The 113,536-nt window shown below is 43.4% G+C and overlaps 1 protein-coding gene and 1 pseudogene across 2 annotated transcripts; both read left to right on the top strand.

Annotated features, from left to right (window-relative positions):
• Positions 1 to 9,288: 9,288 nt before the first annotated feature.
• Kif14 (kinesin family member 14) lies at positions 9,289 to 78,745 on the top strand. 2 transcript variants are annotated; one of them, XM_087906467.1, is made up of 30 exons: positions 9,289 to 9,340; positions 10,811 to 11,997; positions 13,830 to 14,084; positions 15,907 to 15,994; positions 20,862 to 20,960; positions 24,199 to 24,251; positions 24,921 to 24,951; positions 25,395 to 25,502; positions 28,772 to 28,888; positions 29,334 to 29,449; positions 34,233 to 34,405; positions 35,042 to 35,189; positions 35,592 to 35,655; positions 37,994 to 38,178; positions 42,954 to 43,056; positions 45,025 to 45,185; positions 45,818 to 45,965; positions 46,653 to 46,805; positions 49,426 to 49,552; positions 51,240 to 51,333; positions 51,880 to 52,009; positions 58,591 to 58,691; positions 62,989 to 63,083; positions 65,337 to 65,561; positions 65,753 to 65,937; positions 70,246 to 70,401; positions 72,496 to 72,615; positions 75,359 to 75,433; positions 76,225 to 76,357; positions 76,701 to 78,745. In XM_087906467.1, exons 2-30 carry the CDS (start codon positions 10,919 to 10,921, stop codon positions 77,042 to 77,044), a joined length of 4,866 nt encoding a protein of 1,621 aa, XP_087762593.1. In that variant the 5' UTR covers positions 9,289 to 9,340; positions 10,811 to 10,918; the 3' UTR covers positions 77,045 to 78,745. The 2 variants fall into 2 exon arrangements, with proteins under 2 accessions (XP_087762593.1, XP_087762594.1); XM_087906468.1 differs by lacking the exon at positions 9,289 to 9,340 and adding an exon at positions 9,486 to 9,566.
• Positions 35,813 to 36,194, top strand: LOC148122133 (ATP synthase F(0) complex subunit C1, mitochondrial pseudogene; annotated as a pseudogene).
• Positions 78,746 to 113,536: the final 34,791 nt, after the last annotated feature.

Genomic DNA, 113,536 nt, shown 5'->3' with positions numbered 1-113,536 from the left:
AGAAGGAAGAAATACATTTGATCATGCACTGAGATGTTAGTTCTGATCTATTGGGTTAAATTATGTTTTAGGGTGGATCTCTCTCTCTCTCTCTCTCTCTCTCTCTCTCTCTCTCTTTCTTAATATAGATGCTATGAGCTTGTACTTTATGTTTTCATGGACAGCCTGGTCAAAGAATGGAATCGATTTCCAGGGAAATAGCATGCTCTCCTCTCATGAAAGCAATGGGAGAACACCACCTGATATGCTGTGCGCTTGCCTCATTTTCATTTCTCGAGAATGTGACCCAAACTCCTCAGGCCAGCCGTTTCTCAGAGTGGCAGCTTGAGCTCAGTGACTGCTTGTGCCACTTAATTAAAACTCCCAAGAAACACAGCTGGGAGGACTGGAAGGCCCAGTGAACAGACTGACTCCTTGTCTGTAATATGTGAATTGAGAGAAAGCACACAGTTCATCTAAACCTACACCACGGCTTCTGATGGCCCTGTGCACGGCCAGGACAGAAGTGACATCCCGTATTCATCTTTGTGCACTGGAGGAAACTGAGGGAACGGGAGCGCAGGGAGAAAGAACACTGAGCCCTTTTGTTGCGCCTCAGACTGTTCCACGGGGACTTCTTGTCTGGGCGAGTCAGAGAACTGACTATGATCTGGATTTAAAAAAAACAAAAACAAAAAAAAAAAACCTTCTGTAAATGGGTAAAGGCTTCACAAAACGGGAAGATTGAAGAAGTCCCCGGTTTTCCCCTCTGCAAAAGCTGACATGATGCCCAATTCTTGCAATGCAGGTGGCTTCTTCCTTGGCAGCTGTCCTTTTATAACTACTAGTAGGAGGAGAAATTATCAGACAGAGCCCCTTTCACGCTATTTCTTAAATGAGAAAGTAGACATATGAACATACAATTCAAACTGTGATTTTAACCACAATACAATGTGCGCCACTGCAAGCCCTTTCAGACATTCTAGACAAGGAGTGAATCTTACAAAGAAAGGAAATCGCTGACAGACTAGTCAAGGGACAGCGGAATGGTTTACACACATTTCGTGCCCTTATTGGAATCCTCTGAGGCTTCCTCTTACACCTGTTGTCCAGGAAAGCGACTGAGGCGTTTCCTTTGCCACCTGGAGCGAGAGATGGCTCTTCTAACCGGAGGAGTTAGCGATATCATCTTCAGTAGGACGTCAGACAGGGTCCTGGGCGTGTTTGGAAAGCACAGCAGGAAGAAGGTGCTAGAAGATCATAGCTGGTCCTCAGATACATTTGCAGCTCAGACGAGGTGCACTGACTGGGATCCAGGTGCAAGGGGAGAACTTGGTCCCACACAGTTGTTCTTTGAGCTCCACACATTGATGGAGGCATGTTCCCCACCGCCATGCACACATAACATGTGCACACACATGCGCAAAGAACACACATTTTCCAAGACCCAATTGTTCTTCCTACAGGAACTCATGAAAGACTTGGCGTTTCCTTTATGTAAAAAAGATGTTGCCTACTAAGCTTTGGGGCTGACCATGCTTTTTAAATCTTACTAATTAGCCAGGTGATGGTGGACCACGTCTTTAATCCCAGCACTCCAACTTCAAAGCTGTCTTCCTCTCTGGTCCCTGAGTCCTCCAGTTCATTTGAGGGGAACAATGTCATGGAGTCCTGGGTGGAGGTATGGGGGCCAGGACCTGGGCAACGAACTTCAGAAAGTACAGAGGAAATCACTCTGTGTGTGTGTGTGTGTGTGTGTGTGTGTGTGTGTGTGTGAGAGAGAGAGAGAGAGAGAGAGATATATCATGGATCAAAGAGCAAAAGAGCGTTCTGTAATGTTTCCTGATCCCTGGGGTCTTTTATTTATGTATTAAAAAAGGGTTACTGCTTGACACAGTTGATCCTTTTAAAGTGACAGGCAGTCCTGCTAAACGACTTAGATTGCTTCATTAAGAGCTCACAAAGATCTCATTAAAGTGGGAGTGGTAGTGCACGCTTGTTTTTCCTGAGACAGGAGAATTGCCACAAGTTCTGACCAGCTTGGCTACAGGGTGAGACCCAGTCTCAGAAAATAAAAACAAAACAAAGCCTTTATTCAGCAGACCAGATCAAAAAGGACAAGCATGTAACAGAAAACAATTTGAAGCTGCTACACCATTAGAAAATACTAAATCTGACAGTTTTGAACACATCTTCTTCACCTGTGTAGATTCAACTCTTTTAGTCACATGAACCTGAGATCCAGAAAGTCTATGGAAACATCCGTTCCAGGAAGGATGAGGAGCACAGACAGTGACCCTGGCGTCCTTATTAATATGCATAAGGTACAAGGTGAGCTATTTGTGTGGAAACCCAGCCTCTTGCATCTGTAGAATAATTATTTATAGTCTCAAAAGGCTATTAATGAAGGTGAATTAATCTAGGCTTGTGTACGGCTTCAGTCAGTCTCTATGTGGTTTCTTTCAGTTTGGCGCCATCTAGTGAAGTTTTTAAAAATTACTTCCTTTTATTTGGTGGGTGGGTGGGTTACTGTGCAAATCATTTGTTTTGTACACTTGCTGAGCCAGGGTAGACCTCAACCAGGCTAGCCTTGAGCTTTACAGCAACTTCCCGCATCTCTTTCTGGAGTTCTGGGATTACAAGAGCGCTCAACCATGCCTGTCTTTGGATAGGTTTTGCTCAGGTTAAGAGTTCATCTGTTGTCAGCCCAGTTCATGTAGCAGATTTTCTAAAGCCTGTTTGAGAAATTGCCTGAATGGCAGTCTTGACAGGGAGGGCAGAAGTAGGGCGAGCATATCTTCTTCCTTTCAGCTACTTGGGCACTGAGAAGCACACGCAGATGATGCACTCGGAACGATGGGCCACTTCCAAATGGCTGAAAACAAAGTACAAGCTGAGCAGTGAGGGCGGATGCAGGGGAGTGATGGACGGGGAATCATGGGCCTGTCGAGTTATATTAATTTTGTAAGTAGTGGAATTTGTATTAGTTTGTTTGGGAAGCATACATATACGTGTGTTCATGCAAAGAAAACTTGCATAGAAGTTTTTTAAAATCAGACGCTTGCTTTATGTTTTTCAAAGGTCCGGGAAGATGTTGTTCAGGATTTGAACAATTTCCTATTGTGAAAGGTCTAAGCTCCTCCACTACCCTTTCATCCCTAGGGTGTGGCCCTTCTCCAGCTATTCTATCCCCAAATCCAAATGGACAGCTACACAGTTTCTACTTAATTCTTCTAGAAAATAAAGGAACCAACTTCAAAGCTGTCTTCCTCTCTAGTCCCCGAGTCCTCCCGTTCAGTTGAGGAGAGCGACACCATGAACCCTGGGTAGAGGCATAGGGGCCGGACCCCATGAGTATGCTTCAGAAACTCTGAACAGAGGAAAGCACTGAATGTCACAGGGGTCAAGTCACCGAGGGCAGCTTTGACAGAGCTGACAGTCCAGCTGCTGGAGATGCTGGAGATGCTGGAGAAGGCGCACCTTCAGTTGAGAAGACAGGATCAGACCGGAGTAGACTGGGCAGAAGTTAGCTGGCTCTGAACTGATGGAACATGAACAGAGAAGGCTTTCCAGAAACTTGTAGAGAGCAGTGTCCTGTGCTTGCTCCTAGCACGTCCTTTAACTGAATACATGCCTCAAGGTCAGCACCCAGAAAGACAATTGTGGATAGCACCTTGGTGTTCCTGCACAGTGTCCCAGATTTGTACCCGTTTACACCTCAGTTCTTCTCCGTTACCTCTGTGCTTTTGTTTACTGGGGTCCTAGCTGCCTGGGGCCCGGTGTCCTCTGCTTGCCTCTTCGGTCTTAACAACAAGCTTCATTTCTCAGTGTTCTCTCTCATCTGGATTGAACCCCTTTCATTTGCCTAGTTTAAGAGTCCTGGCCAAGCCTCCCCCACAAGTATTCGAAGTACCCCCAAAACCTCTAGATATGGGTACCCCTCCCAAAGAAAAGCCTGGTCTTTAGGTGATGAAATAAGACACAGCTTACAGTAAGATGGAAAGCATCTTACGTTCTTCAGAGGAAAAAGATATCAGAGATGGAGGAAAGGTGGGGACACTGGTGTGGGAGGTCCATGGGGAGGTGGAGAAGACAAGGTGTAGGTGCAGGATGGGCCGAAGTAGCAGGGTACCTGTTTCTCTGTGGGGGGAGCTAGATAAGGACTTAAATGAAGGCTGCTTTGCCTCTGGGAGAGGAAGCTAAGGAAAACATATTAGAGCTATCTTGGTTCCTGAACATGTATGTGAGTGGTTGATTTAGTGGTCGTTGATAGGGTTCTTAAGCTTCATGCAGTGTGCTAAAGCTTACATACATTATTCACCTTCATATATAGTCTAGTTTAATTCTCATAAATATCTGAGAATTAATTGTATACAGCAAAAATGTAACTAACTATGTCTATATTTGTGAAACCATCGTATTTTTAAAAAATACTTCATGCATGTCTTGTAACTTGATTTTTTTCTAGCAATCATTGATTTTTCACTGATGTATTTATTATCTACTAATTTGAGGTCTAATGATGCATGTCTAGAATCTTAGAACTCAAGAGGTTGAGACAGAAGAAGCATAAGTTCCAAGGAATATCATAAATATATCAATTGAAACATATAATATTTGAGGTAGATATGTGCATATATAAAGACTATAAACATAAAAATAATTTGCTTTATATATGCCACTACTGTCTGAAGGTGCCTGCTGCCTGCTGTTTGCACACCAGCCCACTTAGATGTCAGACATTGACTGCTGACAGCAACTCTTGAGCCGTGTGCAGACTAGGTACCAGAAATAACAGAAACTCCTGTGGTGAGTGCTGATGAGAAAGAACTAGATTATAAATGTTCCATTTTCACAGGATCATCCCAGGCTTTGTGTGCAAGGGTGGTGGCTCTGTGGGCCACAGAAGCACTGGCAGCAAATCCTGGGGCACACAGGTCCTTGCATCTTTGTCCAGCACAAATGCTGAACTGAACAGTCAGCTCCCAGCTTTCAGATGGCAAGCAGGCTTGTGGAAGGAGGGAAGAAGAAGACGGCATGAACATGTGGCCATGCGGCAATTTAGGCCCAGGAGGAAGACCCCTCTGGCAATGGTGGCTCTAATATATCTACTTTGTGTCTTCCTTGGCTGCCAGACCATTCGTCGTAGAAGTACCCCATGGAGCACCCTTACCACCCGCTCGCTGTACCCTAACCTTTGTGCTCTTCCCGTGGCCCTTTGAGTTCCCTGTTTTCCTTATTCCCTGTCCCCGCTCCCAGACTTCTGAATTAAGTCTGTGCTTATGAAATAAACACTAAATAGCAACAGAAGCAGCAGCAGCTGACACCCCTGCCACTCCCAAGGGTAAGAGAAGTAAACCGATGACAGGGGGCCACCGCTCTTCTGTCTCTGTCTCCCAAAGCAGCTATTATTGAATGAGTCAAACTTGAAAATATAGTACTGTGTATGTTGGAGGGGGCTTCTTGTTCGCTCTGGCTGCCCAGAACCAAAATAATCACACAGAAACTGTATTAATCAAAACACTGCTTGGCCCATTAGCTCTAACTTCTTTTTTTTAAATATTTATTTATTTATTATGTATACAATATTCTGTCTGTGTGTATGCCTGAAGGCCAGAAGAGGGCACCAGACCTCATTACAGATGGTTGTGAGCCACCATGTGATTGCTGGGAATTGAACTCAGGACCTTTGGAAGAGCAGACAATGCTCTTAACCGCTGAGCCATCTCTCCAGCCCTATCTCTAACTTCTTATTGGCTAAATCTTACATCGTAATTTAACCCATTTCTAGTAATCTGTGCATCACCATGAGGCCGTGGCCTATCAGCAAAGTTTCAGCATGTCTGTCTCTGGTGGTGGCTCCATGGCTTCTCTCTGACTCCACCTCCTTTCTCCCAGCATTCAGTTTAGTCTTCCCTGCCTACCTAAATTCTGTGCTATCAACAGGCCCAAAGCAGCTTCTTTATTAATCAATGGTATTCACAGCATACAGAGGGGAATCCCACATCAGTGTAAGCAGTTGCTCTGCTGGTAACAACAAAGTCCTCCTAACCTGCCAGAGGATCTCAAACGTTGGAAAAGGTGCCATACCCCTGAGTCAAGAGGGAGGCCAACCACTGCTCCAGGAATTGAGCCTTGAAATGAGTTGGGAAGTTTCTGGTTTACCCTGCGTATCTTGTACCTGCCAACTCTTCTTCAGTGAGATTTCTTTTTTTTTTTTTTTGTCCCTCTTCAAAGAAAAGTGCTTCTTAACAATTTAATTACATATGAGCAAAATGGATGAGGAACACCCAGCCCCAACAGCATTTTCTTGTTCTCTTTTAACAGACCACAATGAGTCCATTATATATAAAAGCACTTACATTTTCTCATTGTTTATTTCTAGGGCTTAAAATCACAATCCTCATCTTTTATAAAATATGTCATTATTCCTAGAAAGCTCCAAAATGCACGCTGACCTTGAATATGGCTGTTCAGCCCTGTCGAGAGTTACATTAAGGCGGTACAATTCTCGAGCTAACATTTGGGGACGTTAATCCTACACCGGGCTCTATGCTAAGCACACATTAACTAACTTAATTCTCATTCCGCCTCTTCAGGATGGGCAGCTCTCTCATCTGCAGCTTCCAGATGTAGAGCCAGAGTCACCCAGAGGCCGAGTGACTTCCCCTGCCAGTCTGCTTTGGACAGGTTTGCACGGGAAAGTGCTGGCTTGGTGAAGTGATCACAATATCCGAATCGAGAGGTGACTCCAGCTGACCCTGGATTCTGTGGACCATCATCCTGAGGGATGAGATCGTGAATGTTGAACAGAAAGAGAGAACAATGAACCTGTGACTGTGTTCTGTGACGTCTTAGGGACGTTTCCTGGACCACAAGACTCCTCTTCATTTCATGCTTGCAGTCTGGTGGAGCACACACATTATGGCTTGTGCTAATTATTGCCTGCCCCTATTTAACTGTTAAACACTGTGTCACTTTGTAAGATTTTTTTCTTTTATGAGACAATGTCTTATTATAGCTCAAATTGTCCCCGAAATTCACTATGTAGCCCACGCAAGCCTCAAAATTGCGGCAGTTCTGCCTCTGTCTTCTAAGTTCTGAGCCACCATACCCAACTCAGTTACTATTGAGCTTAAATGGACACAATAACTATAATTCAATTTATTATTTTTCAAGTGTTTAAAGTGTTCTACTATGACTGGGCATTTAGACTTTCTCAAGTTTGGATCTAATAGAAGTAGCAAATATTCATGTGACCTTTTCGTCACAATAAATTTCTTGTATACCATTACTAGGTTTGGATGTATCTGTGGTGTGTTTATAGGTTTAGAAGGATTTGTTTGTAGGGCCTGGGTCTGCTCTTGCTCCTTGGGTGCATCTTGTGGACAGTTTCTGGTCAGCCAGCTAAAACATTCTGTTTGTTCCTGGGCTCCCTCTGCCCCGCCTGGTGATTAACTGTAGGGCATTGTTTACTCCATCTTTGGTGTGGTAATTTCCCATCTGCCTGGGCAGAAATCCTTGTGCAGCAGCAAGGTATATAAGGATTTCCCCAAAATTGAATAAATCGACTGATCTCCTTTCGAATGCCCCAGGTCTCTTGTGTGTTTTTTCAGTCTCCAGGCCCTTGTCTGACTCGCATACAGTACAGTGACCCACAAACTGTACCGAGGGGGTAACACAGAATCGGGTGTTACATTTGTTATTTGACAAAGATTTTCTGAGCACTTATTACCTATCAGGCCCCAGAGAAACACTGAATAGACATGACCTCTGACCTCAAGAAACATGCCAATGTATATGACCAGAAATTTAGACTATGAATTTTTGTACAAAATTACCAGCTCTAAAATTTAAGAATTCTTTTTATACATGCCTATTTTTTAATGTCTGGAGTGCTTGCATTTTGTTTTATATAAATTATTTCTGTATGTATATTAATTTTTTTGTATGAAGCATCTTTACCCAGGCTATAGTCTATTATAAAGTTATTATCACCATAAGTTGAAAGATATTTTTATTTATCTGTCATATTTCCCTAGTTATTTTTCACTTACTTTTCTGTTTTGAGTTATAGTTGATTTTTAAATTCTGTGTATTGAGTTTATTAGTCTTTCCCCTTGTTGCATTCTCTTGCTTCTAACTAAATAAACATTTTCTCAATAGAACTGATAAACACTGTATTTTGTTTGGCGAGTTTCCCTGTAAGTAGAGTTTAAGATTTTTTAGGAATTTAAGAATGAGAGCTGGAGTGGACTTGGTGAGTAAGAGCACTTGTTCCTTGTTCTTCTAGAGGACTTGGGTTCAATTCCCAGCACCCAAGTACCACTCACAACTGTCCATGACTCCAGTTCCAGGGGATCCAAAGCTCTGGTTTCTGTGGACACCAGGAACACACATGGCGCACAGACATACATACAGGCAGAACACCCATAAACTTAAAATAGAAATTGTCAAGGAACAAGTAAAAAATATTAGAAAAAATGATTACTTTATCATGCAATTTTTTATATAGTTGAAGCTACGTCTGGTTTCCTTTTCTGTCTTATTGAATACATTTCCATTATCTCCATACTGTTATTTTGGAGAACATATTGGGCTAGAATCATTCTGTTAAGATCGCTATTTTAGGGATCACCTTTTTTCAGACTTAAAAATGTTATTGTAAACCGGGCGGTGGGGTGCATGCCTTTAATCCCAGCACCTGGGAGGCAGATGAGCGAATCTCTGTGAGTTTGAGGCCAGCCTACAGAGCGAGTTCCAGGACAGGCTCCAAAGCTACAGAGAAACCCTGTCTCGAAAAACAAAACAAAACAAAACAAAAACAAACAATAAAAGTTATTGTAACCTTTACTGCAACAGTTTTGGACTTTCAGCCACGCCACGAGCTAGTGGTCAGATCATTCACAAGTTTATAAACACCAAACCTCATTTCCTTATCTACAGACTGGGAGAATGTTAATACTTCATAAGATTTTCAGGAAATATTTTAAACTCATCTAAGACACTGAGTCCATGTCATCATTCAACGACTTGCGTATGAAATACAAGAATTATTATTATAATTAACGAGGTCATTATAATGGTCATTCACAATAAGTTTTCTAGGTAAGACCACGGTTTCTTCTTTAAACCCTTCAGGTCCCAGCTCCAAACTCTAAGCTCCATGGTCGGGTTGAGCCCGGGGGAGGTGCGGGTCGTCGCCTAGGAGACGAGGGCGGGACCTATCTCCCGGTAGAAGCTGCGCTTCCGGGGGTGGGGAGGAACGTAGGCGCGGCCCTTGACGCTCGTCCAGCAGCCAATCAGGAGGCGAGGCGCGCATTCAAATCGCTGTGGCCGCGGGAGTCTGCTTCAGGAATTTGTGAGTGCTGAGGGTCTGGGGAGGGAAGGGAGGCTCCGAGCTGAGAGCCCTGCGGTTGCTCGCCCAGCGGGACAGTGGGCTCAGAGCGCTGCGGCTGCTCGCTCAGCGGGGGGTGCGCGGTGGGGGAGGCTCGGTCCCCGGCGAGGGGCGCGGGGCGCTCCGCTGTACATCCGGAAGCTGAGGGCAGCGCCGCGGAACGTGCAGCGGCGGACTCGGTGGTGTCCAGGTACACTGTCACAGCCTGGTGTGACTGCCACAGTCGTGTCTGTGTCTGTGGTCGTGTCTGACTTTTCTTATCTTCCTTTCAGTCCTCTTCGAAATCTGATGGCGAAACCCCGCAAACAGAAACCATGTTGATTTGTGCAAAGTTTGCAAATGGCTTTTAGCTGGAATGGGATTTCTAAGACCCAGGGATCTATTGTCCTTAATTTCCCCTCATAATGGGCGGGTTCTGTATTTTCCGTCGAAAGTTTAGCAGTAGATTCCTTTTTTGTTGCTAACGATGTCTCTTCTGTCAAACCTTACAAGACGTTTTAAAACGAGCTTCTGGTAATTTGTTCCTTGGTTTGCAAAAATGTCTGAAATAGCTTGAATCGGTGTCATTTTATAAGGTAGACTCGGGAATTCAGTTTTAAAGACTTTGTTTACATCCATTTAAAGAAGCATGTTGAAGAGCCAGCTAGCAGCCTGGCAGTGTGCTTGCCCACTGTTCTGTTTTCAATAGTGCCTAATAGATATCATTGGCCTGCCTTTACCTATATCGATGCACTTATCTGTCTAGTTTGATGCATAGTGAATAAAAAACGACAGTCCATGTGTCTAATCTGAGGGGGAGTGGCACCAATGACAGGGTCATTCACATGGTGGGCATGTAAATGATGCCGTGGGCATTTACATGGTCAAGCTGGCCTCGCTGAGGCTGGAACTACAGGCCCAGGCCATCACACCTGGCTGCACATGCCTTTATAGTCTATAATGCTGTGGTACTTCTTTGAGAAGCCTGCCCCGTGACGTCATGTTTTTCTCCTTTGTTGGCATTCCTGTATTTAACATACATGAACAAGTATTCAGAATCCTCCTTTGCTGCAGCTAAGATTTGATGCTGTGATTCCAAGCTGGGGACTCTTCCATACACATTGGGTGTTTCTTAAACCTCTTGACTCTTTTGCCTTGAGATAAGTCACCTGTGAGCACCGACTAGCTGATGGGAATAAGGCGGGAAGATCTTATCTTTGAAGTTTGCAGCATCTGTGGGTGCCTGGCAGAGAATGGAACCGTCAGTAAATATTTGTTCAGTCGTGAGTGAAAGTCTTTTGAGGGCAGAGATAGTCTGACGCTGTGTGGAGGGGAAACGGGAGGTAGAGGCTGTGATTTAGTCCAGTGCTTCCTCTGAGAATTCACTTCTATAGTGGGAGAACCTCTGTATTTGTAAAGTTTGTAGTAACTGTTTTTCCCTTTTCTTTTTGGTAGCTGATCAGATATTTTTGGAAACTGAAAACTACAAAATGCCCAGCGATCAAACAAGCGTCTAAGGAGCTTAGACACATCACATCCTTTTTAGAATACCTTGCTGCCAAGATGTCAGTACACACTTGGAGTAATAGACACAACAGCGGTAGCCTGGAAGGCTATCAGAAGACCTCATCGCCAATTGGCCTCCCCCATAGCAGCCGACTGAAAGTGCACTTGAAGTCAAACATGTCAGAGTGTGAAAATCGTGACCCATTATTGAGTGCTGGAAGCAAACCCAGAGACATAAATAGAACTTACGTTATCTCTGCCTGTAAAAAAGAAAGTGAGCTGCCCGTTACCCCTGACTCCAGTAGACTGACCCTTCAGAGAAGGACTACTTGGAACAAAGAATCTTCTTTACTTGGTAGTGAGTTGGGAGACACTACTAGAAAAACAGCGGATACAAGTCTTAGGCTACAGCGTCGTCATGCGAACACAGGTTTTGTGGGGAAGATGGAAACGACCTACGCGGTGGGAGGTGACACGGAAAACAGCCGCGCGTCACAGGCCACTAGGACAAAAGCAGAGCTTGTAAGTAACAACACACGTGCCTTGTCGTCTGCAGTTTCCGGGGAAGGCTCACATGACACTGGAGTGGTGGTCGCTGAAAAACGCACGGACGCATTTCCTGCCCTCAGTTCTGTAAATGAAAAGGGGACAGTCAAGAACTCAAACAGCAGAGCGCCCGGGGGTTCCCAGTGTCAGGCTGGTGTCGTGAGATCAGGCCACCTAGCAGGGAAACCGGTGGCGGTGGCGAGCAAGCTGGATGTCCAAGTGTCGGGAGCAGGAGACTCACACGATGGAAATACTGCGAAGGACATTGCAAAAAATGTCAATAAATTTGGAAGCTTAGAAGCAAGGACCCCAGGGAAGTGCTTTCCAGAACCCAGACTGGCACCAAGGCGTGACCTGCCTCCACCGAAAAGCCCAGCTGTGACCTGCCTGAAAAACAGGATGGCAAGCCCTCAGGTTAAACCCAGGCCCAAAAGTTCTCTTCTGGCAAATAAAAGGGAACGATCCCAAGAAAGCACACTCCCTCCAGAAGAAAAATCCACAGTTCAGAATACCTTTGCAGAAGCAGACTCCTTCAGAGTAGAAAACAGCCAAGTGACAGTGGCGGTGCGGGTGAGGCCTTTCAGCAAACGGTATGTTCTATGTCCTTACGTAGGACCTAAGTCCTACGCCGTGACGCGTCCTTAATTCCGCTCTGCTGTAGAAAGGCAGGGTAGTAGTCATGTGTCTTTAAAGTTGTTGGCATTTTCCAGAGGTGCTGGGAGTTGAACTCGAGGCCTCGTGTACACTAGGTGGGTGCTCCACCACTGAGCCACATCTCTAGCCCACCAATGTTTAGGCTTAATTGTCGTATATTGATTATTTTTATGATACAAAAATTAAAATCTATTTTGTATCCGTGCTCCTAGATGTATTGCTTTCAGAAACGGAGCCGGGCATAATTGTGTACACCTTTAATCCCAGCATTTGGAAGGTGGAGGCAGGTGGATCGTGGAATTCAAAGTCTGCCTGGTTTACAGGACAAGTTTCAGGCTAGCCAAGGCTACAGAGAGAGGCCTGGTCCTAAGGGGTTGTTGCTGAGTGAGTCATTGAATTCTTTAATGCAGTCTCCTTTCAAATTCATGATTTGTGGTGCTTGGCAATGTCTACCTTTCCTTTAAAAGGAGCCATGCCAGCTCATAGCTTCCCCAGAGAGAACTTCCCCAAATTGTCCAGAATGGTGATTGTAAGCAGCAGCAGCAGCTGCATTTGGTACATAGCACTGAAAAAATGCAGAGGCTTGTCACACTTGATTCTAACGGCATGGAGTATTTCCCTGAAGGTGATTGTGGTTGGAATAGTCCCAGATTAATGATACGATTTTAAAAAAGTCAGCTATGTTTGGGGCCATGCCTTTAATCCCAGCACTCACAGATGGAGCCCTAAATTCAAGGCCTTTTAAATATCCAAAGGGAAGCCAGTAAACTTGTCCCAAGATCAGTTGTTAGTGTGACGTGTATCTAAGAGACCGAGGAGGGGAAAGGCGATGCTGTTTGAGTGAAGGAACTCAGAGTTGGAACTGGAAGACTCAGTAGGTAAAGGGAAGGCCATAAGCTCTGCAAAGGACTGTTTAGCAAAAATGGGGTGGCGATAAGGGGAAGGGGTTGCTGGTGAGTTGATCTGAGAAAGTCAAGAAGCTAATGAAAGCTTCAGAGCCCTGAAAGGGAGCTGGGGGACCACCCTCACGAGGGATGACTACAACTAGAAGAACCTGGGAGTAATGGACCAAGTGCCTGGCTCCAGGCTCGGCAGAGAAGCTCTGAGAGCTGGGGGTGGGAGGGAGTGGCTCTCTTCGGATTGATGAGACAGATGGTTTAGAGGATAAAAGAGATGTTAAAGCAGATTCTTGGGGAAAGGAGTGGGAAGGGGGGAAGAGGCTGACATTTGGACCAGTGATGGTGTTTTTCTACTGAGTGAGTGGAGATTTTGTAAGTCTGGAATAGAAGGAGGGTGAATGAGGGAATCTCACATAAGGAAGGACCATTGTATGGTAACAGTGACAGCCAGAAGACTCTTCATATTTAAATTTGTGTTACTCCAGGTTCATTGAAATTGTATTCAGATTTTATGCCAGCTCTATATAGTTTTTTCCTCCCATCTTTTTTTGTAATATAAAAAGACATTTCTTGATTTGAATTGAAACATATACATAGGATAGGAACTTTTTATAATTTTTCCATAGGAAACTTTAAAAATTTGTTTGCTGACCAAGGAATTTGAAATTCCGTTTCCCCTCGAGTAGCTGCACTCAAGAGACAGCATACATTTTGGGAACCCACTAACCTTGACTTCCTGGTGTTCTAGCTGAAGAATAGTCTCGCCCTGAAGGGTGGTGACTTCAGCTTCGAGGGGCCCTGCTTGTGTTCTGTGGAGACGGTATTCATAGTAACGACAGGCACTTCGCTCTGTGTGCTTCTTTTCAAAGAGAGAAGATGGAGAAAGCATCTCAGGTTGTCTTCAGGAATGGGGAAGAAATAACCGTGGAGCATCCTGATATGAAACAAATTTATAGTTTTGTCTACGATGTTTCATTTTGGTCTTTTGATGAGGCTCACCCTGGCTATGCTAGCCAGACGACTGTGTACGAGACGCTGGCAGCGCCCCTCCTCCAGAGAGCTTTCGAAGGCTATAACACCTGTCTCTTTGCTTATGGCCAGACTGGCTCTGGGAAGTCCTATACGTAAGTGGTATCGATCATGCAACTATTGAAAAAGGCTTACATTTTCTTTTGCTAGAAGCATCCTGGTTGTAGAAGGAACACAGTTTTTTAAATTAAATTTTTAAAAATGTATAGTATGTATGCATATAACATTTGTGCATGGGCGCATGTGCCGTGGCGTATTTGTGGAGGTCAGAGACCAGCTTTGTGAGGTTGGTTCTTCTGCCTTTATATAGGTTCTGGGAATTGACCTCAGGTCACTGGGCTTGCCTGCCAAGTGCCTTTTTGCCTGTTGAGCCATCTTGCCTGCCGAAGGTTATAGTTTTGACGTTGTACAGATTTGGGCTCAAGTCTCGTCCATTATTGTAGACTAGATGGATACTCAGACGCCTGACTCCCTAGGCTTTACTTTACACGGGAGGTAATTTACCTGGTAAATATAATTGTCTCTGTTTTGCTATAACTTAGATGATTTTTTTTTTAGTTTTCTTTTTTATGTCTATGGGTGTTTTGCCTGCATTCATGTCTGTATACCACATGCATACCAGGTACCTGAGGAGGCAAGAAGAGGGTGTCAGATTACCTGGAACTGAAGTTATTAATGGCTGTGAGCCACCATGTTGGTTCTGGGAATTGAACTCAGGACCTTTGGAAGAACAACTAGTGCTCTTAACTGCTGAGCCATCTCTCCAGCCCTAACTTACATTTCTTTTATAAACTGAAATTCAAAGAGGATTGTGTGTGTGTATGTGTGTGTACTAAGGCATCTTAGTCTCTCATGTTTGGCAGATCAAAAACTTCAATCTACCTTGTATTAACCTGTATGAGCAACTGTGAAGTTCCTAGTTAAAAACCTGACTAGAAATTTTGGCCATACCAAGGACCTGGTTTTATTAAGGTATTTTAATATAGACTTTAAGCAGGAGAGTTAGAAGACAGACGCTCAGAAGGAAGGACAAGACACGCAAGAGCACAGGTGTGGACATAAGACATAATGCAGTAGGGTAACCATGGTAATTGGAGTTGCTGACAATAAATTGTATATCTCAAAAAATGTTCAGAAATTTTGGTTAGTTTCAGTATAATAAAATGATAAATACTAAAGTTTTATGCCTTACCAATTACTCTGCTCTGCCCATTCTACATTTTATTTAGGTATTTAAATATACCACTGTATCCCATAAATGTGTACAATTACTCTGTCAACTCAAAATCTTAAAACAGTATTAAAAGTAGAGCATCCTGTGAATGGTAGCTATGACAATATTTCCTGTCCTGAAGGGAACAGTCAGAATTTTAATTGACATCAATGACAGTCTTTGCTTGTACTGTCTTGCAGTAACCCTTTCCATTCCCGACATTCCCATTTTAAAGGCTGAATTGATGTTTAATGGGGTTGTGTATCTTATGTGAGGTCGTGGGGCTAACCCAGCAGTATATAAACTGGGTCTGCTGGCTCACACCTGTAATCTGAGAATGTGGGAGGTGGAGGCGGGAGAGTCAGAAGTTCAAGACCTGCCTGGGACTGTAGCTTAGGTAGAGCCTTTGCCTAGAATACGTGAGAATCTAGGTTCAATTCCCGCCCTACCCCCACTCCTCCCAACAAAAGAAATTCAAGGCTACGTAGTGATTTTGAGGCCAGGTGGGATACATGAGACCCTGACTTGAAGAGACGTAAGATTTAGATGGGGCTGATTTGGCTCCAGAGCCTGGATTATTAGGTGTTAGCGATGGAATTGTGTGTTCTCTGTTCCCTTTCCAGACCATTTCTCCTAAAAGAATTTTTTAGGATTTCCAAAACTAATCAGCATCGCTTCCTTCTTTGTTCATAATGTATTTCTAGGATGATGGGACTTAATGAAGAACCAGGAATAATTCCAAGATTTTGTGAAGATCTTTTTGCCCAAGTAGCCAAAAAACAAACCTCGGAGGTATGCACAAATTCAAATCACAATCGTAACCATTGAGACCCTTTACACGGTCTAAAAGATGATGTTCTTGGCTCCAGATTACCCTTGTTTGGTGTAGTATGGAGACGGAGGGGAAAAGAGGTCCCAAACGCAGAAAAAGTTCTTCCTGGTGGGCAGTGGTAGAGGATTAATCTCTGGTCTCTCTTTTCTCCGCCCTTTGCTGTTGTACTTTGTCTTGTAGCTCATGCTGCCTTTGAATTCTCAGTTCTTCTGCCCTCACCTCCTGAGTGCTGGGACTCCCGGTGTGCATACTATGCCCGTTCCTTTCCTTGCTTCTCTCCTTTAATTCTGTGTAGCGGCTTACAGGGTGGCAGTTCCTTGCCCATGTATGTATCTCTGTAGTCCGGTAGGTGCACAGACTTAGCTGAACACAGTAGGCAACACTTGGACAACTTGAAACAAAGGGTAGTGAAGCCAGCTAGGAACCAGACTCAGCCTTAAAAGCCAGGCCTTGCTAGCCACACTACAACTAAATAGTCCACTGGCTTCTTGTTTCACTTACTCATTTTGCCTTCAGGAAGTATGTGCCGAGCACCTGCCATTGCTTGCTAATCTAGTGGACTAGCTTTTTGTCAAAGTCAGTTGATCATGAGACTTATCAGGGATCTGATGGGAGCAGGCATATGTGTCTTATAAATCTCTCCTAGAGACTCCATATCAGTTGCTCTGGAGTGCGTCCTGAGAATTTCCAGTTTTTATACTTGCATAAGGGAAACTATTATACTAGATTTGGGAACATAGGGTCTCTCTAGTCAGGAGAAACAGAAAAAAATGGACCAGTGAACAGCCAAGTGTAATCAATTACATGCTAAATTTATAAAAGCAAACACTGTGTTGTTACATTGTATTAGTCCTTTTTCTGTTATATTATAACACAATAGCAAAGGTAAATTTGTAAAAATAAAGTTTCTCACAGTGCTGGAATCTGGAGGCCCAACATCAAGACACTGTCATGTGTGAACTTTCTTCCATCATAATATGACAGAGGGTGTGTAGGCTTGGGTCTTAAAGCCACCAATCCCATCATAGAGTCTTACCCTGAGGACCGTACCCGTCCCTAATTGCCTCCAAGTAGCGTGCACATGAGAATTTGGGTTATTTGGTTGTCCCACAAAGTATGAACTTTTGGGGGATACATTCAAAGCACAGCAAACAGGAACGTGAGTGAACTGGAGACAGGTTTTCTTAGCAGGAGGAGCAACTGTACTTGCTTTTGAAGGACATATACTGGCTATTGGCTTGGGAAAGAAAAGCAGGAAAAGCATTCCAAGCAGAGGAAGGGCAGGCACAGAGATAAGAATGAGGAGAAAATAGGGAGCCTTTGAGAACTTGTAAATTGATTCCTCCGGCTTGAGTGGGATTGGAGGGTGGAGAGCGGCATACATAGACTTCATAAGCTCGTGCGCCTATAGACTGTGCTCCATATGTTCCCTGAGCTTCGGAAGGGATGGTGATGTACCCGTCCCGCTCTGTTCGGGGCCAAGAACTCCACCGTCTCTTGTTCTCAGTGTTTTGCTTAGTTATGAATTTCTGTATTAATTGTTGTCCACTGCAATAAGGAGCTTCTTTGGTGAAGTCTGGGCACAGCACTAATCCGTGGGTATAAACATGAGAATTTAGAAGGTAGTTTGTCGTGACTAGGCAGCAGCAGTAGAAGGTTCACCCCTAGTACCCCATGACCTTCCCAGGCATAGGCCCTTGACTAAGTCTATAGACCCTGGCATGAGTTCTTTGCTGGGGAGCAAACATCAAATCCAACCATAAAGCCGTTGATTACCCCCATACTCGTCTTGCCACTGTTGTACCAGAGGGTGCAGCTTGTCTGGGAGGTCATCACTTAGCTTGCCAGATTCGCGCCGAGAAAGACTTGAGTTTTCTTCATTAGCGGTCTGCATAACACCGTCTGGCACTGCGGATACTAGCCAATGAAGGAGTTTCCCACTCAGTCCTACCTTGGTTTCTCCATGTAGCCAACTGTGTGGGATCCTCAGCAGTAAGGGTTTGCTGTCTAGTTCTGGTGGGAAGCTAAGAGCAATGGCAAGAGCCTGTACGCTTTGGGGGCCTTTTCCAATAGCTTGTAGGGAGGCATCTCATACCTGGCCTCAAGACTTTTGTTTAATAGCCCTTGGCTTCTGGGAGGAACATTATTCATCCATGGAATACACTCCCATTCACTTTTTTTAATTATAATTTTAATAAGCTCATAAAACAGTGAATTTCCATATGGCCTTTTCATATCGCCTTAGTTTAGTTGGCCCTCCCTCTCCTCCTTTTTCCTCTCCTCTCATGCTTAGACCTGATCATGTTCATAACTGTTTCCTCTACCCCCATTTCTCATGTCCAGTGTCCTACTGTCCTCCCCTCATTCATTATAATATTTCCTGCAAATTTCGTATTTTATGTTTATAGCTGAATTAAATTCCATTGTGTTTATTTACCACATTTTCATTATCCATTCATGTATGGATGCGTCTAGCCTGATTCTATTTCCTTGTCTTGTAAGCAGAACCACAGGGAACATGGGTGCAGCTGTCTGTAGAGTGCAGTCTTCTGGACATATGCCCAGGCGTGTACAGCTGGGTCTTGTGGCAGTTTCATGCTTAGCTTCTATTTTTGAGACAGGTTCTCAGTATACAGCCTTTTGCTATCCTGGAACTTTTTCTGTAGATCTGGCTGCCTCAAAGTCATTGAGATCCACTTGCTTCTGCCTCCTGAGTGTTGTACCGCCACACCCAGCTGTCCTGGAACTCACTAGACCAGGCTGACCTTGAATTAAGAGATCTGCTTGCCTAAGGCAAGTGCTACCACCATCCACTGGGCTATGTTTTAGCTTTCTAAGAAACCTCCACACTGGTTTCCATAGTGGTGCTAATCCCTTGCCAACAGCAATGGGTCCTGTTTCTCCACATCCTTACCATCATTTACTATTTGTTTTTTGAATAGCAGCCATTCTAACTGGAGTAAGATGGAGTCTCAGGTTAGTGTTTTTCATTTCCTTGATGTCTAATGGTGTTGAGCACTTAAGAGAAAGAACATTTGTATTCTTTCTCTTGAGAGTGTCTATTCAGCTCCATAACTTTTTTTTTAAAAATCAGATTGTTTACTTTCTTGTCTTAGTTTTTTAAATTCCATATATATTTTATATATATGTATATTATACATGCATTCTCTGTCAGATTTTCTCCCATTACTTTGACTGTTAATTTTCTTTTTTTTTTTTAAATTATATATACAGTATTCTGTCTGTATGCTTGCAGGCCAGAAGAGGGGACCAGATCTCATTACAGATGGCTGTGAGCCACCATGTGGTTGCTGGGAATTGAACTCAGGACCTCTGGAAGAGCAGTCAGTGCTCTTAATCTCTGAGCCATCTCTCCAGCCTGACTGTTAATTTTCTATTGGAGAGTATCTTGATTTCTCTGCAGTGGGACCTTTCTGGGGAAGGCCTTGTACTTCATTTCTTACCATCCTTAGCAACAAGCTAACACTGTTCACATGGTAGGTGGGTACTTAGATGCTTATAGGCTTAAATTAAACTTTATCTCAACATTAACTAGAAGAAATGCAAAACCTTGTTTTAGGGAGATAAAATTCACAATATATTTTTAACCATTTTTGTGTACAGTTTAGTGGTGCACTTTTTTAAAAAAATAATATTCATTTATTTATTTATTGTGGGAGCAGAATGTGTCACAATTTGCTTGTGGAGATCAGAAGACAGCTTGTAGGGAGTCTGTTATCTCTTCTATTGTATGGGCCCCAAAGATCAAACTCAGATCATCAGGGTAGGCAGCAAATATCCTTTTCCAATGCTCTACCTCACAGGTCCCCATGGACCTGTTAAATTCTTAACGTAGTCTCTATGCAGTTCCAAAAGCTTCCCATTGCTCTCAAAGAAGACTTTGAACATATTAAATTGTCATGTCCATTTATTACTTTCATACTCTGGCAGTTACTAATCTGCTTATGTCTCTCTGAATTTGCCTGCTTTGAAAATTTCATATAAATGTAATGGAATACTGTATAACCTGTCTGGTTTCTTTCACTTAGCATTATTTGTTGGAGATAATCCGTGTTAGAGCAAATATCAATCAGTACTTCACTCTTTTGACAGCTGAATAATATTACAAAAGACTGTTTATATCTGTTGTGTTGCTATAAACACTGGTATACAAATTTTTGTTTGAATCCTCTGTATTCTTTTGGATGTGTAAGAGCAGAAATGTGAGCAGTGAGCTAAGTTTGTGCCTAACCTTTGAGGAACTTTTTATCCACGGTGGGTTTATCATTTTATATTTCCACCAGCAATGGAAGAGGATCCAGTCTCTTTACATCCTCATCAATACTTGTCTTTCATATATTTATGTGTATGAGTGTTTGCCTGCATTTGCTGCTATCCTTAGAGGCCAGAGAGGGCATTGGGTCCACCACAGCTAGAGTTATGGGTGGCTGTAAGATGTCGTGTTGGCACTGGGAACTGAGCAAGAGCAGCCGATGCTCTTCACACTGAGCCATTACTCCAGCCCCGTTTATTACTGCTGTTGTTTATGGCCACCCTTGTGGGTATGCAGTACTTTCCCACTGTGGTTTTTATTGGCGTTTCCTGCTGACAGTGATGTTAATCCTCTCTTCCTGTGCTCGTTTGCTGTTTGTGTGTGGTTTTTAGAACAATGTTTGTTCAAGTTCTTTGCCTGATTTTTAATTATATCTTTTATGTTGGTGATAAAAGTCCTTAATGTATCCCAGATCTGTATCCACATTAGGTGTATATTTACAAAAATGCAAGGGATTGTAGAGTAAATTGGATGCTTTGTTTCTTTCTGTCTAGGTCAGCTACCATCTTGAAATGAGCTTCTTTGAAGTTTATAATGAGAAGATTCATGACCTTCTGGTTTGTAAAGGTGAAAATGGGCAGAGAAAACAACCAGTAAGAACTAAATCACTTTTACTGCACTTGTTTACTTACTTATGGGGGAGAGTGGCTCCTGTGTCTGCCACTGTGTGATGAGGAAGTCTGGACAGCTTGCTGGACTCCATTCTCTCCTTCTGCCATGTGGGTTCCAGCGGCTGAACTCAGGTCCTGGGCTTGGTGGTGAGTGCCCTTACCACTGAGCCATCTCTCAAATGATTTTTTAAATGTGTGTGTGTGTGTGTGTGTGTGTGTGTGTGTGTGGTGTGGGTGTGTGGAGATAAGAGGACAGTCTTACGGAGTCCATTTCTCCTTCCACTGTGGATTCTGGGGATCAGACTCTTTGTCAGGCTTGGGGACAATCACTTTACCTGATGATCCATCTCACCTGACCTAACTAACTTATCATTTATTTTTATTTCCATCTGTATAACTGCATATTTTTGTGGGTTCTCTGGAGAATATGGCTTTGATTTTTTTACAAAAATGCTTTCATGTGATAAATGCTTGAGCTCTCCAGTTTAACTACACTGGTATCCAGCAGTATCTGAACATTAGGACAAATGGGAATTTAATTAGTTGAAACTTAACATTTTTAAATTTTAATCAAGTAGCCAGGCAGAGTGGAGCAAGCATGATAGATCTCTGAGATCAAGGTTAGCCTGGTCTACAGAGTGGGTTCCAGGATTGCCAGGGCTATGCTCTAAACCATAACACCCTGTCTCAAAAAAACAAGTAAATAAATCATAATGAAATATTATCTAAAGGTTAAAAATAAAATATCTATCCCAGGATTTATTAAGACTGTGTGAGTCAAATATGAAATGTCTAATAGTTTGTAAGCCAAAAGAATGTAAAAGTTTTAAAAATTGAATTCTAGAACAACTGTTCTCAACATGTGGGTCACAACCCCTTTGTGGGTCAAATAACCCTTTTATAGGGGTCACATATCAGATATCATGCATATCAGATATGATTTATAACAGTAAAATCACAGTTATGAAGTAGCAATGAAAATCATTTTATGAGTGGTTATCACCACGACATGATGGATTATTTGCATTTTGAAAATGCTTGTGTGTGTACGTGTGTGTGTGTATATATGTATGTTTGTCTGTGTGCACGTGCATGTGTGTCTGTCTGCATGTGGAGGCCAGAGAAAGCCTCAAATATTACCCTCAGAATATTGTCTACCTTCTTTGAGACAGGCTGTTCATTGGTCTAGAGCTTACCAGTTAGGCCAGATTGACTGCTTAGTGAGCCTCCTGCCTTCACTTCCCCAGTGCTGGGTTTATAAGCGTGTGTGCTATTGTGACAGACATTTTCTTTTTCTTTTTTTTTTAATTGATTTTTATTGAGCTCTACATTTTTCTCTGCTCCCCTCCCTGCCTCTCCCTTTCCCTTCAACCCTCTCCCAAGGTCCCCATGCTCCCAATTTACTCGAAGATCTGTGACAGACATTTTCATCTGGGTCACCAAGACTGAATCCCATCTTTTCCATTGTGAGGCAAACACTTTATTGAGTTAGTGCCCTAGCCTCTATTTATTTGATTTTTGTTGTTTTGTTTTGTTTTTTAAGACAGGGTTTCTCTATGTAGCTTTGGCGACTTTCTTAGAACTCGCTCTGTAGACCAGGTTGGCCTCCAACTCACAGAGATCCTCCTGCCTCGGCTGTGGGGACTCTATTCCTCCTACCTAACATTTCTAATCCACACTCCCCCTACCCTGAAACATACGAATCTGTCGTGGCTGGACCATGATAGATGTTACCCCAATGTGTGACTTACAACAGATGTCACCCTAACATGTGGCTTACTATAGATGGCTGCCCACAAAATGTTAGGTAGGAGGAACAGAGATATGAAAGAAACACAGAGACATGATACCTGGAGGACAACTCAGTGAATACTGAATCCACCCCCGTTTATTTTCCATATGCTTATATACCCCAATACAAATAGCGGGGAAGAAGATAAAAGACTTCTTTTGAAAAAATGACACAGTGGACGTTCAGAACAGTTACTTGCTTTAATACTTGAGACATCAAGCCTCATTTCCTGAGTTAAGCATTCTGATGTTTTGGGCAGGATAAGCAGCAAATACACCCAAGACCAAGTATCTTATAGGCAGCCACTCCCTATGTCAAACCTCCTATTTTAAAATGAAGGAGCAGGAATAGGCTTGAATTCTCTGACCTTTGGTCAGGGCAGAGTGGGTCCACCTGTGTGGGCCATCTAATGTCCAAAACACCAAGTAACCACACCCTAGGTCAGGATTTCTTGTTTGTGGCCACACCTGTTGTCAACAACTTTGAAAGAGAGCTCAAACTCTCTGATCTTTAGTCAAGGTGGAACAGGATTCATATCTGTGGGTCCCCACCCTCTGCCTCCTGAGTGCTGGGACTAAAGGTGTGTGCCACCACCTCCTGGCTTATTTGATGTTTTGTAGATCATCTGTGAAACAGATTTCAGCTAAAAAAACAAAACAAAACTGTAGTTAGAATTGGAGTTTTAGTTTTATGAAGGCCCTCTCAACACAAGAAATGAAAATCAAAACTCACTTTCTTTGCCCAATGTTATGATGTTTACCATTGATAACACTGAGAAACTTAAAATGGCGTTTTCTTCAATGATTTCTATGCATTTTTAAATTTCTGAATAAAATTTAAAATATAAGTGAATTTTTTAATATCTGAAGTTTACAATGAATTTGTTTTAGAGGAACTTAAAAGCATATAATAGCTACTGCAGAATTTAACTTATGGATAAAAAGTAAGACATGAATAGGCTGTATATTATGCGACTTATAAATATTTCTGGTGATGATGTTTCTTAGTGTCTTACAGATTTTGTCAGAACCTTTGTATTTCTTTCTGAATAGAGTAAAGATCTCTGTCTCAAAATGAATATTAAATAAAAGATTCAGCAAAAAATAGTTTCCATGAATTTGAAAAAAAGGAGTGTAAATAGAAGGGTTTGGAGGGAAGAAAGGAACAGGGAAATGGTTTAACTATTATCTTAAATAATAAAAGAAATATTTTTAAAAGAGGAAAACATAAATCTCAAAAATAGTTGATATCTTTCCACTGGAACAAATAGTAACTTCGTAGGTTAAAAATAACAACACAACAGTAGTTAATATTTGTTAATTTTTCAAAAATGTAGATTCAAATTAAAGAGTAAATAAAAAAGATTCAGAATTGTATTTCCTACTAAATATTTGTTCCATTCTTAAAATGTAATGTTTCTTTCTCCAGCTGAGAGTGAGAGAGCACCCTGTTTCTGGACCATACGTTGAAGCTCTATCAATGTAAGTGTCTGCTCGGGCAGTGCGAGGGGGAGGGGAAGCGGATGGCTGGAGAGAGCCTGCTTGCCCATGGACCTTACCACACTGCGGTTGCCATCCCAGCTTTGAAACCTGCTGTTCCTCGTACCTTCAGTATCTTTCAAAATATCTGTAGGTGTCTGATACCAGGTATTGCTATAGTCTGAGTATTAAACGTAGATTCCCTTCTTGTTTTCATCTTTCCCCCATCAGCTTAGGATCTTTGTATTTACTCTGTATTCCAATTAAGGTGAGTGAAGAGTTTTATACCTGCCAATAGTAATTCTCTCTCAGCTTGCTAGTTCTTTTTGTTAAGGAAAAGAAAAGTGGTTCAATATGCATTTGGCTCTGTTGAGTACCTGGATTGTGTTGGATGTGTGGACCCACATCCATACATGTGTATTGTCCATATGCAGTGGAATATTATAATGTTAAGATACCAACGTGCTTTACTGGGGAAAAATCATAATTCCTGGTAAAATTTAAGGCATTATCATATCTGTCTTTTAAGAAATGATTTAGAGAAAAATTAGTATAGTAACATTCGTGAATTAGTTCATTATGATTGTTAAAGAGTCATTAATCAAAGATTGTTAATTTATCAGAACAAGAGTAAAATCAGTAAAATTGTTTTTGTCTTTTCTTAAAAAATAGGAATGTTGTCAGTTCTTACTCTGATATTCAGGTAAGATTGATTATATTTTATCTTATTTTAACTAGATAGAGCACGGTGATAGACATTGATGAGACAGTTTCTCCTAAATTGTTGTCATGAGTGAGAGGAAAATCTTGTGAACGGAATCTGCTTGTTAAGCTTTAACCAAACAGTTGATTTTCTCAGCTAAAATACTGAACCTCAGTGTCACTTTAGAAGACGAGAAAAGCCTCCTAAGGGTGTTATTCCCGGAGCAGATTTCTGGGAGAGAAACAAGCAGAACAAGGAAAAGGGAGGCAATGACCTTGCAAATTGTTAAAAGATAAACAGTAATTTCTTTTTATAAATTAATTAAACATTTCCGGAAGTTACAAATGTACATAAGAATCAATTGTACTTTCTTTTTTTTTTGTTACTTAATTTTTTTCGAATAAATCATGGTAGTCTCACCTGGCCTGCATCTCTCTCCTCAGAGTTGGCTGGAGCTGGGGAACAAGCAGAGAGCGACGGCGGCCACCGGCATGAATGACAAAAGCTCCCGGTCCCACTCAGTTTTCACCCTGGTGATGACCCAGACCAAGGTACTTTTATTGTAATCTAATTCATTTCTCATTAAAATATAATTGCATTGTTTACCCCTTCCCTTTCCTTCCTCCAGTCTCTGCCATGTTATCCCCACCTTACTTTCTCAAATTCATGACCTCTTTTTCTTTGTTATTACATGCCTACACACAAACACACACACACACACACTCAATTTGTCTGTAAGCATATGATTTCAGAACTGACCAACTGGTACTGGATAACCTCCTATGGGCCTTATCCCTGAAGAAGACTAATTCTTCTCTTCCCGGCATTCCTTTGTTGCCTAGAGTTCTTTGTCTAAGGGCAGAGTCTCATGAGGTTTCTCCTTTCCACCTTAGTGTGTCTCTTGGTATTGTTCCTGTTCAGGTCTTATTTAAGCAACTATATTATTGGGTGAAGAGTTCCTGTCATTTTTAGGAGAAAAGGGTCTCCTTGTTCTCTGACTTACAGTCTTCCTGTCCCCTTTTCCACAATGTCCCCTCAGCCTTAAGTGCAGGAGTGATGTACACGTACCCAGTGGGGCTGAACACCCTGTGACCTGTTGTTCTCTGCATTTTGACCAGTTGTAGTTTTCTGTAAGGGTCTCTCACAAAGAGAAGCTTCTCTGATGAAAAGTGAGAGCTACCCTTACCTGTGCATCTCAGGATAAGTGTTTAGAATGTCCTTAGGAACTATTATCTTAGTGAAGTGGCCGTAGTAGAGTCTCCTCTAAGATCCATGACCTCATTGTCCCTGGGTCACTGGCTGGCTTTCTAGGCATGATTTCCCCCGTTAAGTGGGCCTTCTTAGACAGCTCTGGCTACCACCAAAATATGAGTGCCACTATCGATTGCACCTTTAGGGATATCTTGCATGCTGTTTGTGGTCATGGTTCATAGGCGTCATAGCTGGGTAGGACTCTGTTGCTTCCCTCCCGTGGCAGCTTACTCGACATCTTTCAAGACTGAGAGTCCTCGGGAGGAGGCTTTCCACACAACGTATTTTGCTGCAGGTGACGATTTTCATAGATGAGATAGTGACTGCATTTGTTCTGTGATTTTCTTATTTACTTCTGTAAGTCTAAAAATAGAAGTATAGTATAAATGTAAAGAGATTCTAGGGAATTTCACAATAACTTTGCATGGCTTGTTATATATAACAATATAGTATTTACTGTTTTTAATCAAAAGCACATTATTAATAATTTATGATTATCAGTAATCTATTTCAATAACAGATGACTAACAATTTATGATATCATTGATAAAAATTTAGCAATGTATGACAATATATAGTAATTTTAGAACACTTGGGAAAACATTAGAATATAAAAGATGATTTTAAGGCTAGGGAGGAAGTCAGTGTGTAAAGGGCTTGAGATACAAGCATGTTAAAACGTTGGGCACAATAGCACAGACTTACAGTCCCAGCCCTGGAGAGGCACAGACAGACAGACCCGTAGCTCGTTGCCCAGACAGCCTGGACTGTGTGGTAGACTTCAGGGCAAGGAGGGATATATAGTTCTAAAGAGAAAACCTGAGGTTAATCTCCAGCTTCATGTGCATGTGTGCATACATTCATGAACATTCACATACACATACACACACAAACACAGAAAAAGAATAATAAAAATAACCCATAGATTCTACTCCTCGAGTCTCTGTAAGCATTTTGCTGTATGATCTTTCAGTTAGCTATAATCACAATCAAATTTCACAAAACTTTTTAACACTCACATGCCATAGAAATTCTTTGTAGAGATAATTTTTAAAGTTTTACAATGTTCCACTAGCTATTATAATTGTTTGATTTTTCTCTGTCGTTAGACATTTATATTGATTTAAATGTTTTGCTATTCTGTTGAGATGAGCAACAAATGAAATAAGCAAGATTTTTCTTTTTTTTTTTTTTAACCTCCAAGGCAGGGTCTCTCTGTGTAGCCCTGTCTGTCTTGGAACTTGCTCTGTAGACCAGGCTGGCCTCAAACTCACAGAGCTACACCTGCCTCCCAAGTGCTAGGATTAAAGGTGTGTGCCACCACCACCTGGCTAAGCAACATTTTTCTATTCCTAGTGCAAAGTTTTTATGGCCCAACAAACTTCTTCGCCAACACAATAATCCAAATCAGACCAAATCAAACCAAATTAGAAAAAAACCTAGGCTTAATGGATGCCAGCGCTCCCAGGTGGTCTTCCAGTTGGAGATGGGAAAGGAGAAAGAATCAGAAAGACCATGTGCTTGTTCTCTGAGGGGCAGTTTAAATAGCCTGTGGGAGTGGTCTCAAGACTCTCTGGGGAGGGGTCACCACCATTTGGTGGGCTTTCTGGGAGGTGGAGTCTGAACTGAGGCAATTGTAGCTACTACGTGTACTACGGTCCTGTAGTGCCTGTGTACTATGGTACTACACTTGTAGCTCATTGCCTGCAGACTGGATACTGAAACACACACACAAACAGAGACACAGGTCATCCTTGAAACAAGAATGCCTACTTTATTATGTTACAGGGCAGCTTATATAGTGCCTTCCCTGACCAAAGGCCATGTTCTAGCTCTCGGCACCCTTCAGCTGCAAGCCACCAGAAACCACGCCCCTGCCATCAGGAACTCCTGAGGGTCTCGTGCTCAGAGCAGCTGCAAGCACAGGAAAACAAGCTGTTTGCTCCGGCAGGCAGGGGGCCACAGGAGATTCAGGGTCTGGAGGTCCACAGTCCCCAACAGCAACTCCCAGGGGAAGGGGTCTGAGATGGAAAGTTTCCACCCAAACATTCCAGAATGGATTCCATGGGCTACAGTAAAGCCTGAACCCAAACACCTAGTTGTTTGCTTAAGGTAGTTAAGTAGTTCAGACTTTTGCTCTCTTCAAAGTAAGTTCTTTTACGTATTTGTTGCAATCTAAGCTCTACTCAACATTTTCTTTTTAGTAGACTTCATGGCTATACATGCATTATTACATAGTAAGAGATGGGTTTGGTTTTTGTTTTTTAATTTATTTATATTTTATGTCTGTGTGCTCTGCTTGCATACCCACATGCTAGAAGAGGACATCAGATCCTGTTATACATGGTTGTGAGCCACCATGTGCTTACTAGGAAATGAACTTCTGGATCTGCTGAATCTCTGGAAGAGCAGCCAGTGCTCTTAGCTGCTGAGCCATCTCTCCAGCCCAAAGATGGTTTTAGAAATAAATAATTTGTAACTTGAGTAACTTTGCCCTTTAAAGACTTAATGTTGATGGCAAGCCATTAAAAAAAAAATCTTGCTTTATTTTCCTTTGATGATATTGTAGACAGAATTCGTGGAAGGGGAAGAGCATGACCACAGAATCACAAGCCGCATAAACCTCATAGATTTGGCTGGCAGCGAGCGCTGCTCTGCTGCCCACACGAGTGGGGAGCGACTGAAGGTAAGAAGGGTGCTGGTCACTCATTCTCCCCGCCTCTCGTTGTAAGGTGGGGTCTGTGTTGCTAGGCTGACCATCAACTCCTTTGCACAGTGACCCTCCTACCTCAGGCTCCATTGTAGCTGGGACCACAGGTGGCCCTAGCTTTTCCCTTAGTCTTACCATGATGGTGAAACTTATTTTGAGGGCATTATTTTTAGGAGAGTATAACTTGAATATACTTAACAACAAAAAGCAAAGTATCTTTATCTTTATTTTTTAGATTGCTGTGGGTCGCATCCTTCATTGTGATTACTTTTCAAAGAAAATTAATAATTTGGGTCATAAAAATGTTGATTGTTTATGGAAGAAAGTATTTACTCAGTAATTGTATGAGAGTGAGGTATTTTATGGTATAGATCTGTTGCTGAAATGTTAAGAAAAATAACTGTTTTTAACCTTACTACAGGAAGGTGTAAGCATTAACAAGTCCTTGCTGACTCTGGGGAAGGTCATATCTGCGCTCTCCGAGCAAGCAAATGGAAAAAGGGTTTTTATTCCATATCGTGAATCCGTTCTTACGTGGCAAGTATCTTTCAAAACATAAGTAATGGGGTTTATTTTATTTTGGTGTATGTCTGTGATGTATGCATGTTTGCACACTTACATGGCAGGAGTGCTTACCTGTGTGTGTGCATGTGGAGGCCATAGGTCGAATTCAGTCTTCCTCTGTCCTCTCTCTGCCTGATTCTTTAGACAAGATCTCTCACTGAATCTGGAACTCAGTGTTCTGGTTTGAATGGCTGGCTCATCTCTGGGGTCTGCTGCTTCTCCAGGACCGGGAGTATGGATGTGTGTCTTAGTCGCTGTTCTACTGCTGTGACAAAGAACCATGGCCAAGGCAGCTCATAAAAACGCATCTAATTGCAGACCTGCCTGTAGTTTCAGAGAGTGAGTCCATGTCCATGTGGAGGAGAAAGGCAGCAGAGGCAGAATCAGAGCTGGAGCAGTAGCTGAGAGCTTGCTTCTGCTTCATAACCATGAGGCGGAAGGGGTGGGATAAGGCCGGAGAGGAGACAGGAGAGAGATAGAGAGAGAGAGAGAGAGAGAGAGAGAGAGAGAGAGAGAGAGAGAGAGAGCGCCACCAAAGTGTGCCCAACCTTTTTTTTTTTTCTATTTTGAGATAGGGTTTGTCTGTGTAGACTGGCCTCTGCCTTCCTAGTGCTGGGATTAAAGACGTGTGCTACCACCTCCCTTCCATGCCCAGCTTCTCTGTGGGGTCTGGGGATCTAAGCTCAGGTCCTCATGCTTGCACAGCAAGCACTTTACCCACTGACCCATCTCCTCAGCTCCTGAAAAGTAGATAATCGTGTAAGATATAGTGGGCTGGGATGGTAGAGTGCTTGCTGGTGTGTAACATGAGGGGGCCTGCTTGTTGGGGTTTATGTCCTGCCCAGCACCCCCAGCTGTTTAGCCCCAAAGAAAATAACACAGAGGACTCCGTAAGTTATAATGCTGATTGGCCCATTAGGTCATGCTTCTTACTGGCTAACTCTCACATCTTGATTAACCCATTTTTCTGATCTATTTTAGCCATATGGCTCAGTACCTTTTTCAGTAGGGCAGCTCACATCCTGCTGCTTCGGTGGTCTGGGCAGGAGTGGGAGGAATCAGCTTCCTCCTTCCCAGAATTCTCCTGCTCTCCTTGCATCATTTCCACTTCCTGTCTGGTTTTCCCGCCTACACCTCCTGCCTGGCCAATCAGCATTTATTTAAAACATGATTGACAGAATACAGACAATTCTCTCGCACCACTGGTGTGCACAAAGTCTTACAGTAATGTTGCAGGAGGTTGCTTCTTTATTTCCTGACTGCCCAGCACTAAGACTTGAAATAACCACATAGAAACTGTATTTATTAAATCACTGCTTGGCCCATTAGCTCTAGCTTCTTATTGGCTAACTCTTAAGTCTTAATTGAACCCATTTCTAGTAATCTGTGTATCGCCACGTGGCTGTGGCTTACCAGGTAAAGTTCTGGTGTCTATCTCTGGTAGGGCCACATGGCTTCTCAGTGACTCCTCCTTCTTTCTCCCAGCATTCAGTTTAGTTTTCCCCACCTACCTCTCTCTATTCTGCTCTGCACTGGCCCAAGACAGTTTCTGTATTAACCAATGGTAGTCACAGCATACAGAGGGAAATCCATGTCACAGGAAGTCTTAGGTACGGACCCCAGCAATGCCAAACACACACACACGGTAGAAATGTTCAACTTCTAATAAACATTAGTATAGATAAAATAGCCTGCAGCTTATAATGATTTTTCTTGAAAATTTTCTACTTTATGATGGTGTGAAAAATGATAAATATCCAGGAGAAATGACTTCTTGTTTTGGGGGGATTCTTTTTTTTAAAATCTGATTTTGTATGTGTGCATGTTGCAGTATGGATGTGGAAACCTTACATAAAAGCTTACTTACTCAGGATGATTCCTCTAGCTCCACCCATTTACTTGTATATTTCATAATTTCATTTTTCTTACTAGCTGACTAATATTCCATTGTGTAAATGTATCACATTTTCATTGTCCGTGCTTCTAGGCTGTTTCCAATTTCTGACTATTAAGAACAAGGCAGCAGTGAGCATGGGTGAGCAAGCACCTATGGTAGGTTAGGGCATCCTTTGGGTGTATGTCTGAGTGGTATAGTGGGGTCTTGAGGTAGATCTATTCCAGCTTCCTGAGGAACCATCAGGTGTGGAAACTCCTTCAGCCAATAGCCTTTAAGATACCAGCCCACTTGGGCATGGTCTCCTGTACTATAAATACAGCAATAAAATTTGTACAAGGCGCATGTGTGCTCCCCGCTCTCCCTACCTCCTCCTCTGCTGCTGGATTCAGTTCCTGTTCCCCTGTGAGTCTACCCCTAAGTAAAGAACCCTTTGTTATACTCAGTTCTGAGCTAGTGTGGGACTACTTTATAGTTTCCATCTTTACCACCATGGTAATTCTCATAGAGACTGTACAAGTTTGCACTCCCACCTTTCCTTGCACCCTTGACAGTATGTGCTTTCATTTGTTTTGTGGTCCTGGCCATTCCGACTGAAGTGATACAAAATCTCAAAGTCGTTTTCATTTGCGTTCATTTCCCTGATGTCTAAGGATGTTGAAGTCTTTAACATCCTTTAAGGATTTAAGGATTTAAGTCTTTCTCAGCCATGTGTGCGTCATCTTGTAAGAACTCTGCTTAGTTCTGTACCCCATTTTTAAGTTGGGTTATTTGTTTTCTCAATGTTCACTATTTTGAGTTCTTTACATATTTTGGATATTAGCCCTCTGTCGGGTATAGTCTGCCACTTTGTCTGAATGAGTGTCCTTTGCAGTACAGAAGCTTCTCACCTTTGTGAGATCCCATTTATGTGTTGTTGTTCTTAGTGCCTGTGCTAATGGTGTCCTGTTCAAAAAGGCCTTTCCTAGGCCCGTGAGTGCTAATGGTATCCTGCTCAGAAGGTTCTTTCCTAGGCCCGTGAGTTCTAATGGTGTCCTGCTCAGAAGGTTCTTTCCTAGGCCCGTGAGTTCTAATGGTGTCCTGCTCAGAAGGTCCTTTCCTGGGCCCGTGAGTTCTAATGGTGTCCTGTTCTGAAGGTCCTTTCCTGGGCATGTGAGTTCGAGCCTATTTCCCACTTCATCTTCTGTCACAATAAGGGTGTCTGGTTTTGTATTGAGGTTCTTGGACCATCTGGACTTGAGTTTTGTGCAGGGTGATAGGTGTGTATCTATTTGCATTCTCCTGCACACAGATATCCATTTGACCAGCAACATTTGTTGAAGGTGCTGTCCTTTCTCCAGTGTGAATATTTGTATTCTTTGTCAAAAATCAGGTGTATAGAATTATGTCTGGATCTTCAGTTCTATTCTGTTGATCAATGTGTTTTTATGCTAATACCATGTTGTTTTTATAACTATAGCTTGTAATACAACTTGAAATCTGGGATGATGATACTTCCATAAATTCTTGTATTATTCAGGATTGTTTTAGTTATTCTGTTTTTTTTAATTTGTTCTTGTGTTTTTTGTTGTTGTTTTGGGGTTAGATTTGTGTGTGTGTGTGTGTGTATGTGTGTTTCCAAATGAAGTAAAGTATTGTTTTCTTAATTTCTGTTAAGAAGTGTGTTGAAACTTTGATGGGAGTTGCATTGAATCTATAGGTTGTTCTTGGTAGGATGACCATTTTCACAATATTAATCCTACCAATCCATGCACATTAGAGATCTTTCCATCTTCCTCAGTCTTCTTCAGTTTATTTCTTTAATGTCTTAAAGTTTTTATTATACAAGTCTTTCACTTGCTTTATTAAATACATGATATTTTCAGTTTGCTAATAGATGTTTTGGTATGTAATCCTAACTCAGGTGGAGAGCATTGGTGTTCAACTGGGCAAGAGCCACATCTACAGCAGCAGTAGTATATCTTTATAATTGGTGTATTGTTGCTGTTCTATGTTTATTTAGGTTTTCTTCTCATTAGACAGGTTCTCTCTTTGTTCTAGAACATACTATGTAGCCCAGGATGGCCTTGAATCCATGGCAGTCCTTCTGCATCAGCCTTCCAAGCACCTCACACCATGCCCAGCTTTTCACTGTTAAATTATAATGTTATTTCTGTCTTGAAACTCAAAAGGGAGAACAGGGTTTTTGTTTTTTTTTTAATGACTTGAGAAGCTAGGAATAGTGAAATTTATTCTGTGATAATAAAGATATATTTGAGTCTTATAGTCCCTTTTACACACAGTACAGTACAGGATGTTTATTTGTTAATTCATCATTTTCAGCATGTATTGGGAGCTAACTCCTGCAGGTTATGATGGCACTGGGAATGCAAAGATGATGAAGACACACAGTCTCCTTGCTGCAGAAACCACAGTCTAAAGGGGAAACATCTTACTAAATAATGTTGGGTCACGTAAAGCCTGTAAACAATTTACTGCTTTATAAAGAAGTGTAGAAGAAATAAGAGAAGCCAGAAGCATGGGTCAGGCGTGGTAGTGGTCCATCCCTTTAGTCCCAGAGCCTGGTGGGCCGAGGCTGGCAGATCTCTGGCAGATTTCTGTCCACATAACAAGTTTCAGCCTAGCCAAGGCTGCATAGTGAGATCCTGTCTCAAAAAAAAAAATTAAGAAAGAAATGAGAAAAAATGTAAGAGAAAACAGTGTATTTATGAGATGTAAGTGGCTTTAATGATGTGTGAGTGGAGAGTCAGTACTGTGTTGCCTGCTCTTAGTCATTGGTTTGGGTTTTCTTTCTAGACAGTTACTGCTCTAGGTGGTTATAGAAGAAAAGTCCAATTGTGCTGTTTTTCCTTCTCCTTAAAGGCTCTTAAAAGAAAGCCTGGGTGGGAATTCCAAAACAGCAATGATTGCTACCATCAGTCCTGCTGCCAGCAACATCGAAGAAACACTAAGCACACTTAGATACGCCACCCAAGCCCGCCTGATAGTCAATATCGCCAAAGTCAACGAAGATATGAATGCAAAGTTAATTAGAGGTGAGTATTAACTGAAATATTATTCACAATTTGCGCAGACATGTTTGTGCACACTGTATATGCGTCTGTGTGTGGATGCACATGTGTTTACATGCTGCGTTATGGGAACCCCTGGCTAATGTGGGGAGTTTCCCTAGATTGCTCAACATATTTTTTATTGAGTAGTGTTTCCCAGTTGACCCCAAGCTCCCCAGTTTGTCTAAGCTAACTAGCAGCTTGCTTTGGGGAGTCCCCTGTCTCTGCCTTGCAAGTAGAGTGGAATTGCAGACATCCACCCAGCATGTACATGGGTGCTATCCCCATTCTCAGGAATGCACAAGAAGCATTTTACCAAGTGAGCATCTCTGCAGTCCTGTTTTCTCAATTACAAAAGATATCATTCTGCAATTTAGATTTATTAAATTTCCAATTCCAATCTTAATATATATGGTTTTTAAGAAAACTATTTTTTCCACACCTATTTGCTAATACATCCCAGTTGTAAACCCGACAGTGAGGGAGGAAGGTGGCATACAGTGAGAAAGAGAGGAGGCTGAGAGGGAAGTCAGAACAAAGGCTGAGGAAGAGGGGACAGCAAGCGGAAGCAGCCTTTTCCAGAGTTGAACGTTCTTCATGTGTCTCTTTATGGTTCTTCAGAACTGAAAGCAGAAATTGAGAAGTTAAAAGCGGCTCAGAGAAACAACCGGAATATTGACCCTGAACGGTATAGACTCTGTCGACAAGAGATAACATCCTTGCGGATGAAGCTGCATCAGCAGGAGAGAGACATGGCAGAGCTGCAAAGGTGAGTGTCCCGGAACCGGAACCATGGAATGTGTTCTTGCAGACTAGACTGGGAGAGACGCCAGAGAGCACTGGATCTCCCTCACCTCCTTTAGAAGAGAACAGCTTGTTTGCAGTGGTCCTTTTTTGTTTGTTTGTTTGTTTTCCTTTTCTGTTTTTTGAGACAGGGTTTCCTCTGTGTAGCCCTAACTGTCCTGTAACTCACTATGTAGACCAGGCTGGCCTCGAACTCAGAGATCTGCCAGCTTCTGCCTCCCAACTGCTGGGAGTAAGGGCGTGCACCACCACTGCCTGGCCAGTTGTCCTTTTGAAATGCTAGTATGCAAGCTTCGCAGATGTTCTTTTGATTTTGGTTTTACATAAATGAATGTTTTAACTTTAATATTTTCTTTTTTTTTGAAAGAGTATGGAAAGAAAAGTTTGAACAAGCTGAGAAAAGAAAACTTCAAGAGACAAAGGAGTTACAGGTATTTCAATTTCCTGAACTAATTTGAAGTAGAAAAAGAACACCTGTAAATTTCATTTTTTATCTTTATCGTGTAAACAACTGTACAGAGAAATACATAAAGATAGTTAACATAAAGAATTGTTGGAGACCAAGGGCTAAAGCTGGGAGGTTTAAAAATGCCAACCACAAAGGCTCTGGTGCTTTCTCCAGTTGTGATCCATACCTGTTCCAGGAATCAGGCCTGTGTCTGCCCCACCTAAGCAGCCTTCCCGCACAGGCTCTATCTGGGTGGCCAGACCAGTGCTATCTCCTGGGACACTGGCACGGCAGCCAAGTTCACAGGTGCTGGGGCTGCCACAGTTGGTGTGGCTGGTGTGTCAGGAGCCAGTCTGCCAGGTAGCAGCTCTTCTCCTACTCCGTTCTGGGATGTGCCCTGTCTGAGGCACAGGGCTCTGCTCTTTGATGGTTGCCTGCCTTATCCTCTCCACCATGGAAGCTCTAAGGGATCACCAGCTGTCCCTGTGGCTGCCAGAGCTGTGTGCTGACCTCTACCACTAAAACAAAAGAATCAGGATGGGGGGGCATTTAGATCTAGGTTGTGATTGTGTGGAACCTCCAAGTGCAGGGACTGTAATCATGTGCCACTACACCCAAATGAACTTTTCCTTCTCTCGTGGGTTTTTCTAGTAACAACATGAAAGGTGGATTGGAAGCAGGAAGGGCCAGTGTTTGGAAGGACAGGCATGAGGTGCTGCTGGTGTGGTTAAGGCAAGAGATAGGGAGAGCTTGGAGCGAGGGCAGTGGTGATAGTGGAGGTAGTGGTAGGTGTTCAGGAGACATAGTGTGGGGAAAAGAATTATTGCCTTTATTTTCATTTCTTAAGTATATGTATATATATTTTAAATAGGTGCTATAGACAGACAGACAGATAGACAGACAGATAGATAGATAATTATAGAGCGTGCATGCCATAGCAATCAATCATTTGGAGGTCAGAGGACAATTGCATGGAGTTGATTCTCTCCTTCCAACCTGGCTTGGGTTCTGGAGAGTCCGAGCTGGGGTCAGGTTTGTGCAGCAGCACCTTTACGGAGCCGTGTCACCAGGCCTGGGATAACTCATTTCAGATGCTGGGATAATAGAAGTGGAGTCAAGAGCATTCCCACATTTTGGGAATGTAGGTATTGTAGGCCACTGAAGTGTGGGGTGGGGGGAGCAGAAGACAGTTGATTGGACAATAACTAAAAGAAGAATAGAGCCGCACATAGGACTCTGAAAATGAGAATTGTCTGGGGTCAGTGAGAGAATTTGTCTAAAGAAAAATAAGGTGGAGAGTGAGGGAGGAAGACACCCAATGTTGATTCCTACCTACACACCCCTACACACACACACACACACACACACACACACACACACACACACACACGTTACACACTCAGAGAGAGGAGGAAAAGTTCTTTGGGAATGGTCAGGACATCCTAACAGAAGAGATAGGATTTTCCAGGTGTGGTGGTCCATGCCTCTAATTCCAACATTTTGAGACTGGGCAGGAGGATCCTGAGTTTGAAACCAGCTTGGAGTACATAGTTACAGGTCAGCCTGAATTACACAAGAAAAAAAACCAAAACAACAAAAGCGGGGAGATTTGAGATTGGGTAAGATTTTGTCAGGTGAGACCAAAGTGTTGTGGGAGGGAAAGCATATGAGAGGAGAAGAGGCCAAGGGGTTTGGACGGCGTCAGGAGGAAATAAGTAAAGGAGAGACACTGGTTTACTGCAGTCTTGATTTCCAGGCTAAGCAATTTTAGTCTTTACTCTTTAGGAAGTGAAAAGATCTTGGAAGTATTTGACAGGGAGTTGAGGAATTTCCTGGTGTAGGATGGAATATGGAACAAGGGAAATAGCCAACAGGGCATCCAGAGGCTGCTGCAGGGATTCTGGTATGAGTCGATTTAAGGTGGAGCTGATGAAATTGAGCAGAACTGGTCCCCTCTAAGGCGGCTTAGAATCAAGCTGGTAGTGATGGGTTGGTGTGACTGTGAAGAAAGAGCTGCAGAATTTAGGAGTGTGAGGGTGACAGGCATAGAGAAACCACAGAGGAGGGCTTCCAACAATGAGCAGTATGTGCGTGCACACACTCGTATACACACTTGTGTACGAGTATGTGTATGTGTATGCTCGGGATTAAAAGCAGGGCACTTCACATGCATGTACTCTACCATTGGACTCCAATCTCAGTGAACCTGTTATGCGCTAAAACTCTAACAAAGGTGACTCTAATATGTAACATAGACCCTTCTTTCACGAGAGTTTAATAATTTCATGCCATAGTTAAGATTTTCTCTTCACTTCTACCAGAAAGCAGGAGTTACGTTTCAAATGGACAACCATCTGCCAAACCTTGTTAATCTCAATGAAGACCCACAGTTGTCAGAGATGCTACTCTACATGGTAAAAGAAGGAATCACTACGGTTGGGAAGTATAAGCCAGACTCAAGCCACGACATCCAGTTATCTGGAGTGCTGATTGCGGATGACCACTGGTATGTCAGTCTCCTGCAAGCCACTGCCCGTTCATTGTCAATGGGGTCTTGTTAACGGGACATTGTCTGTATAAGGCATTCATTCCTACTGATTCTTCTCAATACTTTTCCAACCTCCGCTCTCCATCCCCCTTTGGTTTTTTTGAGACAGACTTTCTCTGTGTAGCCTGGCTGTCATGGAACTTACTCTATAGACCAGGCTGGCCTTAAACTCAGAGATTCCCTTGCATCTGCCTTCTGAGTGCTGGGATTAGACACATGCACCACCATGCCTCTCAACCTCTCTTTTAAGAGAGGAAAGACTTAGTGAATGTGTTTAACGACAACATATGAGTTTCTTTCACTGTAAGGTTCAGCGTAATGCACTGTGGTGCATTGATCTGGTACTTGATTTGCTGATTAAAGGGTACTTTCTGTTCTTAGAATTAGAATGGGATATATGAAGTAAACTATCTGTCTTATATGGGAGATTTTTTGGTTGGATTGATAAATTAAAATTTTTTGTTTTATGTGAGTTTATTTTCTATATATATGGGATAATTGTGTTTGTGAACATTTTTGACTTTATGTTGTATTTTTAAGTTTTATCCATTTCAAGATTCTTATTTTCACTGGTGTGAAGTATTCCATTATCTGAATTTATCTTGGATCATTGCAGTTTATTTTGTTGACAGACATTTGAGCTTTTACCTTTTTGTTCTCACAGTATTCCTTAAGTATTACAAGTCAAATGGGTGGGTCCTTTTGCGCTGCTGGAAGAGACATCATAGGCAAGGAGAAGCTTTTCTAGTGCAGGCCTTGGCGGCAGTGAGCGCAGCAGCAGGCCGTGGGGTGGTGGTGGGGTGACAGCAGGCTGCACCCGTAGTCTCAGGGCTCCCATTTAGGATTCAGATGGTGGGACCCTGACCTCCACGAGTGTTACAGGTCTTGTGTAGTCCTAGCCCTTGGCCGCAGCTGTCATTGCTGCTTCTGGGCAGGCCTAGGTACTGGGATTCCCTAGCCCTTGTCTGTGGCCACTGTTAATGACTCCCACGCCTGGGGTGTCTGAACCTCCTGATTCTCTTCCAGCGACCAGGGTCTGCAGCATCTCTGGATCTTTACAGCCTGGTTTCCTTCTCCAGCCTTAGAACTTTGTCCTCTATCCCTATCCCTCCTTTTTAGACAGTTGTGGGCGGGTGTTTGCACCAAGCATGATAGACCTTCACGTGAGTGTTTGTGTCTGCACCAATCACAGAGATGCTTCTGTAGCACCACTCAGCTCTGTAGGTCAGCAGGAGAAGGGCTCCGTACCGGGCTTAGACGGAAATGATTGCTAAAGTTCACCAAGGCTTTCCATAACAAAAGTCTTATACAACTTGTTGGACCCAGCTCTGGCTAAGGCTGCAGCTTCGAGAGTATCTTAGTCACAGTTCTGTTGTTGTGATGAAACACCTTGACCAAGGCAGCTTATAAAAGGAAGCACTTGAGGTCTTGACTACAGTTACAGAGCATGGGGGGGCGGGGGGGCATGATGGCAGGCATAGCTATAAGGTTACTTCCTGATTCACAGGCAGCAAGCTAAGAGACGGAGCCAGACTGAGCCTTGTGTGGTCTTTCAGAACCTCAAAGCCCACTCCCAGTGACACACCTCCCCCTAATTCTTCCTAAACAGTCCACCAACAGGGAACCAAACATTCAAATACATGAGTCTGTAAGGCATCGTTCTCATTCAGACACCACAAGGAGCGACAGCAGTCAGCTGTAATCATCAGGTAGTTTTATCAGTGTCTGTGGCGTGTCCACAATGACTGGTGCTAACATAGGATGCGGTCTGGCTGGTTTAGACTGACGGTCCTTTTGCTTAAGGCAGCCAGGGTGACAAAGGGGATTTCAGTAGCTGCTAATTAATCATACTGCCCTGTCCCCTAGCATCTTTGCTTATTACAGGAGGATGAACATCAGGAATGCTAGGATAAGGAGTTAAAGAACTCATCTTTAACACCAGTAGTGATTCTATCTGTGCTTTTACATGCTTAACACTGTCCTAGGCCCCCCAGGGAATGGGCCTTGCCCTTGGTGTTTCCCAGGTGTGCTTGTATGTGTCTCCTGACTCAATGGTAGTTTGTCCAGAGCAGGTCCCTGGATGGTAAAGGGTCCGCAGGGAAACTGGTAGGAGCTAGGGAGTTCTGAGCTCTAAGAACTTATGTGCTATTTAAATAGGATGACGTTTTCATTATGCTATGGTAAATATTTTAAAATTTAGAAAGCATGTATAGAGATATTAGGCTCTGGGAAATGTGCGTGTTCAGTCCTACCAAGTGCTTTCAGATTGTTTTTCCAAAATGATTATCCATTTTTACCACCATTGCTCCTGAAAATATCTGTTCCTCCACATCGTCAGCACTTAGTGCTGTCAGATTTTTAGTCTGTAAATTTAGTGAACATGAAGTCTCACTGATTCATTCTGCATGTTTCTGGTTAATGGTGTTGTGCCCCTTTTACTTGCCTGTCTATGTGTGCCTTCTCTCAGTTTTTCTTAATGATTTTCAGGCATTCTTTACATAGTCTGGGTTCTAGTATTTTGTAGTTTTATGTATCACAAGCATCTTGTTTTCCCTAGTTTATGAGTCATCTTTATTGTTATGTTATATTGATTAAAGTTCTTTGTTTTGGTGCCTGGCATTAATTTTTCACTTTATATAATTGTCAATTTCATATTTTGTTTTAAAAAGAATGATTCATCTAGACCCAATGACACAAACCACCTGTACTTTCTTTGAAGACTGAGGCAGGAGAATTACAAATTCAAGGCCAGTCTGGGGCCTTCGTGAGACCCTGTCTCAAAAGAAAAAGTGAAAAAGAGGAAGAGCTGAGGGTATAACTCGGTGGTAGAATTCTTGCATAAGATCCTGGGTTCTATCCCAAGTAACACACACACATATACACACAGTGACATCATACAGATGTTTACCTTTCTTTTCCTCTAGACTTTTGAAGTTTTGTGTGAGCTAGAGATCAAAATTAGTTTCCATATGAGTAATCATAGGGAATCCAGTTCTTCTGAACCTTATACTAGGTATTTTATTGTTTCTCTTGTGACTAGTTATAAAAACATGGAAATCTGTTCTAACACTGTATGTCTCTGATTACTCGAGTTTCATAATGAGTCCTTTATTTTGGTAGGGCACGTAAGTTTTCAGGCTCTTTTGCTATACTGGTAATTATTTTATACAACAAGTAAGTACAGCATCATCTCATCAGCTGCAAAGATACAGAACTGAGCCAAAGAATAAAGAGCCCAGTGGGGCCCAGTGGGGCCTAGGAAGTCTGTTGCTCACCTTGAGCTCTCTCCTGCTCATTTAGTAGACTAGTCAGCGTGTGTCTCACTCACTAGACCATGATGCTCAGGAGAAGAACTACGTTCACATCTGTCTTCACCGCTGGCACGTATCTGTCTCATGGGGTCAGTGAGTGAAGACTTCGGTGTTCATTCAGTCTCGCATCAAGGACCAGATGAGCGCTGCGTGCTTGGTGGGAGGAATTCACTCCAGACCTCAGGGGAAAGCTTCCTAGAGGACTGGCCTGCAGGATGAGGTGTGTGGGGTGGTGCTGATGAGGAAGAGGAGGCCCCGCCCTGACGAAGGACTCAGGGAAAGGAAGATGCCAGTCTGGTTGTCTACAGAAACAGGTTCATGTGGAGGACAGTGGCCTGTCAAGGAGACTGGTGGTCGAAACTGGGCTATCCGGGACTCTGACTGCTGTCTGCGGGCCTCTGCTGGCAGAGTAGAAGGAAGTAAGAGAGGGAAGAAGACTGCTTAAAATTGGCTGGTTTAAATAGTACCTGACGGGAAAGGCACACCCCCAGCAGTGAGCTGTTTTGCTCAGATGTGTTTTTTTGGGAATGTTTTAATTCAACATTATTCCCTACTTTCAAGTGTTGGAGCTTAATCAATGCTAAAGGTCTTGAGAGAGGACTTGGCTTTTGCTGTAGTTTTTCTTAAATAATGTATTGATTTTTATTTTATGTGCATTGCTATTTGACCTACATGTATGTCTGTGTGAGAGTGTCAGATCTTAGAGTTTCAGACAGGTGTGAGCTGCCATGTGGGTGCTAGGAACTGAACCCTTGTCCTCTGGTAGAACAGTCAGTTCTCTTAACCACTGAGCCATCCCCTTGCTGTGGTTTTCTGTTTCTGTCTAGACAGCCTGTGAAATTTCTTATTTTCTGACTAAGAATGTCTCCCCAGTGTGTGTGACATCTCCCCGTCAAGGTCTGTTTAGTTAGATGGCTAAGGATGTGCTTTTGTCTCCCTGCCTTCCTCCTGTGCAATACATCACTCCTCCATTAGGAACGCCCATTATAGCACAAGTGATCCACTCAGCTGCAAAACCAGAAGCTTAGAAAAATAAGAACACATAAAAATACTCTCTCGGAGTAACTCGTTATCAATATTTGGTTGATTTTTTTCCCTTTGAACTTTTTCCTGTGTATGTTTTTCATTTTCAGGGAAGGTTTGTTTTAGTGCTTTTTCCCACCAGAAATTAATCAAAATACAATATAGTGAAACTTCCTCCTACACTGGCAAATACAATTGCTAAGGGTGCTGGTGTTTTGTTTTGTTTTTTCACCAACTTCATAGTATATCTGGAGGAAAAAAAACATAATTGAAAATTACTATTGCTATAAATTGGTATGAACTTATTACCAAAGAAATAATCTAAGCATATTTATTCTCTCTTATCTTTTCTTTTTAGCATATTCTGTAATTATGATGATGCACTTTTTATTTTAACAGTACCATCAGAAATTTCGGAGGAACAGTGAGTATTGTCCCAGCTGGAGAAGCAAAGACATATGTAAATGGGATGCACATTTTGGAGCCCACAGTATTACATCATGTAAGTTGACAGGGGCTACAGTTGGTGTTCATGTTTTCTCCCTACGCCATGGCTCTCATCATGTCCATGTTCTCCCCTAAGTCATGACACTACTCATCTACACCCATGTTCTCTCCCTAAGTCATGGCTCTCATCATGTCCATGTTCTCCCCTGAGTCATGGCTCTCATCATGTCCATGTTCTCCCCCTGAGTCATGGCTCTCATCATGTCCATGTTCTCCCCCTGAGTCATGGCTCTCATCATGTCCATGTTCTCCCCCTGAGTCATGGCTCTCATCATGTCCATGTTCTCTCCCTGAGTCATGGCTCTCATCATGTCCATGTTCTCCCCCTGAGTCATGGCTCTCATCATGTCCATGTTCTCCCCCTAAGTCATGGCTCTCATCATGTCCATGTTCTCTCCCTAAGTCATGACACTACTCATCTACACCCATGTTCTCTCCCTAAGTCATGGCTCTCATCATGTCCATGTTCTCCCCTGAGTCATGGCTCTCATCATGTCCATGTTCTCCCCCTGAGTCATGGCTCTCATCATGTCCATGTTCTCCCCCTGAGTCATGGCTCTCATCATGTCCATGTTCTCCCCCTGAGTCATGGCTCTCATCATGTCCATGTTCTCCCCCTGAGTCATGGCTCTCATCATGTCCATGTTCTCCCCCTAAGTCATGGCTCTCATCATGTCCATGTTCTCCCCCTGAGTCATGGCTCTCATCATGTCCATGTTCTCTCCCTGAGTCATGGCTCTCATCATGTCCATGTTCTCCCCCTGAGTCATGGCTCTCATCATGTCCATGTTCTCTCCCTAAGTCATGACACTACTCATCTACACCCATGTTCTCTCCCTAAGTCATGGCTCTCATCATGTCCATGTTCTCCCCTGAGTCATGGCTCTCATCATGTCCATGTTCTCCCCCTGAGTCATGGCTCTCATCATGTCCATGTTCTCCCCCTGAGTCATGGCTCTCATCATGTCCATGTTCTCCCCCTGAGTCATGGCTCTCATCATGTCCATGTTCTCCCCCTGAGTCATGGCTCTCATCATGTCCATGTTCTCCCCCTAAGTCATGGCTCTCATCATGTCCATGTTCTCTCCCTAAGTCATGACACTACTCATCTACACCCATGTTCTCTCCGAGTCACTAATCTGAATTGAGAACTTTTCCATTTCAAGAGTTCTGTTGATTGATTCATTAGCAGCCTCCTTTGTACAAAGAGAAGTTGCAGTGGTGTGAGCCAGGACTCACCACTGACACCATCGTCATGTGTCCTGTGAAGACCTGGGCTTAGAATCAAGTCTCGGGGACTGAAATCCTCACTCTGTCTGTCCCTGGCTGTGACCTTTGTCAGGTTATCAAACTAGATGATTGAATAATACTGCCTAGTTAGGGTACTTTTGAAGTGCTATTAACAGCTCTCTCAGGAGACCTGGCTTAAACTGCTGCCGGCAAACCCACAAATATGGTCATTTTCTATGAATTCTACTTTTCAGGGATAGTGGAGAATTAAATTAAAAATAATTTATGTATAGTTTTACACCATTGCTTTCAAAGAGTAGGTATGCAGTGAACGTCAGCGGTTATTAAAAAAGTCTGGGTGTTTAGTTCCCTCTTTCCAACACTGGAATGGTATGTGGCTCAGGAGTTGTTGTGGGGTATGAATGAGATGTTTATTATATATACACACCATACTTGCAATTGTAAATTACTTAACAATATTTGGCACATGAAAAATATTTAACAAATGTGATGGTTGCTATGATTTTAATGTCTATCATCAATAATACTGTGTCATCTTGAATTGTGCAGTTAAATGAATAAAGGAAAAAAATAAAACACTAAAACTATATCTCACATAAAAAACCATTGCCAATATTTTATTGTTTTCTCAAATTTTTTTTATTTTTAGGAAAAGTTTGTAATATTTTCATTTAGACTCACTTTAAATCATACATTTTTTCCTGTGTTTCAGGGTGATCGGGTGATTCTTGGTGGAGATCACTATTTTAGATTTAATCACCCAGTGGAAGTCCAGAAAGGGCTAAGACCGTCAAGTAGACAAACTCTCACAAGCGAAGGACCAAAAGATTTTGAGTTTGCCAAAAATGAGTTACTTATGGCACAGAGATCACAGTAAGTGTCATCGCTGATGTGAAGTGTGTGTGTGTGTGTGTGTGTGTGTGTGTGTGTGTGTGTGTGCACGCGAGGAAAGTGTGCGTCAGAGTTAAATGCTCACAGGACACAGCCTAGTTCAGAGACCCTGACATACTGTACAGACTAAAGTGGAAAAACAGACATGTCCTAAGTCAGTGGACTGTCAGGTACAGAGCATGCGGAAGGCCAGCCTGGGATTTGTCTCGGAAAGAGTCTATCATGAGTTAAAATGTAATCAGGGCACTGTTAACTTAACCTAAAATTCCTTAGTTTGGTTCACTGTGTTAAACTACAATATTTACTAAGATGTTTGCTATAATATTTTATATGATATATTTTCTTTACTCACTGGAAAATGTATTAATTTAAATATTAGGCATCTGCAATAATAACTAAACTGGGAATAATGATATTTTCATCTTGTTCTATTTTTTGTATGGACACAATTCAAAACCAATGGAAAAAAAATCTGAAAACACTGTAGAGAGAATACCAAAAATTAAGTATTCAGATTTAGATGTTATGTTAATATGAAACATTTTAATATAACTGAAGACTGCTTAGGTATATAAAATATTCGCTGTTCTAAAGAATATCTTCCTACTTTATAGGCTTGAAGCAGAAATAAAAGATGCCCAGCTGAAGGCAAAGGAAGAAATGATGCAAGGAATTCAAATTGCCAAAGACATGGCTCAGCAAGAGCTTTCTTCCCAAAAAGCTGCTTATGAAAGCAAAATCCGAGCCCTGGAAGCAGAACTGGTAACAAACAGCGTTTGCCTCTTCTCTGATACTTTTCTAGAGCGCTGTGGGGCTAAAATCGATTGCCTCCTGGATGGCGCTTAACGGATTAATGCATTCAGCCCTATGTTGGTGGGCAGGGGCCTGTTTTCCTCTCCCAGCAGCCAAGTTCACCCACACAGCCTTGTGTGTGGTGCACATCCCAGCGCTGGAGTGGTGGAGGCAGGAGGATCGGGAGTTCAAGGACATCTTCAGTTACACAGCAAGTTCAAGACTAGTCTGTGATAGCCTTGGGTGAAGTGAGATACTCTCAAAAGAAGAAAAAATCCTAGTATCAGAGGAGTGTCTGACACTAGGGCTAGAGCTACACGTTTCCAAGGAACAAATTAATGGTAGACCACAGCTGCTGGGGAAGGAAATAGACCCCTGTGCACCAACACAGGAGGTGTGGCTCCTCGAACTGATTTAGTAGCAACCTTTCTGCCCCAGTAACCCATTTTAGAGGACGCGCCCCCAAAGGTTGGACTGGTGACGTTTGTGTTTGGTTAGAGTACTTGACCTGAGTGAATAGAAGGCTCCAGGACAGCTTTGCTGTGCTTGAATCCTTGCTCAGTCATTACAAGGGGGCCTTTTACACCCTAGGACCACTGCTTTTTTAAAATTGCTTTGCATTTTGCTTGAGCTAATTCTCGTTAATGTTGTTTAAAGAGGGAAGAGTCTCAAAGGAAGAAAATGGAGGAAATAAATAACCAAAAGGCTAATGACAAAATTGAGGAGTTGGAAAAGGCAAAGCAGCATCTTGAACAGGAAGTGTATGTGAACAAAAGGCGGCTGGAGATGGAGACTTTGGCTACAAAGCAGGTGACTTCATGTCTGAGCCGACACTGCTGTTCTAGGTGGGGGGGGCTACCTTTGATGAAAGAGCCACAGGATCTCTGGATGGGAATGGTTTCCACTGACTGCAGGCCTCTGCCCTGGTTCTGCTCATAAACCGTCCCCAAACACTTTGGAAGGCATACAACCCTTTTTTTCTTTTTAAGTTCAATTCTTGTTTTTTTCTTGTGTCTACAACTGCCTGTCATCAGTATGCTAAATAATGTACATAAGGAATTGGTAGAAGGGCCTAAAATGTAATAGGAAGAAAAGGAAAGCCTTTATGTTGGATCACATCCTGATAGAGCTTTGGATCCTAGGAGAACTCAGGGGTGGAGCATTTGATACACACTTCTATCTCAAAGAGGACAAAGGCAGTCTCCTGGGGCCCTTGTGAGACAGCCAAGTCCACAAAACAAAGATAAAACCAAAGCACTCCTGTGTTAATGTCTTTAGCCACTTTGCTAACATTTTTGGCATTTCCTTCTCTCTAGATTGGTGGCTTTTTAAAGATTTATTTATTTTATGTATATGAGTTTTTGTCTGCATGCATGTGTGTATGTCTGTGCGTGTGTGTATCACAAGTATGCTTGGTACCCAAAGAGGATATAAGAGGGTGTCAGATCCCCTAGAGCTGGAGTTACAGATGGTTGTCAGCCACCATGTGGGTGCTGGGAACCAAGCCCAAGTTCTCTGAAAGAGCAGCCAGTGCTCTTAACTGCGGAGATATCTCTCCAGCTCCACACTGGTGGTTCTTGGAGTGTGTTCCCTAGGTGAGAAGCATTGGTTTCTTCTAGGAACCTCTTAGAAATGCAAACTGTGGTCTGGTGAGATAGCCTGGAATTCACATGCAGACCAGGCTGGTCTCAGACTCATGGAGATTTGTCTGCCTCTGCCTCCCAAGTGCTAAGTTTAGAGGTGTGCACCAAAATGCCCATCAGTTCCTCGTTTCTTGATTTTAAGGTTTGTCTCAAGTAGTAGCCTCATTTTCTCTTTTTTCCAAGTTTGTGGGATGAGGAAGAGCAGAGCTGTTTGAGGTGGAAGAAAACACTTCTAGTCACTCAAGCACTAACAGTATAATGTGCTGGGCGCACACAGCCTGTTAACTTGGGTGGAGACATCAGAAGAGAAACAGCCATTTGCATCCTGGGAAATACTATTTAGTTCATGCCTTTTAACTTTAGCCAACAAATGCTCTCAGTTATGGTCCTTTTTGAGCAGTTACCCCCACCCCACCCCTTTTTACTCCTGAAGATTCTTTACTTATTAGCAATAGGAAGAAAAAAATATTAATATATGCCATCAAAAATCCCTTATAATGGGCCAGCGAAATGGCTCAGCAGGTGAAGAGCTTGCCACACAAGGCTGGTGACCCAAGTTTGATCCCTGGAACCCACATAAGGAAGAAAGAGAGAACTGACCTTATACAATTGTCCTCCACCCTCCACCTTTACACTTGGCATATGTACCCCCCCAATCATATAGACTTGATAATGATAAATAAATTCTTAGAATCCAAGGGATTTTATGAGGAAACTCATTAAGAAAGTTTATTAATCGATTTAATTTTTTTTTTAATTTTTTGAATTAAATATGTTAACCATGTATTCCGAATGAAATGAGTACAGTAGGATGACATTTCATCATAGTGTTACAATGAACAACACAGGGTATGCTTGTGTGTGTGCTCCTGTGCACTCATGGGTGCCTGTGTATGTGCTCCTGTGCACTCATGGTGTGCATGTGTATGTGCTCACGTGCACTCGTGGTGTGCATCTGTATGTGTTCATGTGCACTCGTGGTATGCATAAGTATGTGCTCACGTGCACTCATGGTATGCATGTGTGCGTGCTCCTGTGCACTCATGGTGTGCATGTGTATGTGCTCCTGTGAACTCATGGTGTGAATGTGCATGTGCTCCTGTGCACTCATGGTGTGCATGTGTATGTGCTCCTGTGCACTCATGGTGTGCATGTCTATGTCCTGTGCACTCATGCCTACCCATACGGGCATATGTAGAGACCAGAGATTGACATCAGACGTCTCGGTCTCTTCTCTACCTTATTTATGGAGACAGGGTTGTTCACTGAACCTGGAACATGCTGATTTTGGCAGGACTGGCTAGCCACTGAGCTCCAGATATCAACTGTCTGCTTCACACGGTGCCAGGGTTACATCTGCTATGACCCCGAATCCCAAATTTTATGTGACTGCTTCATACTGTGCCATAAGTACTTTGCCTGCTGAGATACTTCCCCAGCCTCATTAAGTCTCTTTTTAAAACACTTTATTTCTGTGTATATGCCATGGTGTTTATGTGGGGACCAGAGGACAGCTTTTGGGATTGATTCTCTCTTTCCACCATGGCATCCCAAGGAAAGAACTCATCAAATGTTGGTGGCAAATGCCATTTTGCTGGCTCGATTAATTTGCATTTTCAAAATGTTTTCTTGTATATTTGAAGATAAATAACATGATGTTATAAGGTGTATATAAACACAAAATGGCTAGTATGGTGAAGCAAATGAGCAGATCCAATGTCTCTGATTTTTATAAATTCTCTCTTTGCATACCCTCACCTGTGCTTCTGTATGGATGCACCAATTAGGCTTTAGAAGACCACAGCATCCGCCATGCAAGAATCCTAGAAGCTTTAGAGATTGAAAAGCAGAAAATCGCTAAAGAAGTACAAATTCTTCAGGAGAATCGGGGAAATAGGGATAAAACTTTTATAAGTGAGTATATACTGGTGTTAACATATGCTTTTTAAAAGTTCTTTATCTTCTTATAATATAATTACTAAAATGTTAGCTGCCTTTACATATTTAAAGCGCTTGACTGCGGAGGTAATTTAGTGATTCAGTATTTGTCCAGCATGTGGGAAGCCCCGGGTTTAATCCATAGTACCAAATAGACAGACAGACAGACAGGCAGGCAGACAGACAGATAAGGCTTTGTTCTAGGTGCTAGTTTTTTTTATGTAAATATATTTGTATTAGTTTTTTATGTAAATATATTTGTATGAATGGATTTTAAATGCTGTTTTTAGAATAGTTGTATCAGTCTATAGACTAAATATTTGTGCCCCCAATGCCAAATTAATTTATGAAATTTTAGCCCCAAATGAGGTGTTTTCTATTTCTGTGAAAGATGCCATTGGAATTTTGATAAAGACGTCACTGAATCTGTAGATTGCTTTAGGCAGTGTAGTTCTTTTAACAATGTTTATTCTTCTAATGCATGAACTGTCTTTCTATTTATTTATGTCCAGTTTCCTTCATCAAAGTTGCATAGTTTTTTAGTATACAGATCTTTTATTTCTTCGGTGAAATGTATTTTTGAGTATCACATTGCTTTCGGTACTGTTGTGTGTGTGTGTGTGTGTGTGTGTGTGTGTGTGTGTGTGTGTGTGTGGTGTGTTTGTCTGAGTGTGTGATTAAAGCAAGGCCCCATGCTAAACAGGTGTATCTCTGTGGAGCCATACCTCTAGATACTTTTTAAATTTTTGTCAAGAAAATGTAAAAAGAAAATGTAGTTCTTTATAAACTAACCTATCTTACTTGATGATTTAGAAAAATTATATATTAAAGATATGAGGAAATGTTAGAAATATAATTTGGGCTGGTGAGATCACTCAGCATGTGAAATCACTTGCTGCCATTTTTGACGTTAGTTGGATCCCAGGACTCACATGGCAAACAGAACTGACTCCCACAATTGTCCTCTGACCTGCACTTGGACATCATGGTGTTTTATGCTCCCCTGATAAATAAAACATAAAAACCCCATTAAATATAAGAGAAAGGGACAATAGGATATTCTCTGTCCCAGTGTCCCTTTTCTCTATACTACTCCTCTACATACAAGACAACTCACTTCATGTAAAGACTAGCTTGACTTTTAAGAATTGAAGAAAAGTTGTGGGTTGGTGGCACACACCTTTAATCCCAGGACTCAGGAAACAGAGGCAGGTGGATCTCTGAGTTTGAGGCCAGCCTGGTCTCAGAGTGAGTTCCAGGACAGCCAAGGCTGTTATACAAAGAAATCCTGTCTCAAATAAAAAAACAAAAAGCAAACAAAAATCTTGTGATACAGGGTTAATCATTCATTTAATATCATTTTAAATATTATTTTATATGTATGGGTGTTTTCCTTACATGTATATCTATACACCTTGTTAATGCATGTTGCTCATAGAGGCCAGAAGAGGGCATCAGATCCCCTAGAACCAGAGCTACAGATGGTTTGTGAACAGCCATGTGGGAACTGAACCAGTTCCTCTGGAAGAGCAGCCAGTGCTCTCAACCACTAGGCCATCTCTCCAGCTCCTAAAGTCAATATGTTTATGAAATTATTCTGACTAGTGATGTACGTTAGTGACTAGGCATGCATTTTGGTTCTGATCTGTCCGCTTTGTCTTAGTTCAGCCAAACTGGAGCTCCATGAAACTCTCCATGATGATCCAGGAAGCCAATGCCATCAGTGACAAACTTAAAAAATACTATGTTTTTGTCAGGTGAGTAGTTTTTACACTCGTTGACCTGTTCCTACTTGATTTTTTTGATGGAATTTTCTCTGAAGTTTAGATAGTAATCTCTCTAGGAAAGAGCAGATGTCAGACTCCCTGAAGCAGGGGCTTTAGAAATTCATCTTAAAGAATTTACTCATTTTTCTTTTAGGTTGAGATCTTGTTCCTCTGCATACCATTTTTATTTTGGTTTTGTAGTTCCAGCGGTTGAGTCCATGGCCTCGTGTCTGCTATGTGTGTGCTTTGTCGCTAAGCTACACCACCCTGTCTCGCCTTCTTCCAGTTTTTTTTAAAAGCTTTATCAATTTATAATGTATGTGTGTGCGCCTGAATGAGTTTATGTGCACCATGCGCACACAGTAGCTGTTGGAGATCAGAAGAGGGTGTCAGGGCCCCTGGAACTGGAGTTACATATGGTTGTGAACCAGTCAGTGTGGATGCTCGAGACCAGGCCTGGCCCTCTGGAAGAGCAGTTTGTGTTCTTTGCTGCTAAGCCGTGTTGCAGGCTAAACATTTTGCTCTGACTTTTTTCAGACATGATACATCAGGCAGAGGTCATTCTGATACTTCTGTTCGAGTTCGTAACCTGCAGCTTGGGATCTCAACTTTCTGGAGTCTGGAAAAGTTTGAATCTAAACTTGCAGCAATGAAAGAGCGTTATGAGGTTTGTAATATTAAAATCTCTGTAAACTTAAAAGCATTTTAATTTATTTACATGTGTGTGTGTTTTGCCTGCATGAATGTCTGTGTGCATAACATGTGTGACTAGAACCCCCAGAGGCCAGAAAAGGGTGTTGGGTCCCCTGGGATGGGAGTTACAATGTATTATAAACCGCCATGTGGATTCTGGAAATTGAATCCATGTCCTTTCTAAAAGCAACCAGTGTTTTTTTTTTTTTTCTCTCTTTTTTTTTTCTAAGAAAGGACTAGATAATAAATTTTTAAAATTGCAACAAATGTACCTCTTAACAGTTTTTAAAATATTTTTCTTAATTTGTGGGTCATGTCGGGGCCAGTGTTTTTTAGTACCTTTTGAAATTATTTTCAAGACTCTTTTTCTTACAGATTTCTGTGCTCCATCTTAATATTCCAAATCCACAAGACAGTGAAAGTGAGCCCTGCTCATCATGGGGACTGTGAACAGCCATAGTGTTCATACCCTTCACTAGGTGCTTAGCTTTTACAAGTCCTAGCAGTCCCATGATCATAAATATTAGTTATAAAACTTTAAAAAATTGGAACTTTAAGGAAAATACTGAAAACTCTTAATGATAGTAATTTCAGTGTTGTTAATAGCACAATCCTTTTTGATTGCCTAACTACGAATAACCCAAACAGTAAAATATAAAGAAAAGTATTTAAGATTTTTGTTGACAAGGTTACATTTGAATAACTTACTGCCATCTTTGACTAAAATTTGTTAGTGCTCACATTATGGTGAGATTAAATCTTTCTCTAAAAAGCAGTCAGGGTTCTTAACTGCTGAACCATCTCTTCAGCTTCTCTATAAACTTTTTAAAATGCAGCTAGGTGTGGTCATGCCTGCCTATGATTCCAGCACTTGAGATGCAGGGGCAGAAAGATCAGGAGTTCGGGGCCTACCTCAATCACATAATGAGTTCTAGGCGGGCTGGTTTCTGTGAGACCCTGTCAGACTCTCTGCTCCTCCCAAAGTAAAACAAAATCTAGAAGTGACACATTCTTGTTAAATAAGAGGAACTCCACCAGTTACTGAAATCCCCTGCAAGAATAGCTCTGAGCGTCTGCTCTCCTTGTGGGAGCCGGTGGAGCTTTCCTGGTTTGCCTGGTTTAAGCATGACAGCTATTCAGTGCTGGGTCTGAATTTAAAACTCTGCTGACAAGCTTTGCGTTCCTGCTGTAGCAAGTCGTGTGGTCTGAATCATCTCCCTGTGTCTGACAGTGAATGCTTATACATATTTTCTCATTTTTGTCTTATGGGTGTTTCCAATTGTTGCTTTCATTGGTCACAGTTAAAGCCATCTTTTTGTTATTTTTAACATCCGGTTGCCTTATGTTTTCCAAAATGGTAACAAAATATGGATTTTTTTTTGTTTGTTTGTTGCTGTACTTTGTTGCTGTTCATCATTGCTTGCTACAAGTGTTGCCGCAAACTAATGTTAGGAATTTGCTTCGCTTTGTAGTTTAGTAACTAGAAGTTGAGATTTAACTTTGTTTCTTTATGGTAAAGTATCCTTTGACTTGTTTCAGATTTCCCAGACGTGGTCTCATTTGCACAACCCCACCCCATTCGACTGGTCTGGAACTTTCTGTGTAGACTGATCTAGCTTCAGACTCCAGACTCATGGGCTTCTGCCTCTGGAGAGCTGGGGTTGAAGGCATGTGCCATCAGGCCTGACCGAATTTTTTGTTAAGTGCTCTATGTATTTTGCTAATTGGTGTTTTTTGGGTTTTTCTTTTTTCTTTTTTTGGTTTTGTTTTTATTCTAATCATTTAATTTTTTTGTCCTGATTATGTGATATTTTTCTTGATGTGTCACACACACATGTGTGTATGCATGTTTGTGTGTACGTACGTGAGTATGTATGTGTGCGCGTGTATGAGTGTGTGTGTGTGTGTGTGTGTATGTGTGTGCATATAATGACACATACACAAAGGTGTGTGAGTAGAGACCAGACTTGGATGTTGGGTGTCTTCTTTGATTGCTTTGCATCTTATTTTTGGGAGCAGGGTCTGTCACTGAACCTGGAGCTCATCCATTCAGCTAAGATGGCTGATTGTCGAGCTCCAGGAATCCAGGCCTGAGATTAGAGCATACACCCATGCACCCAGTATTGAGTATGCAAATTCAGCTTCTGTGTTTGCTTAGCAAGCATTTACTTGAGCCATTTCCCCACCTCTGTGTGACTTTTATTGGTCTTATTTTGTTATACAGGCTTTTTCTTTTCTACTTATTTTATTTTGTTTTGAGACAGGACCTCATATAGCACAGATTGGGCTTGACTATACTGTGTAGCTAAGAATGTTCTTAAGCTTTTGATCCTCCTGCCTTTTGGGATTAGAAGGGTCCACTGCCACATCTGACTCTATAAGCCATTTTAAATTTGTGCATGAATGTATTTTAATTCAGAGTTTATTGAGCCATTGCCAGCCTGCTACATTTTTATTTTAAGGTTTATTTCTTTGCATCAGATAAAATTTGGGGCTGGAGAAATGGCTTAGGGTTAAGAGTTCATACTATTCTTGCAGAGGACCCAAGTTCTCTTCCCACCCACATGGGGCAGCTTACAGCTACCCGTCATTCCAGCTCCAGAGGGATCAACTCCGCCCCCACAGGTGGCTGCACTGCTCACACACAAGCACATACATATGTAATTGAAAGTTGTTTTGGTTTTTTGAGACGAAGTCTCTCTAGGTAGCTGGCTGCTCTAAAATGCACAGAGATCCTTCTAGGACTACAGGCGTGAACCACTACAAAGGGCTTTTTTTTTTAAAGAAAAAATTATTATGATGTTTTGAGGTATGAACTTGAAGTTGTTTTCTTCTATATTGTTATTTATCATCCCTAAAGTAATTATAATGTATTAAATTGTAGTACTAATATTTGTTAAATATCCCATGTTTAAATTATGTGACTACAGGAATTACATTCTCTAGTGCATAGATGCTGCTCAAAACACCAATGGAATTATTGTATAGTAAAGCCTAGAGGGCATTATCACAGCTTCAGTTTGTGAATCGCTTAATCAAGTGAAGATAATTGACTCATTCTGAAAGATAATAAGACAACGGAAAGCAAGTAAAGGAATCATTGTGAGAAAAAAAAAGCGGTAACTAATGAATTAGATCTTTGGAGACTTGAAGAGACATGTCATTTCAAGAAAGATGATGTTTACTATAATCTTAGCACTCAGGAATCCAGGGATTCAAGGTTTCCTTGGCCACACAGGAAGACAAAGCTACATCTTCATGTATGAGGTCCTGTCTCAAATAATAAAACAAAAATGGTATTTAAATGAAGATAACAAGCACAGTTAAAAATTATATCACCAATAAAGTTTTGCTGCTTTTAGATTTATTTACTTTTATTATATTTATTTGTGTGTATGTAAGAGAGACAGTGGGTGGGTATAAAGGTCAGAGGACAACTTGGGAGAGCTGATTCTCCCTCTCCACCATTTGGGTTCTGGGGCTTAAACTTACATCAGTAGGCTTCACAGCAGACGCCTAACGTCTGAGCCCCCCCCCCCCCCACTGTCCCTATTTCTTTATGAAGTGTGCTTCATCCGTGTTTCACACATGTCCACTACTGTGCTTTGTGGTCATGCATCTCTCTGCGCTGTCTGTCCCGCAGGGCTCCCAGGGCTGCCCCTTCCTCTAACTCTCTCTTGCTTTTATGTCACATGTGTGCCATCACCTTTTCTCCCCCCCCCCGTTAGATCTCTTCCTCCTCCCTTCTCACGATCCCCTGTTACACACACGTGTACACACACACGCACACACATGCACGCACACATACTTATATACTTTTAAATCTAAGTTCCACATACAAGAGGAAACAAATAAATACTATTGTCTTTCTGAATCTGGTTTATTTTGCTTAGCATAATGATTTCCAGTTCCATTCGTTGCTCTGCAAATGTTATGACTTCAGTGTTCTTGGCAGTAGTATAAAATTCCATTGTATATATATTGCATTTTCCTTATACATTCATCTTTTGATGGACATCTAGGCTGGTTTCCATTTTCTGGTTATTGTAATGTTGTAAATATCCTAGCAATATGCATGGATTTGAAGGATCTTTATGGTATGTTGCCTTAGAGCCCTTCCCATGTATTAAATTTGAGTCTTCTTTTTTTAAAGATTTATTTATTCATTATGTATGCAGTGTTCTGTCTGCATGTATGCGTGCATGCCAGAAGAGAGCACCAGATCTCACTGTAGATGGTTGTGAGCCACCATGTCATTCCTGGGAATTGAACTCAGGACTTCTAGAAGAGTAGCCAGTGCTCTTAACCTCTGAGCCATCTCTCCATACCCCTAAATTTGAGTCTTCTAGAAAGGAAAACACTCTAGAAAAAGATAAATTATGAAAGCTGGCTTAATGGAAGGACAGCCAAATAATGATTTTAAAAGTTTGTCAATGAAGTAGATTCAAAAAACAATGATTAAAAAAAAGAATAAGTGGGAACCAGATATGGTAGCTCATACCTGTAATCCCAGCGCTTAGGAAGCTGAGGCTATCAGATCAGTGGTTCGGGGCTAGCCTGTAGTAAATAGAGAACATTCTGAAATGCATGAGAGTGCAGCTCAAAAAAACTAAGACAAAACTAAAGAGAAAGACCTGGGGGTGGAAGGAAGGGGAACTAGAGAGGGCTAGAAAGGTGCTGACTCCAGTGAGCACACACTTTCAGGGCACAGGGAGAGATAAGCCCTGCTCTCTGTGAAGGGCTGCAGAACCTGTCGCAGTTCATTCCATGATGCTTGCAGTAACTAAAACAAAGCGTGAGAACTGTGTGTGGTGGCACATGCGCCCAGCACGGAAGGCTGATATGAACACAGCTAGAAATATCCCAAGTGAAACCTACCTACCAAACTAAACCTGACTGAATGACCTTTAAAAACTTCTACCATGAGCAAGCAGTGTTTATTCCAGGAAAGCAAAGTATATTCTTCTTGTTTTTAATGTGTGTGTGTTTTGCCTGTACACATATGTGTCTACTACATGCATGCCTGGTGCCCTCCAGATTCAGAAGTAGGCACCAGATCTCCTGGAACTGGAACTGTAGATGGTTGTAAGCTAGCTTGTAGGTGCAGGGAGCCAAGACCTGGTCCTCTGCAAGAGGAACAGGTTCTCTTAACCGCTGAGTCAACCTTCCAGCCCCAGCGAAGCCTGGAAGGTGTTAGGCCACAGCAGGGACTGCTTCTCTCTCCATGGTGGGCCTGTGGGTGGTCTTCTTTCTGTCTGTGTTCCTATTTATTAATAATTTCTGATTGTACCATAATGAATGTTTTTTAAACAGCATTGAAGGCATTTGATTGCTCACACTAAACTCTTGCATGTAGCTCAGTGTTGGACTGACTTCCTGCTTTCACATATTCTTTGAAGTTCTTAACTTAGTTTTTACACATGCTGCACCCTCTGAACAAGCTCTATAGTGTGTTTCTAGATATAATTTTAATTGACATTGCTTAAATATCTAATGTATAGATCATTATTAGTATATCCAACCAAGAAGTGATTTTTATGTTTGTACATGTATGTATGTTTGTGTGCGCGCATGCGTGTATGCGTGTGTTTAGGGGATGGAATACAGAACTTCACACAAATTAAACAAGGAATTTATCACCAAGACATTTCCCCAGTCCAGGATTGCACCTTTACATTGCCAGATTATTTTATCTCTCCCTCTGGGTTTTACTGTTAACTGTCTCTACTAAACGTTATTTTTATTTATATATCTGTGTGCTTTTATGTTGTATGTGCACACATGTTTGGCCTAGAGCTGGAGTTAACAGCACCATCATGGGTGCTAGGAACGGAACCCAGGTCCTCTGAAAGAGAGGGGGACTGTTTAAACCTCTGATCTATCTCTCTAGCTCCCTAAAGTTAAATTTATTATTATTTCTCTTTGTGTGTGTGTGTGTGTGTGTGTGTGTGTGTGTAAGCAAACCAGAGAACAGCCTCAGGCACCATCCACTTTCCCCTTTTAGATATGATCCCTCATTGTCCTAGAGCTCACTGTTACAGACTAGGCTGGCCAGTGGTGGACCCCAGAAACCCACCAGTCTAGCTCCCCAGCACTGGGATTACATGTGCACACCCTGCACATTTTACATGGGTTCTAGGATTCAGTTTGGTCCTATGTGTACAAGGTAATGATTCTACTGCCTGAGACATCTCCCCAGTTCAGATTACTATTTTTGAAGTATTTAATAATTTTGGTCGTTTCTGTAAGATTTATTTTAATTTCCAGCATCTCATGATTGGGGTTTTTGTTGTTATAGTTAGTTTTTTTAGGTTAGCCTTTCAAAATAATGGTTTTTGGGTTAACATTTGAAATAATGAGTTTTATGACATCTGCTTACTTGTTTTTATTTTAATTTGTTATTAGTTTAATTTGATCAGTAATGGTATTTTTAAGACTAGGCAGCTAACCCATAATTTGTTAGTCTTATGTTTTAAAATAATAAAATGATTTAAGCCTTTTTGCTGAATTGTAAACATCACAATTAATGGAAAGACTGTATTTTATGTTTCTTAGAATGATGGTGGTAGCAGGGCTGAGGATGTCTTTTGCGACCCTGAAGATGAGTGGGAACCTGACATTACGAGCACACCAGTTTCTTTCCTTTCTAGAAGGAGGTAAAGCTGCTTATTATTTCTTTTCTTGTTCTGTGTATATGTACAAGTATATAAGTTAGAGATTTATATAATGCATACATACATGTATAAAATTATCTTAAGAGATCTGCTGTTACGATACATCTGTAATGGGGAGCCAGAAATACAAGTGACATTAATGTTGGGGATCAAATTACAGTGCATATAGCATTACATTGCTTATTAGTTTGCTATATGAGCAAAAATTTTCAGTATTTTATCATACTAGTTTTTAAAGCAGTCTAGAATGGCGTAAATCTAATTTCCTGCATAGAAAGGAATAGCATTATGGGGCTGCAGAGGCAGCTCAGCGGTTAAGAGCATTGACTGTTCCTCTGTTGTATCCAGAGGACCTGGGTTCAACTCCTTGCACCCACATGGCAGCTCACAGCTGCCTATAACTCCAGGTTCAGAGACCCAACATCCTCACACAGACATACATGCAGGAAACATACTAACTCACATAAAGTGGAGATAAAGAATCACTTAAAAAAGAGAAAAGAATAGCATTACTTTTAACATCTCAAGAATTTGACAAATTCTGGTATTTTATTGTAAGTTACATGTTTAAACACAGTCGTGTTAGTGTGAGCACCATAGGAATAGATCGGTGTGCTACAGAACATCCGTACGTGACAAGTGTTGTCTGTCAAAGCAGAGCATAAAACACCCATGGTGAGCAGAAACCTTCCATGGAAAACCTAGTTCTGTTTAGACTCAGATGCCCAGAGTGTGGAAGCAAATAGTATGGAAAGGCCTTGGCCTGGAACATTAACCTTTTAATTTTGTTTGTTGACATTGTTTATTGAAAACAAATATTTCTATGATATATTCTGTGTCCCGAAGAGTTTTAGGTAAGTAGAATCCTCCCTGTCCTCATGCATCGGGCACTGGAGAGAGGAGAGGCACTAGGTAGACAGATCTGGAGAGAAGAGTGCGTTTTACACAAAGCTGAGATGCAGATTCCAGGACATCAGTAGGATTGGTGGCTGGTTGTGTGGTTAAGGCAATGAAAAGCTCAGGGTTGCTCCTGGTTTTAAGCTGGGGAAGCAGTATTTGAGATAGATGGTAACTTTCCTGTTGGCTGTGATGAGTGAGGTTTTCACAGGACAGTAAGTGTGTGTTTAGTCTGGAGTGTTGGGTGTGTTGGAGTTCCCAGGGTGTGAACATCAGTAGCACTGCCCCAACCACAGCATTGTCATCATCAAGAATACTTACAGAGGCTGGCGATGTAGGGCCTCCCTGGGATCTCAGTATGGGGGAAACTGAATCAAGAGGAACATGAGTTTGAGGCTACCCTGGGCAAAATAGTAATATCCTGTCTCTTTTTTTGGAGGGGTAGGGGAGTGGTTATCGAGACAGGGTTTCTCTATATAGATCAAGCTGGCTTCAAACTCAGAGATTCCCTTGTCTCTGCCTCCCAATTGCTGGGACTGAAGGTGTGTGCCATCACCTCCCAGTAAGATCCTGTCTTAAACACCAACCAACAAGCTCAACATGGTAGCAGCATTCATGCATGAGGCAGAGGCAAGAGGATCTCTGTGAGTTAAAGGCCAGTCTCGTCTAGCAAGTTCCAGGATAGCCAGGGCTATATAGAGACCCTGTCTCAAAACAAACAAACAAAACCCATCAACAAACAGAACATTTATTGAATACTTGATAAGATGTTCTAGTGCAGTACCCACCACAGGTCTCTGAAGTAAGTGTGTGACCACCCATTATATCCGTGAAGAAACTGAGCCCTCACCAGAATTGTTCTGAGTAAAATATGCAGCACAGATTCTCCACACAGACCCTGAATGCAGAGAGCAACAGCAATGTAGTGAAGAGGTCTCGGGCCCTAATATCAGAGAGCTGGGCAACATCTCCAGGCTTTGGTTCCTCCAAGAGCAGCTGCTGTCCTGGCTGCCTCTGAGATCTCTATGATTTCAGCTTGGGAATGATGCTGCAGAGTGTTACGAGGGTAGATGATGTGTGCTCAGTAATGGTTGCCTAGACTGTCGCTGAGGTTGTGCATATCTGTAAATTAAATCTTAAGTCTGTGGTGTACCTCAGAGATAAAGGCCTCATCTAGCATCATGAGAGACGCATTTAGTCTCCAGCGCTGAGAAAAGACTTTCTTACTGTTACAATATAGAGAAGGTAGAGCTTCTGGTCCATTCCTGGTAAACAGGTCATGATGGCTAGGGGTGATTTGAGCTAAGAACGAAAGATGCTGCTGGGCTGTGCCACTAAAGTCACCTAAGGATGCTCCTTGATGGAACTGGATGTACAGAGTAATAATCACCTCCTCCAAATTACAGTCAGACTAACACACTGGAGATGTCTTATGAAACCCTTGGGTTTGGGATGACTAGCTTCATTTATTTATTTATTTGTTTGTTTGCTTATTTATTTATTTATTTATTATGTATACAGTGTTCTGTCTGTCTGTATGTTTGCTGGCCAGAAGAGGGCACCAGATCTCATTACAGATGGTTGTGAGCCACCATGTGGTTGCTGGGAATTGAACTCAGAACCTCTGGAAGAGCAGTCAGTGTTCTTAACCTCTGAGCCATCTCTCCAGCCCCCGATGACTAGCTTCTTAACCATAAAAAGTGGTTCATTATGAACAAGTGTAAGTTTTATGAAAACAGTCATTAGTCGGAGAACACTAATGTTTAGCGTACTGATGTTGGTGATTCTTATATCTGCTGAAGTTGGGGTTAATGAGAAACAAACAAGTTTTAAAATGTGACCCCCCCCCGAAACTAAAATTCCTTTTTATATTTTTCAAGATTTTGAAATTAGGTGTTTTCATTTGGCAAATACTTTTGAGAACTTCTGTAATTTAATGGCATCATATTTTTAAAAATGAGTTGCTCTTAGTCTGAGACCTTGTGCATGAAGAATGTTTATGACAGAATCCAGACTCTGAGAACGCCTGCAGGTAATGGAAATGCTGACAGATTGCATGGAGCTGCTGTTGCCTCTGCTGTACCACAGCTGCTCTGTAATAAAACAGCCCGCTCCGGCCACCTGTAAATCACACACATGGTTGACAGTTAAAAGTCAATTTTTCTATCAGGTTGGATGAAAACCCTTTGAAAGGAATGTGACAAGCATTTTCTTAGTTTAAACATTGTTTAACATGACAATGTCGCAAGAATGATACTTTTTCTAGCTTAACTTACTTTTTCTTTTTACCTCTAGGAAAACAAATACCTGGGAACTGCTAGATTAAATATTATCTTCAATTATATTTCTGTGTTTTCATTTATTTTTGTAAGAATTTACAGGGGGACTTATTTGAAACCTTTAAGCTTTTATAGACAGAATACTTTGATTTAATAATCTTTTGGGGAGTCAGCAGTCTGGAAGTGTGACGAGGAAGGCAGCACAGGGTCACCTGTGTTTAGATGTAGGTCACTGCTCGGGGACTTTCGCTCTCATACTGAGCATGGAGTTTAGAAAGGTAACGGGAGAGCCTGTGGTTTCTAGGCTGCGGGGACAACTGTGCAGGAGCAATGGAGGGCTCCCTTTGCACAGGCTCCGCTTAGATACTTTCTTTTACCTGGATTATTTCCCTATTTAAAGTCCTCCCCTGGATACTTCTAGCTGATCCCGGTACATGGCCCAGCCATATTCCTCCCCTGGATAATTCCAGCTGATCCCGGCACATGGCCCAGCCGTATTCCTCCCCTGGATAATTCCAGCTGATCTCAGCACATGGCCCAGCCATATTCTTTGCTTTTGCCCCACACATCCCAGACAGCAGTCTTCCAGCACCAGGCCTGGTTCTTTACCACCAGGTCTTCCTGTGTCCCGTGCTGTGTCCAGATACTACCCCTGCTTCCCAAGTCTGCCCTCTTGCTTGGCTAGCCCATGCTTATCCTTCAAGGTTCAGAGGCCCAGACTACTAAAGCATTCTTCTGCCCTCACAGCACCCACTGAACTATGTGCCAGGCTTCCCTCTGTGGCCAGATGCCAGGTTTCATAGCCACGTTCAGAGCCTAAGCAATTGTACACGGAATAGCCCATTTTGTGAACTATGTTAGGCCAATGCCTGGACAAAGGGAAATTCTTGCATAGAAATGGAAATGAGTCTCTGTTGGAAAGAACACATATCAGAATATTCCCCACCTCCCTGAGACAGGTTCTCACATAGGCCACACTGGGTTCAGAGTCTCCAACTATGTCCGCCTTCCGAGTGCTGGGATTATATGTTCCCACAAAGCTGACAGCATTCTTAATACTCCTGTGGTGTGTAAAAACTAATTTTAGGATTATCTTGGTTCAGGAGCAGAAGTCTGATGAAGAACGGGAGGATTTCTGGTTGTTTCCATGACATAAAGGTCCATCCGATTCAGAGCCTGCACTCTTCACACCCGTCAGGTACTCTTATCAAATTGTCCTCGGGAAATCATTTCATTTCTTAGCAGCTGTGTGTCCTTTATGCAGTGAAAATGTTGGATGGCTATTCTGTTTCGCAAATTCTGTTCTCTGATTTATTGTAGAGCCTTTTGGTTGAGTGGCTAATTCAGATAAGGGAACGTATTTTTAGAATGCTATTTCCTTCTGAGCAAAACACCAGAGTACATATCATACAACACGCTGAATGTGAAGAGGGAATAAAAGGCATGTACGTAGGTGCCTAAATGAGCGAGACCCAAGAGTGCTGCTTGTCTGTGAGCGTGTGTTGGATAAAGGAGGAATCAGTTTTGGTTTGTGTGTGTGTGTTTGGGGGCGGGGGAGTTGGGGTTGAACTCAGGGCCTCAAGCACGCTGGACAAACACTGCACCACTGAGCATCTTACTGCATATAGAACCTTGTCACAAGTTCCAAGTGATTGGGCTGGAGAGCAGTTAAAATCACTTGCTAGCTGTGTGGTGGTGGCACACGCCTTTAATTCCAGCATTTGGGAGGCAGAGGCAGGCCAACCTGGTCTGCAAGAGCTAGTTCCAGGACAGGCTCCAAAGCTACAGAGAAACCCTGACTCAAAAGAGAGAGAGAGAGAGAGAGAGAGAGAGAGAGAGAGAGAGAGAGAGAGAGAGAGAGAGAGATGATTTGCTGCTTTAGCAAAGAATTCAGATTCAATTCCCAGCACCGACACGGTGGCTCACAACCATACTCCAGTTCCAGGGGATCTAATGCTGTCTACCAGGTATGCACTTGGTACGCAGGCATACATGTAGGTAAGGCACTTATACATATATATTTTTTAAGTTGTAAAGTTACTATTTAATGTATTAGTCTATTTGGTAAAGGCCCTGATAGAATACGGGAAGACATGGATCTGGGTATGGTGGTAGACAGTGTCATCCTGGCGAGCACCCAGAAGGCTGCAGCAGAAAGGCGGCGAGTTCAGTGCCCGCCTGGGGCTCTTCAGTGAAGCAGTGGGGAACAGGAGAGGGAGGAGATGCTCCTTGTACATTCAGTAGGAGCCTAATGGAGGGTTTGCTGTACCTAGGGCCTGACATTTTCTAGCTTTGGGAATCTAAGGAGCATCTAACTTCTCAACTCAAGGACCATAATATATTTTAACTAGATTTTTTTCCAGGTCTAAAATATTCACATTGAATTATAATACATCAGTCTTAGAGAACATAATTAGTTAGCTCTCTTGGACAACTAACTGTAGTGTCATGTCATAGTGACAAGCATTCACTGTAGCTGTAGCTTCAGGTTGGGCTTTTGAGCCTTCCTTTCCAAGTCAAGCTCTCATCTTTGTTCTGGGCATTTAATATTCCCTATCTTCTGCCTTTTTTTAGTATTCGACTTCTAGTCCCCTGTGACTAGACCAGAAAACATTGCGTTTTAAGTGAGAATCATGATGCGCTACGGTGTGGGCTCCACTATAAGGGTCCTTGCTGAAGGCCCGAAGGGGCTCTTTCACCTTTCCGTTTACTTCTCCTTCGTCACTACTTAGAAAGCGGTATTTTTCCCAGAAATGTGCTCTGTGAGCTGCAGATGGTCCATTAGCTTTGGCCTGTTCTGACTGTAGTATACCCTGGGAAGAGCTCTTCTAAACCACAGGTTCCAAGGCATTTCTTTTTATCCAGTTTATTGTTGCTCAGTTTTCTAATTTATGAGTTAATTTCCTTAGGTGTTAGGAAAATTAATTGCTACAAGTATAGAAAAGTTAAGTGAGGGGCTGGAGAGAGATGGTTCAGCCAATTAAGGGCACTGGCTGCTCTACCAGAGGACCAGGGTTCAATTCTTGGCACCTACACGGCAGCTCACAACTGTCTGGAGCATCAGTTCTGGGGGATCTGGTGATCTCTTCTGTCTTCCACGAATACTAGATATGAACATGGTACACAGACATACATGCAGGCAAAACACTCAGACATGTAAAAATAAGAAGAGAAAGGTTTAAGTGAGTAGGTAATGGGATATTTTGATTCTCTAGTTACTTATATTAAGGTTGAAGAGCTACAAATCCTATGGGCTCATACTAGTGAGAGGTTAATTGGTTCCTGCCTGGACCTGCGTTTTCACCTTTATACAAATAAGAATGCATTGAAATAAGGATAGCTGCTTTGAACTACCGACCCACGATTCTTCAATAGGCCTGTGTTCATGCTTTTGTCTGAAAGTATCGTGCTTGAAAACTGGGCTTACACTGACTGTTTTCTGTTGACGCAGGTTTAATAGAAAAATCAAGTGCCATTTACTCAAATTCATCAGAATCCTTTCTTCCTGGAATTTGCAAAGAATTGATCGGTTCGTCAATAGACTTTCTTGAACAGAATTATGATGAAGAAAAAACTATAGCCGATAGCCTGATGGGCAACCTTCTTAAGCTCCATAACGGACTGCTTGCCATTTCCAAAGCCCATGAAGAGCAGGATGAAGAAAGTCAAAGTAACCGTAAGCAGTTCCACTGATGCTACCAACTCCCGTGACGGTGATTCTCTGCCCGTTACTCCTGTGTGGGGGATGATTATTTGCTGTATCTGGCCGACATCCCTCGACCCTGTTTAGATACTTTAATGGTGACTATATGTGAGTTCTTTTATCTGGAGACATGCCTTGCAGTAATTCTACTCCTTCTTTCCAAGTGTTCTCTTCTGACCGGGCAGCTCAGGCCCTCACCGTCCAGATGGCTTGTGCCTTTGAGCAGCTTGTGGTTTTGTTCAAACACTGGCTGGATGATTCTCCACCTGGTACCAGCTCAGCAAGGCTTGAAGATGAGTTGAGACAAGATATTAAAAAGCTGGGAGGCTATTTACAATTGTTTTTGCAGGTACCTTGATTTTTTTTATTTTTGAATAATTCATGTGTTCTAAAAGTATTTATTGAACTTTCTACCACCTGTATCTCCCTAAAATTACACCTGAGGATTTCTGAATGCTTCCTGTTTGGGGTCCTAAGACTGTGGGTTTATTGAGCAAAGATTTGGTGTCCTCTGTATTCTAAGTGGTTCACAGATATAAAACTACACCGATTCCGTTCTGCTCTCTACTCATTATGTGCTATAGGAACTAGGCTGAAAATTTAAAACACACAAACACAGAGACAGACAGACAGGACCACGGGGACATCCTTGAGACAAGAATGACCACTTTACTGTGCTCAGGGGCAGCTTATACAGGGCTCTGGCCACGCCCCAGCTCCCGGGATCTTTCAGCTGCAGACCCACCAGCCTGCCGTCAGGGTCTCGTGCTCAGAGCAGCTGCGGGCTGCTCAGAGCAGAGGAAAACAAGTTGTTTACAAGAAATTCAGGATCTGGTGGTCCACAGTCCCCAACACACAAATACTGGTTCATTTCGTCCTCATGACAACCCCAGTTGGTGCCGCCATCACCATTTTATAGATGAGGAAGTAGAGGCTTGGGAAATGACTGGCTCAACCAGTGTTATGTAACTAGTGGGTCATGGGGGTAGATTTGAATGCACAAGGCCTCGGTGGATGATATTCTGCTAGCCTCCAGTTAAGGTCACTATAGGTAGAGAGACAGAGTCCTGCTCTGGCTGTGGGCTGGCTTTCTGAATTAGCAATGAACCTGTTGATATTCTTGGTGAGAAAAGTAATTTTGTTTCGTGCTTAGTTTATATCAAGTAACATTGGGTTTGGTCACTAGGAAGAAGCAAGATAAAATCTTGCTTTTTATTTGCTAGTAGGCATGGAGGTTCTTCTGCACAAAGAGGCAGGATCCCAACTCCTTTCTATTTTCTCCTCTGCGTGTCTGAAGTGCAGACCTCATCATGCTCCATCACAATACAACGCCATCTGAGTTGTGTGCAGCTGGGGGGCTGGTGGGGACAAGGAAACGGCCTTCCTTTGAGGGAAATATCTGTGAGTCATCATATGGTTCTTATATATGTTTGGCCAGAACTTCACCTGACCACGTCTAACTTTATCTATAATCAAGAAGTGGATTTTTTTATTCTAGCCACCCTTGAATTAAGTTAAAAGTCAAGGGTGCATTACAGTAGAAGTAGGGAACTAATGTTGAAACGTATCTCATTGTTGCCATACCAGAGATCTTTATGAGAATTTCTCAAATAGATGGGGGGGGGGGGTGAGAAAATACCAAGAGTATTAGCGAATCAATCCCACACCAGTTATGTTTTAAGGGGTTATTTATTTGGCGGGGGTAAAACTTACATACACCATAAACCGTCAGGAAGGGAGCCTAGTCGCTGGAGCAGGAGCCGGGAGCAGCAGCCGAGACCAAGCACCAGAACCAAGAGCCGGAACCAAGAGGGCCTTATCCGGAACTGCTTCTCTTTTTAAAAGAGAAATATACCACGCCCCAGTGGGCTGGTATTTCAGCGGCTATTGGCTGACGGAGCGGAAGTCGCTCCCCGCTGCACTGTGGGCTCCTGCTTCAGTGATTATTGGTTGAGGCAGCGGAAGTTACTCCCACAACACAAGAGAGGCAAGTTTTACTTTTTAAAATAAATATTTAAACTTTCTAGATTATTTGGTCAAGTTTTATGCAGTGATACCCACCATATTTTTATGGTGATCCACACTGAAGTTTTTTACATTTGGCGAGTGTGAGGGTTCTACACATCATGGTGCGGTGTGGAAGTCCAGGGCGAGTGTGAGGGTTCTACACATCATGGTGCGGTGTGGAAGTCCAGGGCGAGTGTGAGGGTTCCACACATCATGGTGCGGTGTGGAAGTCCAGGGCAGCCGGCAGGAGTCAGTTTTCTTTCTGCCGTGTGGGTAGGAGACCCAGGGCTTGATGGCAGCCTCCTTTACCTTCCTTTACCGCCCGGTGTTCCACATTTTTGTGGTGGAGTTTTTATTGTAACAAGTGCTTCCTGAGTGGGCTGAGTCAGGGAAATACTTACTATCCCTTTTGTTTTTCCCCCCCGGAGAACTTTCTTGGTCTCCCCAGTTTGGTTGGGTACCTCTCTTGTTTATTGTTAACCCGAGTAAAGCTACTCATTACGACTTTCAGTATGCTATTCTGTTGATAAGCATGTGCACTAGTGACGGTAGGCTCTCTGTAGGTGTAGGACCCGGAGTGTCTTCACAGGGCCTCACGATGTGATAGCTAGATGGATATGGTTGTTAAATGAATCCTATACTCACATCAAACGAAGGGTCACTTTGGATATGGACAACAGGGAAGAGAAGAATGTAACACAGAGGTGGACTAAAGACAGATGTGGGCAAACTTCAGGTGAAGATCTGATAGCATAGAACCATGAACATGGAAGCCTGGAGTGGTCAGAGACCAAGGCTTTCGGTCAGGAAGAAGGGTGTGACTTAGGTGACTTAGGTTCAACCCTAACGAGGGAATACAGCTCAGGAAGGTCTGTGGTAGAAATGAAAGAGAGGCAGTTTAAGGTGTGTGTGTGTGTGTGTGTGTGTGTGTATTAGATTCAACCCTAATGAAGGAATATAACTCAGGACAGTTTGTGGTAGATATGAAAGAGAGGCAACTTTAGAATAGTTGGGTGGGTGAGTGGAGTATACCCACAAACCAGAAACTCACTGTTGATATTTGAAATCTTGTGTTTTAGTCTATGCTATATTAATTTGTGTCTTTAGGTAAACTGTTTCACTTTTTTATTCTATCCATTTTCTTACCTGGAAAATAAGAACAAAAATGTCTGCCTGGCAGGGTTTATCAGATTATAATAAATTATTATCTGATTAAATCATGGTACTCCTATAAGGAGAGTACCTGAGAGGCAGATCTCTGAGTTAGAGGCCAACCTGGTCTACAGAGTGAGTTCCAGGACAGCCAGGAATACACAGAAAAACCCTGTCTCAAAACACCAAGAGAGAAAGAAAGAACAGAAGAATGGTAGAAAGAAAAGACAAAGAAAAGAAAAATTGACATGAGAGAGAGAGAGAGAGAGAGAGAGAGAGAGAGAGAGAATACCTGGTAGTGTTTCTTTCCTTCTCTTCATTTTCGGGGAAGAGGCTTTGAACTTGACTTGAGAGTTTCAACATTTAGACTTGTGGGACACACTCTATACAAGGAGTGAAGGCTTGAGACCCGGTGACTGAGAAGTTAGGTCTGGGTGAAGCCAGGGCTAGCCAGAACACTTCTGTGGTGAAGCACGGTTTGGCATTGCACTTGTAATGGTGTAAAGAGCATCTTCCATGGCAGGCCAAGACACGCACTCTCAGCACCACAGTGGGGAGGACCAGAAAGAACCATTCGAGAGGAGGCTGCTGTGCCGTGAAGCCTGTGCACTGAGTGCCTATGGGAAGGCTGTCGTTTAAAGAACTGGGTGGCTTTTTCTTCCTCCTCCACTCCTTTGCCGTCTCCCCTGAGAAAAGAGCATAGTTTTGTACCTGTCTGCTGGGGTGCTAACAGGACAGTTAAAGTTGAGAGGCCAAAGACACAAAACCATTTTGTTCCTGATTTTGCTGTTTCCTTATCAATCCTGCCTTGGGTTTAACTCCACATTTATGTCTCCCTTCACTGTGTCGTCTTTGAGGGAGGAAGAAGCCGGCTCTTGCTATTGTTACAGCTGCGAAGCTTCAGGGCCCCCTGCTTTCGGTCTCTCTCCAGCATTCCAGTGGTCTTATATTATGAATTTTATTTTGATGTGTATGGGTATCTTGCCTGCATGTATGCCTGTGTTTCACATACGGGCCTGATGCCCTCAGAGATCAGAAGTTGCAGATGATTGTGAATCACCTAATATGGGTGCTAGGAATCAAACCTTGGTCCTCTGGAAAAGCAGCCAGTGCCCTTAATCTACTGAGCTATCTCTCCAACTGTGTTGTTATCGTTAGTGCTGGGCCTGGGGGCTTAAGTCCAGCCCCTCATGCTTGCTAACTTCACTCACTGTCCCTTTTTTCTCCATTTTATCACCTCTTAAAAATTTCATTTGTGGGGTCTAGAGGGATGGCTCAGCGGTTAAAGAGCACTGGCTGCTCTTCCAGAGGTCTTGAGTTCTATTCCCAGCAACCACATGGTGGCTCACAACCATCTCTAGTGGAATCAGATGCCCTCTTCTGACATAAAGTTGTACATGCAGACAGAGCACTCAAATAAATAAATACATATGTACATAAATCTTTTTTTTAAAAATCTCATATGTGATATACTGACTGATCCATTTTCATTTCATAGGGGTGTTGTTCGGATATTTCATCAATGGTACAAGAGGCTCAAAACAAAGTCATCCAGGTGATACTGCAGGCTGTTCAGGGTGTGGCTCAGCTGGCCGTTCTGAAAGGGAGCAGGCTGTGTCTTCTGGAGAGCAACAACAGGAGTCCCAGTGCCCGGGTATGTATACTGTTAGCTCTGAAAGGCTTCCACGGGACATTAGAGACTTCTGTTAGCAGGATCACTGCACAATATAAGGTCATATCTTTTTTCAAAATAACTTGAACTTTTAATAGTTTGACAATGTCTTTAAATTCTTCGGTCAAGATGGGATGAATTAAGACTGGGATATACTCCCTTGGTAGTTTGCATGCATGCACGGGTTTGAGCCCTGGCTCTGTAACGGGTGTGGTAGGTAGCACTGTCTGTAGGCCAGCCTTAGGAGGCAGATAGGAGGATCAGAAGGGCAAGATCACTTGAGGCCAGCCTGGGCTACACGAGTACCTTTCTCAAACAAACAAACCAAATGGTTAAACTATGATTGGATGATTATATCTCTTTACAGCCCTTTTGGAGTTGGGCATGATGGTGCACACCTTTAGTCCCAGTACTCAGGAGGCAGAGGCAGGTGGATCTTTGTTAGTTCAAGGCTATCCTGAACTACACAGTGAGTTCCAGGACAGTGAGACCTTGTCTCAGAAAACAAACAGAAAATCCTTTTGGGGCTAGGAATAGAGTCCTTGTCTACCACTTAGGGGTTGAGGATCATAAGAACAGGGACAACTTGGGCTACATACTGAGACCAACCTCCAAAACTAATGAAGGAAAGATGTTCCTTTTGCTCTGTGGTTTGATGACCTCTATCAACTGTGGAACACCTCATCCATTTTACACAAGGAAAAGAAACAGTAATTATAGAATATTTTTATTTGCCCCCTTTATGCTATGAACAATACTATATTAAAATGTATTGTAACCTAGCAAATAAGGTCCTAACCTAAAATGAGCATTCTTTTCATAGCACATGGAAAACTAATTATTGTAGTACAAATTCTAGTTGACCTTATGATGTGGGATTTTTCTCTGTATGCTGTGACTATGTTTTATTACCATTGGTTAATTAAAAAGCTGCTTTAGGTGCAGAATAGAGCAAGGTGGAAATTCTAAACAAAGATAGAGGGAGAAAATTAGGCAGAGTCAAGGAGACTCCATGTAGCCACTGAAGGAAAAAGATGACCGCCGGAAACTTATGGGTAAACCACGAGCCTCATGGAAAAATATAAAATAATAAAAATGGGTTAATTTAAGATGTAAGAGTTAGTTAATAAAAAAAGCTCAAGCTAATAGACCAAACAGTGTTTTAATTAATGTAGTTTCTGTATGATTATTTTGGGTCTGGGTGGCCGGAAACGAACAAGCATCCTCCAACCACAGTCTTAGTAATAAAAACCCAGAGTCAGATATTAGTGGGTGAGAGCTGAAGGATCAGAGAGGCAGAGTGGCAGCCACTAGACAGATCTTTTACCTCTGCCAGTGCTCAGACTGGAGGGACAAGACCATCCTGTTCTCAGACTGCACTGAGCTCCTGTCTCCGCCCACCTTATATTCCTATCTCTGCCCAGCCATATCACTCCTGTCTCCACCTCCCTAATGCTGGGATTAAAGGCGTGGAATCCCAAATGCTGGGATCACCTTTGTGTGAGCTTTGTTTGTCTTTTAGACAGATTCAATCTTGTAGAGCCCAGGGTGGCCTTGAACTAACAGAGATCCCTCTGCCTCTGTCTCCTGAGTCGTGGGATTAAAGGTGTACACCACTACTCCCTGGCCTCTAGTGGTTAGCTCTGCCTCTGGTCTTCAGGTAAGCTTTATTTATTAAAACACAAACAAAATATCACTACAAATTATAATTTTGTTCATTTTATTTCCCAATAGATTGTTCTCATACTAACTTTAGCTGAATTTAATAAACTGGGAATGAATTATAGCTTCATTACCTTGTAATTTTGAAGGGTATGTAAAACTAGGCACATGCGGTGGCGCAGTGGTGACGGTGTTTGCCATCAAACCCAGTTTCTTCAGTTCCTCTTAGAGACATGTGGTGGAGAGAACCAATTCCTAAAGTTGTCCTATGACCCCATGTGCTCTCTTTCTCTCTCTGTCTCTCTCTGTCTCACTCTCTCACACACACAGACACACAGACACACATACACACACACAATTTTAACATATAAAACCTGAGCTTTCCAGCTAAATGCCTAAAACTTTTCCTAACAGGAATTCACAAGTGCTCTCCAGGACGGCCTAGCCGTGGGGATGGAGAGTCTCTTAGATTCTGGGCTGGAAAAGGCACAGGAGCTCGAGCGGGCCCTCTCCAGGCAGAGTGCACGTGAGGAGGTAAGCCGGGTGGCACGCCTGATCTTAAAAATGGTTTGATTTCTGGATGTATATTGTCCAAAATACTTAAAATGTGCAAATAATAGTATAATGCGGTGAATTCTGCTTTTGCATATTATATATTTATGAATTTTAGTTGTGCTGAATATTTTGTAATGGTGAGGCAGAGACCGTGTCCCTGTGAAGCTCCTGAGCCGTGTAGAGGGCGGCAGTGACAGCTGCTGTTGACCCTGCATGTCCTTCTCCACCTTCCTGTGGGTCTTTACTCTTCCACCGAAACAAAGAAGCCAGCACTACTGAGCCAGTCATCTGGAGCTAAGGATTTTTCCAGGAACATTCGCATCAGTGACTTCATACCAAGATAGAGACCTGGTGGAGATGTCAGTGAGGCCCTCGAGAGCTTCTGCTGCCTCCCAGAGCAGTGCCAGGAGTGGAGGCTAGAGAGACACCCAAAGTGTGCTCGCAGAGGACCAAGGTTCCGTTCCCAGCACCCACACGGTGATCTGCCATGTATGTGGTACATAGATATATGTACAGGCAAAATATTCATAGACATAAATTTTTTAATTAGAAAAGTAATGCTAGTAATAATGGCTGGCAAGTACTAAATTGCTCATCTTGCTTGTACGTGTTGTACATTCAGACATCTCTGAATATGTCTGCTTCTCTTGCTTCTGTGCTTTTGTTCATTTATTTTAAAAGATGGACAAAGCCAAAGGAATTTTTACCGTCACTAAATGAAGATCTGTGGGTCCCATGCAATCTCGGTAGACATGAGGCTGGTGCAGATTCTGCTGTGGTACTTTGAGGAGGGGATGTGTTGGACTTTAGGTCGCAGTCAGCCACTGCTGACAGCAGAGATTGGCTTTGCCTCAGGAGCAGCCCAGCCCCCTTCATCACTAATGCTCGAGTTCAGTCAGCAGCACTTTGCCAGCAGGAGGTGCAGAGAGTGGAATAGTGACGAGTGGAGAGAAATGAGACATGAGGCGCGTTAAACTGTTAAGGAAACAAGAGGCTTCTTCATGCAGAACTCTGTTCTCCTTCCTCTTGTTCTACAGTCTGCAGTTTGTTACATGGCAGGATTTTAATTCATTATATTCTTTTTTTCTCTCTCACTCTGTGTCTGTGTGTGTGCAGGCACATGTATGGATATGTGCGCGTGTGTGTGCGGGTACACGTTTGTGGATGTATGCAGGTCAGAAGACAAGCTCACATGTTGTTTCTCAGGAACTGCCCACCTGGCTCTTTGAGGCCGAATCTCTCAGTGGCATCTAGAGCTGACCAGTTAAGCTAGACTGGCGGTCAGCAAGCCCTAGAGATTCGCTGCCTTCATTTCCCCAGCACTGGTATCACCAGCCCATGCCACCCATGCCAAGTCATTAATTATGTGGTTGCTGGGGATTGAACTCAGGTCCTCATGATTTCATGGCAAGCACAATGGAGTCATCTCCCCCGTTCCTGATTGTATTCTTCCAACTTAAAAGTTGTAAGAGCCTGTGGCGGGGGTTGGGGTGGTGGCTCAGCAGGTGACTCTTCCAAAGGACTGGGGTGCAAATCTCTGCACCCCACACAGCTCACACCTGCCTGTAATTCCAGCTTCAGGAAGTCACACCCTCTTCTGGCCTGTGGGCACTGAAATCATGTGTGTTCACACACACACAAATGCAATATTTATCAGGATTGCATTATATTTTTAAAAATAGTCCCTAGCAGAAAAATAGAATCCCCAAGAAATAGAAAAATCATAAGTAGAGAAATAGACAGTAGACTCATAGAGGGCATTGGAGTTATGATTTCAAAACTGGGTTCATGAAGTCATGAGTTTAGGTGTGCCTAAATTCTTTTCTCCTTTGGGGAGAGTCTCACCATGTGGCTCCAGCTGGCCTGAACCTGGCTGGATTGAACCTTATAGTCATCCTCCTGCCTCTCACTCCTGAGTGCTGGGATTATAGGTATGCCACTATGGCCTACTTCTCTTCTTACTGTAATGGCAAGTTTGCGCTGACCTGGACAAGAGCTTAGTGAAAGCCAATTAAACACGACACAGAATCCCCTTGAGCAGTGGAAAGCAACTTTTTGATTTAGTCTAAGACTTGCACTGCTTCTGAGAGCTAGGGGTTACCATCTGGGCCCTGACCCTCAGTCTGTGAGACAGGAAATGTCATCTGCAGCATAAGACTGTAGCTGAGAATCAGATAAAACTGCAGTATTCCCAGAGCATCTCATGTTTGCTCGTTAGCTCAAACCCTCACTTTCTTCTGAGGGAAATTTTAGGAATTTCATCCCTATAAATATTTAAATAAAATGCAAGTGTCACTCTGATAGCAGACATCAGAGTATATTCCTTTTTATGTTTATATTTTACTGTTGTATGTGTACATGTGGGGACCTGTGTATCACGTCACATGTGTGGAAGTCAGAAGACAACTGTGGGAAGTCAGTTCGCTCTTCCCACCGTTAGTTCCCGGGTCCACTGCAGGTCCACAGGCTTGCGTAGCAAGTGACTGCGCCTGCCGAGCCCAAGTGTGGGCTTTGTTGATAAGGAATCAGGGTCATTTATTTCTAAGGAAATTCCATTAGTATGACTTATGTACTCTCAAACCGGTTTCTGCTCACCTCAGAGACAGAACTTCCATCTCTTCTGGATTCTAGACTAGAACTTCTCCATCTGGTCTCACAGGTCTAAAAATGATAGTATGGAGATGAATATTTGTATCACAAAATATTTTAACATTTTCTATAGGTTGCCAAGCGGATGAAAGCTAATGCCGTGGAACTGGTCAAGTCTCTTGGGAACACCTTTGCTGAATGGAGACAAGTAAGAGGGGCTTGGGTTGTTTATGTTTCTCATCGCTCTCGGCTAGGCTGTAGATCTTGATTTCCTTTGCATCTTTAGCTGGAGACGGCTATGCTGTGTGGGCTAACTAAGCATGCTTGTTTTCTAGTTTTCCTTCTGGCAGCCTTAATGCACTGGTATTGGTAATAGGTACATGACGGCCCAGGAGCTTACTAATGCATCGGCTGTTTCGTAGTTATGGCTTAGGGCTGCCAGCTTTTCCTTGAGTGTGGTCATTATAGGCTAAGAACCACATATAATAATTAATGTGCTCCCATGGTGTCAGATGGAGTTGATGTCACGATCTCACTTTATAGACAAAGGTAGATGGAGTGTAGAACCACTGTATTGAAAAGGAGAGTAATGCCCATGGCCAAAGTATTTAAGTAAAGCGAATATTTCAAGTAAATACTGTGACTGGATTCTTTGAAGTTAGCTATCAGCCTTTTATGTGCTGGATCCCATGACACTGTTGCTTCATTCTGTCCCTGTGCGCCAGGATTAGAGCTGTAATTTAAATTGAGTTAAAATTAAATTCCTATTGCTTTTGAAAGTAGTTGTTGTTCATTTTGTATTTTGATCTTGCTTGTAGATCAAAAGTTTATGCACTGGGTAAGAAATTAAACATTTTTAGTATAATTTGTTATTGATGTAGTTTCATTGTACATAGCATAATCTAATGATAAATTTCTGGGCAATTAAAATCATTTTACTAATTTACTGCCATGTACTTTATTATATCTATATTTTAAATATTGATTTTGTTAATGCAGAAAAACTTCAGAACTCAAATACATGAAGGTTCTAGGCAACAAGGTTCCAGGATGGTAACTCTCGCATCAGAGTTCTTGAAGTTAAAATGTTGCCTGGAGAAAACTGTTGAGATTATTACATCTGCACTGAGAGGTAGGCACCCCAAGTGGGATCTGGACTGGGACTGCGTGATCCAGGGACCCCAACATGTCTCCCCTCTCTCACTGCCTGAGCTATGACTAAAGCTCACTGCACACTGCTCCAGTGAGATTAGTTACCAGTGCAGGAACTGGGCTGTTGACCTCCGTACAACACAAGTCCACACTTCCGCCCACACAGTCAGGGAAGCCTGTCCAAGGGCACTTCAGCGGAATAACCCTCAGTGGTTTGGGGCTGTCATGTAGGGTCCTTTTGCTAAGAGATCCCTAGAGTCTTGTGATAGCACCTGCTGGCACCTGGAATGGGTAGCCCACTTTTTCCTTTCTCTCTTGCACAGGGTGCCCCAGTGACCTGCACTGTCTCAGAAGCTGTACTGAAACGCTCTGCACCCTGGCTCCCAAGCTCCACAGTGACGTCATAGGGCCCTCTGCTTCTGCTGGCAGCTGTGGGAAACTGGAATCTCTAGCTAAATCACTCCTCTTCTGTTCTGAATGTGGAGAAAGACCTGGTTTGTTGAAACCCGAGGAATCTCATAATCAGCAAAGCGAGGGAGAGCAGTGTGAGTCAGGCGGGGCTGACTGCAGCAGAGACGTGCCAGCGTGTGCTGGTGAACCCCACAGAGACACGTCCCCAGCAGTGTCCTCACAGGCCTGCACCCCCCAAAGGATTCAGTGGGTGTGAAACCACAGCACAGGCACCTGGTGACCGTCCATGACTAAAAAGGACACTTGGTGACGCTTTTCCTCACACAGGAGAACAGAAAAAGAATGTGTGTAAATGTTTAGAGTTTGTGTCTATGCAGAGTCTCATATCGGGCGATATTATCTATGATAATACCAACCAACAGATGGAGTCCTGGCTTCAAAAATGCCTCAGTGTGGCTCAGAATTTCCTAAGAAAATTATTTTCGGACAAGAAGTTTGCCTTTTTGAAACATTGGCAGCCAAATGAAATTAGGGTCTCAGGGCCACGTGAGTGACTATGTCTCCAGTTCCTCGTTGCCTTGAATTCTGAATGTTTACCTTGAACGCTGCTATACTGTCTCTCTCTACCTGGTGCATCAGCCTGTTCGTAGATGGGTATTTTCTCATGCACGGACATCTGAGCAGGTGGTAACTTTGGGCCTGTGCGTTCTCTCCCCCAAATGCAGCAGATAGGATTAGGGTGGTGGTGAAATTCTTAACACAAGTTTAGCTAAGGCAGCTTGCTACAACTCTGCCGAGTGTTTACCTATTTGCCGTCAGTAGTAAATGTGTAGTTTGTTTCTTTTCAAACTGTAATGCCTAAAAGTCACCCAGATCATAACCTACTGTGTTAGCTGTGTTCTATAATGGGAGCTATATTCATAAAATTTTGAGGTAGCGTCACTTGGGGAATCAGAGGCTGGCCCTTTTTTTATAGCACTTGTTATAAAGGGTAGCTAGTTTATGTGTTGTTTGATGAAAACAGAAGATCCTTATTATATTTCATAACTTTAAAAGATGCTTCATCTACAATCAAGTGATAAAGATAATATCCTACTTTAGGGTTTAACTTAAGGAAATAGTTTAACATTTTTGGCCTCAAGGATATGTGTAACTTGAGAAAGTACATGGTATCTTTGCCTGGGTGACCTAAGCAGGTTCTGGAGGGAAATTCTCTGCAGTAGTAGCCTGACCCTTTCTCTTGTTTCATTCGGGGTCGCTGGGTGAAGTTGGCTCGAGTTCACCCGGCATGTTCTCTAGGGGAGAGACTGTAGAGCAGCCTTGGGTGGTTGGCCGGGCGGTGACACCCATGCTTCTGGGGCTTTGAAGCGGTGCAGTGCAGTCACCAGGCCACCCTGAGCGCACTGCTCCTGTCTCAAGTATGGCGGTGCCGAGGCTTTGTTTCCATTTTCCTTTTCTTACTCTTGCCGCTTGTGTTTTCTTTCTGAGGTTCACTGCGGACCAGTCTGTGTTCTGGCAAGCAGCACTTCTGCTCCTATTTGATAAACTGAAGTTCACCGAAGCATCTGTCCTGCAGGTTGTGCTTCCTCGCACTCACTGAATTAGATGGAGATTTTACCTTGCTGCACAGCAGTGGGTCTTTAGTCTCTCTGCCCCTTCTCCCTCAGTTTTCCTGTGTGTGAGACATGGTCCTGCCGGGTAGCCCAGTGTGGCCTAGCCCTGTTACCTTGCTGCCTTCACCTCCTAAGTGCTGGGGTCACAGTGCATACCCCAGACCCAGCTAGTGTCTGTTTTCTAAGCTCATGTCTGTCCTCAGAAATGTTCCAGGTATGCTTGTAAGCTTATTTATATTTATGCTGAATAATTTGTGAAACTGTATTTAAGTGGATGCTTAGAATCATGTGCACTGAAAGTGTTATAAAGACAGTGCCTTTAATAAATCTTGGGAGCTTCAGAATCGCCTCTTCGTCCAAGATTTCTTTTATTGAATTATTTTTACTTTACTCCTGATTCAAAAATGTCACAATAGCTCTGCCTGACTAATACCTATTCTATTTTACAACTCAAATAAGTAGGAAACAGTAAACAAATGCTAAAATTCTCATGGTTACTGTCCTCCATGTCTCACTTCACTTCTGAAGCCCGAGACTGGCCTCGGGTGCTCTGTCACTGAGCTACAACCTCTAGCCCGTTCCTGTCGTCTCCTCCAACACTCTTCCACCCTCTTGAGTTGGTTGAGGATGGAACAGCTGTACTTCCCTGTTGAGCAAGTGCTTTGAGGTTGTGCATGCTTTTTGCACATTTGGAAGCTGTCTTGCAGGCTGCTAAGGAATTACACACCCTTTAAGAGCTAGCTGCCTCATTCCCGGTTCCTCATCTGCAGCAGGAAAAGCCCACTGCTGCATGGACTGTGTCTGTGGTCACTGTGGGAGGATGGAAGGGTGGCTCTTGGCCAGCAGCGGACGAGCAAATGTTAGCTACTCTTCCATAACGGCTGCAAAACCTTGTTATATCCAACCAGATCATGGTGGGCGTGGTGGCGCATGCCTTTGGCCCAGCACTTCGGAGGCAGAGGCAGGCAGATCTCTGAGTTTGAGATCAGTCTAGTCTAGAGAGTGAATTCCAAGACAGACAGAGAGACCCATCTCAAAAAAAACAAAAACAAAAACAAAAAACAAAACAAAACAAAAACCAAACAAATAAGCAAGACTACACTTGGTACAAGCAGATGCTTGTGTACGAGTATCACAGTCCTTGAAACGTGGCATGTTTAAAAGTATATCTGCTAACACTGGGTTCCACAAAAGCTGATATAAAGACATGAATTCCATAGTGTTCACAGTATCTTCACAAATCTTTTGGTGTGTATACTAGGGTTGCCCAGTCTGCTCAGTGTAGTAATGTGGTGGTTAGTTTAATTATCAAGAGGACACATCCAGAGTGACCTGGGAAGGGCGTCTCGCTAAGGGGCTGTCTGGGTCAGGGCTGGTTCTGACGACTTTAGTTGAGCTGGCACTAGTCCCTGGCCGAGGATTCCGAACCGTGTAAGATGGAGAAAGTGAACTGAGCACTAAGGTGTGCGTTAACTCATTGCCCTCTGCTCCTGACTGGGAATGAATGGCTGCTTCCGGTCCCTGCTGCCTGGCTGACCCACACTGATGGGCTGTGGCCTAACGGTCACCCTCCCATCCCTGCCGCCTGGCTGACCCACACTGATGGGCTGTAGCCTAACGGTCACCCAATAAGCCATCTCCTTTGAGTTGCTTTGGTCAGGGAGTCTCATCACAGAAAAGAAACTAGTGACAGTTATCATTTTCCAAAATGACATCCTTGTGCGATTCCCTTTAGTACTTTTATTATAACGTGTATCACATGTCCACAAAGGAAAAGCATCCGTGTGCCTGCTTTAATTCAAGCTCCAGGACGTAAGGGAATCATGAACGATTATGCCTCAGGCAGGGGTGTCTGAGTACAGCTGCCTTCTTGCCTGTAAACATGGGGCTTGGTGGGTCCTGGTGGGACCCAGGTTGTGTCTCTTTGTCTCTTCAAGTTAAACTGAACCCACTTTGAACTAGTTCTAGCCCAGCCGGTGCCCTTATGGGCCATACATCACCAGTACGCTTTCCTGAGAGGACCATTGCCATGATCCATCATCCAGGTGAGTGGGGGCCTTCCTAACGTATTGCTCTTATACATCAGTGTGGTGGGCAGCAGCTCCGGTAATCTATTAGTGGAATATCCCATTGGGTGAGGCATATTGAAAGGGCAAAGCTGGACGATCTGTGAATTGTGGATATCTAGGCGTCTGGGTCGAGAGAGCGATGCAGATCTCAGGCTGGATTGATGTGGCTATGGATGGTATTTTACGATGGAAAGTTTACCTCTGATTTAGAAAGTAATTTAACGTTGGTGACAGCTTGGGTTCAGGCTAGGAAAGGTCAGCGTGGCCGATATCTGGGAGCTCTTGGAAGATGTATTCCAGGAATAAAGGACTGTTGTTGATACTTCTCTTTCATTTTGTAATATGTCATTTGGGGGCACCAGAAAATTGGCCTGAGAGTAAAGTTTTGCACATAAAGCAAAACAGGCTCATTCTGCTGCCTGCCAGGTCAATAAATATGCAGGAGTATGGCCTCTGGAGGCTGTGGCCATCAACTGCTGCTGCGCTCTCGGGCTCTCGTGCTTGACCCTAATGTTATTGAAACAAAGCAATGGTCAGTGCATGGCTCACGTAAGACTGGGGAGCAATGAGAAGCGGTGCCTGGGCAGAAGAATGGGGTGCAGAAGACACAAAGATAGACCCCATGAATGTCCAGTGGGAACCCAAAGGGGGTCACATGATGACTTTTTTTTAATATGTGTGGCTGATTCGCTTGCATGTGTGTCTGTGTACTACATGCTTCCCTGGTGTCTTTGGAGACCAGAAGAGGGCATCAGACCCTAGAGCGGGACTCACTTGTGGGTGCTGAGAATCAAACCCGGGTCCTCTGGAAGAGCAGCTAGAGTTTTAACCGCGGAGCCGTCTCTCCAGCCTTCTGATCTTTTTTTTCCCCTCCAAGAAAGAAGAATGAAGCATGGTGAGATTCCTTGGCAGCGTCTGACCAGCAGAGGAAGGATGTCCTGGTGACCCTCGAGTGGCCCACAGCTTCATTACATATTAAGTCTCCCACTGCAGGTCCAGCTACAGGTAGCCAACCTCTCTCTGGCAGGGTTAGTATTTGTCTTGACTCTTGTACAACTAACACTGTCACATTTTATTATTAGTTACTGCTATTAATCTCTTAATGTGCCTATTTTATGAGTTACTTTAGCACAGGTATGTGTGCTAATGAAGATACATTTATTATATATGTAATGTCTGCATATGCACAGGGTTTGATATTATCCATGGTTTTGGGCTTCCAGGAGGGATCTTGGGAAAAAACCCTCCATGGACTACAGAATAAAGACTACAGTATAAAACAATGACAGCAGTGTCTCATTAAACATCACTTATTCATTCACATCACTAGTAAGTGACAGCCTACGTTAACCCAGTTAATCCTACGGCAGGCATGTCAGTTAGGTGCTGCCTTCCAGTGAGAAGAGACACCGAGACGAAGGCAGTCTTATACAAGAGAGCATTTAATTGGGGTTCACTTACAGTTAGGGAGTTAGTCTACTGTCGTCATGGCAGCAAGCAGACAGGCGTGGGGAGCAGTGGTTGAAAGCTCTGCATCCTGATCTGCAGGCTGAGAGGGAGAGACACTGGCCTTTGAAGCATCAAAGCCCACCCCTTGTGGCATACCTCCTCCAACAAGGCTACACCTCCTCCAACAAGGCCACACCTCCTCCAACAAGGCCACACCTCCTCATCTCCCTCAAACAGGTCCTCTCCTTGGTGACTAAGCCATCCAATTGTATGAGCCTATGGGGCATTCCCATTCAAAATACGCAGGTGCTGTTACTGTCTCTGCCTTAAAATTGAGGAAAATGATACATTAAGAGGTCAACTTGCCCAGTATCACACACCAATGAATAAAGGAGCCCAGGTGCTATGGATGGGACATCTATTTATGGTCCTCAAGAGTAAAATCCAAAAACTGCACATTTGAATCACCTGGTGCCTTTTTAAGACTGCCAACACCTGAATCCTAACTGACACAGAGATTCTGGCTGATTAGTCTAACCGGTCCCCATCACCCACATGGCAGTTCACAACTATCTCTAGCTCCAGTTCCAAGGGATCTGACCACCTCTTCTGTCTTCCACAGGCACTGCATACATGCGGTGCACATACATGCATTGCAGGTAAAATACTCGTGTACATGAAGCTCAAAAGCCGTTCTTGGCTATATCGTGAATATAGTAAGTTGAGGGCCAGTGTAGGCTATGTGATCAATAAAGAAGAGGGAGGAGCTCGAGAGACGGCTCAGTGGTTAAAAGCAGTGGCTGCTCTTCCAGAGGACCCAGGTTCAATTTCCAGCACCCACACGGCAGCTCACAAGTGTCTAACTCCAGTTCCAAGGGATCTGACACCTTCATACCAATGCACATATAATAAAGTTAAATAAATAACTTTAGGAAAAAGGAGAGGAGACCTACTATTTTCTGGGACCTGAGATCACAGAGACCTGCCTGCCTTTGCCTTCTGAATGTTGGAATTAAAGATGTGTTACTGACCTGGCTGATTGCCTTCAGTTTTGAGCCCAACCAGATCCCACTGCATATGGAAAACTATTTCTTTATCTTCAGACTCATTGCGGTGTCTCGACTAGTGCACATACTAATTCATTTCTTACAAATGCGCACTCTGTGGTGGGATTGCTGGATCCTGTAATCCCCTTCCTGACAGTCCTGCCTAGAGTCTTCCCGGGGCAGCAGAAACAGGGTTTGTGAGAACTTAGCCAGGTCATCTTTTTTCTTCACTTCTTTCCAATGGTTCTTTTTGTTTGCCAGCTTTATTATTTATTTATCTATTTATTTATATTTTTGAGACAAGATCTTTCTGCATAGCCCAGGTTGACCACAAACACATGACCCTCCTGTCTCAGCCTCCCAAGTGCTGGGCTACAGATGTTGTCTGCAAGGTTCTATATGCAGAGTCAAAGCCAGTCGTTATATGAGTCTGAGACCCCCACATACCCTGCCCATCCCCTTCCTGACCAACTCTGATGTTGCTCCCTGCTCATGTGACTTGAGTGCCACAGGATTCCCCCTGCCTTAGGGTCTTGAACTGGTTCCTCTGTCTCCCATGTGCTTTCCAGAACTGTGTGCTTGGCTTCTTCATTTCCTATAGTTCTGCTCTTATATTTCACCATGTCAGCCAAGGCTTCCTTGTCCACTGTATAGACTAAGTGTTATGTGTCCCGCTGGCCTGGCTCATAAGCGGAAGCCTTAGGCCTGTGTGACGGTACTAGGAAAAACTCTCTGCAGATGGTCAGATCGTGAGATGAGGAGAGGGTGGCCCTTGGAAGTGAGCCTTGGCTCTTATTACAGTGCTGAGAGTGGGCGCTCTCCCTGCCGCGTTCTGTCGTAGCTGCTCTGGGAAGCCGAGCATCTCTTACCTGGCACCAAGCATCAGCACCTTGATCCTGGATGTCAGCCTCTGAGCTGTATGAAATAGACCTGGGCCGTGTGGCTCAGGTGACGGTATTTTGCTAGAGCAACCTGAACTGCCTGACACACCACTTCAACTTTCTGTCCTGTCACTGTTTCTCCTGGTGCTGGGGGTCAAACCCAGGGGCAGCACTCTACCACTGAGCGATGCCCCAAGTCCTGTTAAGAGGGACCCCCAAAGCTGTGGGGGTGAAATGGAGATTGTTCAGAAAGAGCTGTGCTGTACTGCGCATGTTTGAGGTTAGTGGTCAGTCTCAAGTAATTTAATATGCTTCTGTGGCGTAAGAAACAACACCTGATCCTGTACAAAGGAGATTGCGATGTTAGGATACTTGTTTTGTCTTTTGGTTGTTGTTTTCGTTTTGTTTTGTTTTGTTTCAAGACAGGGTTTCTCTGTAACATTGACGCCTGCCTGGAACTTGCTCTGTATCTATAGACCAGACTGGTCTTAAACTCACAGAGATCTGGCTGCCTCTACCTCCCAAGTGCTGGGATTAAAGGTGTGCACCATCACCACCAGACTGTTTTGGGGTTTGTTTTTATTTATTATGTATATAGTGTTCTGCCTGCATGTATGCCTGCAGGCCAGAAGAGGGCACTAGATCTCCTTACAGATGGTTGTGAGCCACCATATGTGGGAATTGAACTCAGGACCTTTAGCCAGTGCTCTTAACCACTGAGCCATCTCTCCAGTCCCTAGGATACTTGTTTTAATATGTATTCTGTCCCTATCAAATAGAAAACCTTTGTATGTTGGTTACTTTTCTTTTGCTGTGATGAAACACCGTGGTCAAAGATAACTTTAAAAGTGAAGAATTTATTTGGGCTTACTGTAATGGGGAAGTATGGCAGGCAATCAGGGCAGGAAGCTGAGGGATCACATCTTCAACCATAAACACAAGGCAGGGACGGTGAACTCCAAGTGAGGCAAGACTATATTCTCAGAGCCAGCCCCCAGGGATATACGTCCTCCGGCAAGGCTCCAGCTTCCAAAGGTTCCCTAACCTCCCCCAGCAGTACTACCACCAGGGACTGGGTATTCAAATGTCTGAGCTAAAGGGGGGCATTTCTCGTTTACAGCACGAGTCTGAAAGAATGACCGTGTTTCCCAATGCTTGCTGTTAATGCTAAAAGGATGTGTGAATGAGCTGGTTTGGGACCATTTTCCATTCATCCTGCTGTCCAGATTTATGTGCTAAGTGACAAAAACTAGAACAAAGGTGGCATTAAGGCTCTCTTCATAGATCAGTTTGTGAGAAAAGGAGCGTTCACACAGGCATACCAGCTCTGGTTCTGCTCAGCTGCAGAGGACAGGACATAGCCCTGTTTGTCCCAACCTCATGGACTACAAAAGACTTGTCTGTTGGGACAAAATACTATCTTAGCTGTCTGGGTCCAGGCATACAGGGTTCTCACATTCCAGGGTAAGTGCATAAAGATCAGAAATATTAGATAGGAGGTACAGAGATGCGAAAGAAAATGAACAGAGATGCGGAGTAGATCTGGAAGGGCAATCTAGTGAATACTGAAGTCACCTGCCTTTATTTGCCATGTGTTTATATCCTCGATCCTAAAGGGGACGGGGGAGAAGGCAAAAGACTACTTTAACATGATACAGAGAACAAACAGAGCGATTATCTGCTCCAATACCTGAAACATCGAGCAACTATATCCTGAGTTAAGCATTCTGTGTATAGGCAGGACATGCAATGACCACACCTTAGACCAAGCATTCTGTAGGCAGGAACTCTTTGAGTCAAACCTCCTGTCATATCCTTGGAGGAGCAGGAATAGGCTTGAACTGTCTGACCTTTAGTCAAGGTAGAACGAACTCACTTCTGTGGGCCCCCACGTATTCCTCCCTTTTTAATTTATTTTGTAAAGCCTGTGCTTCCACTACAGCATAGGCTTAGGTGGTCTTCTTCCACTTTCCAGGCTTACCCATCATCAGTACATACATTCCGTCATGTATATCCTGTCGCAGGCTGCCCGGAGGAAAAGATCTTTCCCATTGTTGACTATCACCCTCTGTTAATAAAGGGCTAAGGGAAGGTGTGCAGCTAGGCACTATGTACCTCTGAGCCAACTTTCCACTGAGAGAGTTCACAGACAACTAGATAATCATATACAAACAGATAATACTTTGCGATATACATGCTCCTATGGCCACAATATCTTTTAATAAAGGAGTAGAGGATGACCAAGATTGGATGGGCTTTTTAAATTGCTCCAGGATATCTTTGAAATTTTTTAGCTACATCAAAATCCAAATTTGTCTTATTAAACATATCAAACTTAAGGACTCATTGGCATCATGTCAAATTTTTTTGCAAACACGCTCTAATCTTTTTCTAATCAGTAACATCTTCATAGTGAACTAAAGCAGCTACAAACATTATCAGGTCAATATCATAATTCTAATATGAAAATTAACAGTTAACACAATTTGTCAAATCACGATTGCCTTAAATCTGTTCTAATCAAGAAGAGATTTCTGTGATGGGTGAGAGAGCTATGAGTCTTTTTCCTCTCCTGTAGTCCCATTGCATTGCTGCTTCTAACTCCCAAAGACAAGTTCGAACTGCCCTGGTGTCTGAGTAGCAGCAAAACTTACGCCACTCCTCTTCTTCTCTGAAGAGGGGCTTCAGTCCCACAGGGCCTCAGTAATCGTGTTCCATTGCTTTAACAAATCTCTTTCCCCCAGAGAGGACATTTGTGAGGCTTCAGTTCTCAGGTCCTTTATCTCAACAACAGACTGAGCACCATACTGGCAAAGATGAGTTCTGGGCCCCAAGATGTAGTACAGATGAACTGCCAAATATTCAGTCAACACTCTTGGGCCGGCTCCAAAGTAAATAGGACTCACTAAGATCTGGAAGTTTGTGCAGTAGGTCCACCAAGAGGCTGGGGATCACCAGCCATCACCATGGTCCTCCTTCCCTTCTCAGACTGGAGCGTGATGACCTAGGAGGGTCAGGAATGCAGGTTCAGCCATCTCACTCCTGCTCTTCTGTGAGGGGACCGGCAGCTACAGTGTCATCGAGGCTGGCATTCTTCTGCTTCACACAGAGGATCAGATGTTCCAGAAGTCATTGAGTCTTGTTCTCCTCCTGTGAAAAAACACAGACATGCCCTTGACCCTTGTAGTTGGAAGGCTGTTCATGCATTCCTGTCCACTCAGACCCAAAATAGTTACACAGGAACTATATTATTTAAAACACTGCTTGGCCAATAGTTAAGCATATTGCTTGCTAGCTCTTATATCTTAAATCAACCCATTTCTATTATTTTATATTTTACCGTGAGGCTCATTGTTTACTGGCAAGGTTCTGGTGCATCTGTCTCTTGCAGTGGCTACATGGTGTCTCACTGACTCTGCCTTCTTTCTCCCAGCATTCAGGTTAGTTTTCCCACCTAGCTCTACTCTGCTATGCCACTGGCTGAAACAGCTTTATTCATTAACCAATAAAAGCAACACATATACAGACTATTTCTCTCACTATTTCCCTTTTTCTGGCTAAATGAATAGGAAGGTTTTAACTTTAACATAGTAAAATTACATATAATGAAACAGGTATCAAACAAGAATTACAGTTAACAATATTTATAGCTACTTTATCTTTTATAACTAAGAGAAACTATAACTATCTATTCTTCAACTCCATCAAAGACTCCAGAAGAATATAATATTACCTAAGTAAACACAAAGTGCATTGTAAGCAACTTCCAAATTTCTAGAATTGACAGAGACATCTCACTGCCTGAACAGTCACCCAAAGTTCTTCTGTATCCTTGGAGTACCCATTATCAGCCTACAGGCCCATAGTATCTAACAGACTTTTCCATGAAGCAGGAAATTTCAAAGGCAGTTCCGCCTGTATTGGCAGTTTGTCAGTCACTTTCTTCTGTGTCCTGCAAAATGTCTGGTAGACTCTTTCATGAATCAGGAACCCCAAAGGACTGTCTCACTTTCTTTAGGCAACTTTAGCAATCATTTTTCTGTGGGTCATGCATGTTCAGTTAGCAGCCCAGGCAAGACAAATTTCTTTTGTCTTGCCCAAATGGCTAACAAACTCCATAAGGAGCCCCTTCAATGCCCATCATCCTCTTGAAGTAAATTGGTGTTGCCAGGAGCAAATGTGTCTCACTGTCATGAAAAGTCCTAAGTTCTTAAAAAATTTTAAATGCCATATTCTGTAGTCTTTGAAAGAGCTGTAGAATATTTATCCATCTGAAATACACCTCTGTACATCTAGAAAACATAACTAACATGACTACAAGCTTGACTATTATAGATGACTCTCTATTAACCTGTATTTCTTAATTATACATTACATTTTTAAATGAGCTGCACAAACAATACCTTAATCAAGAGCAGAAATATATATATATAAACAAAATTAATCTTAAATTTGTATCAATAAACCAAGATCCATACTAATGCAAATCTCTATAGCATATCCCCCTTTCAATGTAAACAAACACTTATAAACAATATTTGGGAATTTGGGTGTAGTTCTCTCCAAACTGCTTTCTGCTTTTTGTTGGGCAAGTAACTTTTGGAGGTGTTCAAGGTGACCTTTTGGGGGATCTTGGGCTATCAATTCACATTAGTCTGAAAAGAATCCACAGGTTCTCATCCTCTGTGAAAACAAAAGTAAAACCTCTTTTCTAAAGCAGCATATTCTTAGACCCAAATTTTGAAGTCAAGATACCTCTAAAATATATAGGGTGGTTTAGCTTAGCAGCCTGTACTTAACTCATTCACAGTCAAAAAATACAAAGAAAACACAATAATATACATAATCCAGACTCCCTATATATTCCATTTTTACGTGGCTTATTTTTCTTACTCTACTACTTTTTCTGCAAGTTTAATATTTATTTTATTATCTTTACTTCTTTAACGTATGACTATCTATACTCTTTTATATTGTAACTGTCTATACTCTTTTTTCTTTCTCTCTCAAGCCTGCATACATTTATCCAACACTGTTACCCATTTAAAGGTCTTTTTATCTGAATCTGTATTGCATATTTGTAATTATTTTTTGATCAGAAGCATCTTTGTTTTATGCTAAGCAGGCATTGCTAGGACCAACTCTGCAGCACTGCCTGTTAGCTCCGCCCAGCCTAACATATTCACTACCCCAGGTCCAGGGTCAGGTTGCAGCGGGTCTATGTTGCCATTAAGCAAGTTGTAGCACTCTGCTCACAAACCCCATTTAAATGCTCCATAGCAGGACCTCCTGAAAGAGTCAGAGCCGGTCATTCTGGCAAACCAGGAAGCCACTATTTTTAAAGAAACCACAGTTTTTACTGCTAAAACTGAGTCAGGAAACCTCTTAAAAGAGCCACATCTCTACTTGCCACCAGCAAACCGAGCAAGAAGCTGCGTTAAACTCTGGTGTGTGTGTGTGTGTGTGTGTGTGTGCATGCATGCGTGCGTGTGTGCATGTGTGTGTCTAGAATTCCTTCCCAAACTCTCTCAGGTTTTAAGTGGATTTAGTTGGCCATGCTGGCACCAATTTGTAGTAGGAGGCTACTTGTTTGTTCCTGATGTCCCAGACTAGAAATAACCACACAGAAACTGTATTAATTAAATCACTGCTTGGCCCATTAGCTTATACATATTTCTAGCTAGCTCTTACATCTTGAATTAACCCATTTTTATTATTTTATATTTTACCACAAGGATTGTGGCCTACTGGTAAGGTTTCCAACTGGCGGCTAACATCTTTCTTATCAAGCGGCTACTTGGCGGCTCACTGACTCGCCTTCTTTCTCCCAGCATTCAGTTTAGTTTTTCCACCTAGCTCTACTCTGCCCTATTACAGGCCAGAGCAGTTTCATTATTCATTAACAAAAGTACTATAACACATAGCACATTGACCAATACATTTTAGTGATATCACCTTTCTAGGTCCTGTGGCAAAGACTCCTGCCAGGCAGGACTGGCTAGCAAACCACAGAGATGTAAAGGCTTAAAGTGTCATGCAGACCGTGGAGCCATAAAGTTCAAATGGCATGCACGTCACATCTCTTTTACTTACTTTGATGGTTCAACCTGACATGGTGGAATTTTTATGTGACAGGCTACCACTGTATCTCCAAAAACCAGCATGAAAACAACACAAGAATGCCTTAGAGGCATGAACGTCATACAAAGTAATTGATCCACAGGAGGGTGGGCTCATAAATGATGGCTGGCAGCCTGCCAATGTCTTTGGCGTCCTAAGGAAGTAAGTGGTAAATGTCTGTTCCAATGAGCCCGATTCTGCATGGTAATACATTTCCCCCTTGAGACTGGGAATGTGTGGAGGGTGCCTAGAGAGGAGAATCCCCCACCACAAATATTTTCTAACTCTTCTTTTTTCCCCTTAAGGTTTATTTATTTTATGTATATAAGTACCCTATTTGCATGTATACCTTCCTGCCAGAAGAGGGCATTAGATCCCACTCTAGATGGTTGTGAGCCACCATGTAGTTGCTGGGAATTGAACTCAGGTCCTCTGGAAGAGCAGCCAGTGCTCTTAAACGCTAAGCCATCTCTCCAGCCCCTCTAACTCTTCTTTTAAAGCTCAATTTCTATATTTAATATCTTTTCCTTTTCTGCCCCTCCCCCCCTTTTATTGATCTGTCCACTTTCTTCCTTATCCTCAGTGATGTAAGTCTGCCATGGTGGCCCATTCCAGATCTGCATCCTGAGCTGTTAGATGGTCATGTGACCAAGAAGAGACGGGAAAGCCCAGGGCCCAGTGACTTTAGTTCCGTTTCTGGGTCCAGCTGTGTCTGCAGTGAGGGTTTGCCGAGCTGGGCTTTTTCAGTTACGTGGAGCAATAACTTCTATGACTAATAACCAAATTCACTAGCAAGCATTTGGGCTGGTGTGCGTGGGCTGCCAACGGCGGTTGCCTAAGGGATGTGTGTGATGAGCAGATTGGGCAAAGATGAGCAGTTAGGAAAGAGTCCACGCGGCCCCAGTCCCATGTAGTAGGACACTGCTACCCACAACTGGGCCCAGAACCTCCCATTGCAGGGACCTGGCAAGTAGGGAAGCTGTTCTCTGACCTTTACCACCTACTGCCTGAGCCAGACACCTGAGGAAGCAGAAGGAAACTGACGGGAAGGGGCTGAGGGGAAAGCCTGGCCTAACTCTGCCGGCTGCTGGCCTGAGAAAAGGAGCGAGGCAGAGGGAATACAGAATCTCTCTGTGGGGAAATACAGGCTACTTATTATCTCTGCAGGTTTTGGGAATTCTTTAAGAAGCCCAGGAAAATGTGTTGCCTCCATTTCTCTAGCTTTGCTTACAGATTAGAGTTGGGCGAACATTAGGCTGAGATGCAAGGCCCAGGTAGACTGCCAGGCCAGTTCACACATGTGTTTCCGCCAGTTTCCAGAAGATAGCCAACGGATGGTACGAACCCAGCCAGCCTTGCCAGGCTCTTGGATGGGAAAGAGAAATGTTTCCACTGTCCTGTTCATTGCAGAATGCACAGGCTGCCAACCATTCCCTTCCAATCTTCTGCAGATGTGAGCATGCTCTACAATGCCCCCCACTCCCCCCACCCTACCCCTACCTCCGCTGTCCAGCAGTGGGATTGGGTACTCTGTGACCCACTGTCAGCAGGAATGACTTTTTCTCTCATTTGTTTAGGGTCATTGTAAGGATGATCTGACCTTTATGAAAAAAGGCAATCCATCCAAGTCTCAAGTCTCACACTTTGATTTGATGACCTCTGACAATACATTGTTGCTGTGGCATTGAAAAGTTATTGAGGTTCCAAAGGCTTTGTGCCTTTGGTCCACGACTCAGAAAACACTACTTGGAAACTCATATGAAGTGTTACATTCAATTGAAGTTCATGCTGATGTTTCCAAGAAGCACACTAGTAAGTGAAGCTACTATGTTTCTAGCAATTCCTAGGTAAGCATAGCCCTTGTCGGTCACCTGATGCGTCTGCAGGGAGTCATAAGTCCATAAACTTTCCCAAAAGTTCACGGCCTGCTCCATATGCTTAGGATCTTACCGTTTACCCTCATTGCCTCTGAAGTAGACATGCAATTACCAAAAAGTTCATGGGCTCCCGGCACTATGCCCTGAGGGCCTTTTATTTGATTTGGAGCTTTGCGCTGAGCCTCGGCAGGACTTAGAACACGTGCAACCATGTGGACAGAGTTGACTCAGCAGTGAGGAAGCCGACTCCTCCGTGACAGGTCTCCTCGCTTTATTCTGCTGTAGCTGAAGTATTGACGGAGACACTTTGTAATCTAGCCGTTCCCCAAACCTAATCCTGTCTGGAGCTGTTGGAAAATGCACAGATGTGACATCATAGACTCTTTACTCCCTGGCTATTTTCTAAATCCTCAGAGCAGGACCGGGGCCTCCTTTAGAGCGCAGGGTGATTTATGCAAAGAGACTTGGTTCCTGGAAGTCCCTAGCGTGCATATCACAAAGCATTAAACAAGCATTGGGGGAGAAGTCTGGGGAAGCCATCATGGCAGGGGCTTTTGGCAAGGCCGAGAAAGGCTTTTCTTAAAAGAGCACATGGGGACTGGAAGGCTCCCAAGGCTTGCTTTTCCTCTTTTGTCTGTGAAGTTAGCTTCAGAGTAGATTTGTGAAGAGAAAAGGCAGGGCCCTGGTTAGGAGGTAGATTTGTGAAGAGAAAAGGCAGGGCCCTGGTTAGGAGGCACCCGGCAGAGGTGCAGCATCTGTTCGCAGCCAAGCCTGGGGCGCTCACTCTCTGTACTCATTCCCTGCTCCTGACGGGGCTCTTCCAACATCGCTCTCTCTGCTTCAAAACTGATGGCTTTTTGGCCGGTGTAGCCTGTGACCCCTGCATGCTTAAAAAGTGAGACTTCCCCAGGGGACAACCCTACTCTCCAAATATCTCTCTAAGTGACCTCCCCTCGTGCTAGGATTCATACTGTTGATCGTGATTTGGGGTCAAAGTTTAGGGCCCTGGTAAAGACTGTGGCCAGGTGAAGTCTTAAGATATTTTAATTTTATTTGGGGGGTGGGGGGAAACCAAAGATTTTTCTAAATTGTGGGCTTTTGTACAACGTGAATAGGTGTAAAGTAGATGCAAGGTCTAGAGAAAAGACACCTATTCTTTCCCCATCCCCTACCCCTTCTGAGGGTTTTGCTTCTTAGAGGCCATCCCTCTTTCCCTTGCCCCCAGAGGTCCAGCCTGACGAACACCCTGCAGCTCCCAGAAGTCATGAATCCTCTATGTTTGCTGTCCTCCCTCGGGCGGGGGTGGGGGCAGGTCTGTGGACTGTGGAGAACAATCCCGGGCAGATAAAGAGGCTGCGTGGCCCTGATTTCTCAGACGCAGGGCTGTGATCTGGAGAGGCGGAGACATGGAGGAAAGGGTTGCTGCTTCAGGACCCTGCCGTCCCTAAGTTTGTTTGTTTGCCAGCAGCAGCAAGGCGAGTGACTCTGGCTTCTTCCAGACCCTCCCGGCAGACAAGGGCGCTTGCCGCCGGACATACTGGGTTACCTGAGGTCTCCATCTTACTCCTACACACCCTCTCGCTTGTGCTTCCCTGGCAGGAAACCCAGGCCAGGACATTAGTCTGAACTTGCATAAGACCAGGAGGAGTCCGTGACCTGAGCTTTGGCCCCTGCTCCTTAGCTTTCTGTGTCACCTTAGGCTAACAGGCCTTCTTTGTTGCTCAAAACTCCACAGTGTGGGGTCACTGCAAGGGTCACCGGAGAGGAGGTGGCAGGCGTACCTTGGGAGTACCATCTCAGATCTTACACTCTACGTAGGCTGTAGTATGGGGTGCCGGTGACGGGAGAGAAATTAAATTTAGATTTTTGTTTGTTGTCCTGTTCTGGGCCTGACTGTGATATGGGTTCATGGCTCACACGAGAGGCCAGGATGGCATCAAGGTTTCCCGGGCTCCAGGGATGGCAGCTGCCGTTAGCAATAGTCACAGTGGCTCCACCGGGATTGCGTTCAGATGAACGTCCACTGCTGCCACCGATCTTGGTATTACAGTCCTGACGAAAGCTGATAGCATGTCTTTTCCCCCAAAGTAAACTCCTTCAGGACAGCCCTTGAAAGCAGAAATTTCCATGTTTCCATTCTAAAGAGGTTTTCTGTATCCCTTGCCATTATTTCTGCTCTTTGACTAAGTTAAGTCAGATGGTATCTAGTTTTAAGTCCTAAGAGCTTGGGACAGAGCTTCTACCTCATCTGAGGGGGCGAGAGTTTACAGTACTCAGCACTGTATGTGTGCTTGCGAGTGAGTGCATGTGTGGGTGTATGTGTGTATGCATGGACTTGTGTGTGTGTGTGTGTGTGTGTGTGTGTGTGTGTGTGTGTGTGTGAAGAACTTGAAATAGGAAAAAAATGTTAATTTTCTATACCAACCTCTCCAGATTTTCACAGTGCAGCCAAGATTGTTCTAGAAGATGTGGCTTCTAGAGGCAGAGGCAGGTGAGTTCAAGGCCAGCCTGGTCAACAGAGGGAGTTCCAGGCCAGCCAGGGCAGCATAACTAGTTCCTTGATTAAAAAAAAAGAAAGAAAGAAAGAAAGAAAGAAAGAAAAAAGAAGGAAAAAATAAGTGGCCTCTGTTAGCACAATAGAGTAATAAATAAATCAGAGTCCAGTTCTCAATGGAGACTCTAGCTACCTCCTTCATTTGTTTTTAACAGTTTTTGCTTTTTAAGAAAACTCAACATTTACACTGCAAGAATTTGTTACAGGTAAAGACTAGGCCACCTCTCTCAGACAATCATTGTTCCTATTTGTCTCTTCTAATCCTTACGTCATGCTCAGGATCCACGTGTTTGACGGTTTGACTTTATTTTACCCATGTAAGCCTGGCGGCTCCTCACAATACTTGGTGCTGAGAAGCTGAGCATGTTTGCTTTCATTTTTTTTTTCTTGTGCACTAGAAGTGAACCTGGGGCCCTGTGCATGCCCTGCTGATCCAGAGCCCTGCCAGTGAGCACCAAGCCCATCTCTGACGACATCTGTTTTACCACAAGTGCCCCAGAAGTAGCCGAGGAGTAGAGTGGGAATTCTGGTCTTTTCTAGAGGCTTCCTCCGTTCACTCTTCTTAGATTAGTACTTTTTTTGTCTGTATTCCTCTGCTGAGTTTGACTTAAAAGGAGACTCAGGGTGCCCTGGCCATTAAGACGCTGGCCATGTAACCTCTGTCCCTTTCCCCCTCAGAGGAGGCTGCATCTCTGTGGTGGAGAATGAATCCCCAGTGTGTAATTTACCTGCTTGTTTACAAAGCACCCACAGGTCTCAGGGCAGCAGGGCCTGTGTGAATGCATTGTCTGTCATTCCTCAGCCTTATCCTCTATGGTCCCTCAACAAGTCTCAATCAATCAGGGCCATCAGGTCACAAGGGATAGTGGTAACCTCCTTCCCAGTGGGAGGTCCTCCCCCACCACAACACTCCTCCCACCCCCACCCTAACATCCTCCAACCCACACCCCAACATCTCCTACACCCCTACCCCAACATCCCTCATACCCCAACATTCCCTACACTCCAATATCCCCCACACCCCCACACCAACGTCCCCAATACCCCCACCCCAACACCCCAACATTCCCCACACCTCCACCCCAACATCCTCCACATTCCAACCCCCATACCCTCCCAACCCCCACCCCAACATCCCCCACACCCCCACCAGGCCCCATGCTTGCACTGGCGGGTTGCTCAGGTGAAGGCTGACCTAAGGTGCTGGGAAATCTCTGCAGCTGACTCCGAACATCACAGGAAATCTCCCAAAGCAAGGACTCCCTGGAGTCTGGGTGAGCAGGGCGGCGGCCAAGTGCAGCAAACTGAGTGCTTTGTTTTAATCCTGTCCAGCTTATGCAGATCTTGCTAAAATTTATTGTTTCTACTCCTTGCTTTACTCGGTGCACATAAATCTTCCGAAAATTAGAATTTGCTATACAAACATGAGAAAGCTTTTCTGCTGCCGTGGCTGAGTTGGTAGCAAGCTTGTCTAGCAGGCTCAAAACCCTGGTGGTTTCCAATACAGCGCAACTGAGTGTGGGGTACCCTAGCCCCAACACCTGCCAAGCTGAGGCAGGAAGCCCTTAGCCACACAGCAAGTTCAAAGGTAGCCTGGGCTGCATGAGCCCTTGTCTTCAAACAAACAAACAAAAGCAAAACAAAACAGAACAGAACTGAAAGGAGCTTTCATTTTATCTTTCTAAAAAAAAAACAATGTAAAACCAAAACAGCAGCAAAACATAGAAAATGTACATTGTTAGCCCTCCTGAGACTGGCTTTACTGACGGTTTCTGCCTGGGCTCTTGCACACTCGCCCACGCAAATCCTACACTGGCGTCTGGCTGCAGCAGCTTTTCTTGTCTCACACTACTTTAACACAAGTAGATTTTCTTTAAGACTGAAAGGCTTTGGTGTAGATGAACACCCCGGGTGTGTCTTGGGAAGTCTGGGTTTTGCAATACCCTAGAGTCAGTGTTCAGAATATTAATTCTCATTGGCCGTGTGAAGGGGGTAGGTGACCTGCTGAATATGAAGCCTCAGCAGAACTCAGGCTTCAGGCTGACTATTTTAATATACTGGTTAACAAACCATTTCACATCCTAATGGGGCTCTTTGTCCCCTGTCACTGAAGACAGAGAGAAAAAAATCTTAACTTAATTCACATTTTCCTTCCCTTCCTTCCCACAAGGTCTCCTGGCCTTATGTAGCCCAGGTTAGCCCAGAGCTCACAATTCCCCAGCTTCAGCCCGTCAAGGATTGCAGATGTGTGCTGGATGCCCAGCTTAGACTCTTCTTTGGTTTGGAAAAGAGTTAAGAGCGAATTGGGCAAGAGGCACCCTCACAGACCCTTCTGGCTGATTTATTGGCTGGTGGTGTCTCTCTAGTGACAAGTTGTGAAGTCACAGCCGGAGTTCTGCTGGCCACACTCCTGCTCTCACTTCTGCTGAGACATGGTAGCTCTCTTCACACAAACCTGTGCACTAAAGAAAGCCAACGTGTAATGAAAGGAAAGTATTCCCAACACACAGACACCCGAGAAACCAGAGGAAAATCTAATTGGAGTGCAGCGTTCTAGGTGGTAAAGATCAAATGTTTGAAGCCAACCCTTGGGGCGGACCTTAATAGGCTTTTCCTAATTGCAATTTAGGTCTGGTCTCTCCTCTTGCTAAAATCCAGAGGAATATTTATATAAATTACTTCAAACAGTACCCGATTAAAACCCACTTACAAATGTTACCTAATAAGAGGTTTCATGATGCCAGGTGGTGGCGGCAGCGCACACCTTTAATCCCAGCTTTTGGGAGGCAGAGGCAAGCAAATCTCTGTGCATTCAAGGCCAGCCTGGTCTACAGAATGGGTTCCAGGGAAGTCATGGCTACACAGAGAAACCCTGTATTGAAAAACACAAACAAACAAAGAAGAATATGGTCAATAGAGGAGAACACCAAAAATGCCCTTGTCTGGTCTCTCTGCCCTTCTCTGGGTATGCCCTGCACCTGGGCACGCCTGCACATACACGTGCCTATAGCATACACATGTACACGTAGGCACACCTGCATACACATGCATGTACCATACACATGAACACCTCGGCACACCTGCACATGTGCATATACCATACACACCTAGGCACCCCTGCACACACATGTGCATATATCATACACATGCACACCTGGGCACACCTGCACACACACGTGTGTATGCTATCCATGTGTACACATTCAATCCCTTTTCCATTTATGACATAGATAATGAACTGTCAACAGTGATTTTTCTGACTTTTTTCTTTCAATTTTTATTACATTTTATGTGCTTTTTTCCCCAAAAAATAATTTATTACATTTTAACTTATTTTGTGTACATGGGTGTGTTTATATGTGTGTGTGTACATGGTACAGAGTGCAGGTAGAGATCAGAGGACAATCTGCTCACACTGTCTTGTTATTCCAGGTCTCTGGGATCTGAGGTTCTGGCTTCCACAGGCACCCTATGCATGTAGAGCACAAACACGCAGGTGAAATACTCATATACATGAAATAAAAACAAGGGTTTTTAGAAAGGAGAAAAAGGAAAAGTTGAAGATGGAGAAAAGTAAAAACAGAACAGTCATTCACAATCCTGTTATCCAGGGAAACAATGTGAGCATTTACGGATCTTTTTCTATTTGGGTGTTAAATATATGTCCTCCTTTGCTTCAGATGCTAACGTGACACGGTCCAGAATCATCTGGAGGAATCTCAATTGGAGGATTGCCCAGGTTAGAATGGTCTGTGGCCGTGTCTGTGAAGAATTGTCTTGACTGATGTAGGAGGGTCCAGCCCACTGTGGGCAGCATCATCCCTTAGTAGGTGGGTCTGAGCAGTGTAAGAAAGCTAGCTGGGTGTCCAACGAGCAAATGTTCAGCCTGCGTGTGCACACTTCCAGTCTTTCTCTAACCCCACACTTTTCATCATTTTAGTTTTCTGCTTCTCTCCCTTCCTCCCTCCCTCCCTCCTTCCTGCCCTCTCTTCTTTCTTTCCTTCCTTCCTATGTATTTTAGAGGGGAAGGAGGCAGAGCTTTTTTTGAGACAGACTCTTACGTAGCTTAAATCGGCCATCAAGCCCTAAAGTAGCCAAGGACGACCTTGTTCTGATTCTCCGGCCTCCACCTCAGAAGTACTGGGATCACAGGCAGGTGCCACTATGCCCAGTGTCTTTAAAAGTTTTCTGAAATATTATTTCCACTGACAGCATAAACCACTCTCCATGGACATACACACCATCACTTATTCAACCACTCTTCCAGAATCAGAAATTCTCACAGCCGCAAGCATTGCAGCATGGAGCATTTCGTTATAAAACTCCCACCTCTGGTTAGCCCCTCGTTACACACTCATGGGCATGAGAGTGCACTCTCCATGGGTGTGCAACTTATAAAGGTGTCGATAGGCACTGTTCTTCCAGCGCTCACACACGAAAATGAGTATGGTCCTAACAGCTTCACTAACAAGAACTAGTGCTGCTTTAAAAAGACCATGTGACCGATGGACAATGGCTTCCTGCTTTTAGTTTAATTCCGAGTTTCAATGACTGCTAAAGTCATATCGTTCCAGGTGTTAACTGTTCGTAATGTATTTGTTTACTTTCGGATACAGTTTCACTATGTGTCTGAGACTGGTCTAGAACTCACTATTCAACCCAGGCTAGCTTTGCATTTGCTGGAATCCTCCTGCCTCAGTCTCCTTCATGCTAAGGGTATAAGCATGAACCAAAATGATCAGCTTTTTTTTTCTCTTGTAAAGAAATTGTGCACATTTTTCTACTAAGGTGTTAGTGAGGTTCTGTTTGGCTATTTAGTTTGGATTTTAGTTTAGTTCGTTGTATGGATTTTAATTTTTTTTCATTTAGTGTGTGTGTGTGTGTGTGTGTGTGTGTGTGTGTGTGTGTGTGTGGTGCAAAGTCATGTTGTCTATAAAGTCAAAAGGCAATTTTGAGAAGTAGATTCTCTTCTTCCACATGGATCCCAGAGATCAAATTCAGGCACCAGGCTCACATGAGAAGCTCTTCACCCACAGAGCCACAGACTATATTTTATGGATTTACGAGGATGTTAAATGTTTGTTATTTGTATCTGTATCTCAAATACTCTTATCTTCTGCTTCATATTTTGATTTTGTTTGCTCATTTTTGAAACACAGGAATTTAAATTTTTATGGAGTCAAAATTAATTGATATCTTATTCTGTTGCTTTCTCACATCATGTTGTTGTTGTTGTTGTTGTTGTTGCTGTTGTTGTGAGCCTGTCCATGAACTCACTCTGTAGACCAGGCTGGCCTTGAACTCACAGAAATCCATCAACCTCTGCCTCCTAAGTGTTGGGATTAAAGGCATGCATCATCACCACCCAGCTCTTGAATCAATTCTATGGCTAGAAAATTCTACCATTGTGTATTACTTTTCCTCCCTTCCTTCCTTCCTTCCTCCCTCCCCCCCCCCCCCCCGCCTCTCTCTCTCTCTTCCTTTTCCTTGACAAGGGTCTCACATACCACAGGCTGGTTTGAACGTACTATGGAGCCAAAAAACGTCTTTTAGCTCCTGACTCTCCTGCCTGTACCTCCCATGTGCTGGGACTGGAGGTGTGAATCATCACTCCCATGTGCTGAGATTGGAGGTGTGAATCATCATTCCCCTGTGCTGGGATTAGAGGTGTGACCTGTGACGCGCTTCCTGATCAGCAGGAATGGACGGTCACAAAATCAAGAATCCTTCTCAATCACAATTTATTAGAGCTCCTTACTTGAAAGGGGGAATGGGGAACAGGGATGACGAGAGAGAGAGAGAAATCCAAAGACAGCCGCTTTTCTAGGGCGAGAGGCTCGAATGCTGATTGGTTGATGCCATTCTACTAGGACCCAAGGCCACGGGACAGGTCAGGAGACCGAGTCTCTTGAGATGCAAAATAAGGCTCCGAGCATACCGGCCTAGGGCGGCAACATCAAAGGATATGTATACCTCCAGGCTGAAGGACTGCTGGCACTATCTGGCCAAGGTGACACCCAGGCGGCTCCCTACAGTGACCCATCAATCCCATGTGCTGAGATTGGAGGTGTGAATCATCACTTCCCTGTGATGGGATTGGAGGTGTGAACCATCACTCCCATGTGCTGGGGTTGGAGGTGTGAATCATCACTCCCCTGTGCTGGGACTGGAGGTGTGAATCATCACTCCCCTGTGCTGGGACTGGAGGTGTGAACCATCACTCCCATGTGCTGGGGTTGGAGGTGTGAATCATCACTCCCCTGTGCTAGAATTGGAGGTGTGAACCATCACTCCCATGTGCTGAAACTGGAGGTGTGAATCATTACTCCTGAGACAGATTTTTCTACTCTTTTTCATTTTTTACACCCAGGTATTCATATATGCTAGGCCAGTGCCCTACTTCTGGGCTGTATTTAGGTCATTTTCTACTCTCTATGCTTCTACTTTATTTATTGTTGTTGTGTGTGTACACCAGAGACTTACCAAAGTCATTCTCTTTCCTCAGTGGGATGTGGGGGAGGGGGTTGACTCAGGTGGTCAGGCCTTTACCTGCTTAGTCTACTTCAACCTCTTTACATAGCTGGGAGTAATTTTATTTTTTGGTTTTTTGTTTTGGCTTGGTTTTTGATTTTTGTTGTTTGTTTGCTTGTTTGTTTTGGTTTTCCGGGACAAGGTTTCTCTATAAAACAGTCTTGGCTGTTCTGGAACTTGCTCTGCAGACTCTGTAGACCAGGCACAGCAAACTCTGTAGACCCACCTTCTTCTGCCTCCCGAGTGCTGGGACTTACATGCACCACCACTGCCCGGCAGGAGTTACTTTGTTAAGTGATAGAAATAAGAAAGCTTTTTCCCAATGCAGTGAACCATCTTTAAAAATAACATTGATCTCACACTCCATCCCTCCACTGGCTTTTACTTTTTTGGCTTGAGACATATAGCCCAGATTAGCTTTGCTTACTCCTGTAGCTGCAGCGGGGCTCAAAATCCTGATCCTCCTGCCTCAGCCTCCCAAGTAGCTGGTGTTACATCCCTGTACCACTACACCTGGGTTTTCTAGCAGATCTCATGGAGTACAGGCCGCCTTTGAACTCTAAGTGTAGCTAAGGGTTGAACTCACGACCTTCATTTCTCCACTCTGAAATACTGGGATGATAGGCATGTAACACCACACTCGGGGCTTTATGGATGCTGGGCAAGCACTCCGCCAACTGAAGAACACGTCCAGCCCTCATTTGTTTTTTGTTTGTTTGTTTGTTTTGCTTTTTCATAAATATATATTCTAGGCTAGACAGATGGCTTAGCCATTAAAGGCAAAAGAATAAATATATGTCCCCAGTGTTTTAAGTATTTTAGGGTCCATTTTAGAGACATAGTTTATATTGCACTGATGTGCTTATTTACTTTCAGGTATCCCCACATTATTTTAATTGATGTGCCTTTTAATATGCTTTATTAATTTATACAGTAAGGAAAAGCTTTTTCACTGTTCTTTCCTACTAAAATTCCTTAATTATTCTCCACTATTATTTCAGATAAATGTTAAAATAATGTTGCTGAATATATGTGTGCCTGTGTGTATGTGTGTGTGCATATTTGAGACAAGATCTCATGTAACCCAAGCTAGCCACAAACTTAATATGTAGCTGGCGATGACCTTGAACTTCTCATCCTTCTGCCTCCAAGAGCACCAATATTCAGTTCTTGCTGAATTTTTTAAAATGTTACTGTATTTGAATTTCCTTGAACCAATTTCCTGTGTACTAATGGGGCTGAGGCATCTTTCTGTGAGTTCTTCTGGCTTTCTTGGGCGTGTTGGTAATTCTAACCCAACACGACAAGGGCCCTAAAACTCCCCACCAGAGGACAGAGAACAGAGCAGACACTCAGTCCCTTGTGTGACCAACCAGTACTGGATATTCTGGTACTGGGTATCATGTATCTTGCTGTCAGAACAACTAGAAAATGAGAAAACAATAATTAAAGCTGGAGAGTTAGGCAGACAGTTTGTAAAAGAGGAACTATGTGCATTCCCGGGGGGGGGGGGGCAGGGAGGGGGAACGGGGAACGGATGGATGACCCAGAATAACAGGAAGTATATCACACACAGTCAGGAGAATGACCAGGAAAGTTGGTTTCCTTAGTAACCTCGCCTGCTCCCTGTGTCCGAGTACAAAACTCACGTCAGTCTGGGCTCAGCTGCCTGTTGCACTCTGTGCCCCATCCCTCTGCGCATGAGTGTGTCACTGTCAGCAGGGAAGTCAACTATCACCTACTTAACTGAGTCAGGATCAGATGTGAGGGATCCTAAAAATAGATCTTGGAGACGAGATTCAGCGTTCTTTCACGGAACATGCTCTTATAGACTTCCGTGGGAGCCTAAGCAAGATCCTCCTGCTTTCTCTCTGATTTTATAAAGACTGTCCCGTCGAGGCTGGTGCGATGACTCCGCTGGGCTAGGCACATGCGATCGAGCCTGATGGTCCAAGTTCAACCCCCGAGACCCATGCGGCAGAACGAGAGCGCCAACTTCCAAAAGTTGTCTTCTGACCTCCACATGAGCGCTGTGGCATGCACACTCCCCAATAAATAATACATAAATGTAAATAAATATTGTCCGGTGCAGCAAGAACCAACTGTAAAAGTGAGTCTGTCATTCTTCATTCCGCCGTGCAGGGCTTTTCTTTACAGAGAAAGTAATATTTATTATCTCAAAAGGATTATTTCAGAGGGTTATCAGACCGAGTGGGCCAACTGCTGCCACGAACAATCTTTATATCCAGTGGCTCAACACAATAGAACCTCGCTTCTCATGTGTGTCAAATGTGGGTCAACGCTGCAAGGCGCCTCTGCTCCATGTGGTCTCGTGGGGACCCAAATTCTGCCCCCGCCATGACTCTACCTTCATTTAGGTCCTTGTAATTCTCTCATGCCAGGTGAGAAAAGGAAATTCTCTTTGCAACAGAAACATTTTTATGAAGCCCTTACAATATGGGAATATAAAATAGATAAACCAAACATTTATTGATAATAAACCATAACTTTATTTAAAGCAATTCTTTGGTATACATATCCTTTTACCACTTATTTCAGAGGAGTGAATTTGAATATTAATGAGATGGGTGTGCTTGTTTATTCTTATATAAAGGCTTGAGTATGGTAGCGAATTTGGTGCTGCAGGGCGTAGAGCATCATCAGTGTCTTTCAGAGTTGAGCGATACTTTGATTTTATAACTGTGGTGCTGAGAACACTACTTTGTATAAGCATAGCACAAAAATGGCAGAAATATGTCCTGGGACATTGAAAACATCATTGGGAATTCTGTCCTGAAGCCAAGTCACTAACATTTTACGAAACTCAAATAAAAAATTCTAACAGGCAAGTGTGGTGGTGCCACGGGCCTTCAATCTGCCCTTGGGAGGCAAAGGCAAGTGTGTAGTGGCATCTCATTTGTATTTTAATAAATAAAACTTTCCTGAGGATCAGAAAGTAAAACAGTCAAACCGGCCAGCCTTACAGACCGGGCAGCAACGACACACGCCTTTAGTCCAAGCAGCCACACCAGCTTCCCTAAAAACCAGGCGGTACTGGTGCAGGTCTCTAATCCCAGCCTTAGAGAGGATTATAAAACAGAAGGAGACAGCTCTCAGTCAGTCTCATTCTGAGATTCCTGGAGGCAGGATCGTCATTTTCAAACTGAGGTGGAGGTGAGAGCCAGTGGCTGGCTGTTTTGCTTTTCTGACCTTTAGGTCGAACCCCAATTTCTGTCTCTGAGTTTTTATTAATCATGCTTTACAAGTGGATCTCTGAGTTCCAAGCTAGCCAAGAATATATAGTCTCAAAATACAAAACAAAAACAAATAAACAAGAACTAAAATGAGGGGCTGGTGTGATGGCTCAGAGGTTAAGAGCACTGACTGCTCCTCCAGAGGACCCGGGTTCAATTCCCAGCACCCACATGGCAGCTCACAGCTGTCTGTAGCTCCAGTTCAAGAGAATCTGACATCATTATACCAATGCGCATGAAATAAAGTTTTTAAAAAATAATTAAAATGAAATTTTAAAAAATTAAGATGAAATTTCGGCACTCACCGGCGAAGCAAGTAGTAAATACTAAGGCCTTGTTTTTCATCGTGGAGCTTTTGTGTAGAGTAAAACACTGCAGCGTTCATAACATTTCAGCCTGGAGTCCGAGCCAATGTGTTTCAAGCAGTGTGAGCAGTTGCTGCAGCGAGGCACACTCACTTGTGCACACGTGTGCTCAGAGGCACAACTGCAGTTGTGCAATGCAGCTTGGACGAGCACCAGAAACTCCTCAGGCTCATTGTGCATTTGACCTTGGGTTCACCCTTGGTTGTTGCACGGGCAGAAACTGTCTACTGTTGCCAAATCCTTCCCACACACCACATTCAGAGCTAAGTAACTTTTAGTTACAGAAGCCCAGCAGTATGTGACCTACTGGGGGGTAACACATAGTATGTCCTCAGTATTGCTTCTTGTTACTGTGAAACACAGTATGCATTTTCCTCCCAGATCACAGTATCAGCTTCTACTGTTACTCAATAAAATGACTGGATTGTTTCTACTTACCATTCATCCTGATATTAAAATATTTTATCAGTGCAAATATTTTATGGTGTTGTTATGATCCGCTTGTATCTTTCACACCTAGGGAAGAGCAACTCTCATTTGTGGGTCTGGAATTGACGGCTGGTGTAATCAGTGAGCTCACTGGCGAAAGGAAGCCCACAGGTTGGCTAAATGAATCCTGAAGGGAGATCTAGACCCGCTGTAATGTTCGCAAGGGACACTAGATGGCACTGTCTCACAGGCAGATGGAGGCTCACTCACCCTCTCTAAAGACTTCAAGTCCTTTTATTATATAAGATTGTTTTGGCTATCCTGGGTTTTTTGTTTTGCCATATAAACTTGATTATTGTTCTCTCAAGGTCTGTGAAGAAGTTTGATGGGATTTTGATGGGGATTGCATTGAATCTATAGATTGCTTTTGGTAGAATTGCCATTTTTACTATGTTGATTCTCCCAATCCAAGAGCAGGGGAGGTCTTTCCATTTTCTGGTATCCTCCTCAATTTCTTTCTTCAAAGACTTAAAGTTTTTGTCAAATAGGTCTTTCACTTCCTTGGTTAGAGTAACCCCAAGATATTTTATGCTATTTGTGGCTATCATGAAAGGTGATGCTTCTCTGATTTCACTCTCTGCTTCTTTATCCTTTGTGTATAGGAGGGCCACTGATTTTTTGGAGTTGATCTTGTATCCTGCCACGTTACTAAAGGTGTTTATCAGCTGTAGGAGTTCTTTGGTAGAGTTTTTGGGGTCACTTATGTAAACTATCATATCGTCAGCAAGTAACGAAAGTTTAACTTCATCCTTTCCAATTCGAATCCCCTTGATCTCCTTATGTTGTCTTATTGCTATTGCTAGAACTTCAAGCACTATATTGAAGAGGTATGGAGAGAGTGGACAGCCTTGTCGTGTTCCTGATTTTGCGTTAAGCAATAAAAAACAATTCAGAAATTTTGCATTTGAAATCAGGACTGCTCTGGGGACAGGGCTCCTATCCTGAAAGAGCCCTTGTCCCCTGGACCCAGAACACAGTGGCATAGAGATAGCCACCCCAGGCCATCTGAAGAGGGTGAAATAAACCCTGCTTTAAGTATACAGAGGGAGGAGTGGCCTGGGGGGGGGGTAAAGAGGGTGCCTGGGAGACCGAGGGTGTTGGAGGGAGGACAGGCGGGTGTGGGCGGTGACGGATGGTGTGGCCCTCTCTGCTACTCCCAGAGGCCTGATCTCTGGAGAAGCAAGCTTGAGGCTCCCTGAGCCCCCTTTCTCCAGAAAGTGCCTGCTTCTAACTTTTGCACTAAATCTCACCTTTAATGAGAAGCAGACTTTGGTATCAGCAATAGTTCTGGAGTCTTCTCTGCCCGCTGTCAGGTTTGTGGGTTTTATTTTTATGTGTGTAATTGGAAAATTCCCTGGTGGGACTGGGGAGAAACATTAATGTCACTGCAGAGATGGGCTCTCCGTCCAACCTATGGGATTGGGCAAGCTTCCGAAAGTGAATCCCATCAAAGAGGTGAGGGTCAGCTGGGCAATTTTGAGCATCATTCTGGCCGGACTTTGTTCTGTGCTGTTAGGGGAGGGTAACTACCTGGGCACAATGAGGCCTCAGCCAGCAATGGCAAAGCATAAAACACCTTTACGACCCCGGCAGTGGCAGAGCCGGTGGCTGCTTGTGAGACCCAGGACCAGGACTTGGTTTGACTTTATCTACAACTGAAACTCCCTAAAGTCCTGACAGGGATGTCCCTCCTCCTCCACCGTACCTCTCTCTGTCCCTCCCATTGTCTTCTCCAAAATTGGGTGGGAAACGTATTCAGATTGTACTCAAAATGCACACACACACACACACACGCACACACGCACAAGTATGCACTTACACACACACAGAATCTTGTCTCTGTGGTCCTCAACCACAATTTTGTTGGAAAATGTGAGGGAAGGTTATTTCTCACATAAATAGTCCTGTAATCAAGTGTCGGTGTGGTGGATGAGCCGGGTTACATGTGCCGACACAAGTCCAAAGGCAGGGAAGGTTTGCACTGATGGTTTAGGGAACATGGCCCTCCACGGTGAAGACTTCCGGTGGAGAGAATGCCCCCTTGCCACTCAGTGGGAACTCTCTCCACATCCCTCCTCCACTTTCATGTCTAAATCTTCAAAAATGCTTGGGCTCATAATAAATAGACCTGTGTTTGTGTAAATCAGCTCCTATAAACCATTCACTTGAGAACAGGGAGCTGGTCATTTTTACGACTCAAAGGACAGTAAAAGCGACCCGATGTAGGGCAGCCTCAAGTTTTGTGATTGGGCTGTTAAGTTCCTGTTAGCCCCATCCTGTCCTGAGCCTTTGGCACATCTCTTGGAGCTTGTAATCGCTCTAGTAAGAACTGAGCTAAAAAGCAAGCCAGCTTCACCTCAAAACACACACACAAACACACACACACACACACACATACACACACACACATACACACACACACATACACAGCAGCAAATAAAGACCCCTGGACTTGCAAGTACACTTACAACTTGAGAGGCCACGCCACTGTGACTTCCTGTGGGAGCAAGAGTGGGATTAGAGGAAATCTATCGTACCCCAAATTGTCTTTGGCTACCTCAGTTTATCTAAACAGTCCTATTGGCTTCTCCTGTTTTGTTTGTTTGTTTATTGAGACAGGGTTTCTCTGTGTAGCCCAGACTGTCCTGGAACTCACTCTGTAGACCAGGCTGGCCTCAGATGCACAGAGATCCACTTGCCTCTGCCTCCTGAGTGCCAGGATTTAAGGGCATGCCTTTAATCCCAGCACAGGGGAGGTAAAAGTAGGCAGATCTCTGTGAGTTCAAGGGCAGCCTGATCTATAGGGTGAGGTTTCAGGACAGCCAGAGCTACACAGAGAAACCCTGTCTCAAAAAATTAATTAATTAATCAAAAAACAAAAGCAATAAAACGCTGTACATTAGTCTAGTTGTATTTTGTAATTAGTGGTGGAGTTTTAAAAGCTTTCAGTGACTAAGTCTCACTGAAATCTACTCCGTCAGGGTTTCTGGGGTGTGAGGTCTAGACAAGGCTAGTTCTCGACATTCGCAGGAGACTGTGGCATGCCTTCAGGGTTGACTACCACTGTGAAATATTGGCTTACGCAGGAGGTGCTCCCTCTGCTGTTTAGAATTAATATTTCAATCATTGTAGCCATTTCCAGTGGCAATTCAATTCCCTTCCACAGTGTTTTTGGATGCTTATAAAATACTAATTGTTCTGGAAGCTATGTGTCAAGAGAAAGGAATGTGTTCTAGCCTGAGTTCAACAAGGCAGTTCACCAACTGTGGACTGACTGCCTGCCTTCTCCCAGTCAGATAAGCATCTATGTCTTCATTTTGGGGAGACTGTATAAGATGTAGAATTTGTGTATAGATAGATGGACTACCAGAGGTATTAATAAAACAGGACTAGCTTTTGAACTAACTCATCCATGTTTAGGAAATCGCTGCATTTCTACAAGCTGACAATTTGTTTGGAGAGAATCTGTAAACCTATTATTAGAAGCAGCACTGTGGAAGGAGAGCGCCTCAGACTCTCCCACATACCAGCTAAGTATCCTTGAGCAAGTCCCTTCGGTACTTTTAGCGTCTGTCCTGCTTCCACAGAAGGAAGTCATAAAACTGCACCATACATGACAAAGGTTTTGGAAAGACAATAAAAGACGCCCCCACCCCAATCTATCAGTAGTAAAATGTGGGATAGTTAGTTTGAGCATACTCCTGAGACTGACAATAAAGTCTACTTTGGATCAGACAATGAAACTAGCTACTAGCTAATCAAAATTAGCCATAGAGGGTTTGGAGGATCAAGGACATATAGAAGATACAGGAAGTAGTAGGGAGGGGCTTAGAAAGATTCTCAGCCCTTTTAGGTCAAGGAAGAAAAGAAAGAGGAGGTCACTAGTTGCTTCTCTGATGCTTCTCTGATCATTCAGGTTCTTATCCCAACATCTGACTCCCGAGTTTCTATTAATAAAGAATAATTAGATAAACACTTCATCTGGCACCACATGGGATGCCAGATAAAGCACCATTTTGTCTAAATAAATAGGGAAGGTTTTAATTCTAACACAGGAGACTATACAATAGGAACAATTATCAGGTAAGAATTACATTCACAATGTTCAGTACATTTGCATTTGGTAAATTCAGAGAAAATACTCCATTATTTATCCTATCTTGATGAATTCAAAGTTTTGTATCTAATCACTTTCTAACTTGTATTACTAACCCAAAACTATCTTTTTAGACCTCAAAACATTTTCTTAGATAAACAATTTAAGCTTTTGTCTTTTAACCTTACGCACGTTATACCTCTTTTGTGAGTTTCTTTTCTGAATTTGGTAACAAGGAAAACCGTAACTCTAACTATCTCATCTTCAACTCCATCAGAGACCTGAGAAGAATATAATATTACCTCAGTAAACAGGAAGTACAGACCAAACAACTTCCAAAACTATAATAATGACATAAACCGCTGGATGCCTGGACACTCACCCAAGGTTCCTCTGCAATGTTGGGACATCCATCTTTGGCCTAGAATATCTGACAGACCTTTTTGTGCAGTAGGGATTTTGAAGGACTATTCTAATCTTGGCAAAGTTTGGCAGTAGCCTTCTTTTGTGTTCTGTTCATCCAATTTGGACAGTATACTGTTAGCCATTGATATCTTGGCCAGCAGGATACAAATGGTGGTCCCTGATAAACCTAGGGGAGAGGAATGGAGGGGCAAGAGACACAAAGAATGACGGCAAGACAGTATTTCTGATCAAACCGCCAAGTTTATTATATTCTCAGAGGCTGTTATATAGCAAATGGACAAGGGGGGAAGGAAGGGGTGTCAGGTCTGCTGGAATTCAGGCATCGAGACATCCCTAGTTGACAGGTAAATACTGAGGGTCTGTACTTGTTGACTAACAAAGGAAAATGCTAATGTTTTCTAAAAGCCTGGTGCGTGCAGGTCTCACTAGGCTAATGTCCTAGGTCCACAACTTGCCTGCAAAGGTGAATATTTTACTCGTGAACTTTAAGATAGCTATAAACAAAATGCAGATCCAGCACTTTGAGGCAAGGGCAGTTTTTTGCCCAAATGACAAACTTTGCCATGTGGCAAGAAAACTCCATATGGAGACTGTATAGCTGGGCAGAGAACATGGGTGGTATACAGCCAGGCTGTGTATCTGGGGACTGAGACTGTGTGGTAGTGACAGCAATAGTAAAAGCCCAAGCAGTGTTAAGGCAGCTGACCTGGTGTGGCAGTGGCCTGAGGAATGGGTCCAGGGAAAGCCCACCACCCATAGGGAGAGGAAGCTAGCTACCTGAAAAGTTGACACAGAATTTGCAGAAGAAGCCTGCGTGGGGAGAAGTGAGGGTACAGAGCCATCTGAATGACAGGCCTGGCTAACTTGGGAGTGGGGAGCACTTGGAAACCAGCCATCTGTAGCATTGGGGCTGGGGATGGGTGAAGCTAGAGGCTGCTATAGAGAGGCTGAAAGGGGAAAACCCCAGACTTGCAGGGATGACCTGCAGGGAGGGAGGGAAAGCCAGTTACGGTGGTGACTCCAGAGATCGCAAAGTTGGTGGCAAGTGCCTGCCTTGTGATCTTGTGTGCTGTGTTGGATACCAAATGAAGCATTTATCTAATTATTCTTTATTAATGAAAACTCAGGAGTCAGATACTGGGGTAAGAACCTGAATGATCAGAGAAGGTGGAAAAGTGACCAGTGACCTCCTCTCTCTCTCCTTCCTTGATCCAAAAGGGCCGAGAATCCTTCTAAGACCCTCCCTACTATTTCCTGTGTCTCTCTATATATGTTCTTGGTCCTCCAGAACCTCTGTTGTTAATTTTGATCAGCTAGTAGCCAGTTACACCCTCTGACTCAAAGTAAACTTTATTGTCAGTCTCAGGAATATCAGAGTGTGATCAAATTATCCCACAATCGTAAATAAACTTTTTTTTAAAAAGAAGAATAAAGGCTGGAGACATGGCCCAACAGTTGAGAGTACTCACTTTTCTCGCTGAGGACCCAAGTGTGGTTCCCAGCACCCATGCCAGGTGGTTCACAATCACCTATAACTCCAGTTCCTGGGGACCTGATGCTCTCTTCTGGCCTCCATGAGCACCACTATGCATGTGGTACACATGAACTTTTTCAGGTATGCATAAACAAACAAAATCTTTTTAAAAGAACGTGGAGATACAAAGGTGATCTTTGAGCTCCCAGACTTGTGTGTAGTAGGCAAAGCGCTCAACTACCAAGCTCACTCCTAACCTTGGCTGTCCAAAACAAGACCTTAGTACATCACCCACACTGGCATGGAAGACCTGCGCCAGCCTCTGAGTGCAGGGAGTACACCGTGCCCAGATAAACCATGCAATTTCTTTGAACAGTTGTGGTGTAAAAATGAACGCCAGTGATCATCCTACTCCATAATGGTTGTTTAGTAAAACAACACACATCATAAAGTGCTTGGATTGCACAAAATTGACTCTTTGGGATAGGGTGCTCTAATCATTCCATGGTTTTGAAGACCCTCCCCCCCTTCACTTTTGGGGACCTCTTATCTTGGTTGGATGGGTAAGGGATGACTATGGGGAAGGAAAAGGATTCAGACTAGAAGTGGAAGCCCATTATAAATCACTCAGATGACTAGGTCTTACTCAGAGGCACTCAAAGTGAAGGCCTGAAGCCAGTAGGAAAGCTGTCTTCCTAGACGGGTGAGAAATCGGGAGACTCTGCCTTTGCAGAATTGAAAAGTCAGGCAGGTCCATGCACTCAACAGGTGTAGGAGCTCAGAATAATGAGAAATAGTTGGGTGCATGGGTCCTGTCTTCACTCTTCAGGAAAAACGGACAGTCTCCCGAGTTCACAGACGTAGCCTCCCCGTGGAGCCCAGGCTCTTGCATCATCATAGGTCTGTGTCACACCCGAGTCTTTCTTGGTGATACACAAATTCTGAGGTTTCCAGCCATGACGTCTTAGATTTGATGAAGTACAGCATAATGTAATGTTTTAAGTTACTAGTTTAAAATCCTCTCCGGCATCCAGAAGTGATGTCATATGCATTTAGTCCCAGCACTCAGGAGTCAGAGGCAGGCAGATTGCTGAGTCTGAGACCAGCCTGGTCTACAGAACTAGTTCCAGCATAGCCAAGGCCATACAGAGAAGTCCTTTCTTGAAAAAGAAAACAAAGCAAGCAAAAAATGCACCCTAGGACCACTGATATAGCTAAAAATGAAGGTGCAAGATAAGGTCAGAAGGTGTCTTGAGTCCATCATTCCTATACTTGCTTAAAAAGCAAGGGATAGTTTCCCCAGCCATCAAAATGCAGGAGAACAGATCGAGACCCTTTGCAGATTTTCCTTCTCTTCCCATAACCGCTCAGAACATGGCGGGTGTGTGGTCACTCCTGCCCACTTGTGCAAAATGTATATAAACCAAGTACTGGTCTTCCACCACCTTGAAAGTGAGGATTTTGTTTGAAATGTATACAGGTTTTCTTTCAACCATATCTCTACGTGTTTACGGTGTTTCTTGGAGCCGTCATTTCCCGAACAGGGCTGCAGAGATAGTGCAGTGGGCAAGATGAAGGCCTGAGTGTGGATCCCTAGCATCCACGTGAATGCCATGTAAATGTGGCAGCAAGCCCAAAGGGGGACCAGAAGATGCCCCGTGGGAGTTCCATGGCCAGCGAGTCTAGCCAATCAGTGAGCTCCAGATTTAGTAAGAAACACTGTAGAACTGCAGAGACGGCTCACTGGTTCAGAGCATATTCTGCTCATCTTTGGAACAAGTTCAGCTCTTAGCACCCATGTAGGGCTGCTCATAAGTGCCTGCAACCTCAGTTCTAGGGGGATCTGATGCCTCTGGACTTCCTGGGCACCCACATTCATATGCACACACACACACACACAGAGACATACACACATAGTTAAACATTTTTTAAATGTAAAAAAAAACCAAGAAGTATGATAAATAAAGACACCCTGTATTGGCCTCTGACCTCCATGTGTACATGCATGTGTGAGCCTTCAATATTACACACACACACACACAAGCATGAGCCTGCACTATTACACACACACAAACACACATACGCAAGCCTACACTATCACACAGCGGGAGAAGGACAGAGACAGAGAGACCACTCCAGCTACACAGTCCTCATCTCAGTTTCCCGAGCAGAATGTTAAATGGTTGGCAATACCCTACAATTCTGGAAAGTGTCATTCCACAGGGAGACGAGTCTGTAAGCAGAGCTGCCGCTGTCATCTGGCCTCAGTGGTACAAGTGGGCTCAAGTGCTAGGCTGGAAGGGGGCACCGGATGAGAGGCACAGAGCTGCCGGCTGCATCCATCCCTTCCCAGTGGGGTCCCGGAGCCTGCAAGCCTTCGGTGCCTATTTCTTCACTTGGTAAAGAGTAGAGCGTGGGTAGCTCATTGACGTGTGAATTAGTCGGGTAAGATTACTCACCAGCGACTTCAACATTTCTAAGCCCGAGCTCAAAGCATATAATTG

Source organism: Myodes glareolus, chromosome 5, assembly GCF_982192425.1.
Source record: "Myodes glareolus chromosome 5, mMyoGla1.1, whole genome shotgun sequence".
Classification (NCBI taxonomy): Eukaryota; Metazoa; Chordata; class Mammalia; order Rodentia; family Cricetidae; genus Myodes; species Myodes glareolus.
The sequence above is the reverse complement of the archived record's forward strand: the minus strand, read 5'-3'. Positions and strand labels throughout refer to the sequence as shown.

What these genes read in the sequence shown, in the direction of transcription:
- Kif14 (XM_087906467.1), top strand. Translation starts at nt 10,919, where the DNA reads ATGTCAGTACACACTTGGAGTAATAGACACAACAGCGGTAGCCTGGAA. An exon ending in AAGAGACAAAGGAGTTACAG is followed by an intron (nt 35,656 to 37,993) that starts GTATTTCAATTT and finishes CACTTCTACCAG; the next exon opens with AAAGCAGGAGTTACGTTTCA. An exon ending in GCACTCTTCACACCCGTCAG is followed by an intron (nt 63,084 to 65,336) that starts GTACTCTTATCA and finishes CTGTTGACGCAG; the next exon opens with GTTTAATAGAAAAATCAAGT.